A 142,913-nucleotide genomic window follows, 5' to 3' on the forward strand; every position below is an offset into this window, starting at 1 on the left:
ACAATATTTCATCAGACTGCTAAAGAGTGGCAGCTTGGATTTAGTTCATTGGCTTTATAGAGATGTCTTAAAATTTGGGAAAGCAGTCACATTCCAAAAGATTGGAAAAGGGGATGCACCATCCTATATTTAAATAAAGAAGAGTGATCGCCTTGCTCAAACTATAAGGTCATAATGCTGCTTGCCAGTCCCAGGGAAGGTGTTAATGATCAGACTACTCAAGCAACCGAAATACTGTCTCAATCCCAATATAAGAGACAACCTGTATAACCAATGTGGTGTCTTCACAGGTCAATCTACAATCCAAGCTATGTTTCAGAGTAGCAGCCGTGTTAGTCTGTATTCGCAAAAAGAAAAGGAGTACTTGTGGCACCTTAGAGACTAACAAATTTACTTGTTAGTCTCTAAGGTGCCACAAGTACTCCTTTTCTTTTAATCCAAGCAATGTATGCTCTGCTGAATGTTACTGAAAAACAACTAGAGAGACAAAATGAAGTTAACTTCGTGTTTGTAGACTTTACAGCCACTTTTGAATCAGTACATCAGTCAGCACTGTAGATAATGCTTTATCAGTATGGGGTGCCTGAGGATTTAGTGTGTCGAACTGCACCACAGTGCATTTAGCTGTGTGAGGGTCAACAATTGTACTACAGACTGGTTTTCAGTAGAATCAGAAGGACGCCAGGGATACATTCTTTCAATTATATTATTTAATGTTCTAATAGTCTATCTGATGACAAAGCTGATTGAGGCCAAATTAGGAGGTGTGAAATGTAAAGATTAATCTTTAAAGCATTGGTTCTCAACCGGGGTATGTGTACCCCTGCGGCTATGCAGAGATCTTCCAGAGGGTACATCAAATCATCCAGATATTTGCCTAGTTTTACAACAGGCTAAAAAGCACTAGTGAAGGCAACACAAACTAAAATTTCATACAGACAGTGACTTGTTTATACCGCTCTGTATACTATACACTGAAATGTAAGTGCAATATTTATATTCCAGTGGATTTATTTTATAATTATATAGTAAAAATGAAAAAGTCAGCCATTTTTCAGTACTAGTGGTTGTGATACTTGTATTTTTAGGTCTGATTTTGCAAGCAAGTAGTTGTTAAGTGAGGTGAAACTGGGGGTACACAAGACAAATCGGACTCCTGAAAGGGGTACAGTCATCGGGAAAGGTTGAGAGACACTGATATAGAGGGAGCAGCATAGGGGTGCTTAAGAGAGCGAGAATTTTGAAGGGACAGTGTAGCATGGGGGCAACCTGTTGAAGTGTTGATCGCGTTTGACCCCCGCGAGCCACCATAGGAGCCTGGGACGGGGGGAAAAACTACAAGTCCCGGCCGGCAATGCGCCCGCGCCAATTGAGACAGTCGTAGAGCGCCGCAGGCACTACTACGGGTGCCGAGGGAAGTTCAAAGCGAAGCGCTCAGGAGGCGGGAAGCAGTCGCGTCCTGATTGTCTCACTTCCTGCTAACGGCGCCTGGGACCCGGAGCAACATGCCCAAGTGAGTGGGGCTGGGCCGGGGCCCCCGCGGGACGGTGGGGAGGCGGCTGGGGACCCCCCACCCCCGCTCCCTCACGCCCCGGGTCTGCTGCTGCCTAGGCGCCAGGGCCTGCGGGGGCCGCCTGGGGGAGCAGGGATGTGACGGCGGGGCCCGGAGCGGCGGGAGACGGGGAGGGGCTGTGGCTGTTGGGGGGGGGGGGGCGTTGGCTTCTCAGTGATGGAGGGGCGGGTGGGGGGGTCTCTGGGGCAGGGGGCAGCGAGGGAGGGGGGTGGTTGAGGCGGAGGGGGGAGGAGGGCAGAACGGCCCAAGCAAACTAGTTACAGCCCCGGTCCTGAAAAAGGATGCCCGGGACGCCAGTGGACTGCTGCATGCTGGGAGGGCATAACGAGGGGGGTCCCGCAGGGGTCAGTGCGGGGGCCGCTTCTCTTCACTATCTTCATCAATGATTGGGATGGTGGCATCGGGAGTACACTTACACGGTGTGTGGACGATACCGAGCTGGGAGGGGTTGCAAGTGCTCTGGAGGCTAGGATTGAAATTCAAAATGATCTGGGCAAACTGGAGAAATGGTCTGAAGTCAATAGGATGAAATTCGATAAGGACAAATGCAAAGTACTCCATTTAGGAAAGGGCAATCAGTTGCACACATACAAAATGGGCAATGACTGCCTAGGCAGGAGTGCTGCGGAAAGGGGTCTTGGGGTCATAGTGGACCACAAGATAAATATCAGTCAACAGTGTAACGCTGTCACAAAAAAAGCAAACGTCATTTTGGGATGTAGTAGGAGGAATATTGTAAGCAAGACATGAGACATAATTCTTCCTTTCTACTCTGTGCTGATTAGGCCTCAGCTGGAGTATTGTGTCCAGTTCTGGGTGCCACATTTCAGGAAAGATGTGGACAAATTGGAGAAAGTCCAGAGAAGAGCAACAAAAAGATTAAAGGTCTAGAAAACATAACCTATGAGGGAAGATTGAAAATACTGGATTGTTAATCTGGAAAAGAGAAGACTGAGAGGGAACATAACCATTTTCAAGTACATAAAAGGTTGTTATTAGGAGGAGGGAGAATTGTTCTGCTTAACCTCTAAGGATAGGACAAGAAGCAATGGGCTTAAATTGCTGCAAAGGAGGTTTAGGTTGGACATTAGGAAAACATTTCTAACTGTCAGGATGGTTAAGCACTGGAATAAATTGCCTCGGGAGGTTGTGGAATCTCCATCATTGGAAATATTTAAGAGCAGTTTAGACAAATACCTGTCAGGAATGGTCTAGATAATACTTAGTCCTACCATGTGTGCAAGGGACTGGAGTAGATGACCTCTCAAGGTCCTTTCAAGTCCTATGATTCTATGAGCAGAAGGGTCTGCCCATACAGCTCTCCGTGTGGGATTGAGGCCCCAATGAACTTTTTAGATTTATGAGACAGAAATATATTTGGATTAAGCAAGGATAAAACTAAAAGGTTCAATTTTTTTCCTGTCAAAGTAAATGACTATTGTTTGACTTCTAGAAGTAACTGTTTCTAACTGAGAGTGTGTATTTTTTAATCTTGTACAGATCTGAAGTATTGGACATAAGTTATTGCCCCAGCTTCTAAAACAGTTTTTTTCTTTTCTCCAGGTTTTATTGTGACTATTGTGACACATACCTCACCCATGACTCTGTAAGTGCCAAACTCTTTGCTTTCATACCTTTCGAGTGTGGGGTTTTGATTTGAAAAGATAGTACTGGGTACATTGTTACATAAATATATATTTACTTTAGGGATAATATATCTGAGAGATTTTCGTAAACATAACATTGTAGCTTGGAGGGTAAAGGCACCGTTATCCTTGAGACTGAATGGTACAATTTTAGCAGGTTTGATTATTTAAAAGGAAGACTATCGATGAGGAGAGGTGAGCTGGCCCAATATGATGTGGTGTGACTGCATTGATCTGTGGAAAGCTATTACCTTGTCAAATGTCTGTCAACATTCATCCAACAGCAACATAAAAAATAAGTTTGAACATTTATCTTTCCCTCTCAGAAACAATAGATTTACTCTAACTTTTATTTTGGAACTGAACGATAAGTCAAACATCTTGCCTTCTAATAAAATGGCGTTACCAGGCTCGAAAAGAATATTTCCTTACCAAAATGAAACCACCTCAAAATATTAAATGTTAAGTTTTATGGAAGATTTATGTTTCCATATAAGCTGTACCTCTCATATGATGATTCATGGGTTCTTATAGATTTGCTAGTGTCATGCAAGTTAATATATCCAGTTGGTGTCACAATGAGCATATTGGGGACGACTACATTGTTCACATCATAGGAAACAAACTTGTAAACATTTAAACTAGATGTAGAGATCTTTAGCTTCCAAACACAGATATTGGACTGTATCGGTCATCGGACTATATATGCCAGTGGTGCTCAACCAGGGGTACGCAGAGGTCTTTCATGGGGTACATCAACTCTTCTAGATATTTGTCTCATTTAACAACAAAAAAAGCACTAGTGAAGTCAGTACAAGCTAAAATTTCATGCAGACAATGACTTGTTTATGCTGCGTTATATACTATACCGGGATGGCCAAACTTACTGACCCTCTGAGCCACATATGACAATCTTCAGAAGTTTGAGAGTCGGGGCGCACCTGCCGGGCCTTGGGGCTTCAGTCATGCTCCTGCTGAAGCCCCGAGCCCTGACAGTGTGCTGTGACACTTTTTTGTATTTTTATGTCTGATTTTTGTAAGCAAGTGGTTTTTAGGTGAGGTGAAACTTGTGGGTACACAAGACAAATATGAGACTCCTGAAAGGGGTACAGTAGTCCGGAAAGGTTGAGAACCACTGGTGTATGCCACTCAACCTATGTGTGAGTTTCGTGACTGCAAGTTGTGGTAGTTTTATGTAAACTTGAGGTAGATCTTTGGCTTGCGTATGCTCAGTGCATGGACAACAGCATCTCTTCGTTTTGCAGCCATCTGTGAGAAAGACCCACTGCAGTGGTCGGAAACACAAAGAGAATGTGAAAGATTACTATCAGAAATGGATGGAAGAACAAGCTCAGAGCCTGATTGATAAAACAAGTAAGAAAATTCACCCCATAATCTAGATCATTTCACTTAAAAGGTTCCCTCCTGCCTCTGTCCTGTTGCATTGGATAGAAGTAAATTCTAATACTGAAGGTCCTGACTTGTGGGTCTGAACAGGAAAGTAATATAGAACTTTGTTACGTAGCTACTCCGTGGATGGAACTTCGCTTACAATTGATGGGGTTTCACATGAGGGGTGGCTGCATTGGTAGGCCCTTAGTTTTAAGGGTCATCTTCAGCTCAGTTTTTAAGCATAGCTCTCCATCTACTTCATTGGAGATCCCTTTTGAAAGCTAATGGCATGTTATCCTAAATTACCATGTCCCAAGCCCTTATTGTGAAACAGATTCCTATATCAGCAACTTCTAATAGTCCTTTTGCCACAGATCTGAAGGACATCTTCTGAGCTCCCTCCTATTGTGGGAGAGCCAAGACACTGTTCCTATACCTGAATTTACTCTTCCCTTTCTCTAGGGCTTGGTTTCTGCTACCAGCTTATATCAGTATAACTACATAGCTCAGCGGTGTGGAAAATCCACACCCATCAGCAACATAGTTATATTGACTTAACACTGGTGTAGACAGTGCTATGTTGATGGGAAGGCTTCTCCCATCAACATAGCTACTGCTTCTTGATGTGGTGGAGTACCTATGCTGGCCGAAGAAGCTCTCCCATCAACGTAGGTAGCATTTTCACGAATCACTACTGCGGTGCCGCTGCAGAACTGTAAGCGTGCACAACCCCAGGATAGAAGGGATTTATTTGGTTCATCTTTCATGTGGATTTGATAGTTCCCCATGATTGTTGCCTTTCTAAAGACTTAATTCTGCAAGTTGCCTAGCACCCTCTACTCCCAGTAATTTCAACAGGAGTTAAAGGTTTTGAGCATTTTATGCAGTTAGTGGTTAGCTTGTGTTCTTAAACATAAGGGTTTATATTCCTATGTTTTGTCTTATCTAATTTAACTGTAAAAGTTACTTACGTAACTGTTGAATCTGGCTTTTGAATCATACTGGTCTCTTGGCCTCATTTATGTACTGAATGGCAATGAGTTCCATGGGCTAATTATACATTGGGATTAAAAAAAAGTGTTTCCTTTTATTAGTTTTAAATATGTTGCTATTGATGTTCACTGAAGGTCCCTTTTGTTCTTGTATTTTGGGAGTAAATACAACTGCTAAATTTCACTTCTCAATACCATTAATTATTTTGCTACGTCTGTTATGTTCCTCTCCTTTGTCTCCTCTCTAAACAATCTCAGTCTCTTCAGTCTTCTCTCATATGGAAGTCTTTCTATGCCTTTCATTGCCTATTTCTGAACAATCTCTTTCGGCTATATCCATTTTGAGAGAAGGTCACTAGAACTGAACACAATATTCCAAGTGGGTGTTTATAATTGATTTTAAGAGGCATAATACTGTCAGTATTTTCTGTTCTATTCTTTATATCCGTTGTAGCCCTTTGTCTGATATTTTTGACCATCGCTACACATTGGCCAGAGGTGTTCATGTAGTGATGCCCATGTTTTTCCCCTGACCATTTGAAGTTAATTTAGAATCCAGTGGTGTATATGAGTAGTTGATGTTTTCTTTCCTGTGTTAATTACTTTGCATTTGTCAGCATGGAATTTCATGTGCTATCCCACTTCTCATTCAGTTAACAATGTGAAGTTCCTCATAGTCTGCTCTAGTTTTCGCTAACTTACATAATTGGTATCCATAAATGTTGTCATCTCACTGTTCACCATAAATCCTTTTAAGAAGGCAAAAGGCATGCAGTGTGTACTTCCACCTCAGTAGAAGTAGTATTGAGGCTGGGACATGTTGAAGAGTCCAGCCAGTACTGCAGCTTTCAGGCATCTCTGACCATGTGTGATTTCAGCATGATGTAAATCATTTATATTTTGGGAAAGAGTTGAGGTGGGAGGGAAACTCATATTGTAAGAATGGTATAATAGTCCTACTGACAAATTAATCACTGTTTCCCCTTATTTCCTAATGTAGCGGCTGCATTTCAACAAGGCAAAATCCCACCTACTCCTTTTTCTGCTCCGCCTCCTGCGGGAGCCATGATCCCCCCTCCTCCCAATATGCGTAAGTATGAATGTTGAGTTCTTATGTTCTGAGTAGCATGCCAGCATTATACTTATTCGCTGGCTACTGCTCGCTTTCTTATTCACTAGGACTTCGCTGGAATTGTCCTCTGATTTAAAATATTACAAAGTCATTTGTGAACTCAGAAAGTTCCCTGAGCCTGATGATGAAAATGTAAAGCAGCTCTTTGTGAGTCCTCTAATAGCTTTGAATAATCTTGAGGTTTTTTAGCAGTTTCATTCTAACGTTTTGCATAGTGGTGTTACATGAAATTGCCTGTAAAATAACTGTTCCTTCATTTGCTTGCTAGCTTTTTTACTGTATCTCTAATGAAGCCACTTACACCACTCATATTCTTGAAGTAGAAGAGAAACTATTTAAAATGCTCTGCATTCCATTTGGGAAATGGCTCCTTATTAGCTAAAGATCTTATCCCTGTTGCAGGGGAGATTTGGTCCTTTTTATTAGATGTGCAGCAGCAGGTGATTGACTAATTTCTTGGCTGCTGAAAAGTGAACTAAAATTGAAAAGGGATGTTTGTACACTATTGTAAGAGAATGTACAAGATACAAAGTGACTATCTTCAGCAGTTTACAAGTTAAGTAGGATTCCACGTCACTTTGGCTAGCATGACACAATAATTCATGTAGATGTGTGTGATCAGTTTTTATACATGTTCTTTCAGCTGGTCCTCCACGACCTGGTATGATGCCAGCTCCCCATATGGGTGGACCTCCAATGATGCCAATGATGGGCCCACCTCCTCCAGGAATGATGCCAGTTGGTCCTGGTAAGTTTCAGCCTGCAGAAATACCTAATTTCTAGTTTTTCTTTATAATTGACTACTGCAGGGTTAGATTAGCAGGTTGACTGAGATGTTTCCAGTTTGTTAATATCTTGATTCACAGCAAAGTGAATGTCTGTAAATGATAGTCAATGGAAAATATTCTCTGTAAGCCATTGGAGTACCTGGGTGTTAAGTTTATTGACACACACTAGCTTGTGGGCACTTTAACTTCAGGATTAAATCTAATCCGCTCTTGCTAAACAGTTGAGCTAGGTCAGTAGTTGAATGGGGAAATGGCCAAAGTCTTCAGGTTGTGGTGGTGTTTCAGTAGGTGATCCTTTGCGCTCAGAGTCCGTACTGATCCACTGGCCTCTGCGTGGTGTTAGAGAAAGCTGTCTTTCAGATGAGTGGTAAAACTGATGTCCTTAGCTTTTGGTTATTAAATTGGCATTAGTGACAAGAGTATCTGATAATCCTTGTGTTGAGGTCAAATTTTGGCTGATAATTTCATTATCTCCCTAATTTTTCCCTGCAGTAAATACTGGATACAGTTTACCTGGTACCCCATAACCTTTTTGTTCCAGATCTTTAAAGTATTTTAAACAGTATTGTTAATAGGGCTGTCAAAACAATTACAAAATAAGATTACCAGATTAAAAAAAATTAATCGAGATCAATCGCTGTTTAAATCACACTGTTAAACAATAATAGAATACCAATTAAATTCATAGTAAATTAAAATATTTTTCTATATTTTCAAATATATTGAATTCAATTACAACACATATAAAGTGTAGAGCTCTCACTTATATTATTATTTTTTTTACAAATATTTGCACTGTAAAAAAAAACAGAGTAAGCAAACAAAAAGTAGTGCAATTGACAAGTCAAAGCATGAAGGTGCATACAAACATTTAGCTTATCTGGGACTTAAATATACCTTGCAATGCCCACGACAACAGTGCCATGTGAATGCCTGTTCTCGCTTTCAGGCTGGTAAATAAGTAGCTGGCAGCATTATCTCCTGTAAATGTAAACAAACTTGTTTGTCCTTAGCATTTGGCTGAAGAAGAATTAGGACTGAGTGGACTTGAAGGATCTAAAGTTTTACATTCTTTTGTCTTTGAGTGCAGTTAATGTGGAAAAAATTCTACATTTGTAAGTTGCACTTTCATGATAAAGAGATTGCACTACAGTACTTGTATTTTTTAATGCAGCTCATACTATTTTTTCTTTCTTTAGTGCAAATATTTGTAATAAAAATAACAATATAAAGTGAGCACTGTACACTTTTTATTGTGTTATAATTGAAATCAATATATTTGAAAATGTAGAAAAACATCTAAAAATATTTATAACTAATTAAAATTTGTATTCTATTACTGCTTACCAGTGTGATGAAAAGTGCAATTAATCACGATTAATTTTTTTACTTGAGTTACTTTGTTTTGAGTTAATCGCTTGAGTTAACTGAGATTAATTGACAGCCCTAATTGTGAACTTAATATGCTAAATTTGTGTAGTGTTAAATTGCATGCACTGTTAAGTAGTGTCTGCACTGGGGTAGATATATTTTAGTGATAGGTGGAGATTGCAGCGTATTATGTGAAGTTTTGTAGAATTTGAAATCTTTTGGGGTGTTGCCAAGGGATGTAAACCCACAAATATTAAGTGTTTTACAAGAGTTATTAAAGAAATTGGTAAAGGAAAAATCAAAAGGACATTATGTTCCATCCCTGAACTGATGATATTGGCACAGGAAGGCTTGTCATACAGCATGTCTGGATTCAGTGAGTATTTCTACAGTCGGATCCAAGGAATAAAACTACACATCAGCAGTGGTGCAGTGTCCTTTGTGATGCTCTTCTCAGTAGTAGAGAAGCATCAACCAATTAAGAACTCAATAAGGGGCATAAAGAGTGGACTTTACATCTCAGACTAACCGGCTGGCAGGCAGTACAATGCTTGTCCTTGTGAGAGGTGTAAATGGCAAATCATGTTGAATCAATTATTCAAGTGTTCTCAGAATATCTGGTGTTTGCAATGATTTAAGCTTTCCTTTCTGATAATGCTGTCATGCAAAGAGACGAGAAGTAAGTTATTTGGCCATTCTATTGCACATTCCAGCAGAGGATCTCAAAGCACTTTCTAAACATTAATCTCCTGACCTTTCTGTAAAGTAATTAAGTTATCATTATCTTATAGGTGGATAAACTATTACATCAAAATTAGAAACATAACCCTAGAGTCCTGGCTCCCAGTCCTATAATCACTAGACACTCTCTCAGAAAAACTTATTCCCTGTATCCAGCAGACTTGCAGATCAATTGTTTTATTCTTTCTACAATTAGAAAATAGATATTTCTCAGCGGAGTGACTAAGTTCAGCCTCTTTCAAACAGTTTTGAACTGGTGCCTAATCGGCCTGTTCTGCTGCTTTCTATTTTTCTGCTGTGTTGTAGCTCCTGGGATGAGGCCGCCCATGGGAGGACACATGCCGATGATGCCAGGCCCTCCAATGATGAGACCGCCCTCCAGGCCCATGATGGTGCCAACGAGGCCAGGGATGACCCGTCCAGAAAGATAAAGATAGAAGTAGAGCTACTTTCCTTTCCTTTGTTTCTGTTTTATGTTCTTCTTCACCACAACATCATGGTGCTGCATCTCCAGGATTTTATATCAAAACGGTGTGATGACAAGACCTGCTGCCCCTTCAAACTGCAGAAGGTCTGTCTGATCTAGGGTGCACTGGGCTGATGCCTTGTAACTGTTTTTTGCCCCATTTGCTTTTGAAATGTAACAATAAAATGTTGATGCTGGTTTAGATACAGAGAGTTGGATGTGCTTCCCTGTGTGTGTGTTTTGCGGTCTCCAGTAGGATGAGGAACTGGATATGTAAATCCTCCACTACCCCCGTTTCATCTATAGCCTTCTGCTACATTTGTCTTTTGTGCTTTCTTCTCAGAGACTTCCATTGCAACATCCCTCTATCCCCTTTTGATAGGTTTTTTCCCCAAGTTTTGATATGCTGTGATGCGTTTCCTGCAGTATGAAACACTTTTATAAAACTATAAATGCAGGTTTGTTTTTAATAAAAATATGTCTGAAAGGACTGCAGTGGTATCCCTGTGCTGCTGCCAAATATGACTTATTTCATAAAATGTGCTGGCCCTTCCTCAGGGGGAAACTGTAGCAATTGGCTACTATAGCCCCAGGGATACACTGCTCGACTGTTATTTATTACAGTAAAGTAGCTCTCGTGTGTAGGGGAATACTTGCCCTTGCTTGTGCTGTACCTATAATGTTAATAGACAGTATTTAAGTCGACAGTGCTGTCAAACTAGCAGCTGTTGTCAGCTCTAGTTTAACTTTACAAATTAAAAAAAAGTTGTGTTGCACCAGACCCAGGGCCACTTAACTGTAAGAATGGGGTCTTGCTTTTGGAAGTGCCATGCTTTATTGGAGTTCTGCGTCTGCATTGCACCAAGGCAATTTCACACCACATACAAGCAGAGTAGCTCTGTATATTTTGGCTCTAATATCAGGCAGAAAATTATTTCTGTGTTCGGAGTCTCCGGAAGTGTACTTGCTGTATCTAATGTGGTGGTGGTGGTGCTGGGGGCGGGGGGCAAGGCAATATAAGGGCGTATGGGATGCTATAGTCATAGCCATAGTCCTTTGCTCAAACAGGTATGGACAAGCTCAGCGTCTGTCCCTTTTGAGTGTGCTGTGTAGCTGAGAAAAGGAGCCAATTTTTAAACACTGAGCTTGTTGTTCCAAGAGTAGGGTTGAAACATTGAAATTTTGAGAATCAAAGCAATCTAAAAATCACTCTTGTGATGTTTTGAGAAACACAAGCCTCTTAGCTCATGAAGTATCTGCTGGGCTTTGTGGGCTGTTAAGTATTATCGATGTTCAATTGTTAATCGTTCTATGGCACTTCTTATCCTGAAGGATCTATCTTCGGCAAAGTATGCAGTCGTTTCTTAAGTTTAAGGCCAGAAGGCATCATTAATTCCTAGTCTGACCTGTATGTCACGGGCCATTACTGTGCACCCAGTTTTGAGCCCAATAACATATGTTCTTTATTTGGTGAAAGCAGATTTTTCAGAAAGATATCCAGTCTTGACTTGACGACTCCAAGAAATGGAGAATCCACCACTTGCCTTGGTAGGTTGTTGAATGATTTGTCACCATTACCGTTTCAAAAAAAATTGTGCCTAATTTCTAATTTGAAGTTGTTTGGTTTCAGCTTCCAGACAGTGGTACTTATGTCTTTCTCCATTAGATTAAAGAGCCCTTTAGTATTTGCTGTTTTCTCCCTGTGAAAGTACTTATATGCTTGAATCAAGTCACCTTTCAATCTTTTTGGTAAGTTAAAGTCTTTCGCTGTCAGACATTTTCTTTAGCCCTCAAATAACGTTTGTAGCTCTCTTCTGCACAGTCTCCTGTTTTTCAGCATCTGTTTTAAAATGTGGACACCAGAACTGGAGGCAGTATTCCAGTGTTGGTCTCTCAGTGCTCTGTACAGAGGTAAAATCACCTCCTTACTCATATTCGATATTCCCCAGTTGATACATCTGAGGATAGCTTTAGCCCTTCTTGGCATAGCATTGCACTGGGAGCTTGTGCTGAGTTACTTCTCTACTATGACCCGATAATGCTTTTCAGAGTCACTGCTTTCCAGGATACACTCCCCCATTCTGTAGTGTGGCCTGCATTCCTTGTTCCTAGATGTATTACTTTACATTTGGCTGTAATAAACACATTTTGCTGAATAGGCCCAGCTTCCTAAGTGATCCAGATTGCTCTGAAGGGCTGTCCTGTCTTCATTATTATTTACCACTGGGCCAATCTTTGTGTTATCAGCAGTGATGTTATATTTACCTCCAGATGGTTGATGAAAATGTTGAATGGTGTCAGGCCTAGTACTCATCCCTGAGGAACCCCACAGGAAACAACCCTATGTGGTGATTCCTCATTGACTACATATTGAGATCAGTTAGCCAGTTCTGATTGAATGTAACATATGCTTCATTGACATTGTATAGTGCTAACTATTGAATTGGAACATCATGTGGTACCAAGTCAAATGCTTTATAAAAGTGTTATCACCAAACTTGTAATCTCGTCCAACAAACCTGATTTCATTCTTTGACAAGACCTATTTTCCATAAAGCCGTGTTGACTGGCATTAATTGTATTCCTGTTCCTGAATTATTTATCAAATGAATCCTAGATCGGCTTTTCCGTTACTTAGCCTGACATAAATCCTGGGCAAACATCCACCTCAGGCAGTAGCATGACCATTTTTATTGCAGCACAGTGGTAGAGGAAGAGGAGACCTTAGTTAGGAACAAAAGGAAAACCCTCTTACTTATAATATCAGGAGATTTTGTCTTTTTACAGCAAAGCCTTGGTTTCTAAAGGCTTGTAGGAAAGATAGACACAGAGTAAACCGTGTGGAACTCTGTTGTATGTGTATCTACCTTGGAAAGATAAGGGGCTGGCTTGAAATCTGCCTAGTTTTGATCTGTGGTTGCAAAGGGTTGAATATGTCCAACCATATGTTGAAGTCAGCCAATTATTTTCTCCAACACAAATCTGCCAACTCAAACGGATTTTTTTGGGGTGATACTGAGACTTTTTTTTCTCCCCCTAAGATTACAATCATCTCCCAAAGTAGAGTATGGTCAGTAAAGAAGAAGGGTTTATTGTCCAGGGTAGGATATTTGGGTGTTAAAAGACTGACATACTGAAATGTGACATAAAACACAGGGCTGGTAAACTGAAGGAGCAATAGAATCATTCCCATTACTTTGTTGTTGTTGCAACATTTCACTGAGTCACTTAAAACAGAACATCCACATCACATTGGCTTCTTGTATTTACAATCCATCTGTTGTAGTTTTTGTATGGGTGTATGGAACTGCAACGTGAAACTGACTAATCCGTTTTTGCTGTCCAATTTGAGTGGAATCCAAAAGTAAAAAAAGCATCAAAGAAGAAATTAAACTAATATTTTTTCCATTTCAGTCTTGCCTGACACAAGTAACAGGTGAAGTTATTTGTTAAATGTTTTTTTTTTTAACTTGTCCCATGACCCCTTTAGAGTTAAAGTATTTGCTTGCCTGAAAATGTCTCTGGAAATGATCTGGGTAGAGAGGAGGTGTGAGACTAAGTGGAAGATTTTCTGCCAATAAGAATCTGAGATTGGTCCAAAAACATGAGTGATAAATGCTGTAATAGAGACAAAGGCAGGGACTAGGAAGCAACTGAGGTAGGACATTTCTTTATAGCATAGTAACTCATGTGATCCTTTGCTTTGTTTTTACAGAGGTAAATGTAGCTCCTCTAATGTTCATGCCCTAATCCTGTCATAGCGGAGAATCAAAAACCATGCAAGCTGATCTTCTGCTACTTTACCACTGATGCTCCTGCTAGTCTAGTGCTAAGCCTCTGCCAAAAAAACTGCTGCTTGCTCTCTGAGTAGCCAAACTTACTGCTGTGTGATGTGTATAGATACTGGGTGGAGAGTAAATGAGATGACAAACTCTTCAAGTGCAGATGCAGCTTATACCTGCAAAAGCGTGTTTGCTTGTTCCCCCAACCAGGTAAGCTATACTGCCAAAAAAGCACACACCCCCTTTTTTGGTTTGTTCAGTATAACTGTGTACGTTAGGGCTTTTGCTGATATAGAAATGTTGCTAGGGAGGAATCACCCCCCAACTCACATTGCTATTTTAGCAAAACTTCTTAATATGGACTAGCCTAACTTTTGCCAGTGCCTCACTGTGTGTCCTAGGGAAAGCAGAGAGGGAAATAATTCTTCACCTTCCATGCTTTGGAAAAGGCTCTGTTCAGATGTGTGGACAAGACAGGGTAGCTATGCTTATGATTATGTGGAGCTCTGAGAGGGTGGGTTACAGTCTTAAGGGTGTAGGAGGGGCAGCATGCTTGTGTTGGTGGGTGGAGCCGTGGGGGAGTGCAGTTGATGAGACCATGGCAAGGGTGAGGTGAGGGCCCCCCTACCCACACACCTGGGGGTAGTCGGCCACCTGTGGGAGGGAGCAAGGTAGGTGGGGGGTGGGTGCTGCCACCTGGCGTTGGTCCTGAGGTAGTTCTAGGTGCAGGCTGCAGGGTGGGGTCCCTATGGGTGTCAGTGCAGGGGAGGGTGGGGGGCGTGTCACTGGCTGGGAGAGGGACAAACGCAGCTGGGCTCGCCCCCTCGGACCGGCAGAGGGCGCTGCTGCTTGGCTGTGCCCTCCCTCGCCCTCTCGCTGGTAGGCGGCGCTAGAGACGGCGCTCAGCGGGCCGCCGCGGTGCTAGCCGGGAAGCTGGCGGAGTCGGGGAGGGCTGTCAGGGAGATGGCAGGAGCCGGCTCCGCGGGCGGCAACGGGTGAGGGGCTGGGGCCCCCCGCGCGCCGAGCGGCAGGAGCCGCCCCCCGCCCGGACCCGGTATGGCCGGCATCATCAAGAAGCAGATCCTGAAACACCTGTCCAGGTGAGACACCGACCTGCCCTGCCCCCTCCCCGCACACCGCGGGGACCCTACGTGCCCCCCGCACACCGTGGAGACCCGCCCCCAGCCCTGCCCCCCCCAAGACCTTGCCCACATTTAGGGGGTGCCTCCCAGCTCGCTACCCCAAGGACCCTTCACAGACCCCTCGGTGCTACTCGTCTCCCCCCCCCCGCCCCGAAGACTCTGCCCTCATTGTGGGGGACACCCCCGCCCCGTCCCTCCTGGGCCTCTTTGCCCATAGCCAATCCTTTCTCCTCCTGCCCCACCGGCACCCTCCCTCCCCGAGAAGTGTGGGGTCAGGCTGCCCGCCACTAGGGGTCATAGGGAAGGGGGGAAGGCTCCCCTCCTGCCTTGGGAACAAGTGGGGTGGTGAGTGTTCCTCACCTGTCTCCCCCCCAATCTTCCCTAGCCCCTCTTTCACCCCCATCTCCTGCAGTCGCTGCCCTCAGGTAGGTGGGGGATCTGTGGCGGGAGCACGCTCTGAAGCACCTGACCAGGTAAAGGGGGTGTCACCAGAGTCTCCCAACTATCTTGTTTTTCCTTGTCTTGTTCCTCTTCTCCCCCGTGCTTCCTACCCTGCCCCATGTCTCTCCTTTTCTCCCTGTTCGTTCCTTGCGGCTTGGTGTTGACACCCTGACATAGGTAAGAGGGCCTCCCTGCTGCTGTGATTGCCTCACCAAAGTGCTCCTGTCCCATCAGTGATTCTGCCACTGGCTCAGGAATAGATTCTGTTCAGATGAGAGGGGATACTACCTCTGTCCTGCTCCCCTCCTTTTCCCATTCCCCTGCCTTCCCAGCACTTCTCCCCACCCTCCCATATATCGGCACAAGGACAGATTCTGGGGCTGATACCACTGTTTCCTTCTCAGCTTTTCCCGTTCATCCTACCAACCCTCCTCTCTCTCTCTCTGTATGTGTGTGTCTTCCTGTAGCACAGGGTTGGCTGGCAGGTTAGAAACGATTTAGTGGGAGTGAATGGAAAGTTAATGAGTTTCTCCAGGCATCAGTGCTGCTCTCAGAGAAGGTGAAATGGAAGGAATGAAAGATCATTCATAGATGTCCCTCTGGCCTGCTTTCCAATGATTGCCTCCCTCAGTCTAGTTAGTTCAGTCCTATTTGTGTTAAAGTAAAGCATAGAGGCCTAACTGAGGAGATGTTAAATTAATTTGCATTTTCTTTGGTACTTTTAGATTTGGTAACCCTGTGGTGTGAAAGGGGATGTGGGGAAGCTTTTTAAGTAAGAGGTTTGAGTAAGTGAAACTGATAGGTAGTGAATATTTGAGTAAAAAGGCTAAGACATGAATGGAAAGAAAGAGTAGGGATAAATGGTAATGAGGTGGGGGAGTTATGGTAAGTGAATCCAGGGGAGACAGGAGCAGAATATTGCACACAGTCTTGATAGATTGACAAAACACTGAGTGACTTGAGGTTTTATATTAATGTCTCTAGTAATACATCAAACTTATATTAAGAGGAAGCAATATCTAGTGGTTAATGCATAGGACCTCTGTTACTGGGTTTCCCACTGACCTGCTGGGTAACTTATCACACTTATCTGTGCCTCAGTTTCCCTATCTCTAAAATGGGAGAATATTGACTTCCTTTGACAAGTGCTTTGTGATATAGGGCGATAATTGCTATCTGAGCGCTAGGTATTATTACTAGGTGTGTGGGACCTTGGGCAAACCACTTCACCTCTAAAACGAGATCACTTCAAAGGGGTTGGTATGAGGCTTGGGAAACTTGCATGAAGTGGATGAAGGCAAAATATTACATGGCACCTTTCACCTAAAGCTCTTAAAGCGTCAACATGGGCAAGTATTTATCCTCATTTTACGGATGGGGAAACAGAGACAAAGTGACTTACCCAAGGCTACGTAATGTCAGTGGCAGAGCTAGAAGGGACCCAAGGAGTAGTCTCTCTGCCCTGTTTTCCACCACGAACAGCTTAGGTACACTGAGGTTGGCAGACTTTGTATATTTTTAGACTGAAGGTAAAATCTTAGCATTTCTGGGATCTGGAAAGAACCTCTGCAAACATTAAATGAGCATCTGTAAAGCATCTGTTTAAGGCTGTTCTGTGAGTCACTAGTTGCTCTCCCCTCCACCTTTGTACCAACAAGAATGTAACACAGCCTGCTAGTAGACTTCTTAAATTCATTAATTTAAATGATTTTCTGCTAGTCCTGACAGCACACAACTTCCAAGCTTCCCACCTTCCCCTACCCCAAACCAGCATGTTGTGTGCATTTTGGATTCAGCGTTCTTGTCAGGAGGCGCTGACCCATTCATAATTGGGAAAAGTGCACAAGAGTACACTGGACCAGTTAGTAATGGAGACCTCAATAAAGCTAATGTGTTTTCTATGTCTCACTAGCCCCCATGATTAAATGACACATTTTCTGCCAATACATAATGCTTTCATTTGCTTTGTGCATGTAACCTTTCCTCACTGCTATTTGTGGGCCCCTTAATTTTTGTCTCATTCTTGCCGCTTGCCCTCTTTACCGTGCACTGCCAAAACCCCTTTTTAGTGACCTTTTTTGCTCATGAACTCCCCTACCCCCGCCTTGTTCTCCTCCTAATCTAGTTATTTTACAGTCCTCAGTTTTGCCTTTTTCCAGTCCTTTGTTGCAGTGCCTGGACTATGGGCTAATGGTGTGAGCAGTGATCTTGGAGTCAGGAGGATTTCTGGGTTCTACTCCTGGTATTGTTACTGGCTTGAGGTGTTGTTTTGGACTAGTCAGTCAAGCTCCAGTTCTTCATGCTGTTCGCTTCATTGGGGCTCTGTCCAAGTGAACTGAATAGCTTGCAGGATTGAGGCCTGAGTCACTACCTATAAAATGGGTTTTCGTAATTTACACAGGGATTGAGAGATTGAATGTGCTGTGAGCCGTCACAGTTTAAAGCTGCTGTAGAAAAGCAACATCACTATTATAATCTGCATTTCTAATATTGCTACTACAGTTTTCTTTCACATAAAATAACCCAACTCTTAATTCAGGTGGGTCTCTCTTCTAACTGTATGTGTGCTCGAGAGAAGCTTTGCTCTCTTTATTTTCTGTTTTCAATTTTAATTTGAAATAATTCCTTGTTTCTTTTGCAGCCTCCTCAGTTAAAGTTGTGTGTGTGTGTGTGTGTGTGTTATCTCTGTGTCTGGGAATTCACAAGGAAGGGAAAACTGAGACTCCAAGGTCAGGGAAATCCAAAGGACAGTTATACTGTATCAAATTGTTTGGTAGCTATCATTCAGAAGAAATGAAACACATACACTTGCAGTGGAATAACGATTATCACTTTGCAGAGATCTTCTGCAAAGGTGAGTTTTGATGTGGATGACGGGGCACTGGCCTCAGAATACATCTTAAAAAAAACTTTATTCATGTTGTAGGTTTATTTTAACACATTACTTTCCATTCCATTCCTAAAATGGAAAGCATTTAAAATCTTGAATGTATTTTTCACCATCGGTGCTGTTTATCCTCTTGCACTATTTTTAGCTTGCAGAAGGAAAATAGTTGGTTTCACTGTCTAGTTCTCTTGCACTGGCCAGGGGCTCCTATGGTTGGGTTGCAAACACTGTGGGAGAATGTTTACATCGGAATCAAAGATCTGAGATTGTGAGCTTTCTGAGGCAGGGATTGTCTGTGTATTTGTCTAGTGCCTTGGATCTAATCCCTGTTTGGGCTCCTTAGGCGCATACACAATAAAATACTTTTTTAATTTAGTAATTTGTAATCATTAATGGAAACACATCTCTTGATCTTAGCCTTTATAAAACCTTTTTTTTGACACACCCTGTGTTTTGAGTCTAAAGAGTGATCCCTTTAATGTTTTCCATTTCACTCAGCTTGGACAGTGAAACCAGACTAATATCATTTGAATGCACTAGTAATACTTAGCACTCATGTAACTGAAGCCAAGTGCTTGATCTTTGCTTTGTAAAGGTAGCTCAGTATTATCCTCTCTGTTCCACAAGTGGGGAAACTGAGGCACAGGGTAGTGACGAGATTTGATTACGATTGCACTCCTGTTGTACTGTTTGGGTTCACTACACGGCAGGGGTGAAGTCTTTTATTTTTGTTTAATTGCATGGGGAAAATTTCTCTCCACTCTTAGGGCAGGTCTACACTAGAAGCGCAACATTGGCACAGCTGCACCGCGTCAGGTGAAGACGCTTTATGCCGATGGGAGAACGTACTCCCATTGGCATAATTACTCCACCTCCATGAGAGGCGGAAGCTATGTCGGCAGGAGACACTCTCCCGCCGATGTAGCACCAGTGTGGACAGAACTTAGGTAGGTTGCGTCGCTGGGGGGTTTCTTTTTCACACCCCTGAGTGAAATAATTAGATTGACTTAAGCAATAGTGTAGACCTGCCCTTAGATTTAACAAAAGTTTCCTAAAGCTTCATTTTATTACACACTTAAAACCATACATGAGTATATAGGGTGCTGGGTAATCTCTGCCCAATAGATAAGGGTCCCTGTGCCAAATAACTTACTGTAATGGCATGAGTGGGTGTGATGCAAAATGGGATGTGTAGTCACTATTTCACAGGTTATGGTAGGTTTTATGTGGTTTCTGAGGAGGCAAAGAGGGGGGTTGGCAAGCTTTACCCATTTCAAGCCAGGAGGGGCGGTGTGAAAGAAGGCATTGATTGAGTCAGGAGTGGGTGAAGGAACAAAGGGAGCAGCCAGCAGAAAAGCTGGGGTGGTGTCTTGGGAACAGGGTGGGATGTGTAGGAGGAGAGGAGCACTGGTGTAGGTTGGGCAGGAGTTATGGAGAAGCTTCAGTTGTCTGTGGAAAGTGGGAGAAGCCAGTGCTAAAATTGACTGTGGTGAGAATAGTGGGAAAATTGGCACCATCGCAGAGACAGCAGAGAGAACAACTCTGTGGAGAACTGAATTAGCTTCTCCTTGCTGTTTGTGATGATGGAATGGTGCTGTTTATTGTGTCACCAAGTGGCCTAGGCAGCTGGCCTTAGTCGTTACAGATGGGGGTGATATGAACACACATGATTGCATTATGCTGTCACTTTTCTTGTCTTCGCTGAACCCACCATACTTGTGATCAGGCAAGGGACTGGGACTGACTCTGACAAAGACCCTTGTCTCAGATCTCATAGAAAGTGCCAAGGCACAGTTCTTTTGTGCTCATGGGCATTTTTACCCCACACACTTGGTTATTTCACTCATACAACCCCACCGGTTCAATTGGAACACTGGTATGGGAACACTGGTATGGGCCTCGGTTTGGAGGGTTTTAATGGACCGTGCCTTCTCCTGAAAGGCAAGTCTGTGATACAGAGTGAGACTGAGAAGAACTGGAATCATGGGAACCCAGAGGGGAATGTGGCAATCTGATGACAAGGAGAAATTAATCTACTCTTAGAGTCCTGAGTGGTGTCTTCTATTGGAATTCCTTACTCACAATCAGTTTGTGTTCAGCGTTTATTCCTTTCCCTGGATTTGAAGATTCCTGGATGAAAGGGACGTCTTTGGAGAATACAGTAGAATCTTAGAGTTACGAACACCTTAGAAATGGAGGTTGTTTGTAACTCTGAACAAAACGTTATTGTTCTTTCAAAAGTTTACAACAGAACATTGACTTAATACAGCTTTGAAACTTTTCTATGCAGAATAAAAATGCTGCTTTTAACCATCTTAATTTAAACAAGCACAGAAACAGTTTTCTTACCTTGTCAACTTTTTTTTTAAAACTTTCCCTTTATTTTTTTAGTAGTTTGTTTAACACAGTACTGTACTGTATTGGGGCTTTTTTTTGGATCTCTGCTGCTGCCTGATTGCGCACTTCTGGTTCCAAATGAGATGTGTGGTTGACAGTCAGTTCATAACTCTGGTTTTCGTAACGCTGAGGTTCTGCTGTACAACCAGCGTGACAGAGGTTGAAGCCTAATTGTCAGCATTTGTGACTGGTGGGTGTAAGGGTGCGTAGTTAGTTTCACTGATTGCTCTACAAGTTTTATCACATTGTCCATACAGTTGATAGTAGGGATAGGAAAAGATAGAGATTTTGACAGAATTGTGTCTCACATAGCCTAATGTTAAAGCTTCCTTTCTGCAGTATGGGTCTGTTTTGTGTAAATCTTTTAGAAGCAGAGGAATTTTTCAAAAATTTTGGCAAATGATTCTGAAAACCAATTATTACATGTATGGGAATTAATACCAGTGGCAGGTCAAATTTAAGGTGGTATTGCAAACTTTTGATACTTCACATTTCTCAAGCATAGGGTTTCCAAAGTCTTTGATGTGGTGGGCTACATCTGAATGTGGTCTCATGGACACTTCACTCCCATTCACAGTTGTGCAGGCCATGTTCCCTCCCTCCCATCCTCCTGTCAAAATTGTGTTGACTCACCTCCCATTTTGTTTGCAATCACATAACATCCCAGTGGCAATTACAGCAATAGCCTATGTGGAAAAGCAATATCAGGAAAGCATTTAACATATCTTTATCTTTTAATGCAATTTAGCAGCTGGAAATGAGGAGAAGGCAGCTTCATGTGACCAGTAAGCATTTCACAGACCCATTTGGAAGACTTATTTAGCATCTTCTACCTAGGGATCCCAAAGCATTTTACCAGCATTGATGAATGCATCCTCCTCATCCCATGAGGTGGATGAATTTTATTACTCTTATTTTTACACACAAGGAATCAACCAAAGGGGGTAATGTATCTATATTTGAACTAGTAACAAAACCCAGATCACCTCCTTCCAGTCTGGTTCTCTGACCACTAGACCACACTTATTCTCCAATAAAACACATATCGGGCTCTTCAGCTGGACTCAGGGAGGAGTTAATGTCTGGCCATGCAGATGTCCAGAATCCATCTGGCCCTCACCCCCACGTTACATATATGATACTAGAGAGTAACTGAGCAAGGAGGCTTTCCTTGCACTAGGTCAACATCTTGCTACATAGTGTTTCAAGCTTCACTCCTAGGCCCAGATGGCAATGGTGTCAGGAAGACCCCTTTGCCTAAGGAGACTTATCGTTTCCTAGAAAGCACTGAGAGAGGGGGTAGAGCAATGTGTAAGTCAGGAAAGTGGGATGTTGCTCCATCAGGAATTACTGGGGGAGGTTGTTCGGCCTGTATTAGGCAGGAGGTTAGAGTAGATGATTATAGTGGTCCCTGCTGGCCTGATGATCTCTGAGTCACGCGTGGAATGGAGAAAATCCTACGGTTGTATGCGCTTCCTATTTTCATCAATACCCCCAGTTTCCTGGTTAAATGCTTAACTCTGGAAATTACCATCTGCCCTTCTAAATTCCCCAGTAGGTTTACTTGCATATGTGATTTTTCACTTCTTGTCCTAATCTGTTATGCACTGTTGCTGTGTGCTTGTAAGCAACTGCTGCTTGCCACCCTCGGGTGGTTGCCTTTCGGTGGTGGTTGAAGTGACTACTGCACGTGTGGTTGGTAAAGTGCTTTGGGGTTCTTGAGGCTAAGAGGTGCAATGTAAATGCAAGATGTTATTTGTTCACCTTATAACCCTTTTAATTTCTTTTAGTATCTTTTTTTCCCCCTCTGCTCATGCTTTAAGCTAACTGGAAATGCACTGCTTTAGTTTAATGGATCACAATCCTTGGAATGATCTGATACTGGTCATCTTATTTGGCCCCTTGAAGTAATTGAAGGTGCTCACCAGAACAGCATCTCTGACTGGATTGAGCTAGATTTCAAACTGCACAGAGATGAAACTGCATTCTGCCGTTGGTCTAACCTGCAGATATTGAAATGTCTATGTCCTTTACTAGCTGTTTGTAGGAGAGCTATTTCCATATGGACTTCTGCTACCTGCCACAAGGCAGCTGGGCAGCAACAGACTAAAAGCAAGCAGGACTTCTGCTGCAGAGAATTAGTAGTGGGACTTATACAGCCTTTCACCTCTCTAAACCGGCTTGAAACCAATCAAGTTGAGTAGTGATTGAAAGTCCTTACCATTGTGTCATTATCATGCAATGCTCTGTGTGAAATGAACTCTGGAGACTCGGTCCACTTATAAATGAATGGGTATTCATACCTCAAAATTGATCACTTTCGGCATTGTGTTTCTCTTTTTGATAGTCCCAGCACAGAGACTGATGACTGAATGGACAATGTAGACTGAACTCCCCTCCCATTCCTAGAAATGGTTCATCTCAAGTCAAGGTTGAGGCCCACACGTGGCCAGTGTCGGAAAGCCTATACCCCTTATGTGCACTGTGCACAGTATCTGAGGGATTTACAGTTCCTCATAAAGTTCGGGACCACAACTTGCCTAAAATAACTGTTACAGCTGAGGGGAAGTGTGTAAAACCACACAGCTTCCAGCAGTTTAAAAATTTGATGATAAACCATTAGTAGAATGGAAGTTTCCCTTCTGCAAAAGCATCACGTTATTGCTTTTTCAATGTGCTGTGCTCCTGAACCAGCTGGTAAGGTGCCTTGTGCCCCAAATGAAACAGAACACATGCTTTACAATCAAAAGAAACATGGCCTGAGCAATAAATCTTGAAGCAGAAGCTAATGGAAAATCAAAAATAAATTCTGCAGCCCATCCTGAAACAGTCTGCATCCACCCCATGACAGAGAATGGAAGTGGAAACGCAAATGTTTGGAGTCTTCTCTTTGAAGGGTACCGGTCTCTATAAAGTAGCAGAGAACTCCAGAATCCCCAGCTTTTGTTGCAAAAGCCCCTGCTTCCTGTCCCCTTGAGACAATACCTCAAGATGATCAGCAGTGCTGCACCTGCTGACTTTAATGCTGTGACAAGGATGCAGGGCAATGGATGGTCTCTCAAGAAGGCTGGTCTTGTGTTATTTACCTAACTGACAGATGGGAATAATGCCTCTCTTCTTTTCAGGGAGTTAAGGAGATGATGTCTGGTAAATCCAGCCCAAAGTGATGAGCTGTGTGGTTTGGGGAAAGTCACTTCGGCTCTCTGCCTCAGTTTCCCCAGGTGTATAATAGGAATAATACTTACTTGCCTCATCCTAACGATGAGAGATTTAACTCATTAACATTCGTATATTGCTCTGAACATAGACTTGGAAACATTTTCAGGTACAGGGTGAAAACACTTCAAAGCAAGGGTCTCTTCAGTCCTTTCCATAAGAGAGGGACTCCTGTAAACCATATATTTCAATCCTCCACTCCCCAATAGACTGTCACATTGATCCTAGCAATACTTCATTCTGAAGGAAGAGCCATCAAGGTAACGGATGAGCTGCGGACCTCAGTTTGAAAACCACTAGTTTATAGGCTTCAGTCTCTTAAATTTCTGCATACCCCTTTCCAGCAACACATGCAGGACTGTGGGATGCAGCGCTTTTAGGGAAATGCTTTGGTAACTACTTCTTCTGTTACAGCTTTGGTGGCTTTGAGTCCTGTTTTTGTTTTTTGCATGTATTGATTAATTCTTCTTGCAAATACAGACCCCAGATCACATGCTGGGGAAAGTAACAGCTAGCTGCTACTTCCTTGTGGTCAGTGGGTGGGGAAGTGTGTGCACACATGACAGGGCCTGCTTTTTTCCCTATAAAGTTATCTTTAAAATCAGAAATGTACTGCATGGTAGTTCATCAAAAGAGCAAAACTGACAGTTCTGCAAAGCAGGTAGCTACAGCTTGGCTCTTGATAGGCTCAAACCACTTTCACCTAGATCACAAAGTCGCGTAGAGGAATGTGCATTCTGTCTGGCAAGTTAGAAGGAGACTTATTGTGAGAGGGAATAATTTGGACTTCTACAATGCAGGAGGCAGGAACTCCTGGGTTCCGTTCCCAGTTCTGACACTGACTTATAGTGTGGCTTTGTACAAGTCACGAACGTTCCCTGTACCCCTGCTTATTTTCCCTCCAAATAATTCATATTTACCAACATTTGTATGATTGTATTAATACTTGGCATTTACCACATACTCCATACATTATATTGGATGAATGTACGGTGTGTGTATATATGCACCCATGCACAATAGTGCTTTACTAATAGTGACTAACTATAAGCCTACCAGCCTCCTTGTGTGATAGGTACTGTCCCTATTTTACAGATGAGAAAACAAAGTAACCATGAGGTGAGGGAAGTTGTTCAAAGTCACAGAGCTAGGATGGAATTCAGTAATTCTGATTCCCATTCCCTGCTCTTGTAGTATTTCGCCTGGACTTGTTCTTCTGCCCTCACTTCCCTCACAACCATTGTATTGAATCTAAATTACACAATAGCCTTTAATTTCCAGTGGCTGGAAATAAATTGCAAGGGGAATCAGATTGCAAAATAAAGAGTTGCTCAAAACCTTGGAGGAGGGGCTTCCAACTACCACGAAGGAAAAAAGATGGTGTAAAATTCCCCAGCTTATGCCCTGCTTTCTAGTTGTCTTCGCTTGTGCTATTATTTGTTTGTGGTTTAGTCTTGGGAAATACCCTGGCAGCTGAACACGCTTTGCATTCCAAACTTCAGAACATGGAGTGGTTGGCATTTAAAGACTGTCGAGCTTCCAAATGATGGACTCAAAATAGTAAAACAGCTCCTTAAGTGCATGTGTCAGCCCCGACAAGGCTCCCTCTTTTTTCAGATTAATTTGTGGCCTGTTGCACAAGTCTCCTTCTGGTGAGATAGGAGTTTGCTGTGTGTTTTGTACAGAGTGTGCTTGATCTGGAGCCTCCATAAAGTTCCAGCATACATGGCCCTGATTAATTGTTCCTACCCAGAAGGAGAGACGGTCTAAAAGGGACTAAGTGAATGGATGTATGTGTGGGGGAGACACATTCTGTGATAGGTGAACATACCATGTTACCCTGTACAACGGTTCTGTCTTTTCCCCAGCATCTTGAAAACCAAGATTTCTTTCGTAGGTTGAACTTTGAACTGGATTTTCAATTTCTTTTGGTTTTAGTAGTCATCTTGCAGTCCAACAGTCACAGCAGAGAATAGCACTAGTGATATTCCTTGAGTTCAGAGAACTAACTGCTGAATGGATTTGGGCAAGATAGGCGAACATTCCACAACGCAGGTGAAGCTGAATAATTTGCCTTGGAGAGTTTAGTGTCCAGGCTTTTATTTAAGTTAGATGAATTTGGTGCCCATGGAACAGAGAGACTGATAGCCCTGATAACCAAGAGCCAATTGTGGTGTAGGCAGGTATGGTGTTAAAGCAACCTTCACACAGATTTGTCAGTGTACTGTAATCCTGCCCCACTGCAATGCACCTGCTAATCCAGTGCTGAATACTGAGCAGAGACCATCAGCTGTGGATAAACCAGGGTAAGCCACCAAGTTTGCTGCACTGTGACCTAAGGGCTTGTCTACATAGAAAGTTTTACCAGTTATACTGGTGAGGTTACACCAATGTAATTATACTGGTATAATTCCCTGGGTGGACACGCCTGTTCCTGTTTGAGGATTTTTCTTTGTTTGTTTTTTCTGGTTTAGTTTAACCCCTTCCAAAGAGACATAAGCTAAACAAAGAGGCATTCTTAAACCAGAAAAAGTGTGCCCAACAAGGGAGTTTTAGCAACATTACTGTAGTGATTCAGATTCACACCGTACCTGAGGCTGGTATAACTTTTCTGTGCAAGCTACTAGTCAGATGTGTAGGCAGATGAAAAGGGAGCATGTTTACTTACTGCATCACCTAGCTCCCTGCTGTGACCTAAGAGCCAGAACACTCTGTCTAGTGTAACCACAGAAATCATAAAAATATAGGACTTGAAGGTACCTTAATAGGTTATCTAGTCCAGTCCTCTGCACTGAGACAGGACTAAGTATTATCTAGACCATCCCTGCTATGTATTTGTCTAACCTATTCTTGAAAACTTCCAGTAATGGAGATTCCAAAACTCTCTAGGTAATTTGTTCCAGTGCTTAACTATCTTACAGTTAAGAAGTTTTTCCTAATGTCTAAGCTAAATCTCCGTGTGACAGGATCCCTGGTGTGCAGCCTGGGACCGTGGGACTGCTGTGCCCCCTTAATTCTCCAGTCTAGGCTGTCTCTCTCAATGCTTTGCTAGTGACAAGCAGCAAATGCCTCCAGGTGCTGTGATTGCTCAGCACAACAGCATATGGAGCCCCACACCCAGCTAGATTGCATGAATGCTCAAATCCCCAGCTCCCAGCCTTGTACCTCAGGGTTATCCTGTCTTGCACTGCTCAAGACCCTTTCTTGAGCAAGGCAGATTTATTAATTGGTTCACCACTTCATCAGTGGAAAGTGGATATACACCAGCTTTTGTAAACCTGAGCAGATTTACCAAACACTTCAGGCAAACTCACCGGTAAACAGTTACACAAATTTTTTGACTACAAAAGATAGATTTTAAGTGATAGGCAAAAAGTCAGAGTTAGTTACCAAAATAAAATAAAATATATAAGCACGCAGTCTTAACTCTCAACCTATTAGACTGGGCAACATCTAGATTAAGCAGTTTTTCTCACCCACTGGAAATTACACAGGTTTCACCCTTGAAACCTGGGACAGTCTCCTCTGTTGGAATCTTCAGTCTTCTGAGCATCCTTGTTGCTTGCTGCGTAGGTGGTAGGGGGTGCGGGGGAAGGCCCAGCATGGGGCCACTGTGTTCTGTTTCATACCCTTAGTCTGTGTGCGTGGAGAAAACAAGTCCAGGCATGTCTGGTGGTGGTCTAATTCTCCTGGTGTAGCCTTATGCAGGTGAGTCATTCAATTTTAACTCCCTTGGTGGACAATAGTTATTGAAGGTGGTTTGACACCCGCCCAGGCATTGGTTGCTTTCCTTGCTATTGTCTCAGGGGAGCTAATATTTGGCTAATTCCCCAACATACAGCATGTTTTACTGACAATCATACAACACAATCTCATAACTTCATATGCACCAATGATATACATATTTAGATAGAACAGTGACTTTCACCACATCATAACCTTTCCCCTGATACCTTACATGGCATGCTTTGCATTCAAGATCACAATTATATATAAATGAGGAATATGGGGTTTACAGGGCACTCCCACAAGGTACAGAATGTCACATTCTCTTGCTGCAATTTAAGCCCATTGCTTCTTGTCCTGTCCTCTTTGATTAAGGAGAACAATTTGTCACCTTCCTCTTTATAACAACCTTTTATATATTTGAAAACTGTTATCATGCCACCCCACCCCCCCAGGTCATCTTTCTCCAGACTAAACAAACCCAGTATTTTCAGTCTTCCTTCATAGGTCCTGTTTTCTAGACCTTTAATCATTTTTGTAGCTCTTCTCTGGACTTTCTCCAGTTTGTCCACAGCTTTCCCGAAGTGCGGTACCCAGAACTGGACACAACACTCAAGTTGAGGCCTTATCTGTGTCGAGGAGAGTGGAAGAATTGCTTCTTGTGTCTTGCTCACAACATTCCTGCTAATACATCATAGAATGAAATGTGATTGTTTTGCAACAGTATTACGTTTTTGACTCTCATTTAGTTTGTGATCCATTATAACCCCCAGATCTTTTTACGCTGTACTCATCTCTAGGCAGTCATTTCCCATTTGTATTTGTACAATTGATTGTTCCTTCCTAAGTGTAGTACTTTGAATTTATCCTAGATGAATTTCATCCTATTTATTGCAGACCATTTCTCCAGTTTGTCAAGTTAATTATGAATTCTAATCCTGTTCTCCAAAGTGCTTGCAATCCCTCCCAGTTTGGTATTCATCCGCAAACTTTATAAGTGTATTCTCCACGCCATTGTTCAACTCATTTATGAAGATATTGGCTTGAACAGGACTCAGGAGAGATCCCTGCAAGATCACACTCAATATGTCCTTCCAGCTTGATTGTGAACCATGGATAACTACTCTGAGTATGTTTTTCCAACCAGTTGTGCACCCATCTTATAGTTGGCTTGTCTAGGCTATATTTCCCTATGTTGTTTATGAGAAGGTCATGTGAGCCAGTAGCAAAAGCCTTCCTAAAGTCGAGATATCACATCTACTGCTTTCCCCCTTATCCACAGGGCTTGTTACCGTATCAAAGGAGGATATTAGGTTGGTTTGACATGATTTGTTCTTGACAAATCCATGTGGACTGTTACTTATTACCATATTATTTCGAGGTGCTTACAAGTTGGTTGATTGATTATTTGCTCCATTATCTTTCCAGGTACCAAAGTTTAAGCTGACTGATGTATAATTGCCTGGGTTTTTCCTCTTCCCCTTTTTATAGATAGGTACTATATTTGCCCTTTTCCAGTCCTCTGGGATCTCTCCTGTCCTCCATGAGTTCTCAGAGATAATCGCTAATGGCTCAGAGAAGACATCTAACTTGTCTAAGTAATTCTTAACTTGTTCTTTCCCTATTTTAGCTTCAGATCTGAGCCCACAGATGTTCATTATGTTAGTCGTCTGATCACTGCTAACTGAAACAAAAAAGGCATTTATGACCATTGCTGTGTTTTCTGTTCTTGTCTTTCCCTCCTCATCGAGTAATGGACTAACCTGGTCTTTTGTCTTTATCTTGTTTCTAATGTACTTGTAAAATGTTTTCTTGTTACTCTTTATGCCCCTAGCTAGTTTAACCTTGTTTTGTGCCTTGGCCTTTTTAATTTTGTCCCTACACGCTTATGCTGGTTTTTTTAAATTTTAATCCTTCATAATTTGACCTAGTTTCCACTTTTTGTATGACTCTATTGAGTTTCAGGTTGTAAGATCTCCCCGTTAACCCAACATGGTATCCTACCACACTTCCTGTCTTTCCTATGTATTGGGATAGTTTGCTCTTGTGCCCTTAATAATGGTTCTTTAAAAAAACTACAAACTTTCCTGAACTTTTTTTTCCCCTTACACTTTCTTCTCATGGGATCTTACCTACCAATTCTTTGAGTTTGCTAAAAGTCTGCCTTCTTGAAGGTTATTGTCTTTATTTTGCGTTTTTCCCTCCAATCATTCCTTAGAATCATGAACTCTCTCATTTCATGATCATTTTCACCCAAGCTTCCTTCTGTCTTCAAGTTCTTAACCCGTTCCTCCCTATTTGTCAAAATCAAATCTAGAACAGCCTCTCCTCTAGTTGATTTCTCCACCTTCTGCAACAAAAAGTTGTCTCCTGGCCATTCCATTAACTTGTTGTGCCCTGCTGTATTATTTTTCCAGCAGATGTCTAGGTAGTTGAAGTCTCCCATCACCACCAAGTCCTGTGCTTTGGATAATTTTGTTAATTGTTCAAAAAAACCCACCACACATCTCTGGCTCTGAAACCCAAGGCTCTGAAACCCAAACTTTCTTTTATTTCTGTGAGTAAAAGAGGGAGTGGAGTGTCTCTCTAAGCACAAAGTCACATTGGAACTTATTACAGACACTAACAGTCCTAGAGCCCTATTTCCCCCACTGGAGTTAATCATGGCAGAATCCTCTGACTGGAGACTGCATCATGAATCAGGGTAGAAATTTCTGCATCCTTCCACAACTGTAGGCAAGAAACCCATCACGCTATTGAATGGGGTATAGAGAAGAGGTGACGCTTCTTGAAAGCATCTTATACATGTCCAAATTAAATGCTAAAAGTATTTTACTTTTAAAGTAACGTCCTTATCCTTGTGGAGTAGCATGCACCAAGCACAGGAATGGCAGCCAGGAGCTCCTGGGTCATTTACCTAGCACTGAAACTCACTCCCTGTATGACATTAAGTCACTTAACCTTTCTCTTTTTTTCCTCATCTGTAGAATTGGGTTAATATTACTAGCCTGCCTGCCTGCCTGCCTGGGGTGCTGTGGATTAGTTAATGGTTTGTAAATGAATATCACTGTGGAAGTGATAAATGTTATTAATAACTTGGTGCTTTCCATTTTCCAAAGAACTAATTGATCTGATACTAAATGGTTTCATTTAATTCTAAATAGATTGATTAATTAGGTTAATGTGATACTGACTAGAGTAATGTAAGTATTAGCATTAGATATCTAATACTAATTAGGCAGATCTAATACTAATTAAACATATTTCCCTTCCCTTGTACTCAGCCTGAAATCTCTAAGTCTTGGGTTGAGTGATGCCATGTGTTCTTAGTGGACAGATTGCTGTAATGTTGTGCTGAAAGCCTGAGTTAGTAAAATGGTTTCTCTCCCTTGAATTGTGGTGTTAGTTCTCCCTCCTGTGTATTTGTAGAGACTTTCAAGTTGCTACTTTCCCCCTCTTCGAAGGAGTTTTGGCCTTTGGCCCAGTTTTATTTCCTTCCAAAACTAAGTTTAGTTCCCCACTGAGACACTCTCCCAAATTCATTGTATTTATTATATCTGAAGCTTCTGCTGCTGTTTTCCTGGAAAGTTTGTCTGTGTTTTACAATCATTGATGTTTTCCTCTACCAGCGATGAGCCTTCTTGCCAAGTGAGTATGATTCTTGGCTCTAGAGATAGAGATTTAATATGAGGGAAATGTCCTATGCATGAGAGATGTGATAGTGAAATAGTGTCCCCAGAGAAGTGTGGAAATCCCATTGTGTGGCACAAAGCGTGACTAGATAAGACATTGGGGAAAATACTATGTAGGGTATAATCCCACATTGGCCAGGGCATGACTGGATATGACTAAATTGATTTCCTCCATCTCTAACTTCTACTATTCTCTATTATGTCTGCGGATAGACGTGTGTGTTTGTGTTTCAAATTAAGGAAGGAACTCTCGGACCCTTTCCATAAGCTCACCACTGTTAACAGAAGAGCCTTTTCTTCTGCATCTCCTAACATCAAAAGCAGCTTCCCAGCAGCTCTCAGTCTCTCCTTCTCTTTTCAGCTCTCAGCTGAAAATTTACCCTGTTCCTTCTGTTGTTCACACTTCAATATCTTCTCCATCTGCTACTCTGTAAGTAGTAAGTGTTGTGGGTAATAATGATATACATCTGCCAATATATTATCCTATCCTGTAGCTATCTAAATTAAAATCAGGGGCATCTGTCATACAGTGTATAACTAATCATTTCTCACATTTACCCAGAGTTACAAAACTATTAATAGAAAGAGATATATTTAAATGTAGATGCTAGTTACATACAATATGGTAAAGTTACAGAATAGCAGTAGGAGAAGAAATTGAGATGTGAGGAGACTAGCGAGATAGCAACTGTATTTCAGATGGCAGGACCTGCAAGGGAGAATACTCTTTCACCAGCAGTGTCAAGATAATGGGAAGGGACCTAGAGCTGATGAGCAGAAGGAGATGAGAATTATTCTTTAAGACAGCGGTGGTCAATCTGTGGCTCCGGAGCCGCATGCGGCTCTTCAGAGGCTAATATGCGGCTCCTTACTTAGGCACTGATTCCGGGGCTGGAGCTATAGATCCTAACTTTCCAATTTGCTGGGGGGTGCTCACTGCTCAACCCCTTGCTCTGCCCCAAGCGTTGCCCCCACTCCACCCCTTCCCCTGAGCCTTGCATGCCCTCGCTCCTCCCTTCTCCCCCACATAGCCTCCTGCACATGTGAAACAGGTGATTGAGGTAGGCGGGGAGAGGGGGGAGTAGGTGCTGATTGGTGGAGGCTGCCGGCAGGCGGGAGGTGTTGTGGGCTGGGGAACTGATCGGGGGGGCTTCTGACGTATTACTGTGGCTCTCTGGCAATGTACATTGGTAAATTCTGGGTCCTTCTCAGGCTCAGATTGGCCACCCCTGCTTTAAGACATCCCGTCCTGGTACTTTTTATCTAATCCTTCCTACCTGCAGGGGGATATATTTGCTCAATTGTATACAGTGTTGCACCTGCCGGACAGTTACAAATGAGGATATTGATTTCTAAATGTATTAATGCTATAGACTAGCTTCAGGCCAGCAATCAACTTTGGCTAAACTCTCTCTTGCAATAAGTAAGTTTGTGACATCTAGATGTACAGGGAGATGAATCGGATACTAGCTTATGAAATCCCCACCTTTGATATCCTTTTAAAGTTAAAGATGGAAGAGCAAGGTTGATGCTCTTGTGTTTTTTTTTTTTCCCTGCCAAAAACCAGACAAAAGACTCTCTAAAGCAAATGAAAGCTAAAACATCAGGAGTTCAGAGACCACCTAAGGAGTCTTTTTTCCCCAAAGAACGGTGCTCTTACAGCCCAAATCCAAGTAAACCACTGTAGCTTAAACAGGATTTTTATGCATACAGGCAGTGTTTTCTCTGTCGTCTTATGCTGCTAGTTTATCTTCAAAAACAGATGGTCCAACAGGCTTCTTTCCTCCTCCACTTCAGGGCTTGGCATTGGGGCGTGGGAAAATCATACCTTGAATATGGCATCCAGTTCTGGGCACAGGACTACCAAAAACATGCTGCTGATTCAGAGACAATTCAGAAAACAGGGAGGTGTAAATGATAAGAAAGGAGAGAGATTATTTAAGGCGGTCTGCAGGAGTATAATTAGGAGCAATGGGATGAAAGAGAGAATTTGCTAACGGTGGCATCTGTTCATTCCCACAAAGGCTTTGTTGGAAGCCCCAGTACTTGAATTGGTTAAAAATGGATTAGACCAAGCACTGGAAAATAGATTGTAGGGACCAGTTTTACATAGGTCACTGGGGCATGGACAAGACTAGACATCCATCTCTAGCTACTATGATCCCATGTCTCCTGTTTCCTAGTGCTATGGCTAAGAAGACAATCAGAGTCTCTAGCCACTTGAAAATTTTCTGTGGATACTGGGGACTGTGGTAGTGAGTTTTAGCCAGTACCCCGCAGATCAAATTTGGACTTGTCTTGACTAGGTGGTGATTGAGAGGATGAAATGGTATCCCCCACCGAGAGAGAGAGAGTGAGTATGTGTGTTTGAGTTGCTCTTGCTGATACTGTTCCTGGCAGGCTGAAGAAGAGTGTTGTTGTTTGAATGTACTGGCTAATACTGCATGTCCTCTATTAAAGAGCTTTGGAAACAGAGAAATGGAAATAGTCCATGCAGTCAATTTTCTTAACTGTCCCAACTATTTTCATTCACTTTTATCCAAGCCTGCAATGCATGCTGCCAAAACTCAGACTGCCATTCAGCATGAATGGAGAGCGCCTGCCAGCAGACTTAGTTTAGAAACCTGTCCACAGTCATTGGACCTTTCTTCCGCGGACGTTGATCAAAGCATTTCCTTTGAAGCTGCTCGGAAGACTAGGCACCGTTCTGAATTCCCTGCGGCTGTAACTGCCATAAATCACCACTGCCTCTTGTATAAACCCCTTCCCAAATGCACACACACTTCTCCCTGGTTATGATGATCTGCATGTGAAGATTATTTCATCTGAGGATCTCAAAGCCCTGTGCAAAGAATGACTTTATCCTTGAGACTTTATCCTTTATCCTGTGAGGTAGGTGTAGTAACTGTGTTTTACAGATGAGCAAACTGATGCAGAGAAAAGTGATTTGCCTGGTGCTGGTAATGGAACCCAGGAGTTGTGACTGGAAAGCCCCTGCTCCTCTAGACTGCAGAGTTATATTTTGGTTTGTTACTATAACGTAATCTTATGTTAATCTTAAGCAGTCTGCGATCTTTTCCTCCAAAGACAGGCACGATATTTGGAACAGTGTTTTTTAAATGCTGCATGGGGAATCCTGAGGTGTTCTCAGCTGCAGCAATCTAAAGACTGACTTACATCCCCCCACCTGCCCCATTCTGCTTTCCACCCACATTGATGTAATACCTCTCACTTGCTGCTTGAACACTTGACAGGTTTATTGTGGGTTGTGAACCATGGAGCTGGCCATGGTATATGGGGATATTTCTGGTGCCAGGTAAAGTGCTATCTCCAGCTAATAAAGTTGTAAGGATCAGCTTGTTGGGGCATACTTGCTACATTCTCCGATTGGCCTGCTCTGGACCTTATGTGAGGGCACTTGGTCTCATTGGGTACATCTACATGGCAAACAGAAACCCATGGCAGTGAGTCTCAGAGCCCAGGCCTTCAGACTCAGGCTCATGCTACCGCCCTTAAAATAGCTGTGTAGACATTGCAGCTTGGGCTGTGAAACCCAACCCACTCCTTAAGCTTCAGAGCCCGAGCTCCAGTCCAAACCCGAATATCTACATAGCTATATTTAATGCCGTAGCACGAGCCCCGTGAGCCCATGTCTGCTGTCCTGGACTCGGTGCCATGGGTTTCTGCTTGCCATGTTAGACGTACCCAGTGGGCCGAGGGTGCCTTAGATCTGCTTCAAAACTCCACCCTCTTTACTTGGCAGTATGAGGTTTGGCTAAAGACATACTGACCTATCCTCTGTTCATGTAACTGTTTACGTTTCTCCCTTGTTCATAAGTCTTCCCCAAGCCCCCTTCCACGGGCACTGTAAATTTAAAGTTTCATATTCATTTTGGCTGCTAATAGGACTGTTCCGTAGAATCTTGCAGCATTGGCTCTGGACATCTTCATATCAGTTCAGCAGGACTCCTTGTGGCCCCTACACTTGTTTTAAAAACCTGCTTTGTATTCATCTGGCTTTATTTAATATTTCTCTACATCAGTGTGTCGGTTTGAAGACTTCAGCTCTGCCTCTGGCTGAGATGCTGATGATTGTCCGATAAATGTGTTCTGTCTCTACAATATTCTGATACAACCAACACTGCTGGCATTAATGTACTGGTTGAGAGCAGCATGTCTCAACAGAGGAAGTATGCTAAGGACTAGAAGTCGGGAGAGCTGGGTTTTCGGTTCCTTGCGCCTCCCTGGGCCTCAGCATCCCCATCTATAAAATGAGGCTATTTGACTTAGCCTTACAATGTCAAGTTAATGTCTGCAAAGTGCTTTTGGCATCCTACTGGTCAGCATGTACTATACATTGTTCTCTCTGCCCAGTCCACGGAGGATATGACTCTGCAGCGGCTCTCAGTTAGAGGACTTGATCTGTTAGCTCAAGCCATGGAGCAGGGGTTCTCAAACTGGGGGTCAGGACCCCTCAGGGGGTCACGAGGTTATTACATGGGGGGTCGTGAGCTGTCAGCCTCCGCCCCAAACCCTGCTTTGCCTCCAGAATTTATAATGGTGTTAAATATATTTTAAAGTGTTTTTAATTTATAAGAGGGGTCGCACTCAGAGGCTTGCTATGTGAAAGGGGTCACCAGTACAAAAGTTTGAGAACCACTGCTATAGAGGCTTATGCTTTATCTCTGGAGATCCCGGGCTCAGTCCCCAATGATGAACCAGATGATAGGCATTATGCTTTGAGATCTTTAGTTCTCTTCGTTAACAGATTTGTGAGATCATTGTTTATGCTCCTACAATGAACCTGTCACCTGTAGAATGTCGCACACGCTGGAATATGTAATTTTACACACATCAGATTTTGCCATATAGTAATTGAGAACTGTGTTGATCTTGGCTGCTTTCTCATGTGCCCTTCTCATAGCCCACGAAAGCTTATGCCCAAATAAATTTTTCAGTCTCCAAGGTTCCACAAGGACTCCTCGTTGTTTTTTGCTGATACAGAATAACATGGCTACCCCTCTGAAACTTCTCATGTGTGTTTTATATAAGGGTTTCCTCTGGTTTAATGAGGAAATATTTGTCTAAAGTAAACAGGATGGCCTCTCTCGCTCTGTAAAAAGAAAAGGAGTCACTTCTCTCTCTGTGTGAGCCTTAGATAGTGACAGGTGTGTGATGCTGTCATGTGATGGGAGACAAACCGTTTGATATACTAGCTCATTAGGCCTGGAAAGGAGAGAACTTCCACGGCAGGTTAAAGTCTGTAGAGGTCTCATACTGCAATCCTCCCCAGCAGAAATCATTACTGCAGAGAATGGTGTGGAAATACAAGCAGCAGGCAAGCTCACAGCTGTTCACGTCCCAGCTTCTCCTATGAGGAGGAGAGTTTTTGGCTGCAGTGAAATGCATAACTGCTTCTCTCCTCGCTTCAGATACTGCCCTAGCACAATGTTCACTTGGATAAATACATTGTTCTGGAGGAAATTCTGGATTGGCTGATAAGCAACTAATCCCAGCCAGTTTCCAAGTTCAACTCACACTCCTGTAGTGAGATTGATTGAAACCAGCACAATAGCCCCTCCTCCCCCTGCCCCTCCCCCCCCCACCTTCACTATCCCCAAGATACTGGCCCAGTTTCTCAGGACTGTCTTTGTGCCTTGCACAATGGGGCAGCACGTGCAGCCAGGCCAGTGCAGGGAAAGGGGAGTGAGAGAACTGCAGCGTGTGACTAACGAGTGAATCTAATCCTGCTCTGGCTGACAATGGGGCCTTTCTTTTCCACCACTTGTGCCGCTGTGAAGAATTAGAATTAGCATGGAGGAATGTGTAAAATGGCTCTGGCTTAAACAGGGAGTAAATCTGGCAGAAACACTCCATCCTTTCTGAATCCCATGGCATTGTGGTGCTATGCAAGCTGCAGCCTTCACTGGCTTCCCTAGTGCAGAGAGGGAAACCAAGTAGTCAAACATTGCAGTGAGATACTGGCAAGGCAAATACAACTTCTCTGGTCGTCAGTCCAGTCTACAGTAGGTTGCTGGCCTGTCTCCCAAGCCCAGGAAGGATTGAGGCCGTGCCCAGAGTCTAGTTCTAGCTCTTCTTTCAGAGCAGTTTATTTTTCAAACCCAAAACTCATAAGTTAACACAAAACCAAGCTATTCCCTTGACCAACACAGGCTGTAGGGGCCCAGCAGCCTTTCTCCTTACATCTCTTCCCTTGCCACTCGAGCTGCCCTACTTCCTCCTGCGCTCTTTCAGTCCTTCATAGGAACTGCCTAACCCTTCCCCAGCTGGGTCTGATAATCCCCTCTGCCAGGGCCAAACACCTCTTCTTAAACAGGCTCTGCCTCCAAACAGGGCTGACTGGCTGCATATTGAAGGACCTGGTTACAACATGGTCAAATCCTAACTTTTCTCTTTTGTCATAAATGGGATTGTACCATGTTCCTAAAACACACCACAGCTTTGGACTTTGCGGGGCTGACCCATGACTCAGTAACACAATTAAAACATGGTTCAGTCTCATCTACACTGTGAGATTGAACCATGTTTTATTTGTGTCAAGGGACAGCCATGCCTTTCAGTATACTAGTGTGGTTGTTGCAGTGTAGATGGGACTTGGGGACTGGCTGGACCAAAGGCATGGGAAACTTGAAGCTGCTCTCTGTTGACCTTATTCACAATCTTACTATCTGAATGAGAAATCTTGCAACCTTGTGAAGGAGCAGAGTAACCTAAATTCTCTCTCTAACTCAGGAATTTATGTAAATTTGCATTTCTTTTATCAAACTTCTGAATCCCCCGCATCCCTGAACTACTCCTGGTGGGTCAGAGGAAGCAGATTCCTCCAAGCGCAAGTGCCTGGCAAATCACTGCTCTGGAGAACGAAGCTTTTCTGAACCCTTCAGCCGGGTGACGGGAAAGGTGTATTTCATTCGTGAGGAAGAACTGTTCCAAGATTTCTAACACAGCTTAATCCAGCATGGCTGCTTTTTGTTTTCTTCCCTGTTTATGCACCGAGATGGACCTGCCAAGTATCCCAGTTTTTGGCTGCGCCACCCCAATTGGGAAGAAGCAAAATCCTGCATGCTGCTGTAATTTGTGCTCATTCTGCTGATGCAGAGTTCTTTGCAGCTCACTATTACCTTCTTCCGAGATTGCCCTCATCTTTGCTTGCCCTAACTGTCCTGAATACTCTTCGAAAAGGATCCTTGGTATTTCCAGTTCAGCTGGATGTTTTCAGATTTGCCCCAGAATCCTTTGCACCTCTCTTTTGTGCCCTTAATCAAATTGTTCTCATCCATCAAACGTGTGGCATATCTGGAATTTGAAGACACCAGGGTGCATACAGCAGACCTGGAAAAAGCAAACCCTTTTTGAAGGGGAAATTGAGACAGGAGAGACCAGCAGCTGATGGTAGACAGAAGAAAAGCAGGGCATGGCTGAGTTGATTGTGAAAAGCAGGGTGAAGGGTTATGTTATGGGCAGGCACACTGATGTTTCACTGACCATGTATATCCCTGTTTCTTAGCTTGGGACACTGGTGAGCATGAATCAGCTTCACTAATGAGGGACAGGAATGGGTTCGGCTGTGAGACTAGTATTTAAAGAGACTGATAAAATAATTTATTTAAAATCCTTTACTTCCCTGTGACAGTAATATGAGCGATCAGTAAAACTGATCTAATCTCTCTCCACCATTGATGCTGTCAGTTGCTTAATATTTTTTTGCATGCCACTTACCTTGGGGAGTGAAACTATTGTCCAGTTGCATTTGTTTCTAGTCAGTTTCATTTTCTCTTTGTGCCCTAATGCAATTACGTTAATTTCTGGGTTTCCAGTGCTGTCTCTCCTGATTTGATTTAAAACATTTAAAATGCCAAACTATATGGGCCTTAAACACACCCACCAAGCTTCTTTGTTGAGCTGCCATGGTACCCAGGGTTGAACTGTCAGCTAGCTATGATACTAGAATACTTGTCATAGCTTATTTGGAGGATGCCTAGGGTGAAGACGCTTTCTGGGGTGGCTTTAACTCTGCCCTCTTCTATGTAATCGAAACATCTGAAAGGCAAGAAATTCCAAGTGACACCTAACAACCTTGCCTTCCCACCTATATTTTAAACTATTTTTTTTCCCCTTTAGTTCTGGCTATGTTCTTGCAACCTCAGTTCGAGCTCAATGAAGATTTTTCTGTGGGGCAGGATGTCTGATCTTAGGCTTTATTATAAAAAAAGAAAAGGAAATATTGGACCAAAACTACTGCTCTCTTTCTCTCTCTGAGCTATTTATAGTGGGCCAATTTCCATAGTACTTAGGTGACGAATGCACTTATGACTCTTTAGGGAACTGACCCAGTTGCCATTGAAGTCCATGGGAGTTGGTTTGGGGCCTAACTGGACACTGCAAAACTGGCAGGGCAGCTCACACAATGCACTATAGAAATGCAATGGTCTGCCCACTGTGTGGTGGTATGGTGTCCCTACTATTCTATCTCTTTCTCTCTCTATAGTCCCCTGAGCGTATGAGGTGCTTTGCAAACAACAGGGAGGTGTTTACCATCAAAATAACCCTCCTCTCCATAGACACAGACACATTGGAAGTTGTTGTCATATTGCCTCTTAACTCCTCTTTTCCACAGGTTTACTAAGAATCTCTCTCCAGACAAAATTAACCTGAGCACACTGAAAGGTCAGGGGCAGCTGACCAACTTGGAACTGGATGAAGAGGTGCTGCAGAATGTGTTGGAGCTGCCCACCTGGCTAGCTATCACCCGTGTCTACTGTAACAAGGCTTCCATCCGGGTGAGTTGAGATGCCGCACTAATGGTGTCCTCTAAACACAATGCAGCCCACTTGATGTCAGTCTGCATTTGATGTTATCTGGGGCTTTTGATAAAGGATATCAGCTTTCTCAACTGGAAATGAACTTGTGGTAGCGGAGGCATATCCTGCCCTTCTCCCTCCTGCCCCTGACTTATTCTTTAATGCTGAAAGAGTGAAACAGCCATCCCAGGTTGCCCTGGCTGTTTACACAAACCTCCAAACTGGGCTGAACAGGAATGTAAAGTGTAAATAAATGCTGATTGAAATTTTTTGAAAACCTCCTTGTGCCATGAGTTTCCGTGCAGTAACGGTTATTTAAAGGTCACATTTTCAGCAATAGAGATTTCAGAAATAATGTGCAAATTGGGTAAAAGCATGTGAAAAATGATTTGCTAGGCACCTTACCAGCCTCTGCACCCACAATTACCTGGCTTGCTAGTATAATCGCAGTAGTTGCACATGCAGTCACAGCTGCACTTGTGCACAGAGAATGGGCCTCTTCATCTTGAAAATCTTGTTCCAAGTGCTTTTTGGGTCAGGAAATGGATTTTTTTTCAGCTGACATTAAAGGAGAAGTTGTTTGTTTAACCTCAGCTGATGTTAGACACAGTTACACTAAATTAAGGCAAAAGCGTTTAGCATGTGGAAAAGACTTTCTGTTAAAGTGTGGTTCTGCTCTGCCAAATGACTGTAAAAATGGCCTCCTTTTACTCATCTCAGCTGCTTCCTGTATGTATTCAGAGTTGGATTTGCTCAGTTTAGTAACAAGCATTAGTTCTTGCTGCTCCTAGAACTGCAGAGCAAACACAGGTCAGTGGGGGTAAAATGGATTGTATTCAGGTTTGAGCATAATCTACAGAACTGTAAACTAAATTCCAGTTACAGCCTGAATTAATTGATTGTAAAGCGATTAGACAACAGAGTTGCTCATGCATAAGTGAAATCTGAATTTGGGCTGCAGAGCATATATCACTGGTGATGATGCATGAGAAGGAAAAGACTCAGCCTGAAATACAAAAGCCAAACTGGGCTTACACAGCAGGTTGTTTGAACATCTTTTCAGTTGTTTATGGTAGCCCATTTGATCTGGAGTCAGTGAGACACAGTGAACCTGTATTGTCACTGTGCTATTTTTATGTGATCAACTCTCAAAGCACAGCAGGACTTTAAGTGAGTTGATCTCTGGGGGGCTTGACTGTGTGTCCCTGAAATCGTTCAAACCTGGGCATATTGAGGAACCTTCTGCAACTTGAGCTCTGTCTTTACAGATCCAGTGGACGAAACTGAAGACGCACCCGATTTGTCTGGTAATATTTTGTTTTAGTCTTCTTCCTTCTTTGTAATAAATCTTAGCTAAGGGATTGTTCCTGCAAAGGGACAATTGGTTCTTATAGCTAGAGGAGTTGAAGCTTTTGTGACATAACATCTCAGCTGTCAAGTATTAGAGGGGTAGCCGTGTTAGTCTGGATCTGTAAAAGCGGCAGAGTCCTGTGGCACCTTATAGACTAACAGACATATTGGAGCATAAGCTTTCGTGGGTGAATACTTCGTCGGATGCATGCATCATCTCAGCTGCTGATCAAATCCAGCCCATTGCACAGAGGCTTTTCTCTAAGGTCACGTGAGATGTGAATTTTTTTTTTACCACCCAGGTCTCATAGAAGTGTCTTTGTCTCTAAGGGTATGTCTACACTGCAAGAAAATCCCCACAGCAGCGAGTCTCAGAGCCCGGGTCAATTAACTTGGGCTTGTGCTCCAGGGCTAAAAATAGCAGTGTATAGACGTTTCTGCTTGGACTGGACCCTGGATTTGAAACCTGGTGAGGGGAGCTGGAGCCCACACTCTGAGACCTACTCCCTTCATTGGATTTCGTAGCCAGCTCCAGGGAGGGAATGTCTACAGAGGTATTTTTAATGCCATAGCATGAGCCCCATGAGCCTGACTCAGTTGACCCAGGCTCTGAGACTGGCTGCCATGGGGTTTACGATTGTTGGGTTTTTTTTTTTTGCAGTTTAGAAGTACCCTAAGGCCTTTTCTGATGTTTCTGTGCTGTCCTATGGCCAACTGTTGGGTGGCCCTAAGGAAGAGTACAAGTTCCTGGGATCTGGTGAGAATTGCCCAGATGACATTTCCACTGGCCCCAGGATGCTAAACTTGCTCTGAAGTATACAATAAAAGGGTTCTCTACAAGTAGATGTGAAACCAGTGATAGATTTTTCTCAGTGGATCTCAAAGTACTTTGGAGACTGTGTGTACATTAGCCCTGAAATTCAGCAACCTCTGAGACCTGGTCTATACGACAAAGCTAGGTCGATTTGTGTCGACCTATTTGTACATGTGTCTATGATCAAATTGGTCTCCCATTGATCTAAGCACCTGTTAGTCACACAGTAAAACCACCTCCCCGAATGGCATGGAACCATGGTTCAATGTAGTGTGAGCATAGATATTGTATGACTTGTATCAACCCTAACAGTCCTCCAGCAGCTGTCCCACAATGCTCCATTCTCTTTAACAGTGACTGCTCTGGCCACAACTTTAAACTCCACGCTCAGAGACCGGAAGCCACACCCCACCTTCAGATCCCCCCCATGGCTTTTTTAAATGATTTTTTCTGATCTCCCAACTTGATGAGCACACCTAGCAGTTCACCCTCATTGTGTGCAATTATGCAACTGACTGTGCCAAGCTCCACACACTAGACGTGCTCCTGCCTGGAGTAGACAGGAAGTATTGGGTCTCTGGGGCCTGTGGGAAGAAGAGGCTGCACAAACACAGCTACAGACCAGCTGTAGAAATGTGGACAGCTGTGAGCAGATTGCACAGGGGCTGCAGGCAAAGGGGTACGACAGGAATCAGCCGCAGTGCTGCATGAGAGTGGAGGGCACCTGCCAGGTGCAGAGTTGAAATGGGGAGAAGGATAGATACTTTAGTCAAGGATGCTCAGCCAACCTCCTTACTTTTATGAAAAGCGCCCTGTGAGATTTTCAATGTCCATGCAGAGCAGATGGGACCTTAGTTTTTAAGGTCTCATTTGAAATACCCACCCACACACAGTGAATTCCCTGAGAATGGTGGAAGGTGGAGTCCACCTTGTTGGTATTTGACCCAGCTGTTCCAGTGACCCCCTATGTATTTCAAATCTAGGACCATAATGCTCATCCCAAGTCTTAATGTCATGCTTACTTCTTCTTTCCTGTTTTGCAGTACCTGGATAAGGTGGAGGTGGAGATGCGAACCTGTGAAGAGCCTCGGCCACCCAATGGACAGTCTCCCATTGCTCTTGCTGCAGGTCAAAGGTTGGCACCTCCTAACTCTACAGTTAGTTTTTGACACTGTATTATCTGTGTCAGGCAGGCACTCCTGATTGTCCATTCTGAACAGTGAAGGAGCCTTGCAATAAAAAAGAGGAATTGTTTTCTCGCAGCCTTTTCAACTGTGAGATGGGGACAGGGTTTGGCAGAAGTCTGTACAGCTGGCCAGGGTTGACCTAGACTAGATCCTTAAGAATGCCCAGCTCCTTTAAGCCATGTTCCCCAGAGCCTTTGCATTGCAGCTTCCATCCTCCTGTTAGGAAGCAGTGGATAGGATTCCTTCATTGCAGCCCACCTCCCCATCCTTTCCTGCTCCTCTGGCAAAGTCTCTCTTTCCCACTTCCTGAACATCTGCATTGATTTCCCTCATCTTTGGCAGAGACCTAAATCTTCTCCTTGCTTCCAAAGCTTCACTGAAAATTCTGCCTGGTCTGCACCTGTGTTCTTCTCCTCTGGCTGTGCTCCATCACATTTCCCAACACCCCACCCAAGCTTCTCTCCTGACCACTCCTTTATCCCCGTCCTAACTCAGCTCCTGCTTTCATGTTGCCCCTCCAGGCTAGAAACAAGTAACATTCTCTCTCAGAAACCTTCCAAAGACTCTGCTGTCTCACAAAGCATTCCCCATGTTCACTCTGTACTGTATTTTGCCTGACTGGGTGGCTGACCATGTCATCTTTTTGGGAAGTCCATTGACAGAGCTATGACACTTCAAACCCACCCAGAAGCTCTAACAGGTTTAACCCATTCTGCCCATTGTACTGGGCTGTATGCGCCTTCGTGGCTATGTTAACAATTGTGTCTCTTCTGAATCAGCTGGCAGTGCTCGCCGGAGTGTTGTGTGGGACAGGAGTATTTCTGTCTCTGGCCTTGGGAGTGAGAGGCTGACTCCAGGAGTTGAACTTCAGCTTCCATGTGCACTGCACCCTCTTGCCCACCCCTTGCTCCATCATTTACTCTTCTTCCTCTGTTCCTGCCTACCATGGCGATGGCTTTGAACACTCAGCTGTAACCATGGCTGAGGCTAATCTATCAAATAGGGGGTGCCTTATTAGCACAGGTGATGGTATTTCCATCTTCCATCCACTTCTCCTGGAGGTAGTCCATCTCCATGGAGCCAGGCTGCTTCTGAACCTTAGGTCTCCTTTGTGACCGACATTTGTTATCACTGGGTCAGCCTGAACTGGGGCTCCTTTTTATAGAATCATGATTTTGAGGGTTCTTCTCTTTACAGCGAGTATGGCTTTGCCGAAAAGGTTGTGGAGGGAATGTTCATTGTTGTCAATTCCATCACTATCAAGATTCACTCCAAGGCCTTCCATGCCTCTTTTGAACTGTGGCAGCTCCAAGGATACAGCGTGAATCCCAACTGGCAGCAGAGTGACCTACGTTTCACCCGCATCACTGACACTCAGAGAGGAGAGGTAAGACCCTCTCTGCATTGGCAGATGCAGCATACGGGGGTGTCACATTTAGGTCTCTTCCATGGTCCCTGAAGGGTCTGGCAGATTTGCGGCCTTGGTTCATTTTCTCTGAATTCTCACATCTTGGTCTCAGTATGGATGGCTCTAAGGAACCTCAGTGACCTCTATACCACAGTCTAAAGTATCCATTGGGAACTGGAGTCACTCTGAACTCTTCCATAGCCAGTGGTCCCCATCACACTTCTTCATAGCATCTCCTTAGTGGGAGAATGAAAAACTGGAGAAGCTGTGAGCTCCCTTGCAATCAATACATTTTAACTAGTCTCTGCTGTGATTGCACTGTAGAGGGAGGACTATATGATCCCAGGGCAGCTCCTCCATTTATTACTGCAATTCCAGAAGAAAGATGGTGTCTCTTCCTTCCTCACTTCTATATCCGTTTCTTTTCTTGCCTATGCACTGTTACCGTGAAATGTTTCTATCGTTAAAGTCTTGAAGTTGGTGAAATCCTCAGCATTTTCCTGTTTGTCTCCTGGTCTCTCTTTCTCTCTGGGTAGGTTTTGACATTTAAAGAGCTCACTTGGCAGACACTTCGGATAGAGGCGGATGCCACTGACAATGGTGATCAGGATCCCACTACCACTCCTTTGAGACTCATTACCAATCAAGGCAGGATCCAAATTTCTCTCAAGAGAAGGGTGAGTATCTCCACTGAAAGCAGGAGTGATTTGCCTGGTAAAGTCCTGATTGCATCTCCCCGATCAGAAATAATGTCCTTACTCAATTGAATCTCAGAAATGAGAAGAGGCACAGAGAGGGATAGTTATTCCTGTGTCTGGTGATGGTACCTATGCCCTCCCTTCTCAGTGCTTGTGCTTTTTCTCCACAAAAGCAGAGCTCTAGATGCTGTATTGCTCTGTGGTTTCAGTGAGGTACATGCTGAGCTCTTATCTTGTGTACTCAGAACAGCTCATTTCTTAGTTCAGGAATGCATGCAGCAGGGCAAGTGCGTGAATAATCCTCTGTCACAGTCATGTAAAAGTGTGCTGTGTCCTCTTTTATTGAGTGCTTACATCACTGCCAGACTTAGTTGTACTATAAACAGGAGAAGGAGAAAGGTGATGAAGTGTCGATTAGAAAGAATAAACCTCCTGCATCTCCACTCTTCCTTCAGTGCAGTTGGGCACATGCCTCCTTAGGTGGAGACAGATTTGACTAGCTTGGTGCTCAGCTGAGACAACAGATCCCACTGAATAATATTGGGGTACCCTGGACACCTCTCAGTCAGATGAATGGCCTCCCTCTACCCTATTTTCTCTCATATGATTTCTAAAGTGACATATTTTGCAGCTGCTACAGTCCACAAGTCCCCAGAGGAATAAGTGTGTATGGTTAAAATTGTTATGTTAAACTTGCTGCTTTCTCTCTCTGTGGTTGGCTCAGACCAAAGATTGCAACGTGGTGGCATCTAAGCTGATGTTCCTCCTTGACGACTTGCTCTGGGTGCTGACAGACTCTCAGCTGAAAGCCATGATGAAGTATGCAGAGTCCTTGAGTGAAGCCATGGAGAAATCTTCCCAGCAGAGGAAGAGTATGGCACCAGAACCTGTCCTGGTAAGCAGCTATCACCTAAGCATGAGTGTCCTGGGAAAAAGGAAGAGACATGGAAAAGGCAGCATGGATTCTCCATATACACATACAGATGGGTGCCTGCTGCCGAGTGTTCTCTCTGATGACGGGAAGAGGTAGGAAAGCTGTAATCTGTGCAGCTTCCCAAAAGTCTTGTCAACACCCCTTATGGGTGTGAGCTTTGGGAGAAGTCCTAAAAGCTCAGCTGGTGCAAGGTTAGGCACACATGGGTATGGAGTCACCACTGGGATAAAAACATGACTTACAGGCATTGCACCCACCACCAAAAATGATCAGTGAACATTTTCAAATGGTCATGGGCTAGAATCGGTCTGGGGGAAAAAGAGATGGAAAATTCTGTGATCCTCTAGGCCAGCGGTTCTCAAACTTCATTGTACCGTGACTCCTTTCCGCCAACTAAAATTACTACACAACACCAGGAGTGGCGGGACCGAAGCCTGAGCCTGCCACCCCAGGTGGGGGGCCAAGACCAAGGGCTTCAGCCCCAGGCAGGGGGCCTGTAACCTGAGCCCGGCCGCCCAGGGCTAAAGCCGAAGCCTGAGCCCAGCCTCCCAGGGCTTTAGCCCCGACCATGGGTGTTGGGACTCGGGCTTTGGCCCTGGGCAGTGGGGCTTGAGCTTTGGCTCTAGGCCTCAGCAAGTCTAACACCAGCCCTGGCGACCCCATTAAAACAGGGTCATGACCCATTTTTGGGTCCCAACTCACAGTTTGAGAACCCCTGCTCAAGGCAGGACTATCACAAGGTGTCAGGGGGCCCATAGATTTTGTTTTGGTAATAACAGATAATGAATGTATCCTGGAAATAATCTCTTCGGCCTCTGCTAGGAAGTTCCCGTCTCCAACTTCCTTTCTCAAAATAAAAATCTACATGAGGGGCACTCCAACCTTGTAAAAATTGTCATGATTCGGGGTGCTCAGGGGAGAACACAGATCAGCCCATTTCAGGATCATTATTTTTTCTCTCAGTATCCTGCGAGGGGGCTTGCAGTGCTCTGAGATGTTTGTATTGTTCGTTTGCAGCACACACAGCTCATTGTATTTCATAACCTCTAACCAGCTGTTTCTCCCACCCTCCTTCCATCGTTAGCCGTTGAACTCCCCTCCCACCCCCGCAAATGTTTTTTTAAAAAGAAGTTTTGAAAATACTCAGCAAAGTTAAATAACAGAGAGATGTTTAAATAACTGCTGTAGAGGGAAAGTGAAATTAAAGGGTACAAGGCAAAGGATGAAAGATGTTTCCAGCAGAGATTTGCAAAGAGCCAGAGAGCATGAGGTGAGAAAAGGGATGTTTCTCCAGTAGCAGGAACTGCAGAAGAGAAGGTTTTTGCAAACAGTGCTGTGAGATAAGGCCAAGAGGACTTTAAATAATAATGCTAATATTGCCCTTTTCATCCATAGATTGGAAAGCATTTTCCAAAGATAAGTGAGCATCATTAGTCCCATTTTAGAGATTAGGAAACTGAGGCATGGAGCATTCCCAAGGTCACACAGCAGAGCTTAGAATAGAACACAGATATCTTGACTCCCTGTTTGGTACCCTGTCCGCTGGACCTTGCTGCCTCCACTGATTATAAATCAATTGATGGACCTGCAACAGCTTTAAGTTTTGCAAAGTCTATGTCTGCAGAAACGGAAGCTCAAGATCAAATTGATAATCATAAATTCTAGTTTTTCAGTTACGTTTGGTTCTTTCCTTATACATGCTGTGTTAGAACGACTGGTCAAAGACCTTTTATTTGGGGAGCGCTATTCAGGCTCTTTCACTGTGGGGTGTAAACATAAGCTGTTTCCAGTGCACTAGAATCTGCTTCCCTATTTTCCTTTGATGATGTACTGGTACCTGAAGAACATGTTCCTGTGTATTCTAGACCACACCACCTGCTCCTAGTGCCCACCAGTCCTGGTCCCAGACATTTGGAGGCAGTCTGAATGCAAGCAGCATCAGCCAGTACTTTGAGAAGTATGACATGAAAGAGTCCTCCTACCACCTATTCATCTCCCGTCTGGACCTGCACATCTGTGATGACAGCCACGCCCGGGAGTCAGGTACCCAACCAAGAGCAGCACTAGGAAGAGCCTGGAGGAGAAAGAAATAAACCAGATCATGGGGGGTACTTCTTTTTCATGTGTGCACATGCATTTAATTCTGCACTTTTGAGTTCAATGTTAGCATATCACAGTGTAGCTGGTGTCAGTAGCTCACTCTTTGTGCGGGTGACACTGTCCTAAGTACCAGGAGACTTGCATATGTGGTGTAGCTTCCTAGGGGAAGGAGTGGAAGTCCTCTCACTGGCTTGGACAAAGCACTAGAGAATACGCAATAGGGAACAATCTGTCACCGACCAAAGAGGTAGATTAGATGGTCTAATAGCTCATTTCACTTGGTCAATATAGGATTGTTCCTTACCATTTATTTTCTGGTAGTTTAGCTAGCCTAGTTTTAAATGGGCTAGGCAATGGGGCTTCCCCCACTTCCCTTGCAAGACCATTCCCCAGTCTAGCAGATCTCTCTGCCAGGAGTGCTTTCCCAATAATTCAGTTTAAAATTGGCCTTTCCTGATTTTAATCCCATTCCTCCTAGTTTATCCCAGTGGGCCACACTGCATGATTCCTCTCCCTCCCTGTTGAAGTAGCCCCTCTTCCAGTCCCCTGCTCTCCCCGCAATCTTGGTTGTCCCTTAGCCAAGCTCTAGATATTTATTTCTATAAATCTTTCCTCATAATTCAACGCCCTTTGATAATTATTGTTGCTTTTCTCTGACCGTGCTCCAATTTGGCTCCTTTTCTTGTTGCTGAATTGCCTGGAACTGCAGTACACACAGTATTCCAGCTGGACTTTCATCAGAGCCATATAGAGAGAACAGGCTGGTAATAAACCCTGTGATTTAAAGCCTCAGCATTTGCAGCCCAAAGCTGCGTTGTCCTCTTTATTTTGTTACCATATTGTTGGCTACAGTGGTGAGAACCGTAACTGCCAGTGACACAGGGGTGCTATGCAGTTTTGTGTGCGGTGCCCTAGTTTTCTTGATGGCACTAATGGTTAGTCAGGTTCATTCCATTGTCTGTTTCCTGGCCTAGATGATCATGGGAGATGGTGCCAAACCTAAAAGGAAGTATAACCACTGCTGCATCTTACCTTAAAATGGTATCCTTCTATATAGCCCCTTTCATACCATGGAATCCCAAAGTGCTTTGCAAACTGTACCATATATATATACAGGGATTACTCACGCATCACGGAAATGCAGTCGCCTCTGGAATGGAATGTGGCAACTAGTCAGCAGTGCTTATCAGTTCTTTACCAGCTATTCAGGACAGCACATGGAGAACACCACTTTATATAGCCAACTGAAACCTCAGGGGGAATTTTAGAGAGAGAGAGAGAGAAAGCAATGACTCGAATTAGAATTTAGCCGCGGCCCCAGGATTGACATCTTCTGGTGTAAAAAGGGAGGTGGAATCCTTTAAATGAGCAAGATTTTATGTTTCATGTAAAAGAAGGTACCGGTACCATTTGCAATACAGTGCCCCCTAACACCGAAGTGAGATGCTGGTATAGTAGTGGCTCAGGGAGTTATGCAAAGTTGCTCTGAATTCCCCTCAGTTAGGACTTGGCTTGCCCAGCTGATACGCAGATGTTCTTTATTCTGTCTTTCCACAGGCTCCTCAAAGCATGGGGTGATGGGAGGTGCAATGCAGCTCACCTTCAGGAGAATGGCTTTTGACTATTATCCCTTCCACTGGACAGGTAAGGGGAGTTTGTTCTTTCCTCATTCATGAAGGGGATAAAAAGAGAGATTATGAGGAAACGTGTTGCTACAAGGCTGTGGGCTGAAGCAGGCAGGTAAGACTGAGGAAGGTTGTGCAGAGATGTCTTGTGACTTGAATCCTCTTTGCAGGCCTAACCCAATTCACTTCTTTATGGCTGAATGGACTCTTACCCCTAAGGAGAAAAGGAGCCAGGCTACAAGGAAGGGAACACTTTGCTCTCTGTCATAAAGTCATAAGGTTAAATCCTTGGATCCCCCACCTTTCCCGTTGCCTAAGCTGTGGATCTGGTTCCTATATGAGGCTGGTCAGCTTGAAAGGGCTTCAGTGTAAGGGATGAGGCCCAGGAGGAACCCAGCAGCAGTTGTGTGTAACTCAGGACCCCTCACAGTGGAAAAGGTGGTAGTCTTACAGAGGAGAAATGGCACCTGCAAAGAAACTCTTCAATCTGGAACCCTTGCAGGCATGGGCAGCTGTGCTATGGGGAAGCCTGCATTGTTTAACAGGGAGTCACATGCAGGGTTCCATGGCCAGATGTCAGTGGTGGTCCCAGTTGGAGGAGAGCATTTAAAAGGTGCATGTGTGAGTAAGGGTGCTAAGGGGTCGGGTGCTGATCCAAGCCACAAGAACCTCCTCTCAGAAGCCACCTTGTTTGTTTGTTCTGCAGGAGACACCTGCAAGCATTGGGTGAAGTACTGTGAGACCATGGAGACTCGGGGAGAGTGGGCAAAGAAGCTGGTGAATGAATTTCAAAGCAAGATGGAGAAGCACTGTGAAGAAATGAATGCTGGATCCACCAAGACTCCAAGGTCCCCCTTCAAAAAGCAACCAGGTAGCACTGTTGGATTAATTTGGGGGTTTTCTTTCAGTTGCCTCCACTTTATGAAAGAGATTAACAGACTTACTTACTAGTGATTTGGGCAAAAGATAGTCACCCCTACCACAGAGGCTACTTCCTCTAAAAGCAGATGATGGGTCAATCATGCCCCAGCAGACCTCCAGCTCTGGCCCCTGGCAACTTGTACAATGCAGCAATGAGTTATCAGTACAAAAATCTGTGGCACATGAAAAATTGCAAATATAGGGACAGAGTAAAATACAATGAACTTAATATTCAAATGAGTGACACATGGGACTACTGGACAGATTGTGGTATTCATTTTCATAGCTAGTCCAGGAAACCCCTCTATGTTTGAATGTATATGAAGCTGTCTGAGTGACACAGAATCCTTGAGTCTTTGCTGCAGAATTTAGGTTGATTTTGCCACAGGGTACACAGATCTTTGACTATATTCTTTCCTCATAAAGCCCTAGGCTTTCTTTACATAGTGTTGCCCATTTGTAGCCAACTCTGGGACCATTATTTCTAACCAATAAACACATGTGCCTCCTAAAGACCTCTTGTGGGTGTGATGTTTAACAGCTCCAACTGGTTTCTAAGGAGATGAATTAAATTGTGGCTGATGTGATTTTTAACTTTTTTCCCCCCCCAGACATTTTGTCCAGTCCTCACAAAAGCCCCCCAGAGAAAGGCTGCCCCCAAACACTGGCACCTCCTGCAAGCTTACCGCCGCTTCGGCACCCCTCGTGGAACCGTCTCCGATCCAGCTGCATGGTAGTCCGAGTGGATGACCTAGACATTCATCAGGTCGGGAGGAGGCTCTCATCCATTGTTCAAATTACAATCTTAGTTTTGGAACAATTTCATCTGATACCATGTTAAACCACAAACCACGAAAACCCTAGTGTGCAACCAGAGCCAAGCAAGATTCTGTAGCTGCAGCATTCACTGGTCCTGGCAGGTCTCTGTTAGATATTGCTCATATCTGCTGAACTAAACACAGGCTCAAAAGAACCCCAAACTCAAAGCAAATTGCAGCCAAAAGTGCTGAGTTTCTGTTGAAGCCCACACTACAAAGCTGGGGAGGCTTTCCCTCCACACCTTGATCAAACCCTAGCCCAGCTCTGAGCAAATGATGTTTTATGTATTTGAGAAATTAGTGAGGCTGGGAGAGGGTTTCTTGGTAAGTGTCTTCACTGACAGCAACATAGGAATTGCCAGGCTGGATCAGACCCAAGATGGATCTAGTCCAGAATCCTGTTTCTGACAAGTGTGACCAATACCGGATGCTTCAGAAGACTTTACACACTGTCCGTGTCTCTCTCTCTCTCTCTCTCTCACACACTCACACACATATACACACACACACACACACACACACCCCTCCTGTAAACCCTGCAGAGTTTCGAGAGAGTGAGATGGATTCTGTTCTGCCTCATGTCATTAATAGAATTTGTTGGCAGTGTTGTAGCCATGTTGGTCTCAGGATCTGAGCAAGAAGTGGTGGGTGAGGCCATATCTTTTATTGGACCAACTTCTGTCCCTTCAACCAACAGAAGTTGGTCCACTAAAAAATACTACTTCACCCACCTACCTGGTCTCTATCCATACAATTGTCCATTAACGTCTCCTTGCCCCATCTTGTATTGGTGGTGATGCAGGAGGCATGAAAATTCAAAGCTCCCAGCTGGATTTTCAGATCTCGGTTTGAGTTGGAGGGGCTAGCATTTGAAAGACAATTTTTCTGATTTTGTAAACTGAGCACCTTTGATTCAGCAATAAATCTTTGAGAGAGGATGAATATGGGAAACAGTGGTGCTGTATGAACAGTCACTTTTCTAACTGACTGCAGTGCAACTACTTGTCTTTGTTGTTCAGGTTTCCACAGCTGGTCAGCAGAGTAAGAAACCTTCCACCTTGCTTTCCTGCAGCAGGAAATCCCTCAACCTTCCAGACCAGGTCTCTGCAATTCATATCGAGTTCACAGAGTATTACTTCCCAGACAATCAGGAATTTCCAGGTAATGCAATAAGGTTAGCACCTCACTTGGTAAACTTCCGAAGGAACCAACCCGTCTTTAACTCTCCTGATACATAATCACCTTACAGCTACTAGGGAGTCAGTTTCTCTGCATCTCTGTTCTTGTTTAATCTCATGATGTTCCTCTCTCTTTGTATATATTGATTTTTTGCACTCTTCTGGAATCCTGGGTAAATTCCCCTGAGGAGGGAGGATTAAATTTGTGTGACAATAATTTGCCCACGTGCTTACTGAAAATATACCCCAGTTTCTATCTGTTCAAGTCTTGGGCTCCTGGTTCTTTCCTTCGCACTAGTGCAGGAATCAGGATAATCTGATTATCTTCCTGGATCTACCACTCACTCACTGTGTGAACTTGGCTGAGTCATTTTGCCTTTGCACCTCAGTTTCTCCCTCTGATATAGGGATCCATCTCACAGGGGTGTTGTGCATCTTAATTAATGTCCATAAAGCACTTGAAGATCCTTGAATATGAGGCAGCCTTAACAGTGCACAGTATTACAGTGTAGTTTGTGTGCGGTCTCTTCCCCTGCCACCCTAATGTTCTTGGCCTGTGGTGAATGCTTTCTCTAAAGGCTTTAGCTAGGCATGCTCAAACCACTTCAGCTTCTTTGAGTCATCATTCATTGCCCCTTTCTCATTCTCTCCAGTTCCCTGCCCAAACCTGTACCTGCAGCTGAATGGCCTGATGTTTACTCTGGATGCAGTGAGCGTGCTCTGGGTGAATCTCTTCTTCCTAGATCTCTATCGCAGCCTGGAGCAGTTCAAAGCCATCTACAAGCTGGAGGACTCGGGAAAGCGGGATGAGCATGTTGATGTCCGACTGGATGGCTTTAGGCTGAAGGTACCATTCACTTCCTTCCTGCCCTAGTCTGCCCTAGTGGTTTCCTGCTCCCTTTCTTGAAGGTAAAAGTGAGAGACCAAGGTACAATGGCAGCCCAGAATGAGAGGAGAATGAAAACTCCGCCTTTCTAGACTGGCCCCTACTGCTGCTAATTTAGATTTGTGATCTGTGGATGGAAGAACACATGCTTAGAGCCAGCCTGGAGCAAGCAGAAAAGTTGATGCTTAAGAGGAGGAATGGATGGCTGAAGGGGGTAGTAGTATATTGTGTCTTTCTCCTCTAGGTTGCCAATTCGAAGACGGCTAAAGCAGTAGTAATTGAAAGTTGTTGCTGTCTGATGGCTGTTGGCCTATATAAAATGAGCTGGCGAGTCTCACACCAGTGCCCAGTGGACAAATGTCCACAGCACTGAAATCCAACTGAATTTGGCGCTGGCTAGCCTTGTTCTTGGCAGTCTTAGCAAGCAGGCTTAGGCCCAAATGGGCCTTGGAGACAAAATTCCCTTCTCTCCCCTAGAGGTGGGTCCTTCCAGATGTGGGCACACGGGTGGAAGCAGGATGGGATAAGCTTGCATTGTTGGTGCCCAAGCTGTGGTTAATAAATAAAGGACTTCAGTCACTGGTGCTATTGGGCTGGCACCTTTTCACCTTTCAGAACAAATTACACTTTAAAAAAACCGTTGTTCTGAATGTATGTCATTCTCAGAATATGTGCGAAGAGAGAGAGCGCAGATACCACTGTGCTGAGTGCAATATACTTTCATAGAATGGGCTGCTAATCTCTCCCCTTCTTACTTATTCCCCTTCACTGAAGCTAAGTATCCCGGTGGAGAAGAAAGTAACTGATCACCGGGACCGTCCCAAGGCCCTCTCCATTCACACCTTGGAGATGACTGCCACCAACTCGCGCTACGACCCTCACTGCAGCTGCTCAGCCCTCCAGAACATCTTTCGCAGATTTGCCAATTCAGAGTTCTTCCACTCCACCTACACCCAGTTCCCAAAGTCTCAGGACAACTTCAGCATCCTCCACACCCTCTTCTTACGCCACGCATATCAGGTGGAAGCCAGAGTCCAGAAATGCACTGGCTTTGCCCATTCAACTTGGAGGACCTCCGCTTCTGAAGACCTGTGGTCTGTTTACTTCACCCAGATCTCCCTGGACTTTGAGGGGGCTGAGAGTTCAAAGGGCAGAGCCCTTAACTTTATTGACCCTTTCCCCCTGTCCATTTGGGCTTGCCTTCCCAAGAGATGGGAGCAAGCTCAGGTGTCCAAGCTGCAGGCCTCTGCTGCCTCAGAGTTGAAAATCAAGCCTTCTGCTAGTTTTAGTAATCATGCCAAATACCAGGACCATACCAGAGAGCCTGGGCTCTGCCAAAGATCAAAGACTGAGCAGGACCTGAAAAGCATTAATAAGGTCCCGGAGACAAAGGACATCTTGGGAGAATGTGACTGTGATGATGGCAGAGAGGATGCTCAAGAGATGGAAGCCTCTGCGGATATTCACATGCTTGCGTACTCGACCGCTCATGTGAAAATGCGGCTCAACCACTACCAATACCTGGTGCTGCTCAGGATGAAGGAGATTTTGCAGACACTGCAGGAGCAATTGGCCCAAGATACACAGGAATTGACTGGATCTTCATTAGAACCCGTGACTGCATGTATGGGCATCATGTTCAACAGTGCTGAAATGGCCCTGCTGATGCATCCCATCCCAGGCTCTGGCTCGGAACCCAGGTCCATGGACTCTGATACAACGAGCCTGATAGAATCTGAGCTCTCACCCTCAGACAGCAGGGAGGGGCTGGCTACTGAAGAGAAGGAGCTTAAATCAGATGCCAGGTCAGAGAAGGAATCGAGCAGCCCCTCAAAAGTCCTGGAAGACAGCGGGATTGAAAACATGGATGTGAGCATGACCATGTTGCCAGAGAGACTGCCTGGATCCTTGAGTGATGGAGCTCTGGGAGCAGCTGACCCAGCAGATCCACAGAGCAAGAGCATGGCGGAGAGGGGCCCAGTTGAGGAAGCACATGAAGCCGTAGAAGCCCTGGATACAGAGAGACTGAGCGAGCCCAGCAGCCACCCTCAAACCACTCTTGCCCTTTCTTCCAGCCAGTCCTCAGATGCACTGCCATTAGAGAGTGGAGACGACCTTCTCCAGGAGCAGGCAGAACTCATCCCCTTGAAGAACCTAGAGGTAGAATTATCAAGCGCGCTGCATATGACTAAGGATGCCACTAAGGAAGCCCTGCACATGACCATGGACCTCACAAAGGAAGCCATGTCTATAACTAAAGATGCTTTCAGCCTGAGCCGGGAGAAGATGGCTTCTACCGTGGAGAAAATGCTCTCTCTACCCCCAACCAAGTGAGTGATTTCTCCTCTCACCCTTCTGAACAGCAACAGCAAAGCTGAGGTGGGGGTGGAGTTTAACAGTGACACATCCACATTTCCTCTCCCCTTTAGAAGTCCATCTTTCCCTCTGACTCTACACTTGAAAACTATAGGCCATTCACTTTCTGGGAAGGGGGCAAAATGTTGGCTGACTGCTTCCTTCCTCTTGCTAGTGGCTTGGATCCAAGATCCTATACTTCCCATAGTCTCTAGCACCTTTCATTGCTGTAACGTAGCCACTTCTGGGGTGGAGGGCAGCAGGCAGTTTGCTGTGCAATAGTAGGAAGGAATTTTGGTCAGGGATGCCTGGGCAAATCCCTATTCTTTTTTTAAAGATCTCATGATTCTAATGTTTAAGAGAAGGCAGGACCCTGGTTCTTAAGGTCTCATCTGAAACACTGGCGCATAGTAAACTGTGTCGTATATTGTAGATGCTACTGCAAAAATTTGAATCTATGCTTCCAGGTAATGTAGGTAAATCCAATATTTGTTCTATTCAATGTAGGTTCTTATACTGCGCTTATCATGGTAGTATCTGAGCATCTTCTAGTAGTGCAATAAATGATGTGACTAACGTGTATCAGGTGTTGTATGGTTAGACCCCTAACCATCCCCTCCTGAAAGGGTAAGCCCACTTCTCCCTTCTCACTATTCCTGTGACTTTCTCTCTGTTCCCCCATATGAAGGAGGTGCAGGAAGTTAGGACACATCAGTGGGTAAGGACTGCTGAGGACTGGATGGCTCAAGGGATACAGGAACCTTTCACTTCTTTGTTATCAGTGCAACGCAGCCCAGGTTGGCCATGACCTAAAATTCTGACCAACCAACAGGTGTTTAACTGCCTTTGGGATGTGTTGGTGATTCCCAGTTCAGTTCTTAGTGAGTTGGTGTCTACAGCTGGTCCTGTGCTAATTGTTCTTCACGAGGTAATACAGAGAGCTGGGGACTAGGGTGGCTGGAATAGTGCAGTGAGTTGCAGAGTAACAGCCGTGTTAGTCTGTATTCGCAAAAAGAAAAGGAGGACTTGTGGCACCTTAGAGACTAACCAATTTATTTGAGCATGAGCTTTCGTGAGCTACAGCTCACTTCATCGGATGCATACATCCGATGAAGTGAGCTGTAGCTCACGAAAGCTCATGCTCAAATAAATTGGTAAGTCTCTAAGGTGCCACAAGTCCTCCTTTTCTTTTTGCAGTGAGTTGGTAATGCGACTTGGAGCCTTTTATCTCCAGGTTGCTAGTTCAATCCTAGTTACCTGATGGCTGTTGAGTGGCCTTGGTGAAATGTCTGGGTAGATCTCAGTCTGAGTCCCTGTAGACAGGTGTCCACACAAGCCACTATTAGGTTAAATATAACAGGTCCCCATGCTGGTAGATACAGCAGAGAAGGCACGAATTGAAGAGTTTTCTCTCTCCTGCAGAGGTGGCCCCTCTGGGAGAGGACTGAGATGCCTGGATGGGGCATTGCAGGAAGCTTGCACTGTCACTGTCTCTGCTGTGGATAAATAGGATTAAATTTTCTGTTTCACTCCGCTTTGCCCACCATTCCATCCCTGACCATTCTAAATGAAGCCACAAGCTGTGCTGATAACATTGTATTGTTTCATATAGATATAGTGTAACTGTGATAATGAATTTAGTGCCTGGAGGCTAAGCTATCTGTTTCTGTGGGTTTTTGGTAGGGAGCCTGTGACTAAAGCTGAAGAGGGGGCAGCAACCCCTGTGGGTGGCAGCAGCCGCCGAATGCATTTCTTCTCCATGAAGAGGACTGCATCCCAGCATTCCTTTGATGCCACCTCCCTAGATGGAAACTGCCCTGAGGACAGGCTGTCTGTGGACAGTGATAGCAGTGATGGCTTCGTGATGCTCATGGACCCTGGTAACTAGAACTGCCTGTATGCTTTCTTCCATTATTAGTTCACACAGCCAAATTGATCTCTGATGTAGCTAATGGAGTGATTTATACTAGGGATCCCACTATGTCTGTCTCTAACTGATCCTGTCGGTCACTCGCTCCTGGGCAGTTCACCCAGTATGAATCTCTCCGATACTGCTTTTGAGATGCCTTCTCCATGAAAGAAGCTGTAGGGCAAGTGCAGGCTAAGAGAACCTTACTGGTATCTGTATGGTATGGTCACTGGCACACTCAAAATGTGGAGTTAACTCTAGAGAGGGGTTAAAACATGGAACTGGGACTTCGGTGATCTGGATTCTATTCCCAACTCTGCCACAGTCTTGTTGCATGACTATGGACTAGTCACTTCCTCTGGTTCCTCATCTGTAAAATGGGAGGGATAGTTACCTACCTCACAGGGAAGTTAAGAGACTTGATTAATTAATCATAGGACTAGAAGGGACCTCGAGAGGGCATCTCGTCCAGTCTCCTGCACTCATGGCAGGACTAAGTATTATCTAGACCATTTCTGACAGGTGTTTGTCTAACCTGCTCTTAAAAATCTTGAATGATGGAGATTCCACAACCTCCCTAGGCAATTTATTCCAGTGCTTAATCAACCTGACAGTTAGGAAGTTTTTCCTAATGTCCAACCTAAACCTCCCTTGCTGCAATTTAAGCCCATTGCTTCTTGTCCTATCCTTGGAGGTTAAGAAGAACAATTCTTCTCCCTCCTCCTTTTAACAACCTTTTTTGTACTTGAAAACTGTTATCATGTCCCCTCTCAGTCTTCTCTTCTCCAGACTAAGCAAACCCAATTTTTTCAATCTTCCCTCATAGGTCATGTTTTCTAGACCTTTAATCATTTTTGTTGCTCTTTTCTGGACTTTCTCCAATTTGTCCACATCTTTCCTGAAATGTCTCTCCCAGAACTGGACACAAGTCTCCAGTTGAGGCCTAATCAGCACCGAGTAGAGCAGAAGAATTACTTCTCATGTCTTGCTTACAACACTCCTGCTAATACATCCCAGAATGATGTTTGCTTTTTTTGCAACAGGGTTACACTGTTGACTCATATTTAGCTTGTGGTCCACTATGATCCCCAGGTCCCTTTCCGCAATACTCCTTCCTAGGCAATTGCCCATTTTGTATGTGTCCAATGGTTGTTCATTCCTAAGTAGAGGACTTTGCATTTGTCCTTATTGAATTTAATTCTGTTTACTTCAGACCATTTCTCCAGTTTGTCCAGATCATTTTGAATTTTAATCCCATCCACCAAAGCACTTGCAACCCCTACCAGCTTGGTTTCGTCCACAAACTTTATAAGTGTACTCTCTATGCCATCATCTAATTCATTGATGAAGATATTGAACAGAACCGGACCCAGAACCGATCCCTGCGGGACCCTACTCGTTATGCCCTTCCAGCATGACTGCGAACCACTGATAACTACTCTCTGGGAATGGTTTTCCAACCAGGTTTGCACCCACCTTATAGTAGCTCTATCTAAGTTGTATTTCCCTAGTTTATTTATGAGAAGGTCATGCAAGACAGTATCAAAAGCTTTACTAAAATCAAGATATATATAATGTCCTTCTCTTCAAAGCCCTTCATGGCTGGGCCCACACTACATGAGTGCCTCACTCTGCATGGTCATAATCTCCTGTAATGGGTATGTTCCTCTGGAACAATGGGAGTGCCAACTTTGAGACTGATTGCAAGAGGCAGCCCCTGGGCAGCTGGTCTGTGACTATACATATCACTCTTGGGAAGAATCACAATGACCATGAATCTCTGGACCTGCAGAACACAATGTTCAGAACCCACTTCTTCAGCCTACCATTCCCCCAAATAAATACACTTAAATATAACAAAAAGAGACAGCCCTCCTGGGGTTCAGAAGGAGATGTGGTGGCGAGAAGGACAGCAGCGTGATCCTTTTGTATTCATGTTAGAATTCTAAGGCACTTGGATATTACGGTGATTAGTGCTATAGAAGTACATAGGTAGGTGAAATATTTGTAAAGGTGCTGCAGAAGGGCAAAGTGTGGTGTTGAGGATTACAATAAATGTGTCATTTGAGCTCTCTATTTTTAAATTAAATCAATCCAAGATGATTTTGATGGTTTTCAGGAAGGTGGCAAAGTGGAACTGTATCTGAGTATTCATAATCTGTTTTCAGAGCCTAGCCTGGATTCCCTCACCCCAGGACAACTTCTTCAGGACCTTCATGATGCAGGCAGCAGAGCAAGCCCAATGGCAGAAGATAAGGATAGAGGGACGCCTGACATGAACAGCTCAGCTTCTCAGAGTGGAGAAGACCCTAGCCTTCAGCTGGTCAGATTTCTTTCCTCCTTCTCCGTAAAATCTTTCTTTAAAGGAAGCTTGCAAAGGGGGCAATGTAGCTATTTTGACAAGTGGTACTGTGACTTGCCGTTTCAGGTCTCTGTTCTGGTGCTGAAAATGAATGAGGTGAACTGCGGGATAGAGGCAAGAGGCGATGATCAGTCACTTGCTGTACAAGTTATGGAGGTTACTGTAGAGCAGTTGGGCAATATTGGAATGTGGCAGTATCTACAAAGCAGCTGTGTGGGTAAGATGCTGGCCTTTGGATCTGCTGGCTTTGAAACCAGAGCGTCAGGCACTGGCTGTTATTAGGGAGCCATGAACTATAAATATTGTTTTCAGTGTTCATGTGCAGTAACAATGTATGTGAAATGTTAACAATATTGAGAGCCTCTGTCTCAGTGGTTCAAATCCAGTGTCCAAAAGTTGTTTCCATGGCTGTTTTGGTGGCTCTCAATCCAATCTCTGTTCCCAGTGAACAGGTGGCCACATCATGCTTCCTCCACCACAGTTGATTACGCTTTTATGTCCAAACAGAACAAAGTCTAAATCAGTGATAGATAGATACTTGTGCTTTAAAAGAGCCAATTCCACAATGTTGAGAACGTTATAAGACAAATCTTATAAGACAATTATAAGACAATTATAAGACAAATCAGTTGGGAGAAAGAGTTTAAACAGAAATATGTGAATGATAATTGGGAAGTCTTTAAGAACATTTCACTACATGCTGCAAAAGTCACAATTCCACTCTCAGGGATGGCTAGACTGGTTGAAAAAACAACCTGGTTTAGAGGAGAAATGAAAGCAGCTATAAAATATATGGGGGAGATGTATATATGAATAGAAAGCAGAAGCTAGGAACTGTAGAAAATTGATAAGGGAAGGAAAATGACACAAGAAGAAATCTACAGTTAGCAGAGCTAAGGACAATAAGGACTTTTTCAAGTATATTAGGAATAGAAAGAATCCTAACAATGCTATTGGTCCATTCCTATATGGAAAAATTGTCAATAATAATGCATAAAAGGAAAAAATATTCAATAAATGTATTTTCTATAGTTGGGAAAAAGACAGATGATATAGTTACACCATATGATGATGAAATACTGTCCATTCCACCAGTTACTAAGGAGGATATTTAAACAGCAGCTATTAAAGCTAGACATTTTAAAATCATCAGGTTCAAATAACTTGCATCCAAGAGTTTTAAAAGAACTGGCAGTGGAACTCACTGGACTATAATGCTGATTTTTTTAAATAAGTCTTGCAACATTGGGAAAGTTTCAGAGAACTAAAAGAAATCTAATGTTTTGCCAATATTTAAAAAGAGTAAACAGGTTGACCTGGGTAATTATAGGTCAGCCATTGATCCTGGGCAAAATAATGGAGTGGATGGTAAAGGGCTTGATGAAGAAAGAATTAAAGTCGAGTAATGTAATTAATGCCAATCAATATGGCTTTATGGAAAATAGATCTTGTGAAACTAACCTGGTATCTTTTTTCTTACGAGATTACAAGTTTGGTTGATAATGGTGATAGTGTTGATGTGCTACACTTGGACTTTTGTATGGTATTTAACTTGGCACAAATTCAGACTAAAAGAAGGTGCAAATTTTTAACAGTGAGTGTAATTAATCATTGGAACAATTTACCAAGGGTCGTGGTGGATTCTCCTGCACTTGCAAGTTTTAAATCAAGATGAGGTGCTTTTCTAAAAGACATGCTCTAGTTCAAACAGAAATCGATGCAAGGCAGTCCTATGGCCTGTGTTATGCAGGTCAGACTAGATGATCGCTGTGGTCTCTTCCAGCTTTATAACACTAGTGGGGCCCCTTGTTGGTAACCTCAGCTGAGAAACCAAGGATCGAATTGGCCTTGGAGACTGAACTTCTCCATCATGCCTAAAGGTGGCTCCGTCTAGGTCAGATAGTGACCTCTTGGGCTAAAAGCTCTCTGGAGTAGGGACTTTGTCTCTACAGTGCCTACTGCAATTGGGACCTGACTCTTGACTGGAGTTCCTAGATGCTACAGTAATGCATATAATTAATAATGCTTACAGAAGCTATGTGGGGAAGTTTGCACTGCTGCTCCTGATGCTGTTATCTGTGCTGTGGATAAACGGACATCTTCAGACTCAGTGTGTGTTTAATCTGGGGTGTTTCACCAGCACTGAGTTCAAGCTTAGAAATCTTTAGAAAGAATGAAAGAGTAGCAATTACTGTGTTAGTGATACCCCTTGATAGCGATACATCCTTTTGCCATTAGGGGGCATAATAAAGTCACAGAATTACATAGCATTCAATTGGAATGCAAAAGCCTCCTGTCTTGTACAAAACGTCCCTAATTAGAGAGTGGAGTTTTGCCTGGTACATGTAAGATTTTAGGTGCTGTGGAGTCCTCAAGAACACTGAAATGGTCTGGAGCTGACATAGCGGAGGGGTGAATTTGGGGGCTCACGTGACTGCCACTGAGGTGGCCAATTGTGTTGGTGGATTCTGTGATGTGGACACTTGTCCATTTGAAAATTGGACTCACTCATTTCACATGGGTATTGAACACCAGTCAGGACTCCTGATCACTACCATCATGGACTGGATTTCATCCAGTGCCTGAGCAATGAAAGGCTTTATAGGCTGCATGTCTCCTAAAGGCCTATAGCCTATGGCCGATACCATCCAGTCCTCCACCGCTATGATTTTCTTCTGTGCCTCTAGGGAATCCAAGCGTAGAGAAGCTCTTAGCCACAGAAGCTAATCAGACCCAGCCAGAAGTGTGCTTACGACTTGAAATAGGACCGAGCGCCATTGTGCACTCACCTCTGGCTGTCCAGAATGGGTTCCTTCACATCCTGATCCACAGCTATTGTGCGGAGCTCCTGATGTCCTCCCTCACCAACCTCGGACCCTTTCTTGAGGACGAAGTGGTACCTGAGGTGATTCCCATGAAGATAGAAATGGTGGATGCCAAGATTACACTGAAGGTGTGTTTGTGTGTGCATTGGCAGGGAAAAGGGGGTGTTCCGGGCTCAGCTGTGGGGAAGGTTCTACCAGTGAAAGAGAACTGTGGCTGTCTGGAGAGGTACCATTTCCTTAATAAAGTGTGCAGAATGGTTCTCTACCCTTTCCTCTGCCTCTTTTAAAATGACCTTAATGGTGAACAGGTAGCTCCTTGGAATCGTAGTGTAACGGTTTGACCACAGGGCATGTGACTGGGAGTCTGAAACTCCTGGGTTCTCTTCCCAGTTTTGCCAGTGACGTGCTTTGCAGTGTCAGGAAACTCGCTTGACCCCTTTGTGCCACTCTTCTCATCTGCACCTGTAAAATGGGGACAATGATACTGACCCCTTCTTTGTGAAGCCCTTAGAGATCTTCAGAAGGAAAGAGTTGTAGAAGAACTGGGTGGTGGTAGTATTCTTGCCACTTACTCAGTGAGAGAGGGCACCTGGTGCAGAGAGATGTCTGATAACCCACCTGTAACCAGCCACGTGTCTTCGTCATACTCCGTACGACCATTACATGCCCCTTCCTGTGGTTTGTCTCTTCTCAGACAAGCATGGGCTAGGCTTACTATGAAGCAGCAGGGACATCTGCAGATTATTAAGGGCCAATATTGATGAATTTTGATGGAGGTTTGAATCTGGGACATGCAAGATAGTAACTATGAGATGTGGCCTTCAGGGGGTTTGTGGTGAGAGACTGACCCAGGTTGTCTTCAGGGCTGTGACTGAATTCCGTTTTGCCACCTGGAGGGCTTTCTGCAAAGATAACTAAGGATTACATGAAGCCCTTGTGCAAAGGCATTCTCTTCTGTTTAATGGTCAGCCCTGGATGGGATCTGGAAATGCCAGAAGCAGTAACATGGCTACTGTGAGGGCTTGCGAGGAAATCCTTTGCTGCATTGCCCTATTTCAGAGTTGTACGTGGCAGCTGATAATTGTTGTTTGTTTTGCAGGATGACAGCCCTCGGGTGTACCCTACCTCTCCTGGCACCATCCCCATAACCTTGGCGGTGGATCATATTGTTGTGAAGCGCAGCGATGATGGAGTGTTCTCAGTAACAGGTCAGTAAAGTAGAGAAGCCTTGATTCTCCTTCCTTCACCACCATTACTGGAGACTAGAACACTCTGCAGTGATTCCTGCTGGTAGAGACTGGAACTGAAATCTGCCTCTGCTGTGTGAGGCTAGAGCTGGAGTATCTGATCAGCATCCAGTGTTCCCTTATTCTCTGCAACCACTTCTGCTGGAATAGGCTAAGAATATTATGTCCCCTGTTATGTCCAAGCACCCCTCTCCTACAATACTCCGATATTCTCATATGCATCCACACCTACTGGTGTAGCTTCTTGCTTGTTCACAAACTTGTGCTTGAGATTATAAATTAGAAGCTCGAGGCAGCATTGGTGTAACTGTTAAAATGGGACTGGGAGTTTCTTGGTTCTGGTTGTTATTGTCACTGACTTTTGAAGACTGACCAAGTAGCTTCTTTTTGTGCATCAGTACAGGCATCTTTAAAAACGGGATAATACTTATGTCTGTACAGCACTTGGAGACCCTTTTATGAAAAGTACTTCATGGTATAAGTGAACATATGAGTATTTCTGTGTTCCTTTCAAGCTGCACAAAAGGAGGGACTATCTTTACAGAAAAAGCCTGAGCAAGGTCTGAAGGAAAAGAAGGTCCCAGTAAAGAGACTCTTGGCAGTTCCAGCAGGAGCAGTACATGAACTACAGGTAAGCCATTTCTGCATGTTTCCTTCCAGACAAATAGACAGTAGCTTGTGTCCCAGACAGCTGGCTGCAGACGAGAAAATACAGGGTTGGGAAATGTAAGGCCTATACGTGCATGTCTCTTTCCTTATCAAGGGTGTTTATAGACAGGAAGCACTAATGTTCTCTTGTGAGAGTAATCAGGATTCAGTTCCCATCCCACCTTTCACACTCAACCCAGAATCAAGAGGAATACCTTCATCACCCTGCAGCAAACTCTCCTGATCACTTTCACGAACCTTGTTTTCTGAGGGGATTCATCTTTCGGCCACCTGTCCAATCCCTGAATGGAGGATGTTCTTTCAGATGCGGGGACTTTTAGAAAGTAGGTCGTAAGCAAGCACAGAATGAGTCCTACAGACATGAGAATTTCCGGGTAACATGGAGCCTTCTGCTTAATTCTCTCACTGTTTAATATGATCTTCCATTTTATTTGATCCAAACATCTGGAACCCAAATAATTGTGTATCGCAAACAAGCAAAAACAACCTCCACTTTTTATTGCCCTTCCTTTACACAGGCATTACTAGATAATCTGATAATTGGCTATTGAAAAATGTGCTGAAGGAAGCAATGTGGTCTTGTGGATGAGGTGCTGAACTGGGATTCAGGAGACCTGGCTCTGCCATTGGCCTGCTGAGTGACCTTGGGCAAATCAGTTCTCCACTCTGTGCCTCTATTTCCCTTCCCACTCTTTGCCTTATCTATTTAGGTTGTAATCTGTTCGGGGCAGGGACTCTGTGTGGGTGTGTGTGTGTGTAGCACCTAGCATAATGGATTGGTGATCACAACTGGAACCCCTAGGTGCTACAGTAATACAATAATAGTAATTAATTTCCTGATCCTACTGAAGTCAGTGGGAGCAGGATTGAGGCCTAAATTCTGAATGAAAGAATAACACAGCTCAGGGAAGACCCATAAATAAACATGATTGTCCAAGACATTGTTGACATTAGCCTTGCCATATGCTGTGAAGCCGTGCAAGGGATTCTGAGGGCTATATGTATAATAGGTAGCTTCAGTCAAGGAGGCAGAAACAGATGTGACTGAGTTAAGGAGAGGTTCCTGATGTCCTCCCATGAGGAGTCCTGTTAACTTTAGTATGTCTGCTTATGAGGATAAGGATAATTCACATATGTAAGGATGCAGAATGGAGCCCAATATTTGTCCCTCTGCCTTCCCTGCAAGTATAGTTGGGTGATGCACATTGTTGTGCAGGAAAATCCCATCCTGCTGCAAGTCTGTTCACATGTCTAGAAGTGGGTGGGAATCCATGGAGACCGGTGGCCATTAGACTGCCACTGATGGCTGTGCAGGCTGAATATAATAATGGTTAGAAAAGGTATTCTAGGAAACAGTTGGAAGTGCATCTGTCAGCAGCTACTCCTGCAACAAAGCCAAATGGAATCAGTATGTCAGTAGGCTTTGTTTGCTCTCTGGCATGTAGCTGCAGGCCGTCTCCAAGCTCCTGGTTTCATATTCCAATTTGATAGTACTGCGAGAAATCATCAGTCTGGTCTGTTTTGCTTTTTACCTTTTGCAAAATCTTCTCTCTCTCCTCCTCTTTTGTAGCTAAAGGAAGCCCCAGCATTGCAGAAGGAGCTGCACGCCATGAAAATTGCCCTAGCAGAAGCCAATCTGGACATAGGGCGCCTTCTGCAGGAAATTAGGAAATACGATCCCCTCTTCCAGCTTTGACAGCAGAGGCCCAAGGCTGCAGCTGCTCAGGAGGAGCAGAGATCACCACCAGCATCCCGGCGGCTAGTTTGTTACACTGCTGCTGAGAGGCCAACATCAGCAGAGAGGAATTGCCTTGGGGAATGGAAACCTAATTGCAATTGCAGGATGAACTCTAAGTGGGGTAGAAAGGGAGGAGGCCCTGGCTGGGTGAAGGGAAATGAGCAACAAGGAGCCATCTGGTTCTGGTTTTGCAGCCATTTCCCTCTGTCCTGGCAGTACGGTGCTACACTCTATATCATTGAACCACTGCAGTGCTTAGTCTGCAAGCACAAAATGCAGAACAGTAGTCAAGAGCCAGGCACCCTGTCTAGTCATCTTACAATGGTGTTGCTGGCCTGCTCTCACACCACCTTTACATCTGCTTCCTTGTTCATGTTGGTTTACAGGGTGGGTGGTGTGGGTGTCTGTACTTCCTTTGCTATCTTCCTGGGTGTTCTTGCCCAAACACACTCACCAAAGAGCACAGGCAAAAGCAATAATGTCAACTTGTCCAGTTAAGGCATAGTCAAACAGGGCAGAAGAAGTTTGTTTTTTAGTGAGTGTGTATGATGTGGAATAAGATGGGATGGAAATGCCGGGGTGATTGGCTGTGAGAGATATGGAAATAACTTCTCCCCATAAGGGAGAGGGAACATGACTTGCAGATGTCCCGCCTGCAGCCTGTCTAGTGAAGTACATAGTGGAAAAGGGGACTAGAAGAGACCCAACAGTTTGCAGTCCCAGGACAGAACGAAGCCATGTGATACTAGATTTAGGAAGGCACCCTGTTTACACCTGCTGTCCCTGAACCCCACCTCTCACGCTGTGTCCATATACTCTGGCTATTGCCTTTAGCCTTGTGTGAAGGCTGCCAGTTTGAAAAATGACCCTCGCTCATTAGCTATAACCATGGGCTGAGTTCAGCTTAGTGTTCTCCGTGCTGAAGAGGGAGAAATCCAGCCTCTCCTAACGAAAGATGATTTAACCGCTTCTTGAACTGACCCCCGCTTCTTGAACTGACTCAGGCTGAGTGCAGAGTTTATAGGCCAAGAGGTAGGAGAGGAAGAAGGACTGTAATCTCCCTTTGTGAAGTGTACTACACTCAGACATATCTGCCAGGGGTTCACAGACTGATATGGGAGGAAAAGCACTGACAGCAACAACCACACATATTCCAACCTAGTCATGTATTTTGAGCTAGAGATGAATCAAGTGATGTGGAAGTTCCACTAGGGGCTGTTGGTGTATGTTTCATCAGGGTGCTGACACTCAGACTTTTCCTGAGTGGCTTTTGGCTACCTTGGCTGCTTTCCGCTAGTTCTCTGAAGGCAATGAAAACAGCAGCTGGGTAATGTTCACTCTTGGAAGATGCTAAGTGCTCACCTTCTCCAGGGTGCTTCCGTGATGAAGGTGAAGTGGCCAAAGCCACAGTGTGACTTTCTTCATTTAAAATTAAATGGCTTTTGCAGGTAAGAAAACCTAATAGAAGGTGACGTGGGAGTTCATGAAAAGAAGTTATTGATGAAAAGGCCCTTTACAAGTTGCAGGAATCAATTGCTCTTCTAAAGGCTGATAAGTTTGCTATTTCTTCACTTTACTTGGCTGAGCTAGTGCACAGTCTTGGCACTGGGTGAGGAAGCAAATACACGTGTGTCCTCCTTAACTAACTAGGAAATAAACAGAACGTGATAGAATCCAGCAGAGCGAGAGAGAGTGATAGAAGAAAGTGCTGGATGGAAGAGTAAGCGGCACAGTTTAAGACAGAACCATACACGTGTCAGAACGGAGACTGCCCACCCACTGCACTTTATTCTGAGTCTCTTGGATTTTAATGCATTTCAAACTTTTTATGGATTGGATTTCTCCAGATGTATTTTATATTTGTATTAATGCAAGATTTGTAATCCATACAACACTTTTCCTAGTGCCTGTAGAACAAACAGATGATCCCCACCCATCTTGATGAATTAAGGTCTGGGGGGTGATCAGAAGGAAGAAAATGACTTTTAATGTAACCTTTTTTCCCTGCATATTTGTTCCTTTGCTCAATCCTGGACCTATCAGGTGTTTCTCTTTAATAGGGAACTTGTAGTCTAAGCCCTTCAGCTGTAGGGAGGAAGGGTGCATGTTTTTATTTGCTCATTTGATGGTTTAGATTTGGAGAGGGTAAAGAACAATGGCTTGGAAAGAGCCAACCATGAATTCCATGCAGATGTCACTCCAAAGTCAGGGTGTGGAAGAAAGGAGAGGAGATGAACAGGATGCCAGAACCCAACACAAACAGCTGCTGTTCTTGGGATAATTTTAAATTCAAAATCTTTTGACTAAATTAGGCAGAAGATGGAACTGAATGGCACACTGTAGTCTTTGACGAGTACCATTGAAGAGACAGTAGCCTGGGGGCCAAGACAGCACTGACTTACTGCTGTAAGATGGAGGACACTATCTCTGCCATCTGCTTGTCTGTCAAGATCCAACTGCCCAATGCCTAAAAACAGGTATGGCAACAGCCGCAAGAGCCTGACCTTCACTGCGTGCTCTGGGAGCTGGCAATTAGAAATTATTTTGTTTCTGAAGGGAAAATTCTGTTTTAAACAAACAACCTGAGCTGAGCATTAGCCTGAGCCAAACGTAGGGTAGCGGAACTCCAGAAGGCTTTGCAGTTGTGGTACAGTCTTTCCTCATCTAATTCAGCTGTGGTGGCTACTGTGTATTATATCTTGTGTGGCTGCTGTGGTTTTCATACATTCATTTCTGTCCCTGGAAGAGGGGGGCATAGTCTACCATCTCTCTGTAGGAGAATATTACTGCTTTTCCGCAAAAGCATCTTTCCTGTCCTAAGCCTCTTCAGAACAGCTCCTGTGATAGGTTATATGTGCATTACTACCTATGCTGAAAAATCCTCGAATGTAGCAGCCCTTGTTCGATCCGATGGGCAGAGAATCTGTTACCAGAAGACTGCACTTTAACTTTGAGCAGTAGTATGGGGATAGACCAACTGAGTATTTCTCCACCACCTTTGCCCTCTGTATGCATAGAATAATTTTAAAATAAAGAAAAGGGGGTTTTGGAAATGCAAGAATTATCTCCTGTGGTGAGGATCACCCTGTTGCTAAGCTAAACAGTTTTCTCGTAAGACCGGCACTAATGCTGTAGTGCATCCATTTACCTGTAACCAGACTTGCTGTGAAACTAATGTACAACAGCTAATTGTAGGTGTAAAAGACATCTAATGTTGTGAAGTGAGTGTGTAAAGTCCAAGCTTTTGTTGCAAAGGTGAAGTTGTTGGTCACTTTCATATAAATGGAGGTTAACATTCTTTAGTCCAACTTCTGTGCTTATATGCACACTCCATCTCTTCCTGTTGAAGTAAGGGTACTCCTGCAAGTGCTATTGTGAGAGAGGGGATGCTGATCCCACTGCTTTAATCACATTGTGCTTGAAAATCACTTCCCCTCTTCCCCCCCTCCTTTTTTTTAAAGATGTTCTGAGTCTTTTAGCAGTTTATGAAAGGAGTGATAGGGGAAGGCTTTGCACAGCACTGTTATTTAGCTGCAGTGGCATCAAGCTACTTCCCTTTATCATCCACCACTGCAGCCTAAACAGAGCTGGAACTTAGTTTCCCATAGTGTCACCACAGGAGCTTGCATCAGTTAGTATAGGGCTAGGTTCAGGAAAAAACTGGGTGCTTCTCTTTATTTGTATGCGGGTACAATACTGGGACTCTATTTATCAGGGCCTCACTGGGCTCCCTATTGTATAAAAGCTTCCTCACTGTTGAGGACGGAAGGGAGCAGCTGGAACAGGGGAAAGATAGTGAGGTTGATAAAATGTTACTTTGTTTTAAGTGTTAGGGAAAGGTTGATTTTTGAAGACTTTGCTCTACTGTTGTATGTTCTATTAAATGAGCTAAATTAATTCTTATAACTGCAGTATTACATTAGAAATGAGTGTGGAGTGCAGTCACTCTTGTTAGTTTGAGGGCACCACTCCTATCTGCTTATAAACAGGGATAGAAGTCTGACTTGAATTTAAGACCTAGTCAGTATTGGAATCTTATGTTGCAGTTTGACATTTCCATGAGTGCATTTTTTTGGTTCTGTAAACCACCTTTTAAAAAAAAAAAACCCACTAAACTTAACCTCCCCTGTGTCAGATGTCTGCTTTCTCTAAGGCTGGTTTTCTTGAGTCCTCCAGTAAGTGCAGAACGCGGCTGAATAGCACATGGGAAAAATGACAAAGGCTAAAGGCTGTGGGAGGGTGGGTGACTGTCGCCACGCCGTATAAGATACCCCTGGTAGGGCATTGTTTCAGCACTCCTTTAACTGCTTAAGGAATATAGTGCCTGCACAGATCCAGAGACAGACTAAAACCCTACAGCCACCTCACTGTTACTTAAGGATTAACAGATAAACTGGAGGTGAGTGAGGTGGAAATGCTAAGTCATACAATCAGTGACATGTCATCTGCCCTGTCAATGAAAATGGAAGGGACTACTCAAATCCAGGTCATAAGCTATTTAATTGAACAGCAAGTTTAATAAGTGTTCATTGTATCAAATCCCCCTTTCTATACAGACTATAGATATACCTGTTATAGCAGTAGCCCTCACTCCCCCCCCACCCTCTCTTTAAGTAAAAAGCCTATTCCATCAAAGGCTTTTATCCTTTTTCTGTTGAAGTGTTTAGCTCTGTTTCACGTAGTCATATAAAGTCTGATGGCCCGGACAACATTCCTGGGTCAGTTATTGCCCCTCTCTACCACCGGCACCTTTTATTGCAAGTTGCTTCGGAAGTGTTTAAAGAGAGAACCAAACTTAGTCACTTGATGAGGTTTGCTAGTGCATGTTGAAATAAGGACTCCTATGGACGTGATACAATATAGAGGCCTTTCCTTCCAGGAGTTTAGTACTAAAATACAAAAACTTAAGTGAACAAGGCTGCTATCTGCACTGCTGTTTCAAAGTTATTCTAAACTTTAAGCACAACATTAAAATTTTCCATATCTGTCTACCACAAATCGTGGAGAAGTTGTATACGGAAGCGTTTCATAGTTCGAAAAACTGGCCACATGCACTCAGTTCAGTTTTGTTTTAAGAAACTTCTCTTTTAGGTTGTTTTGATACTGGCGCATTAGTTAATACTGCAGACACTAGAAGTGCAGAAGGTTTGGAAGCTTTCTGCTTAAGCAGCTCTGAGGTGATGTGGTTTATATCTAGTAGTCTATTCTCTTCCAGCTTCTCCAGGGGCTCCTGCTTCTTAAACTGTTCTTGTTTTCACTTCAATGGAAGGTGATTTTTTTATACTTTGAATTGGGTATCTGCCCCCTTGACTTCAGCCGCCGGACTGCCTCACGCATGTGTTTGGGCTGAAGAGGTGGTAATTCTCCCCACTTCTCACACACATCCAGTGCTAAACAAACCAAAAAACAGTGCATGTTATCAGACAGTTGACATAGTTAAGTGTCTCAAAGAGGCTTTCAGATAGTAAAAGCTAACATTTCAGCTTTAACTAAGTAGGTTATACTATTCATAAACATTTTCATCAACTTTACATCCACAAAAAAGCTAGAATTAGTTTCCTTGTAGTGTCTATAATGCCAACTGAGGAGCATTTTACCAATATGTAAGAATCAGAGTGAAACTGACTTATCTGGGTCTCATTGTCCACACTGAGTGAAGGAGACTATAAACACACCCTAACTGGTAAAATTACATTTTATTGAACAGCTGAGGTTACTTAAGTTAATTTCTTAGAACATACAACAACTTGCCAATGCCCCTTTCTACTTTGACTTGTAGAAATATTCATGGGTTGATTAACTTGAGCACCACATGTATAGGGACTAATACATGAGACAGGAGATGAGCATATATGGTAGAGATGGAAAGGACCTATTGGATCACTGCATCCATCCCATTCCAATTGCCACATACAAGCTCATCTCAAATAAAGATACAAGATGGCTTTTATCCAAATTCCCTCATGCAACAGAAGTAATCTGCAGAAACAGCCACAAGCAGGGTTCATCATTCCAGCAAAATTCCACCTCTACAGGTAAAGGTCAAATATTTTAATAACAAGTCTGTAAAGATTGGGTGGCTTGAACCAACAGACTACTGTCTCCCCTTCAGATGTACTGTAAACATTTCCAAACAGCTACTTCAGTAGCTCACCCTTCAATGTAGTGTTTCATATAGTAATCTCAGCTCATCAATCAATGGAGACGAAGTTTCAGAAGAATGGATTTATCCTAGTTAAATGTCACCTCCCTTGTGCTGAATTCCTTGCTGATAGCAGAATCAGGGTTCGTGAGGCATCTATTTTTGCCCCTGAAGACACCCATTTCATAATAGGAAGACTGCTGTAAAAACTATCTTCATTTCTTTAAGTTGTTAGGTACCTTGAAACCACCACATCATCTCACTTCAAAAGGTTTCCTCGCTCCTTTAATAATCTTTAAACAATATATTTGTAGAATATTTCTCCCCCACCACCACACACACATTTTTAAAATATTCCTCTTGCACTCACCTTCTTCTACCACCTCCCCAGCGAAGACTTTGGAAATCCCAGACATGGCAATAACCACATTCTGAGACACAGAAGTCCCAGTAATGGACTGGACCAGCTTGAGAGAAAAGAAGATACAATTAAGTGACAAATTTCCCTGCAGCTGAATACTTGGGTTTTTTTTTTTTTTTTTTTTTTTAAGAACACTTAAACTAAGCATGAGAAATGCTGAGCCGCACCTATTGAAATCAGCATGAGTGAAGGTTGCTTAATACCTCTTCTGTAGTTGAAAATCTGTGCACTTAAACTGTGATCTAAACTACAATGATGCTCTGTACACTTACTTTTATAGATGCCAAGCTGTCTCTTTCACCTCATATGTTCCTCTGTGGACTGAGGATTTGCAGAATCTTACCCGTTTAATAGCAGCCTTGGGGAAAGCAGACCGGCGGTACATCTCATAGCGGTTCAGCTGTTCTTCAGAAAAGGAAGAAACCAATATTCTGGAGGAAGGAGGAAACAGATCAATTATGACAGAAGACAGACTTTTTTCACCTTAAAAAGCAATCTGAAAGGTTCCCCAAATCCATGTAGGGTCTGTTTCCACCGTGTACCACTTTAGAATACATTTTATTAGGCATAAGGAAGAGCATTGAAAGGAGGGGATAGGTTGTGCTCTACTTAGCTAATGCACAGGTTTGGGTGCAAAGTAGTAGTAACTGTTCTGGTTTACAAACTGGGACTCAGATCTTCCTTTATGAAGGCAAAGATCAAAAAAACCAACCAGTTACAGAATAGTTTCCAGTGTTAGGCTTAATAAGTAATGACAGTGCATATTACATGCTATAGCACTTGTTATTTCCAGCAGCAAGCTCTGTGCAGTGAATTGGGGGAGCTAAACTCAGTCTGATGAAGAGCAAGTTGTCGTAACATAATTAGACAGGGTCCAGTAACCAAACTTGGCATCACATGAATTAGAAATTTAAGGTGTACTCACTGCATTTTCTGAATCTCATCTTCATCTACTTTCTGCTTCTTCTCTTTCTTCTCTTTTATCTCTATTTTTATCTTCTTAGCTACAGAAGACTGCAATGTAGAGTCCTCAGATTCAGCTGAGGCTAATTCCAAGCCTTCTTGGCTGTTCACCTGCTGCAAGAGATTACCATCATTTTGGGGAGGTCTCCATTATTCAGTTCCAAACTACAGCTCTCAGTACTCAGGGGTTAGTCTGTGTACAGTGCTATTAAGCATCCACATAGCACTATGATAAATATACAACCAACAGAATCCAGATTTTAATCTGCAAGCACAGTTTGGCTGCTATTGCTTTGTTAAAACAGCATGTGACCACAAACACAAATCAGAGGACTGTGTGGCTGACTTAGTTTTACCTTAGCCTGGAAATTCAGTCTTTCCTAATGCTCAATTATTTTCTTACACCCTTCCATTCCGGACAACCTCTGCTCACCCATACAGTGTGTGTGAGAGAGAGAGAGAAAGAATGGACTGCCTACCCACACAATGCTAGCAGCATCATATAGTGTCACCAGTTGTACAAAAAAGCTCATGATTTGAAGGCACCCGCAAGTACAACACAGGGGCATAAGCCCACAGCAGCTGGCTGCACTTCAGATCAAAGCCCCTGGGACACAGCAGAAGCTGGACGAAAATTTCCAGGGGGGAATAACTAGGGCCCTACCAAATCCATGGTCCATTTTGGTCAATTTCACAGTCACAGGCTTTAAAAAAAAAAACAACAAACCCCATAAATTTCATTATTTCATCTATGTAAAATAATTTCACGGTGTTGTAATTGTAGGGGTCCTGACCCAAAAAGTGGTTGGGAGGAGTTGCAAGGTTATTTTAGGGGGGGTTGCGGTACTGCTACCCTGAGTTCTGTGCTGCTGCCGGCAGCCATGCTGCCTTCAGAACTGGGGGGCCAGGAGCCCAGACCTGAAGGCAGAGTTGCCGCCAGTAGCAGTGCAGAAGTAAGGATGGCAATACCATGACACACACCCTGCAACTCCTTTTTGGGTCAGGACCAATGTTCTCTTTAATTTTGTACATCCCTGTGCAGACTGAATTTTGTTATGTGCACTAACATAGAGGTGATGTGTGGCAGGGGTGGAGCTCAGGGCTTTGGAGTGTGGGAGGGGGCTCAGGGCTGGGTCAGAGAGTTGGGATGTGGGGGGGGGGTGAGGGCTCTGGGGTGGGGCCAGAGATAAGAGGTTTGGGGTGCAGGAAAGGTTTCCAGGCTAGGGCAGAGAGTTGGAGTGCAGGGGATGCATGGGCTCTGAGGGGTGGTCACCAGGGATGAGGAGTTTGGGGTGCAGGAGACAGCTAGGGCAGACGGGCACAGGGTTGGGGTGCAAGGGGTGAGGGCTCTTGCTGGGGGTGCAGGCTCTGGGGTGGGGCTGGGGATGACAGGTTTGCAGTGCAGGCCGCCCTGGGGTTCCTGCAGGGAGAGAGGACTCCCCCCAGCCCTCTCTCCCTCCAGCCACCCAGTGCCATGTAGCTTAGAGGGAATTTAGGTCGGGAACCCCAATCTGAGAAACGCTGGTCTCCCTGTGAAATCTGTATAGGATGGGGTAAAAGCACACAAAAGATCAGATTTCAGAGTCTGTGACGCGCCCTTCGTGCTGTGACTTTGGTAGGGCCTTAGCAAGAACCAAGTTAGCCAGCACCGTAATCCCACCCGCCCCTCCCCCGCTCCACTCGCCAGCCTGCCCGTGCCCCTCTCTCTGCCCCCAGAGCTAACCCCCCATCTCCCCCACCTCTGCCCCGGGCTCCGCCCCTCACCTCCGCCGCCGGGCAGTCCGCTCTGGGCTCGCCGCCCCCGCCGGGCTCGGCCGCCTCCCGCTCGCTCTTCTCTGCCGCAGCCGGCGGCTCCTCGGAGGCCGCGGGGGCAACCCCCAGCCCTGGGGGCGACGAGGCAGCCGCAAACGTCTCCTGGGTCGAGCCCGGGTCCCCGCTCTCGTCGCGACTGCGCTCCCCGGCTTCCGCCATGGCCGCCGGAGAGACGGCGCGCTCTGATGATGCCATCGCTACGGCGGCTCCGTGGAGGGGCCGCCCCTGCTCCGCCCCTTCCGGGAGATTTCTGTCTCCATGGCAACGCAACAGCCCTCGGGGGACGGGGTCTCTGGGGTGGGCGGAGGGGTTAGACTGGGAGTATTGGGGGTAGGGAGATCTTGGTATGGGGGGGAGGGCATGGGGGTTGGAGTGGGGGGTGTTGGGACAGGTAGGTGGGGAGGAGTATTGGGGGTAGGGAGGGCATGGGGGTTGGAGTAGGGGGGTTGGGACAGGTGGGGGAGGGAGGGCATGGGGGTTGGAGTAGGGGTGTTGGGACAGGTGGGGGAGGGAGAGCATGGGGGTTGGAGTAGGGGTGTTGGGACAGGTGGGGGAGGGAGGGAGTTTGGGGAGTAGGGAGAGCATGGGGGTTGGAGTAGGGGGGCTTGGGACAGGTGGGGAAAGGGAGGGAGTTTGGCGAGTAGGGAGAGCATGGGGGTTGGAGTAGGGGGGCTTGGGACAGGTGGGGGAGGGAGAGCATGGGGGTTGGGACAGGTGGGGGAGGTGAGGAATTTTGGGGGTAGGGAGGGCATGCGGTGGAGTAGGGAGTATTGGGGTTAGAGAGAAGATGGGGAGCATTGAGGTGAGTGACTCAAGCACCTTCTGTTTCTAGGCACAATGGAGTGCAGGATTATTGCAGGGTTTTGTAATCCTTCTTACAAATTTACAAATAAAACATTTCTCATTAAGGCAATATAACATGTTACCTGCTGACTTTGTTTCTTTGATGAACGAAGCCAGGCGGGATGGCAAAATCCCAGTCAGTAATTTTCTGCATTGTTTCTTTCTAATTGGCCATCCCACTAAACTGCTGTGATCATTAGGATAGTGATTATGCCAGGAGATGGGCGAATCAGAACTCCTGAGTTGTTTCCAGCTCTGCTTCTGGTCAGTATGTGACTTTTGATGTCACTGAACTTCTTTGTGCCTCAGTTTCCCCCTCTGTAAAATGGGTAATACTTACATTCTTCACAGGGCTGTGATGAGGATTAATTCATGTTTGTGAAGGGCTTTGAGATCCTTGATTGAAAGGTGCTAAATGTGTGACATTTTATTATTTTTTGGACTACAGCTGCTTAGATATTACATCATTCTCCTATGGTACCCCCCCTTCCCCCCCACACACTCTATCTCTCTCTCTCTCCCTTTTCTGTATAGCCCTCATTTCAGAGACCACCCCTCTCTTCTGTGTGTCAGAAAGAAAACTCGGAGGATGTAAACGATGACATCCTGTCTGAAACTTTTATTCTGGTATCTCTGCGCTAGAGGGATGGGGCGTGTTGGGCATACAGATCCCGGAATGAGGCCTTTCACACTCCAAGAGTTCTGCAGCCACTGCTCCTTGCCCCAAAGCTGCATTACAATGCAATCCCACCACTCAGTGTTGATTATCAGGCCCAGAAGTGGCACTCCACTGTCTGCAACTGCTCCATGAACGCAGCCAAGCGCCTTTCATTGTTTTTTTTGCTATGTCCCTCAGCAATCTGTCCTCAAAGAAATCCTCATGTCCCTGGTTGTTGTGGTCATTCCTGAGGGTCTGCAAATACAGAAGAATCATGCAACCTGTATTTGCAACTTTCAGGAGAATAGTGCAGAGCTTTATGGGCTCCATACTTCTGTCAGAGATGGCAAAGACCAAAAGGTTCCACACATGTTTGTGGCATATTTAAAAAAAGATGTGAAAATTATGGACTATGGATGGTATTATGGAATGGAGAAAATTGCATTCTGGGCTTCTGACCCCTGGATTCCAGAGGTAATCGGGTGGGGCTGATTGGAGTCATTGCAGCTTGGTAACCCCTCCTGGCCAGCCTGAAGTTCATACAACCCATCACACCATCTTTCCCTAATGTATTTTTAAACTGTTGTCTTTATGGATTAATATTCACTAATAATCATAACACAATTTAGAGACTCCCCTTTTGTAAAGCAGGAAAGAGTTAACACTCTCAAGAAAGAAGACTTGATTTTTACTTGGTAAACAGATACCTGACATTTGTCAGCATAATGACATGCACATGGGAAAAGCTTCTGACTGAACCAGACGTTCAACTCGGTAGCGTGCTGCTATTATCATGAAATACAAATGACATCTCTCATTCATTGCTATTGTGAAAAAGATAGGACCAGAATGATTTAAGATGAATATTAGCCTCATTAGTTCAGTGGATCTTTTAAACTACCTTAATGTATTAAAAAAGACTTAGAATTAACTTTTCCTTAGTGGTTTGTATTTGTTAAATGTAAGAATTCTTGTACAAGTCACATACAAAGGAGCATGAATAATGCAGAGGTAGGATTACAGCGTGAGTTACTGAAAGAGAAGGATTGCATTGAATCTAAACGTAGCTATGCTGGTATAGTGCCATAGTGTAGACATACCGTTAGAATTGTCTAAAACCATGTCTCCACTACAGACTTTGGTTGATGCAGTTTATGTCGGCATACACCCGACAAAGTTTGCGTGTGTGTGTGAAGAGTGGTTGGGGTTCGGAATTAATTGAAGATTATGATCTGCTAGAACCTTCCTATGAAAGGGTGTGCCTAACACAAACTGCAAATTAGATTGGTCATCAGGAACCTGTTGATGTAGTTTGCCTCAGGTGAGGTTCATCTGAAAGGAAGGGGGCTGAAAAGTGAGCCGAGCAGGCTTAAAGATTATTTGGGTTTCTGTTGGACTTTGACTATGGTATCTCAGAAGGGGTTGAACTCTCTTGATGATTGTGCCAGAGGGCTAAACCACAGGGCCTATTGCAGTTCTATTTTTTGCCATGAGATCTGCTATGGATAGCATCTGATGAAGTGAGCTGTAGCTCACGAAAGCTTATGCTCTAATAAATTTGTTAGTCTCTAAGGTGCCACAAGTACTCCTTTTCTTCTTGCTATGGATAGTGTTTTAGTTAAAGCATAAGAGTGGGAGGCAAGAGAACTAGGTTTGTTCTTCACCTCTGTATGATCTTGGGCAAGTCATTTAGTTTATGACTCAGTTTCCCCAAGTGTAAAATAGGAGTAAGAATACCTACCTTCCAGGGAGATTGTGAGAATTTATTCATTTGTGGAAATTGCATTGAGAGCACCAGATGGAAGGTGGTCAAGCAAAAATATGATAAGTTGAGCAGTAGAAAAACGCCATGCTAGCGGCTGGGGAAGTCCAAAAGTAGGTAGACAAAACTGAAATGTTTTAATGGTGTTTACATACAGCCGTGAGCTAGATATGCCGAGATCACACAAAACAAGGTAATTAGAACATCTGCCTGCCTTGAGGATTCTCCACTGAAGCTGAAATATCATGTTTCAAAAACATGAGGCAGCATGTTCCTTTAAATAAGAAACGTGATTTTTAGTGCTCCTGGAAGGTGCTGGCTTGACTGCCCTGCAGGTTTCTGTTTATATGCAGAGCAGCTACAGTCTGAGCAGCATCAATTCTATTTTTTTCCCATGTTGCCTTGCTGCTGTGCTTTTAATCTGTGTTGAAGGGACTGGTGCCTAGTGGGCTTGGAAGGGTGCTTAGTCTCTGGTCTCTGCTGATAAGATTGCTAACAAGGCACCAACCCTGGTGGTGGGTTTTTGCCCTCCCAAATCATATCACATGCAAGACACTAATTTGATTCTTGGGTCATACTTGAGATATGATGCTTCTTGTGGGCTAGGTGGCAGAGGTGTTAATGTACCACTGGAGGCTGTGCCTTACATTTGTCTTAGAAGACAGGTAAAGAGTCTCATCTCCTTCAACTTCATTCCTTACGGGACATGGAACCAGAACATTATTCTTCCCTTTTTATTAACGTATGCAAATATCATCATGGCCTCTTTGTAAAAGCTTTCAGTCATGAAGCAGAAGGTCTGGGGATCAGGCATTCCCTGGGACAGGAAAGCGGTGCATTGGAAGAATAGGGGTTTTGGCTGCTATCCTTGGTTAGGATGGCAGATGCTTAGTAAGTGCTACATTTCCTCTGTTAGACCCTGAATTTCACAGGCACTTATGCATTTATTATCACACCTACAAAGGCCCTCAGGATTTTGGAGGCTTCATCTGAAAGTCTCCTCCGTGGTAAACTGCTCCTTTTCCCTTCCATAGAAGGAGGGCTAAGTAGACCTGTGTATTTCACACAGCAGGTTGCTCTCTGTGAGATTGTAAAACAGGACCACATGATGCCGCAGAGCGATGGCAGTGGTATATCTGCACGGTGAAGTCTTATGAGCTCTGCTGGCTTGGTCTCTAACGCGCATGGCTCCTGCTTAACCTTGTGGAAGATAATCAGTGTGTGGTGCTGCATTATTATGGGCACTGTTGTGGGACCTCAGTATTAACTATTTTTTCCCCTTCCTGCGAGGGTGGAATTATTCCTGTTTCTCCTGGAGGGGGGGCCCTGGGGTTATACCATGTCACTTCTCCTCCCCCCACCCCCTGGCATTATCCCTTTCATCTCACCTCTGGGTTGGGATTTATACCCTGCTCCTCCTCTTGAACCTCGGGTTATTCCGTGCTTCTCCCTACAGGGGGAGCATCTCTCAGCCCCCCCACAGGGGTGGGGTTATGTATTATCCCCGCCCCTTTGGGGGCGTGGTTACATTGACCCTGCCTCACGCCGAGTGGTATTATTCATCGCCTTATTGTGTGGGCGGAGCCTGTCCTGGCACCGCCCCTCTGCGGGGGTGGAGCCCCTCCAGGTCCCTCCCCCTGCGGGGCGGGAGCCCTTCTCGGTGCCCCTTGTGTGGGCGGAGCTTCCCGCTGCGGGGGGTGGGACCGGCGTGGCCCCGCCCCGGAAGGACGCGCCGGGGCGGGCGCTGGCGGCGCTCGGTGGGGGGGTAGGCGGCGGCGGCGGCGGTTCGCGGGTGCCGGCAGCCGGGGAGTGCGGGGCCCCGGCCGGCGGGGCCGGGCCATGGGGAAGGAGCAGGAGCTGCTGGAGGCCGCTCGCACCGGCAACCTGCCCGCCGTGGAGAAGCTGCTGTCGGGCAAGCGCCTCAGCTCGGGCTTCGGCTCGGGGGGCGGCGGCGGCGGCGCCGGGGGCGGCGGCGGGGGGCACCCGCTCTCCAGCCTGCTCAGGTGGGTCCCGCTCCGGGGGGGCAGCGCCCGCCTCAGCCCCCTCCCCGGGATGGGGGGGCGGGGTCCCACGGGGCTGGGGCGGGGGGGGGCAGGCGGTTGAACGCCTGGTGGGGGGAGGGGTGCTGGAGCCGAGCCGGGGGTCGCCGTTGGGGGGTGGCCGGGGTACCCGTGGGGCGAGGGCCTGGGGCCGGGCGTACCTGTGGGCGGGACGGAGCTCCGCGCTTGGGGCGGGGGCGGTTGGTTCGCGGGGGTGCTTGGGGCAGAGTGGGGGCCATTGCAGGTGGGTTGGGACGTCGGGGGCTGGGGATGCTTAGGGGGGAACTCCCTCCCTCCTTGCCTCTGTCTCTGGTTGCCCCCTCGCTCCCCAGCCGGGCTGGGCATGGCTTCTCCCCGCTGTAACGTCTCTGGCTTTCAGACATGTGGCTGTTTAAACACTTGGGTTACATTAGCTCCCAGTCAGGACTGGGGGGGCCGTTATGCTGGGCGCAGCACAAACACGCTGGCTCTGAATGGTCTGCGATGTGTAATTTACCTTGCTTTGCGGCTTTCAGCTCTTTGTGTAGCTGTTTTTCCTCTCCTTCCTTTCTTGTAAGCAACTCACAAATGGCCATTGCATTTCTCAAGGTGCAGCTCTTCGCAGTTTTCCTTCCATGCGGTTCCAGTCCCGCTGTTGGAAAATGCTGCGGATCCTGTTCCCTGCTATCCTTTCCCTCTGGCTGTTTGAGCTGCAGGAGGATGGTCTGAGAGTTCAGGGCTAGGTTTGCTTGGGTACTTGCTGTAGCTCACGAAAGCTTATGCTCAAATAAATTGGTTAGTCTCTAAGTTTGCTTGGGTGTCACTTGGTGGCATCCTTCTGAGAGAGGGAGGATCTTTCTTAGATATCTGTGGCTAAATTTGATCTGTCTTCCCCTCTACGGTGGAGAACAGACACGCAGGGAAGGAACCTCAAGAGATCATCAAGTCTAGCTTCCTGGGCTGAGGCAGGACCAAGTAAACTTAAACCACCCCGGCAAGTGTTTGTCCAGCCTGTTCTTAGAAACCTCCAATGATGGGGGTTCTGGAATCTCCCTTGGGAAACTATTCCAGAGTTTCACTATCCTTATAGTTTTTCTTAATACTGACCATAAATCTCTTTTGCTGCAGATTAAGCCCAATCCTCCTTGTCCTACCTTCAGTGGACAAAGAGAACAACTCATGCCCATTCTTTTTATAACCGCCTTTATCGTATTTTGAAGACTGTTATCAGGTTCTCCCCTTGATCTTCTTTTCTCAAGACTAAACATGCCCATTTTTTAGACCTTTCCTCTTAGGTCAGATTGTCTAAGCCTTTTATCATTTTTGATGCTCTCCTCTGGACGCTCTCTAATTTGGTCACCTTTTTCCTAAATTATGATGCCCAAAATTGGAGGCAGTACTCCAGCTGGGGCCTCACAGATGCTTAGAAAAGTGGGACAATGAGCTCCTATCTTACTTACAACATTCCTGTTAATATATCCCAGGATGGTATCAGCCTTTTCCACAGCTGCATCACATTGACTTATATTCAATGTGTGATCCACTGTAACCCCCAGGTCGGTTTCAGCAGTACTACCACTTAGCCAGTCATCCCCCATTTTGTAGGTTTGCATTTGCTTTTTCCTTTCTAAGTGAAGTGCTTTGAGCTTGTCTTCATAGAATTTCATCTTGTTGATTTCAGAACAATTCTCTAATTTATCAAGGTCATTTTGAATTCTAATCCTCTCCTCTAAAGTACTTGTAACCCTTCCCACTATTATGTCATCTGCAGATTTTATAAGCATACTCTTCACTCTGTTATCCAAGTTATTAATGAAAATGTTGAATAGCTCCAGACCAAGGTCTGACCTCTGTGGGACCTGGCATTGGTCACTGTCAGAAGACCGGATACTGGGCTAGATGGACCTTTGATTTGACCCAATATGGCCATTCTTATGACTCCACTAGATACGTCCTCCCAGTTGGACAGCGAATGGCTGATAACTACTCTTTGAGTATGGACTTCCAACCAGTTGTACACTCACCTTATAGTAACTTCAACTAGCTTACATTTCCCTAGTTTACTTATGAGAAAGTCATGTGGGACTGTCAAAAGCCTTGCTAAAATCAAGGTATTTCATGTGAACTGCTTTCTTCTCTCCCCCCCCCCCCAAAAAAAAACAAAGAAACAAAAAAAACCCCAAAAACCAAAACGAAAAACCAGCAACCCAGGCCTGCAACCCCTGTCCAAGAATGAAGTTCGTTTGGTTTGGCATGATTTGTTCTTGACAAATGCATGCTGACTATTCCTTGTAACCTTATTTTCCTCAAACTGCTTACAAATTGCTTGTTTAATAACTTGTTCCAATATCTTTACAACTATTGAAGCTAGGATGACAAGTCTACAATTCCCTGGGTTCTTTTTGTTCCTCTTTTTAAAGATAGGTACTGTTTGCCGTTCTCCAGCCCTCTGGGACCTCATCCGTCCTCCATGAGTTCTCAAAGATAATTGCTTACGGTTCCGAGATTGCTTCAGCCAGTTCCTTAAGTACCTTAGGATGAATTTCATCAGGCCCTGCTGACTTGAATACCTCTAACTTATCTAAATATTCTTTAATCTGTTCTTTCCCTGTTTTGCCTTACGGATAATTGTTGGGGTAACATAGGTAACACCGTGTCAAGGTACCCATTGAGATGAATGGCAGGGAGCCAGTGAGATGAGTTGATGAAAAGCAAAGGAAGTTTGATTGCCTGCTGTAAATATTTCTGATTCTTCCCCACAAAGTGTAAACATTGTATGTTTGCTTGGGTCAAACTTTAATATACAAAGCATAGAGGGAGAAGAATTGACAGATGTTGCCTCTGTTCTGGGTCAGAAAGAATTGAAACACTTTGGACCTGTCTACGTTAGGAGACAGATGTGTTTGCAAATATGTGCACAGGGTCACCTCAGTTAAATGCATACCACAGAAGTATCCTCAATCCCTTGTTCTAGCAGTTTGACCACTTGTTTTCAACATGTGGTGGTTATGGTGACCCTGTCTGTGTTGGTAGGATGATGGCTTGCATTGTACAGGGCAGGGCGGCAGTGTTGGACATCTGATCTGCTAGCTTGCTTGTTGCTTTGTATGTGCAGCCTCAGGTGCTCAGACTGTGCATGTTGGAGCATAAATGGTGAAAACTATTATAGATTCCCATATCCTCTTGACAACTTTCCTAAGTACCCCAGAAGGCCGGCTTCTAGACAGGCTTTTGAATGCGTTTGTGACAAAGCCCCAATCCTGCAAACTCTTAAACATGCGAGTAGTCCCATTGAATTTAGTGGAAAAACTCATGTGCATAAATGCTACTTGCTTGCAGGAATGACTTGTGATAGAGCTTGTAGGCACACATCCATGTTGGAAGTCTGCTGGGTACATGGTCCCAAACCATAATGTGGATGAGGCTTTTCTATCCGTATGCACAGTGCACCTGGGAGTATTTCAGCGACTCAGGTACTGCTTTTTGTCCTGTATGCTGGAAGCTGAATTTAAATTGAAATGTGAGATTGGGGATTGACAGGAGCTTAGAAATTTCCTTGGTCACTTCTAGTATCCTGTTTTATCTCTTTGAATTTTTACTTTGGATCAGATGGATCCAAGCAGGAAACTTGTGTGCTAATTTTATGGTTACACAATGTCCTTATGAAGAGCAGTTAGTGAATTTACCTGCAATAGGAGGCATGAGAATTGTTCAGGGTGGAGTTCGGATAAGTTGGGCAAATATCCAAAATTGATTTGATTCTGCAAAATGAACTTAGTTTGTGACTTGAGGGGGTGGCTCGGTTTTGTGTGACGCTTCCTTTTAATATCGTGGGACTGACATGACTACAGCAAACTGCATAAACATCCTTTAGGTTTTCAAAAAATGTATGGTGATCGAGGAGCTCTCTGATCTGTGGAGTTCAGTCATCTTCATAGCAGTAGGTGCACTCTACCATTCATCGCTGCTGCATGAAGGGGACATGAATGGGATCCCTAGCATTACAGGTGGGACTGATTTTTCTAAAAAGCAAGACTGAGTGGCCAAGTGGCCTCAGGGCATCGGAGGGATTGGGTGCAGTCTTCCCTGTGCGTGTGTCTGTCTGTCTGTCATCCTCTTTCTGTTTTCACTCTAGCCTGTGAAATTAACTTGTGTCCCTGCCACCAAGACCTGAACGACTGCTGACTTGTTCATTCCTCTCAACGTTTATAATCCTTCAGGAGCATCCCCATGAAGTGCAGATTGTGACTTCTCTCTCTGTTTCCTGGGGGCAGGGAGGTTGTTTAATAAGTGCTCTACACCAGCTATGTCCTCAATTACATTTCACTCTACTGTGGCTTGTGCTGCTCCCATTAAAACTACAAGGGTGTGAAAAGTAGCAACACAAAATAAAATGTAAATGTCTGCCTTGCCTTTGGTATAAAACTGAAGGGGGCAGATGAAAAGGCCACAGGAGGGGAAGGTGGCAGATGAGTGGGGGTGGCAGGAGTTTGCTTGGGCAGTGAAAAAGATTGTATTAATTCTAGGGAAGGCTATGGGGTAAATTACAAAGTAACAGGTGTTTGACAATCAGTTCAAGGATAAAATGTGAATAATTTCTTTTTTACGTTTACAATTGAAGGAGCTGTTTAATATTTTCTCCTGGTGCCTTGAGTTTGTTGTACTGAGATATATTTTCTGAATTAAAACAAATATGAGCTGGAGGTATGCCCAGAGGGGAATTTCACTTTAAAGATAACAGAAAAGCATGCCCAGGGAAGTGACTCAGTGGGGGAGAGGTCTGCATACCACCAGTTGGGGGCTGATAATTGTCTTTATCATAAGTGCAAAGAGCAGGGAGTGGTTAAAGAACAATAGACACTTTTCAAAAAAAGAAAAGGAGTACTTGTGGCACCTTAGAGACGAACAAATTTATTTGAGCATAAGCTTTCGTGAGCTGCAGTTCACTTCATTGGATGCATTCAGTGACACTTCTAGTGCTGAATATTTTATGGCTCCTTAGTTTGTGTGAGTTTAGAACAGGGATTTAAAGTCATGTTTGAGTGGTGATGTACCTTACTGAGGAGAACTCAGGCTAGAAAGAGGGTCAACTGAGGGCCACATTAGCAGTGCTGAAGGAGTTGGTGGGGTGGACTAGCCCGTGCCATTGAAGCAGCCAAATGTGACTTCCTAGTAGTGGATCACTGTGGCAAAATCAGGTATTGGGTAAAACTTTCCAAGTCCTAAGTCACTCATGTGTTTCTGAAAATTGTACCCATTGTGCTGGGTTGGAGAAACTGGGGTGTGCAGCATCTGGACCTTCCTCTCTAGTAAAAATAAGGGTTGCTGGGGGGCCAAGTTAGGAGTGTGCAGGCTGCATGTTGGGGGCTCTTACCATTCAGATCTCAGAGCATTACAAGTGATAGGGGAACATCTGATGCAGGGTGGGGCTCTGAGTTGTGGTTGGACAAGGATAAGTTCCCCCCCACTGTTTTTGGCAAAGCACTCTTGAGGCAGGGAAGGATTGAAACAAGCTTTCTTTTTATGGGTAGCAGCACATCATTTTGAGATGGGTAGCAGCCATCTCTTCCCTGTGTCTTCAAGTCAGCTGGGTTATCGTCAATCCTCTTTTGGAAGTTTTCTCGGTACAGCGTTGTAAGTGTTTTTTCATGCCCACAGATTTTTCCATGGTTTCTCTCTCTAACTGAATTCAGGTCTTGTCTCTTCAGGTCTGTACATAACTTAGCAGTTTCTGCTTTCCCCACCATCTTACTTTTTGGACTACTTTTTAGTGTGGTGTTTGAGGGAATGTCTGCCTTTTCTGGGCATTGTGCCCAGTTTAACTCTTTTAAATAGGATTGTCCAGCATTCAGATACTGCATCTAGCAGTGGGCTTTCTGTTTGTAAAGAAGCAATCTGGGAATCTTCCTTCACACAAGATTCCTGGGGGAATTCCAGAAACCTAATTTTGGGTCCTGCAGTGCCTTCTGAATAGTAGAAATAAGAAGTAATAGGAGACTTCAAAGAACCAGGCACAAACTTGGGCACTCTAAGGAATAAATGGAGAAATACGCTTGTGGACATGGTGCAGGAGGCTGGGTTCCATGCCTAGTGCTTAGGTGAGACCTCTAGAGAGGTGGAAGTTAGGAGGGGCTGCTAAATTAATAACACCACCTAGCTCTTTCATAGCTTTGCTTCAGCAGTTCTCAAAGTGCTTTACATTGTATGGGGACATGACTTGCTCAAGGTCCCCCAGCAGGCTTTGGAGGAGCCAAGAATGGAACCCAGGTCTCCTGAGTGCTGGGACAGGCTCTACTTCCATAGTGTCCACTATTTGTAGATATTGATCTAGTACCTCTCATCCCAGGGTGCTTTATGTAATACAGAAGACGTTCTTTATTTGCCTGCTGAGATGCAGGCACATTTGGGTTGGTGGCCAAATGACTTGCGTTATGCTGTGGTATAGTGGTGTGAAAAGGGAATCTCTGGCTAGGACATTAGGCTAGGCAAGCCTGTACAAAAAGTGCCAAGAGGCTGCTAATGCCTTGAGAGCAAGTGTTGGTCTTTAATCTCATCCTGAAGGCATCTATGCAGTAAATCATACGGAACTCCATTTTTTCCATACCTCATAAGGATGATGGGCTGAGCTAGACCTTGCTGGAATTCAGTTTTGAGTTTGCAGAGACTCTGAGTATTTCATACATGGTGTTTAGACCTTTGAGCCATACCCTCCAAGAAAACTCCATTTTAAAATGAGATGAATAGGTTGGTAATCACACAATTCCCACTTAACAAAATGTTGCAGGTATGCAGGAAGAGAGATCTGATAGGTTGTGATATGACACGTGGAGAAGGAAATGCACAGGTACTGTTGAAGATAAATCCTCTTCTTCAGATGCATATGTTCCACTAGCTAATACTAAAATATTAGGCAAGGAAATAAGCCCCAATGCAAAATTTATGTGAATGAACAAAGTAGTAACCAAGGAAGAAGGATATAAGAGAGGGTATAGAGCAGAGGTAGAAAGCTGTACTGAATGGACTAAGGAATGAAAGTGTGGTTAATGGAGGCGGAAAGGAGGATTGTGCTACTAGTTTTCCAAGCTATTACATAAGGCACATGTCAGCAAAACCATACCCATGTTACTGTCTCCTCGCTGGTGCAGAACTCCACAATGTGACTTGCTAGGACTTCTGGTGGCACATCCCATGCTTCTTTGAGCTACAGTAAGCTGAGCCACTCCCTTTCCCCAGGGAATTATAGAAGAATGAATCTGTCCTTTGAGGCACAAAAGGAGTTGGGGGGTGGGGGGGACTGTGGGAAGGTGTTGAGGGCAATCGGCACTCAAGTATTTTAGCCTGCATCCTCATTGAAAACACACAGGTTATTGGTTTGAGTGAAAATGGAACCCTGACTCTAACCCACATCCCCATCTGGGCCGGACCAGGATGAAAACACTGCTTAACTTCGGTGAGGTTTTGGTGTGTAGACAGGGGTGGGGAGTTCTGAGCAGCACCCAAGTAAAAAGCCTGGGTTAACTCTGCACTAACGGCACACTGAAATCACAAGGAGAGCTGTCAGAAACGTACAAGAGACATAACTTGAATTTTCAGTGTTCTTTACCTCTGTGCTAGCAATGGAAGGTGGCAGGCACAAGCCAGTTCCCAATATGGAGGGGAGGAGAGAGGGGGAAAAGCAGGATCACACCAAACTGGGTGATGTGGTGATTGCCTGTGCAGTTGTCAGTTTTAGTGACTTTCTGTCCCTAAGCTCTGAAGTGGCAAGAAATAACCAAAGGCCCAGCAGCTTTTCCGTTTTAAAATGTGATTTGCCTGTGAACGGTGCAAACTAGACAGACCTGCAGGCTGAATTCTCTGTTTAAAGGTAGAGCGTAGACTGTGGCAGTAAATTCTGTTCAAAAAGAACTAGGAGACAGGAAAGGGAGTTCAGTCTGCATGTCAAATGCAACCTTTGTCTGTTGCTGAGAGTGTTAACAAGGGGCCCAACTGTAGACAAGGTTTGGTCATGTTGGGTGTAGGTTTAGAGCCAGGCCCCGTTTTCAGATCCTGATTGTGCAACATGAAGCCAGTGGGATTCCTCATGGGCTCAGAAGTCGGCTAAGCATGGATCAAATTGTAGGATTGCTGCTCTGCATACACTGAGATCTCTGCTCCTTGACTCTGTAGTGGCTGCTGCTTCCCTCTCCAAAACATACCTCAAGTCCTTCTTGTAACATGCACATAAACATTTCCTGCTGACCAGTTAGTGTCCAGAGATCATCTAATCTTAAACCAGCATAATTTACTACTTACTTAAGTAAAAGGAAATCCAAAGAATACAAATGCCTTACGAATCAAACAAGTCAGTGGCTGGCTTGAGCAGGATATTTCTGTTGACAACTTTCTTTTCATCTTCACTGGAAAATTCTGAAGCAGGAAGTAGTGAAATGATCTTGAGGTCTAAAATATCTTGAGTTGTATTCAAAAAGTTTTAGCAAGGTTTGTAATAGTGATGGGGTATCCCTCGGGGGAGGGATAGCTCAGTGGTTTGAGCATTGGCCTGCTAAACCCAGAGTTGTGAGCTCAATCCTTGAGGGGGCCATTTAGGGATCTGAGGCAAAAATTGGGGATTGGTCCTGCTTTGAGCAGGGGGTTGGACTCGACCTCCTGAGGTCCCTTCCAACTCGGATATTCTGTGATTCTCAGCCAGAACCTTCAGCATAAGCCTTTCATTTTGGTCTGCTGATGTCAAGTGGCTGTGAATGTTGGTTGGCAGAGGGGGAAACTGAGGCTGTTTTGAGCTGCGGACTGTAAACTGATATAAAGGAGAAACTTCTGTTGTAAATTAAGAGCTTTCTTGCATACCTGTGTTGAGGGAAGGGACTCACTTCACATAAGCCGTAGCAAGTGTGTTTAATTTTAAGTAGTATTACTAGGAAGTTTCCTTTGGTTTAGGAAATAACATACAAGACCATATAATGATTAAACACTCAAAACCACTTCAGACAGTCCACATGCAATTACAGTCAGAAGTGTCTGGTATTTTTATTAGTTCTCATTCAGTTTACCAGGCAAAACATGACTAACTCCTAGTGCTGCAATAGTTGCCTGTGATCTGAAAATCTAGCTGAGACCTTTTTGCCCATTACACTGTCCCTAGAAATAAAGATCACATGTTAATCACACTTGGTTGATAATTCTGCTGATAACATGAGTTAGACTAGACTCAGCTGAATTGGCTCTGTGTGGCTTGTGAGTGTTAGCACTTTTTGTCACTAAATTAGTAGGATTCAAAGGACCATAGAGGGCAAGGAGCCTGTTCTGCATAAATATTTCTGCCAAGATTGTTGCCTATTACAGCTACAAATGACACCTAAAAGGAACTGGAAGAGATTAATGTGCTTGTCCTTATTCTTTTCAGTCCCTTTTTAGCTTGATGGCACTGCTTCTCCTGAATAGTCAGTCCTTCTCAATCACGCACATAGAGAAGAATGTCTGAAATAAGAAAAGGTGGTTATGAAAGTGACAGTTGTGGGTGAGAATCAAGAGCATGTGTAGGATCTTAATTAGGTTTTAATTCACTTCTTTGAAGCTGACTAGCTCTCAAGATGGTGAGATCCCTTTAAGATAGGTCAAGGGAATTGGTAAACCTGTTAGGTCAATTTATTAGAGATTTAATATCCTCAAACTTCCTGGAAAAAAACATGAGATGCTTATATAATCAACACAATATTACTTAATATGTTCATGTAACTTCTTATGACAACGAAACAATGTAGGTCCTCTGGCTTGTTAAAAGGCAAGGAAGTTTGGACCTGTCATTGTAAATTGTGCCATGTTTGAAAAGCATTTGCATTGTTTAAATGTGGCTCTCGTCTCCAACTGGCTTTGGACTATTAGTTGGCCAGTGTGAATGGGGCTGGACATGTTTTAAAATGTTCAGAGACCTCTAACAGAGCGAGGCGCTACAGATTTCAGGCCATTGTCTGCAAAGTTTGTAATCTGATCTGTGTCATACTGATTAGGCAGTGGTGTTAAAACCTGTTGGTTGGGGCAGGATCTGGATGAGATTCTGCTCCACCTGTAGTTAAGGTTGCCCTCCTATTCCTAGTTGCAGTGGTATCCAGTATGGATTCTAAACTTCATGGTGCAGTCTAAGTGCTCCAATATCTCCCCTGAGACTAGGCTGCTGCTCTCTTCTAGACTCCAAGGTCCAAGTTTTCAGAGCTGTGTGTGTGGGTGGGGGGAGGGAACAATCAACAAAACTACTCCTTTTCTCCTCCTCCAAAAAAAGGAAGCTGCTCTGAGCACAGAGTTAGCTCATAAAATAGCTTTATAATAGAAACATGACGGGGCATTCCCTGAACCTTTCTTGCTTGGCTCTGATAGTTTAACAATAGCCACTCACCCAGTTGAACTGTGGAGTATTCCACGCCCTGTCTAGCAAACAGTTGTTAAGTAGGACAGGCTTCTCTTAATAATAGTAATACTCTTAGCAGTTCTGAATGCTAGTATTGCTACTGGTATTAGGTGTGCATCGATATGCAGACTCCCAGCTGACTCTATTCCCCTGTGAATTGTTTACTTGAAAGCACTTTTTTTACAGTTCAGGAAGGCTGGAAGGGAGTGTTTGTATCTGGGTGATTTCTTAATTCAGCTTTGCAGCATTCTGTTTGCTCACTGATCCCTGTAGTTTTATGTTAAGCATGAGCTTGTGGTTGCAGCTGGGACTTGAGGTCTGGGTTCAGTTTCTGGCTCTGTCAGACTCGCTGTGTAACTATAGAGAAGTCACTTAATCAGTGCTTCAGTCAGTGCATCTAATCTGTAAACAGGATAGTTCTTTAACCTGGGGATAATTCTTGCTTTGTGTCTTTTCTGCTTAGATTGTCAACCCTCTGAGGAGGGGAATGTTGTTTGTACAGCACCAAACACACATTTTGAGCTCATGTGAGGATTATGTGACTACTAGTGTCTTCTCCCTGTTTTATAAAACCTTGTTGGGAGAGGAAATTGACATGTCACCCTGTTTCTAGGTGATACGCACTCATATCCATAGTCGAAGGTTTTCTGTAATGCAAAGGGCAGGACCCCTGGTATCTTCAGTCTTACTCAAAGACCGTTTCCTAGCACAGGGTAATGGCAAGTGCTCTGATGCTACACTGAAGTAGTGAGAGCGATGTTGAAGCAACTTACGGATCAAGTTCAGCTGCTCTGCTTTCAAATGGCAATACCTGTGGCACAGAATATTGAATGGTGCTTGTACTGTTCCTCATTACCTCTGAATACAAGTGCCTTCAATCTTTATGTAGGCAGAAATTCAAAACATCTTTGACTTATTAATCAAGAGTTGGCTCCACAGCTTACAAAAAAGTACTAGTTGGAAAATATCCTGTGTGATATTGCCTTGTTGTCAATCTCTCACCACTTTTCCGATGCCAAGAAAAATCTCCCTGAAGTTTCAAATGTCAAAGGACTTGTGGTGCTCTGGAACGGAGTTCTAAAATGTTACAAGTCTGAGGTGGAACAAGCCAGAACACAGTAGCTTAACATAAGTGCTTTGCACTCTGATAAAGCTTCTTGTCAGAGAATTTCAAAGGGCTTTACACGTACAGTATTTCCAAAACTTGTCCAGTTTGCCCTTAGCCTTTCAAGAAGGAACTTTACCCCGGACTAGGATGTGACATGAGAAATTTCAGGTGGGTCTGTTCAGTTTTGGTAGAGGGATAAAAATTGGGCTTCCAATAGGAGGCTTAATTCTTCATTATAGAGAGAGATGCATCTCTCAAGTATCACAGCATCTCTATGCCTATATGACTTGCATTACAGCTGGGGAAAGTGAGGCTGATGTCTGCCAAAGGTCAGTTAAGGCAGGAGGTAGGAATAGAAGTCCTCTGCTCTGTCCACTAAATCTCATTCCTTCGCAAGAGCTTAAGCAACAGGAAGCTCTTGCTAGTAATACAACTTGTATAAGGCTCCCTGGTCTCATGCCACTGGCCACAATGAAACTTCTTATAATGAGCAGATCACTTGAGTCCCAAGTGTCTTTCAGACACTGATCGAGACTGGGTCTTGTTACTCAAGCCACAGGCTGCAAGAAGATCTTAAATAAATGGAGGCCATTGGCTAGGGATAACTGAGAAGACTGTTTCTGTGACCGTGGAGATGGCAGTAGTTTGCCTTTTGGTCCTGACAGTTTGGTTAAAATGCAAGACACATGCTGAAATTTGTATAATGAAGCTGTTAGGATTGGGTGCACTGGTGCTGAAATAACTGACCACTCTCTGCAAGTGCTTGCATTGGCTTCTGGGTTTGTCCTTGCTCATTACAAAAGGGGAACATTCCATCTGAACACATGCAAGATTCCCTGATGGCTTTTTTTCATTTGTATGCCATGACTTATTTTGCCACTGAGTTGTGTGTAGGAATTTCAGGACTGAAGCCACAGCTATGCATGTAAACAAACATTAGATGCTTGAGCAATTAGATACTGACATTTCAGTAGACTTCTGTTTCCCTCTGCTTTCATCTCTGGGCCTGCAATCCTGAAAATGAACATATGATACTGCAGTTTCAAGGACAGCATGAACATCTGGCCAAGAGTGCTCTATGTTCTACTTGGAAATAGGAGCTTCATAGAATTCATTGTTAGGCCTTAGAAAATATATCTTTGGCAAGCTGCCTTTGGTAAATGTGGGCTGCAGGAAGGATTTGGTTATGACAGCCCAAGATAGGGTGTGTGAGCCTTGTTCTTGAGGCATGTTCCCTGCTGATTGATCCAACTCTGAAGGGAATGTACCCAGTCTTTTCTGGAGGAAATAAAAGGGCAGTGTGGCTTGTTGTGTAGTCATGAAGAAGAGTTAAAATGGAACATGCTGTTCAGTAATACATGAGGGTTCCCTTAGACCAGTGGTCCCCAAAATTTCTGTGGGAATAGCATATTTCTATTCCCAAAGACTGTGGTGGGCGCCAGACACGTTGCCGCTGAACTGCCGTCGAGAAACGACAATGCATCTCGGCAGCATTTTGGCAGGCGATTCTCCGGTGGCCGTGCTCAGCAGCGGCATTTTGGCGGCGCAGTGTCCTGCGGGCCACACAACTGCCCCAGCGGGCGCCATTGCGCCCGTGGACACTGTGTTGGGGATTAGACCTTCTCTTCCCACCCTCTAGGGAAGACATTGAATTCCCAGCTGGGATGGTGACACAGCAGATCCTTGTGGTAGAAAAGTGGCTTTATACTGGAGAGACAGCCAGAAATTTAAATCTTCCTGAACTTCTCAAACTTGATGAGCCACTTTGTACTCTGGGAAGCTTGAGATGTAGAATGGCCTTCGCTTTTACTGTTGATTAGTGAAGTGAACCTCTTGAGGTTCCTCCCTAGGAGACAAGTGGTTTTCAAACCTGCCAAAGAGAGAGGCAACTGTTTACGTCCTTGCCTGATTGTTGCAGGCACAGAAAGGAGAAATAACTTCTGCTGGTGCAAAAGTCCCACTGGGTAACACGTGTTCAAAAATAGGGCCTTTTACTCTGTGTAGAGTAAGGTATGTTGGAATACATTGCTGCTGTTTTCAGATGAGACAGTGCTGATATTCTGGCTGCTTGTGGTCATTTGGGCCTTTCAGATGTTAACCCTGGTATCTCAGCCAAGTTTCTAACAACTTCCTATGCAGTTTAATTGGATACAGTCTTTCACTTCTTGTGTCTAACTCATGTAGAGCTGCTATCTGTTAGCAAACAGCTCTCCTGCTTCATTTCAGTAGTGGATGAATCAAGTTCTATTCAAATGCGCTTTGTGGTGACTCTGGATAACTGGTGCGCTAAATGTCATTTTCCTCCATGGAGCAATTTCTTCATCCCTATGTTTATAGGTTGGGTAAGCTGAGGTGCAGAGGGTTTAAGTGACTTACCCGAGGTAATACCGCCAAACAGCGACCGAGCCAGGACTAGGAATCAGGAGTTTTGTCGCCCAGTCTCATGTTTTGTCCACTGGACTGCGCTGCTTCCTCTTTAAATCTGAGAAATGGCATTTCCAGAACAAAAAGGTGTGTCTTGCTGTCATGTGGGGTGCAGGTAGGTTGTCTGCTTGATGTTCCTTTCAAGTCTTCTGCAAAACATAGTTGGCTCTTTGCAGGCTAGTGCATTATGGGGAAATGGGATCTTAAAAACATCTCTGTAGGCATTCATGCCTTTGTCTGTAAAGGGCTACCTATGTCTTTTGCACTGTCTAAACAGTGTATATCCATTCATTTATCAGATGCAATCTGAACTGCTCAACGGTGTGACGCAGGCCCTGTGCAGCTAAAGATGAAGTGGTAGGGCCTCTGCTTCCATGTAGAGGGCTAGATTTTGAACAGACGAATATGTGAAACGAAACATTCTACTTCCTGTGTCAGTTGCTTTCAATGCCTTGAAAGTTATTCTGAAGGACTTTGTTTTGTGCTGTCAAGGGTCATTGTTGGGGTGAGAGGGATAGAAAGAAAAGTTGGTGGGATACCAAAGAAGCTGGGTGAATGACATGGTGTGAAACAGAAGCTGCTGCATGTAGATCACACTTGAGTTCATTTGCGTTCACTTGCGTTCAAAATGAATCAACTAAACGGCCCCTGGAAATCTCCATGTATGGATACGGAGGAGGAGGAAAGTCAGCTAAATGCAGGTTTAGCAAGGGATAAAGGAACACCTGAAGGTAAGAGTACGGAAACAAGGAGAAAGAAAGTACATATACTGATTGGAGTAGTAGTCAGGTGTTTCAGTTAGTGAAAAGACTATACCTAATCTATCTGGAAAACTGGGTGAGGTCTGAGGAAAATAACAGAAATGCTTGTACATGAATCCCAGCCAAAGAGAGAAAATTTGTAGGGGAAGGCTTCGGACCTAGATGGATGAATAACTACCTCAGAAAGATTAGGAGTAAGCAGAGAGCTCTTAGGGAATGGAAAAACGGGTTGATAGCAAAAAAAAAGCAACATCTTGGAAATTAGAAAATTTAGGAATGAAGTGGGAATTGGTAGAAGTCAAGCTGAAAGAATAAATAAGAGGGTTTTTAGTTTATAAATTAAAGTGAGAATAAGGAAGGATGAGGTTGGGCTGCTATGCAGTGTGAGTGTAGAGGAGATTAAGGATCATGTGGATATGGCCCAAAACCTAAATGAATACTTAGCCTTGGTTTTCAGTAAGGATGATAATATAGAACATGGGCATGAAGGCAGGACAGCTGATGGAAATTAGTGTATCAAAACAGAAATGACCATATCTGAGGCAGAAGGAAAACTCAAAGTGTAATGTGCTCAAAGTGGATCATTTCCAACTCCGAATACTGAAAGATGTGGCACATGAGATTGCTATTCCAGTAGCAAGGATTTTTTTAATATATTAATCTGTTCGGGAGCAATACTGTATGATTTCAGAATAGGTAAACGTTGTACCAGTGTTTAAGAAAGGGAGGAAAAAGTGATCTGGCAATTACAGAGCTGTTAGTCTAACCTCAGTAGTATGCAAGACTTTGGAACAAATTGTGAAGGATAAACTAATTAAATGCATGGAGGTAAACAGAAAAGGGGATGTAATGCTAGACTAATCTTACTTCCTTCTGTGAGAAAATAGCTGTTTTTTTAAGCAAAGGGAAGTGCAGTGTATGTCTATGCACGGACTTCAGTAAAGCATTTCACATGGTACCACATGGAAATGTATTAGTTAAATTAGAGAAGATGCGGATTAGTACAAGAATTCTAAGGTGGATAAGGAACTGACTGAATGGAGAAAAGCAACAGGTTGTGCTGAAAGGCGAACTTTCGAACTGAAGGGAGGTTACTAGTGGAGTCCTCAGTTTTGGGACAAGACTTATTCAATATTTTTTGAATTACTTTTGCACAAAAAGCACAAGTGTGATAAATGTGGGTGATACAAAATTGGGAGGAATTGTTTACAGAGGAGGAGGATTGGAATATTCTACAGGAAGATTTGGATCACCTTGAAAACTGGAGTAATGGAAATGTCATATAATTCAATAATATGAAGTGCAAGCTTGTGCACTTATGGTCTAATAACTACTACTGCTGCAAGCTGGGAGCTTACCAGTTAGAAGCAACAGAGGAGCTGAGACCTGGGTGTGTGGGTTTATCACAGGATGACTGATCCGCCAATGTGGTGTAGTTGTGGAAAAAGGCAAACACGATCCTGGGATATAGGTGAGGCGAGGCTTTTTCAGTAGAGAGAGAGAAGTATTAATGTTATTGTATAAGACCCTTGTAAGACGTCATTTGAAAGACTGTGTATAATTCTGGTCACCCATGATCCAAAAAGATGAAATCAAACTGGAAGAGGTGTTGAGAGGAGATACTAGAGTGACTGGAAAAACAGTGAGGAGTCCTTGTGGCACCTTAGAGGCTAACACATTTATTTAGGCATACACTTTTGTGGGCTTGGGTCATTGCCCATGAAAGCTTATGCCCAAATAAATGTTAGTCTTTCACGTGCCACAAGGACTGCTCGTTTTTGCTGATACAGACGAACACAGCTACCCCTCTGAAACCTGTCACCGTGCAAGGCACTGAATTTAGAGTGACTGGGGAATGGGGGGTGGCCTAGCTAATGAGAGGCAACTGAAAGAGCTTGGCTTCTTTAGCGTACCAGAAAGTAGGCTGAGAGGGGTTATTACTCTCTCTAAATACATAAGTAGGGTAAACACCACAAAGTCAAGAGGTATTTAAGGTAAAGGACAATGTTGGCACATGAACAAATGGGTATAAACTGGCCATGAATAAATGTGGGCTAGAAATTGAGGTTTTTAACCATCAGAGGGGTGAGGTTCTGGAACAGTCTCCCAGTAGGAGTTGAGGGGCACAGGGACAATTTAATTAGTTTTGAGAGAGCTAGACAAATTTGAGTGGGATTTTGTGATGGTTTTGCTTGTGGTGATGGGGGAAGGGCAGCCATGGAGTTTGCTTTTATGTTCCTAAAGCAAATACTTCAAGGCTTCAGCTGGCCACCTGGTCAGAAGGGATTTCCCCCCTAAAAGTATTGTGGATTTTTTTTTGTTTCCTTCCTCTGAAGCATCAGAGATGACCTTGACTGGAAATGGGACAGTGGATTGGAGTGGGCCAGTGCTCTGAAATGGTATTGAGCATTCTCTCTGACATGCTTGAGTGGCTGGTTCTAACAGATTGCCATATGTGGGGTTGGGAAGGAACTGCCCCATGTTGGATTGTCAGTGATCTCGGGATTTTTTTGCCTTCATCTGCAGCATGGAGTGTGGGTTGTAATGCTTTAGTTATTGGGTTTAGAGTGAGGGTGGTGGGTGGTGGCCTGTGATACACAGGAAGTCCGACAGGATGATGTGGTGGCCCCTTCAAGCCTTAAACTCGGAATCCCTGAGACAAAGATGAGGCAGGAGTTCCTAGGGGCTGAGCTCTCTCCCATCGTAATGCCTGAGGGCAGATTCTCTGGTTCATGGCAAGGACTGTGTTTAACACTTAAATGCTCTGCAGCCACAAGTTTGAATCCTAGGAGGGTTGTTTCAGCCCTTCATCTTACCTGAGGTAGGTGAACCATTTTCATGCAACCTATGTGTGACTGACTTGAATAAAGACCTGTTTAAAAACTAATTTCTCCGGCTTGCTTTGAGGGAACACTTGAGCTCCAACAGGGCACTCTTTTTATAAGTCCTCGTGAACTTTCCCGAAAACATCCTTCGCCTTCTGGGTTCTGCTCTCTGTCGGCTGCTCTCCACCCCAGAGCTGGCTGCATCTCAGTGGTGTCATTTAGCTGCTGTCATGTTCAAGGATCTTCTCAGGATGAAGGGCCCTCTTGAAATGTAGAACATGTAAGTCAGCACGATGACTTGTTGGTATTGTTACAATGTGCTAGCCACTGTCAGAACCTAGGAGGCACAGTGCCTGCACCAGAGTGCTCGCTCTTTAATCAAGTGTACAGTCTTGAAAATCAACTACATCCTATTTCACAGAAACTAGTTAGAAAAATAAACCCTTTTTATTTTATTGCAACTGTGACTAGAAAAGTTAATAGATTCCTGAAGAAAGGAGAAAAATATGGATTGAAATGTTAAGTCTGCTTGAGACTGAGTGAAGGAAAGTCTTCTGTATTCTGGAAGAAGGGGTGAACTGCTTGATTATAGCTAGGGAGGCCAGTGAGATGTGAGTCACGCTCACAATGAGATGGTATTAATGTATGTGGCCTCTTTTCTGTTTAATGGCAGAGGATTACATTGTCCTCGACCTATTTATACACTAGCTTCCCTGAGGACTGCTTTCTGAGCCGATACTCTTCCACCTTCTCATGGTGTGGGAAATGGCCTGCTTAAAGTAAGACAACAGTGCTCTCTACTGCAATTCAGTACTGGATATTGGTGGGAAGGGATCAGAAAATATTTAGCTGGAAGACTCACTTTAAGAAAAGGGGGAAGCGGGGAAGTGTCTTTCAAGGAGATAAGGCTCTCGGCGCTCTCAGATGTACAGTGCATCCACTCACAACAAACCACCAACCCTGTCAATGTATCCAGCTATTTCCATAAAGGCTCACAAGGAAGAGTGGAAGAATTCTGCCTTCATTAAATATTTGGGAGGTGCTTGGCTACTAAATGCTTGGACCATATTGGTATCTACATGTTTGAAGGGGGCTGGAAAAAACAGGGCAAACAGAGGAAGCCGCAGAGCCTGGGTGGCGCATGCCACCTCCCATGGGCCTTGCTTATTTCTTGATCTGAAATACTCTGGGACTAGTCTGGATTGAGCATAGTTGCCAAAGTGGTTGGTTTTCTTTAAAACTCTTTAATTCTGTGTGCAGTCTAACCAGTAAAAGGCTCTTTCCATTCTGAGCTCTGTCTGTGCAGTTTAAGGAAGGACAGAGCTTGAGGTCATATCATATTTTAGGTTTGGAAAACTAGTTTGATAGCAGTAGTGAGACAGCACTTTCCCCACCATACTTTTAAACCCTAGGGTTGTTTACATATTAAAAACAAAAAACAGCCCAATTTGGCTTCTTTTCAAGGGACATTCCGTTTAAAAGATAAACAATGTGGTTTTTCTAGCTAAGGGAAAGCCTCTTCTATATATTATGGACAGAAGAACACAAGTCCCCTCCAAAAGCTAGTGGTACAAGTGGACGGCATCAATATGGTATAAATAGGTTCTCATTAGACTTGTCTCTGTTCCTTTTGTCTGCTTCTTTTCTCATACTAGAAGCCAAAAGTGTGAGACTTTCACACCCAATATTTAAGTGACCTGAAAACTAGGTGAAATACCTCATCCTAATCTTAAACATGCTTCCAGATTTGTCGTCGAGATAAAATGGCTTCTTTTAAAACATAATCCCATCAAACAAAGCTCACCCTTGGTAAGGCTTAAAGCCTTGCAATGTAGAGACGCGCATGGTTTTTAAAAGCTCTTTTACCTGCTGTGCTTAACTTTAGAAATCAACATGGGTTTTTTAGGAAGAGTGATTGTGGAGTAAAGCACTGAACTGGGACTCAGGAGATCTGCAGTCTGTTCTGTGGCAGAACCAGGACGGCGTGAACTTGACCAGATGACTTAATCTTTCTGGCTCAAGACCTCTGGAAGATGGGGACAGTGTTTCCTGTGTTCCATCCTTTCTTTCTTGTTTAGTTAGATTAGAAACACTCCAGGCCAAGGGTCCTGCTCTGCATGTGTGTGCATGTACGTATGGTGTCTAGCACTGTGAGTTCCTGGTCTTGGTTGAGGCTTCTAGGTGCAAATGCAAATAGTGATTTATGTGAGACCAACGGGTGTTTAAAAAATATTGTGGAGTCTTCCCGTAGGCACCACCCTACAAACACTTTTTCATGTTCCTGTTAACATTTGAAACATACAAAAATGGGGTTTTTCAAGCCCTAATCCAGCCTGCTAGAAAGCTAAAGGTACATATCTAAAAGTTTCTTAGGTTTATCTCCTGCCAGTTAAAAACAGATGAAAATACTACTGAACTGGGAATATATGAAGCATTAGGGCCTGATCCTGCATGAAAAATGGGATTGACACTTGATTGACACTATCCCTTTCACTTACATTTAAGACCTAGAAAGTTGGGAATTGGCTCAAAAACCTGGTTCTAGTAATCTAACTTTGAGATGCATGTTGGTGCAACACACCTGTTGCTGCCTTAATTGGAAAGGATCACTCTGCGTGAGAGTTGCTGGAAGGCATTCTGTCCTGCCTTGCCTGCTAACCTAGAAACAAGATTCCTCAGCTTAGAATCCTAAGTATGTGAAGTGCTTTTTTAACCTAGTTCTGCTAATTATGGTGGTAGAGGTCGCAGCGTAAAGAGAACAGTCAAGTGGCAGACTTATGAAACAGTAAGAAAGCTCAACCCCCCTATGCTATATGTTAAGTACAGGGTTCCAGTTCCTCTTAAGACTCCTCAGGGAAGGTTGGGTAGCACTTGCTTACCCCATTTTTGAGTTAGATGCACTAAGATCTTTTTCTGCTATTGTGAATTGGCTCACGTACATAACATGGATTCAAAAGGGGTGCAGTACTTTCAGAAAACTGCTTTCTCTGGCCTTTGACTAGATAAATTCATGGAGGATAGGCAATGGCTATTAGCCAGGATGGGTAGGGATGGTGTCCCTAGTCTCTGTTTGCTGGAAGCTGGAAATGGGTGACAGGAGATGGATCACTTCTTGATTCCATGTTCTGTTCGTTCCCCCTGGGGCACCTGGCATTGGCCACTGTCGGAAGACAGGATGCTGGGCTGGATAAACTTTTGGTCTCACCCAAGGTGTGGCCGTTTTTATGACTTCCATGTGTGGATTTGCTATGGAAGTTACTTGGAAATGTCTGTCTCAAGACTAAGGATTAACAATTCAAATGAGCAAGTAGGGAGATTGAAGCCAATATTTTGTTCAGTCTCCCAGCTCCTTGTAACTTGCATGCTCTCTACCGTCATTCTATTGCACAAAACTTCTTCCTCCTGTAAGTGCAATTTCTGACTTTTGCTCTCTTGTTCCACTCTTTAAACATGAATAGATTCTCATGTTCAAAGAAGCCACTTTGTGCAGGATGTTCTCTGAGGCCTTTAAAGGAAATTGCTTGTTTTATCTGCAATCAGCCACGTTGGTTCATATGAAAATTGAATTTGGTGAAAAGCAGTGTGGGTGCGGGAATTAGGGTTGTTTACATATTAAAAACAAAAAACAGCCCAATTTGAAACTTTAAACTTTAACCTTCAGAAACCTGTTTAAACAGGTGTTGCCTCTAATGTTGCTTTTTAAAATCATGCATGAAAAACTCATTGTATGCTTACCCAAGTCCTCTTTTCTCTCTGTGGAGTGGACCTTAAATTCTGGACCTTACCTGTGTGCTCCTTAGGATGGTGTTTGAAGGCAATATTGACTAGATCTTAGCTTTGTCTTTCAGATGAGACTTAACATTGTGCGCTTGAGGTAACTAAATATCCTTAAGTGTTTTTCACAAGTGTACGGGTCAGACTTGTATTTGGGTTACTGCTTTCTGCCTCCCTAAATTCCCCCTGAAATTTTGATTGGATTTGATTATCTTTAATTCCTTTCCCAGACTGTGTAGCATTGCTGTCTGCTGATAAACAGCTGGTGCTTTCTGCCTTAGAAATGACCATTTCAGGGATGGTGGAGGGCAAGTGATTGTTCACAAGCTGTTGAAGTGCTTTGGGATCCAAGTAGCTATATAAAAGTAAGTTGTTACTACTTAGACATAATGACGGAATACAGGATTTAAGTGCAAAACTTGTAGGGTAATGGAGTTTGTCCCCACACAGGGTGCTTAGAATTCATTTGTGCCGTGTATGTTGGACTGATGCATTAAAACTGTGTTGGGCTCAGAAATCTTTACATTTAGTCTTGCCACCAGAGCTAACTTGTGGCTAGCAGTACTGCATTAACAAGTCCAGAAAAAGACCAAAAGGCTTGTATCTAGCTGTTCATGTGCCCTTTCAAATAAGCAGGCAGGTGTTTTAAGGGCTTTAAGGTACGCAGCTTTTCAATATTGTTAGTTTATCTGATGCATGTTCACTCAAGAAAATAGTCATCTTTGTTCCTGAGGAGATGGGAATCTTGCAGAAAAGGTGAAACAGCCCAAGATGAAAAGCCTGCCAATGCTGCCTTCTGAAAGCATGCAAAGCAAGAAGTCTGGCAGGTGGGACTAAAGCAGAGCCTGATTGAGCAACCTGGTCCAGAATCCATCACCTGATCTGAACCTTATAGTCACAGGGTAGGTATACAGTGAAACCTGCACGAAGGACCCCATCTCTTTCTCACTACCTGTTCCATTATTTACTCCTCATACAAGCTTATAAGTATAGCACTGAAATGTGCCAGTTAAAAAGATTGTTATACTTTTCCTCCAGTCTTGTAAGACCTCCTCAGTTTTACATGACTCTTCCAAAGTAGTGGGTTAGTTGATTCCCTTAATCTATAATATAATGCATGTCATCTGGACTGGCTGACTTTTGTGTAAGTCACATGTTCCAAATCTACCTGTTCTTTGTAATAGTGGTCTGTAAAGTAGTCATTACTTGTCTACGCTTCTCTTTATCTCAAGAGAGATTGAGTATGTCAGCCACTTTGGTTATGCATTTTATTGCTCGCTTTCTTCCATTGATATATTTGTGAATGTCATTATTAGGCCTATTAATGCTAGCCAAAGTGGTTAACACACTTCCTGCTTTTTTAGGACTTTGTCCTGCAAGCCTTAACTAAGTCAATTTTGTTGCTTCCTCCCTTCTTGGTATATAGTCCCAGTAGTAAAATGACTTATTCTCCTCAGTGCTATGCTGGTATTCAAATTTAAATGCACAAGGTCAAGATACTGTATCATATAGTCTGTAAATATCCCCTTCCAAGTTGTAGTTATGTAACTTTATCCACTTTGTTTTTTACTCTCCATCTGCTCTGTGTTTCTGCTACCCATTCTGTAGGTACCCACTTAAGCAACCCATCAAGCTGCTATTTCTAAAGGAGACTGTGTGGTAAATAGTCACTTTGTCAAGTATGACTATGTATCACACAGTTGCCAGTTATCTATTTCTTGTGTCCTTGCTGTTCTGTCTTTCCAGTTTGAGACAGTTATTGCCTATAGTTGATTGTTTATTGTGCCACTATTAACTTCTTAAAATAGACTGTGAAACAGTGCTTGATCACTGTGTGGCTGTATTGTCATTGATTCCAGAGACCAGGAAGATTACATGCTTGTCTGAGAATAGGGTCTACCCAAACCTTTTAATATTAGTAGTCTCTCCATGCTTTTAATTCTTGAGCCTTGTGTGTTCCTTTACATTTAATCTTGGATACTAAAGCAAACCCTTTTGCTGTAGCTTAAACTTTCACCGTAAAAACTCCTTTCTTTCCACCTGATTTCCCATCCCTTCCCCCAAACGGAGACCTTTTTAGAGTCTCCTGCAAAGGTAAGGGAGCAAACCACTCTCAGTGAGTGCATAGACAGGACTGAGAGCATTACCCACACAGTTTAGAGTTTTAATAAACTAATGGGTTTCTGAAAGCCTGAACTTACTGATCTTGGCAATACAATGAGGGAAATGTGGTGATTTGGGTGATTGGTCCACCCCTTTCCGTGGCTTTGGTCTCTGTAGTCTGAATGTGATTAATGGTACAAAATGATTGGTTAATTTCAGTTGCTCCTTTGAGTAGGGGAGAAACTAAGCCTGCATCTTGTTTACTTTGTGTTTCTCAGAGTCTTTCTTTACTCATCAGCCTGGTTCCCTGTTTCTTTCCCTTTCCAGTTGAGAAATGACCTGGTGCTGACTCTGCTGTGTTACTTAGCATTCCATGCATTAATTTTAGAGGAACCCCAAGCAGTGATTTCAGACAAACAAAAGAAACCACATTGTTACTGAAGCGAAGGGGCTTGTAATGTTACAAATGAAGCCATGGGCTAGAGACTCTCTTAGCTAAGCTGCAGGGCATGATAACCAAATGGAGCGTTCAAGGGCAGCTGTCATTGGACAGACTGCTTTAGGGTCGGGGGAAAGGTTTTCTGGCTAGTAAATCATACGAGTAGAGCGCTGCGTGGATACAAAATTTGTGTCCGCAGCCGATCCGCAAACGTGGTCCACGGGCATCCACATCTGCCAATGTAAAGTGGTTATCTGCAGATTTGTAGGGCTCTACAGATGAGCAATCTGTGCTGGTGCAAGGGAGATAGAGAAACTGGAGCCACATTTCTTCTTCTGCAGCTACATACCATTTAATCAGAAGCTTAGCCAGGATGCCTTATGTTTCAGAGGTGATGAAAATGTCATTTTTCTGATAAGCAATGAGGATGCCAGGTTTCTTCCCAAAAATGCCTTATGAGAATCTGATTAGGTCTCCGGTAGGGTTTTTTTTTAAACAAGTCAACAAGCTACTGTTTTTTTTTCAGTATTGTTGACATTATCTGACAAGTAACATGTCTCTGTTTCATAGACTAGGAAGCTAGTTGTGTGTGATGTGCTTCCTGCCGTTCCAAGACATTTAATTGGTGTATCGCTTTCATTTGATGGGGGCTGGCGGAGGTGGGGGGGGGGGTAGGGGCAGATGAAGGGTATAATAAGTTAGGTAGCATGCTTATGTGCTGATCTGTAGGCTTCAGCGTTTTTTGCACAACTTTTGTTTGGCAATGTTGCTACCCTTGAACTTTCACCTTGGTGTGGCTGCTGATTGCCAAGGGGAACAGAACAGATGAGCTGTAGATAGCAACAGAAACAGCAGGGGCCAGCTATGTAGCTGCTAGCCATAATCTAGCTGAGTTTTTTGAAGCTATGTAGTTCTGTATGGGAGGAGGAAGTAACCATCCATTGCCCCACCAAAAATAAATTGGGAGGAACAGACAGTGCAGTGCAAGTTTGGTGGCTGTAGATGAAGTTAGGGCTTGTTTACACTGGCAACGCGCTTTAGCGTGGCTTGTATAGTTGCAGCATGGCGCTGGGAGAGAAGGCTCTAAAAAACCACTTCCATGAGGGGCGTAGCTACCAGCACTGTCTATAATGGCACGTTATGCGCTGAAACTTGCAGCGCTCAGGGTTGTGTGTTTTCACACCCCTGGGTGAGAAAGTTGCAGTGCTGTAGAGTGCCAGTGTAGATGAGCCCTTAGTGTGACCAGTGCTGTTTTTCGTTAAGGCAGGGAGGAACGATAGGTGTATCTATAAAGCTGAATATCCTAGATAAGGAGAGCCCTTCCTTAGAAGACTCTGCCATTGTTAAGGTTTAGGTAGTGTTGAGCACACTTTCGAGGGTGTTGAGTTTGGTACTTGAGCAGCCTTTCACCAAAAGATCCCTGCTTCAGCAGAGCCTGGTAGAACATGCCATCTTGACATATGGTTTGTTTTTTCCTTTGACCGCATCATAGCGACAACGTTGAGCATCTCTGCTACTCACCTTGCCAGTGAGATACTTGGGCAGAGTATGCTGGTGTATTTGAATACTGATGCAGTTTATTTCTTTAAATCAGGGTGGATTTGATTTAAATCATGATTTAAATCACTAGTCAAGAAGGCTCGATTTAATCATGGATTTCTACATAAGTGCATTCTTGTGGGTTATAACCTTAATACATATTCTTCACAACTCAGAGATGCAGTTTCACTTTTAGAAGGTACACGCTATACCTTTTTTAAGTGATTTATTTTGAAAACTTTTCAGATTTAGTTTTATAGCTATATCAGAAAATGAATGATTGGTTATTTCATTTACCAAAGGTAATTGAAGCAGATATTTAGGAAGTCATTGGGAGGTGAACTCTCTCTCATTCAACAGGTTATTCATTAATATTTGGAGGATTTTCTTGCCATGCTGTATTAGGAGAACATCACCAGACAGACATTTATATTGTTTTATTTAACTAAAACAACGTTATGTATTCTGGATTTTTTTTTCTTCAACAGCAAACATAATATTTTAAGAAAACAAGCATTTGAATTGAGTTAAACATTCAAGTTTTTAAAAATCAGGTTTGTTTTTGTTAAAACTGTTTAAAGTAGTTAAATGAAAATTAAAAAAAAAATTAGATTGTCAGCCAAGTTGGCATGAGAAACTTAAAATATTGGCTTCTGTAGCTAACTCAGTCGTCTTCACCTTCATTCTCCTGTTCTTCATAATCTGGAAAAGAAAAACAAACTTTCCTGTTTTTGCACGTTCCAAACGATTTTTCAATTTGGAATGAATTAGTCCAAAGGAAGAAAATATTCCTTCTACACCAGCAGAAGCCGCTGCTGCTAAGTGAGATGATCACTTCAACAATCTCTGAATTCAAGTGCTTAAGTGACTTCCACCAGTTCACTGGTGTAATTTTCTTTAAAACACCATGAGCAAACATATATCTCTTGAATGGTTCACCCTTAGCTCTGAAGTTTATTACAGTTGGCATTACGGAGGGATGATGGCTGGATGTCCATGTCATAGTCATCTCCTCCTCTTGAGCAGTTAAGGTTTGACCCTGGTACCAATATTGAGAATATTTGCAAGAAAATGAGCTGGAGATAGTGCTTGTCCCATTTGTTTTTTCTAGTGCTTGTAATTTAACTGTCATTGCATATTTCTCTTTTTAAGATCTCACTCAGTTCCTTCCAAATTTCAACAGTGTCAACAATAAAACCGCCATTTCCCTGCCTTTTGTTCAAGGCTACAGAAACAGGCTTCAGGGTACTCAGCCTGTGTTCAACCTTTCTCTTAAGTCCAGTGTTGAGATCTTTGGCTGTGACGGTGCCATCTATTTTTTCACATTTTGTTCACAAACTGTCATCAGATTAGGTCAGTTCTTGATATAATGCTCAAAACCGTCCACTACTGAGTTTCATTGCACTTCTTGTGGGAGAGTTAACTTGGTTCCCCCCTCTATTTGCAGAGCAGCTGCTGCTAAATGGTTGTTGTGGAAGTATTCTGCAATTTCAACATTAGCCTTTATTTTTCTGGAACACTGAAGTCTTTGGCTCGGAGGTGCATCAAATGAGCACTGCAACCGTATGTTAACTTGAGACTCTCTTCACTCTTTTCTAAATTTCTTCTCATCTTGGATACATTTGCAGCATTGTCTGTGACCAAGCTGCAGACTAGACATTGGAATTTTTTTCAGTTTGTTAGAGCTTTTACTGCTGCTACTTGTAAGTATTCTGCTGTGTGTGCATTTCCTGGTGTATCAATTGTTTCTGTGAGGAAGACATTCCCTTCTTCTTTTACACAAGCACATACAACAGGATCATTGTGGACATGGCTCCACCCATCAAGATTCAGGTTAATTAAACAATTTCACCCTCTAGATCTTTTCCACGCTGCTCACTTTCTCTTTCATACACTTTATTTAGCAATTTGCCTGTGACATCTGCTCCACTGGTTGGACTGTATCCTGGTCTTAATGCCTGAACCATGTTAATGAAGTGTGGGTTCTCAGTCATACGGAAAGGAGAATTTGTGGCATAAACAAACGGGGCCATTTTTTTGTCAATTACCTCTTTTTGTAATCTGCTGGTTCTTATCACAAACGTATCTATGGTTGTTTCTGGGTGATGGAGATTTATTTTTCTTTTTGCTTCAGGTTAATCATTAATATTTGGAGGATTTTCTATGTGACATACATGATGTGACTGAAACACTATCATTGGCAGATAACTCTGAAACAATAGAAAATAATGGTGATATTGAAGGTGGAGAGTCTTCAGAATCCTGTATGTTGAGGATGGGTTCTCCTAAACAAAATAAGTCAATGCAGTTATTTAATTATTACCACCATACTGCTCATTTAGTATTACTCATTGCATTCACTGACACTCAGTACTACTTTAAAGGTGAAATTGTAAAAGGACGATCTGCCTATTTTAGCTATTTATTTTTTATCACAACTGCATCTAAAATATTAGTACCATAGCATAACAACTATATATTTGCTCAAACATGAGAATTCAAGAATAGTCCAGAAGGAAGACAGGCAGTCCTTAAGAAAGAAGTATGAAATAAAGAAGTTTAACAACCTGAAGATCCTGCATGTTGAGACACGTTCCCCTCATCATCTTCAGTGCAGGTTCCTGCTGAGAAGGAAGGCGTCTCATGACGTTGTTTCATTAGGGCAACCAGGCCTTGCATTTCTTTGTTGTACTGTTTGCATTTTGCACACATGCCTGTCTTACCCACAGGTAGAGGAACTTCATTAAAATATTCCCAAACTGGGTCTCTTTTGTGGCCTGCTGCCATTATAGTTTTTCCCTTCTTTTGAGAGAATGGTATGGTAGATCTCAAATCAATGAAGGCTGCACTCCGAAAGACCTCAAGACTTCTGGAATATGCTGCTCAAACAGTTGCACTTTTGTTTCTACTGACTGTCCCTCCCTTCTCACATTTATCTCCAGACTTCTCCTTGTCCAGATCTATTCCGCCCTCAAGAATCGTCTATTCATTGAACTTTTTGAAATTTTGCACTTCTCAGTGCATCTCTGTTTATGTAGTGCCCACAGAAGAATTGCACTCCCTTCTGTCCACATGCACTCCATTCCGATGCTAAGTGAAATATGGGAGAGTTCCTTGAAGTACTAATAAAACTTGACACCTCCCTGTCCCTCCTCTGAGGATCTCTAAGCACTTTGCAAATGTTGGTCAAACTTCCCACCACCCCTGTGAGGTAGGAAAGTGGGACCCTCTGTTTCCTTTCTCAAACTTGGGTGTGTAAGTTTAGGCACCTAAATGAATGGCTTGTGGTCCCACCCCCTCCCACAGGAACTGAGTAGCCACAGTTGCTATTGAAATTTTAGGCACCCAGGTCTGAAAGTATTGCTTGTCACACAGTGAATCAGTAGGTGAGACTGTCCTAACTCCATTCCTGTGCATTAAATGAAGTTGTCTCCTTTTTAAAATACAGAAGTCAGGATTTCTTCCCTCTCCTTCTCCCCTCTCCTCAGCACTTTCTTGAGGAGCGTTCCCTCCACCTCCATCTTTTGACTAAGTCGTGAGGGTTGAAGTCTGCAGACATAAATCTACTGGCGAGCTGAAGGGATCCAAGGACCTGTGACTGGAACATCAGCAAGCAACCCCATTTAAAAATGACTAGCTTCCCTTTCTCTCACTACCCCTGCCCTGCCAGCATGCTGCTTTGTGGGGCAACTTGCAGAGGGTGCTGCTTGGAGGAGGCAAATTCACATGGAAATCGTAAATAGGGTCTTTGGCTCCACAGACTTTTCCTCTGTGATTGCAGGGCTCCTGTAGTTTTGCACACCCCTGTACAGCACCAGTTGCTGAGTGCTGACCATTTGGCCTTACCTGCACTGAGATTTGAATCTATTGCACTTTCCTGGAGAAGCTCCGTTTAGATGTGGCGCTTGTGTCCTTCCATCCCCCCTTGCAATCTATACCAGTGTGTAGAGCTCACGAAGTGTGTGAACTCGGCTGCTTCGTTGTGTCGAATCAGCTGGAAATGCTCCCGTAATGTGAACGGGTTGCTGAGCGAGTGGCTGTAATGGTTCTAGGAATAAAAAGCCACGTGTGCAGTCAGAGCAGGCTTGATGTTTTCCTACAGCTTTTTATTTTGCCTTCTGCTCAGAGCTGTTCTTTGATGTAGCGTAATGTGCACAAATTACCCCATCCTTTTCTCTCTCTCTTGTTACGTAATGCTCTAGGCAAAAGCTGACTCCTCCCCACTCCCGCCCCACCCCTCACATATGAAGTTGAGAGAAATGCGTTTTTAGTGCCAGGGGGCCATTGATAAAAGCAGGGCTATCCTTTCCGTAATGGGAACTTAACTCGGGGCTGGCGGCTCTAGAAGAAAAAAAGCCTATTTATTTTGTTCATTTGTAGCAGAATCCTGCAGTCTTGGTGGCTGAGCATGTGATTGTCAGATTTTTCAAGCCAGGGGCCCAGGCTGCATAATCCACAGAAACCTCGTCTGAGATTCAGAGTAGGGGCGGGAGGCTGAGGAAAAGTAAATTTTTATAATGGGTCTCTACCGTTTTTGGTCTTGTAGATTTTTGTTAGCTGGTGCCTCAGTTGGGCAGCAAAATTGTATCCTAACTTGTACAGAGTTGCTGTAGGCTGTTAAAGAGCTGCTGCGCTCCAGTCCAGAGGTGGCTCTGTTTCAATAGTGGATGAAGTGATTCTGGTGTACTTGAAACTCCTCAGTGTTGTAAAGCAAGGGGCCAAAATTGTTCAACTACTGCAAGATTGGTTATGTAGTTTTGCTGTGTTTGTTGAAATGTTGGCTTTTCTAAAGCATGTTAGTTACCCTGTTGGGATAGTTGCTTGAGTCTTGAGCTGTGTTAGTGTTGGATACCCAGGTAGTTTCAAAGTATAGGTCAGTCAGCTTTCTTGGTCCAGAGCTAGTGCTCTGTAAGGAAAAATAGACATGGAGATTGGAAGGTCTTTGGGGCAGGGACTGTCTTGCTATGTCTTTGCACAGTGGGACCAGTTGTGGTCACTGTAATACAAATAGCTGAATTGGCTGCCGGTGAGCCAAAGATTAGTTTCATGTCTACTAATGTATAAAGGTATTGAATAATTTAGGCCCTTGAGGAGAACACCTCTTGCCCCTGGTTACTGCTTGTTAGTTATGGTCCAGCTGGGTGAACCCACCCTCAGTACCAGGTTCATGCAGGGCTTTGATGGAATTTCTTCTTGGGGCTGCCAGAATTGCTCATTGGCTGGTTTAGGACATGCTGCAAATCCACACCTTTATTTCAGCTCTCTGGATCTTCTTTAGTCCCCTGCTTCCTCTATACTCTGTACCGGGGGCGGGGGGGGACTTCCTCTCTGTCGGATACTTGGGTACTCACGGTGTGGTATGCTCTTGTGCCAGACAACTTTGTCTTGTACTGCATCTGGTGCGTTAGCTTTTGTTCCCTTTGAATGTCTTGTATGATAGTTTCTGTACAGCAAATGGACCAGTCCTGGCTTTGTGCCAGCATTTAAACAGGGAGGTGACATTGGGCATTACAACCCAGAGTAGTGGCGGGTGCACAGGTAAACACAGCCTGGTCCTGGTATAATGCAGAGCAGTGTGGGATGGCTGTTGGAGCTCTGCCAAGTTAGTGTGAAGCTAGAGATATGTCCTCATGAAGATTAGTCCACACTAATTCAACCACCAATTAACTAAATCCACTTTCAAAGTAGATTATAGATCAGTATTAAGGGGCCAGTTAATATGCTTTAAGAACTGCATTGTGTGAACTCGGGTCTCGCTTAAATTTGCACAAACTAAAGGTAGCGCAAAATAAATCTCCCATGTAGGCAAGGCCTAAATACAGCATTGGCCTTGCAATTTATGGACCCTCAAATAAGAGTGGGCCCTTGAGCTTTCAGGATAGAGCAGTGAGTTCCCCCCCCTTTTGGTCCTGTGCTGGAGCAGAGGGGTGAAGGAATCTGGTAGCAGGGTCCCACCTCTGGAAGTGAAGAGTTTGCTGACGAGGGAGGAGCCCCAGACAGCTGCTTGTCTTGCTCTTGCTTAAAACCAGCCCCATGTGCCTGCCTTTTAGGAGATTGTGAATGTTTCCTTTCCATTCTGTGTGTCTTGCACTTAAAGTGCGATAGGATTAAGTTCTTTAAGCTGACCGAGTGATATATTGTGACACTGGAGCAATGTAAGTAAATTACTCTGAGTGAGTGATGGAGTAAATGTGCATCTTAAATGAGAAATGGAGGGTTGATTAAAACTGTAAGCCCTATTTTAGCCTTTTGACAGGCTTAAATGCTGTGGAAGGATAAAATGGAACTCTTGAAATTCCCCAACAGAACAAGTCATAACACATCTCTCCCTCCTCCTTGTACTCTGGAAAAAAGACACTGGATGGATTTCTTGCAGGGGGTCAGATATGTCTCAGGGCTTTGTATGTACTGGAATTTAATGTGAAGGTAGGAGGGTTAGAAGTTGATCACTTTTTGTCTCCAAGCAAAAAGGGCATGCAAAGGAGGAAAATTCCAGGAGTAAATGCTTTTAATTCCATCCTCAAGGGTTTGAATCTCCTTAACTACGATGTGCGCATTTAAAATATGCACCACGGTCGGGGGAGGGTGGTTTGTGATTAAACCGCAGCAGAACCGCTTTCTTGGTCAGATGACAGATTGAAATGGTCTCCGAAGAAAGGAACCAAATCGCTCCCAGAATCCCTGAACTTTCTCAGTGTGATTGGTCATTGCCCCAGCAATGTTCAGAACTGGGCCTTAACAGCCTGGCTTCTCCTTGAGTAATTCAGTAAGTGTCCATCCGTATGCCTAAAATCTTTATTTTCAAACTCAGTGCTGATTTGCTTCTCTGTGGTTTTGTCAGACTACATATCTTCTACCACCCGCCACTCCTAGAGGAGAGAATTGGTGCCTCTTAAAAGGGAAGTTTTGCCTCAGTGGTGGAAACTGGGCTGGGTGACAACTTGGCTCGGAAACAAGCTTCACTTTCATTTATGCAAAATCTAAAGGAGTACGTGTGGCACCTTAGAGACTAACCAATTTATTTGAGCATAAGCTTTCGTGAGCTACAGCTCACTTCATCGGATGCGTAATCTGCAAAATCTGTTTCTTTTGGCTTGATTTTTTAAAAGGAAAGAAAAATAAATGTCCGTATTGACATCTTGGATTTAAAAAAAAAAGTCTTTTTTCTGTACAAGCTCACCCCAAATTTTTCCTGGTTATAGTAACAGCATAAAGCTGCTCTCAGATTTCTCCTTTCATCCATTCTGGTTTCCTTTCTCACAAGGAGTTGAGCTGGGTCACTTGCTGTAATGCTCTGAGGTGTTGTTTTTTCTTAAATATGCCTGGGTTTTCCTCTTTAATATGCAAATAGAATTTTTGGCTTTTTTCTTCCTATATTAACCATTCTTCTCCCAAGTTTGGCTGCCAGGAAGGCTCAGATAGTTATTTGCTTTAAAGATAGCTGATGTGGAATTAAGACTTGCTGATGTTAAACTTTACTGCTTGCTTCTCCCCCGTGAGGCAGCTGCCTTCAGAATTCAGGCCTCTATTTCCTAGAGCGATAATTGTCTCTCCGTTTTGAGTTAAAACTCTCTCGGGTCAGCCCAACATAAAGGACTTTCAGGAAAACACTAGGATTGTGTCTAAAGGAGTTGCCTGAACCTGGAGGCCTGATGATGGTGGTGAAGTCTTATCCCTAGAGGAATTAAAGGCGTCTCTCAGATTGCCTGGAGAGAGTCTGCTCGTCCTGTGAAGCATTCTGCTGATGGGTCTGATTGCTTTGCTCGTTAGATCCTGCCTGCAACGTTTTATTCTGCTTGTTCTGTCAGCCTTTAGTCAAATTCACTTACGGCATCCATTGTGATGGAGACTTGGCATTCTCAGCCCCAGTGTCACATCCTCAGTAATGTCTGGGTAGGTCACCTGTCTTTATGCAGCCTGTCTTTCCTGTATTGGTTGGCAGTGATGGTTGCGGGTTATTGGGCCATGTGATTTCCTGCTGTATATTACTTGGATGGGCACGTCTTCAGTAAAACCCTAATTCTAAACTATATCAAAACAAATAGGTCCATTGGAAGCAGTGTTATTAAATACAACTGGGTAGTTCAGGTATGGATTGTATGGAAACCTGCATTGAATGTCCCAGAACTACCCATTAGAAGCTTAACAAATCTACAAAACTGTCTACTGAAAGGCTTTTGTCGGTAGGTACGGCTGTTTAAGGGAGGATGGGGAGGAACACTTCCTGAGTACCAGAAACAGTAATGCTGCTTGTTAAGATGTATCTTTTAAATAAACAAACTCGTCCCATCCTTGTTCATACATTAAGGATCCTCCTTTCGCTGAGGACCTGTTCAAGGAAACCACTTAACAATGTAAGATGTTGGGTGTTCTGTTTTAACAGGCTTCCATTGCTTAGTTTTCAAGATTTCTGTTTACCAAGGTGCTTTTGGAAAAGCTTGTGTGCACTAGTAAATCTTTCTCCTTTCCCTGCACTTGAAAGAAATTTCCTGAAAATAGCGGAGTGCAATTAGAGTAGGGGAAAGCACTGCCAGCATGTCTTCACCTGCTTGCTTTAGCTGGGAATACCACAGTCAGATACTCCTTGCGCTGTCTCTGTGAATGCCTGCCCATACCCAGGCACTCCCAACAGGTTGGGCATGCCTTTCTGGTGTGTGTTGCGGGGGGGGAAAAGGGTGTAGTCTGATTGTTACAGCCTGTTCTTTGGGTCCATTTATTTCTTGTTGCTGTTCTGTGGTCTCCTGTGTGTGTGAATTAGTTTCTCCTCAGATTAACTGGTTCTGCTTTGCTTAGACTGACACACACCATTTAATTTTGGAGCTGTGAAGTTTAAACACAGGAAGTGCTGACTGGATAGAAATCTAGACCCCCCACAGAAATCACTTGCATGTTCCCCATGGGTAAAGTTTTTGTTAAATACCCCCCTCCCCCCCAGTATGTGGGACATACTTTCTTCATACATTTTTGAAAGACCTCACTCATTATTATATATGTACTGTTCAAATTCTGCAGTTAGTAAATACCTATACATTTAGTGTATGCACCTATATTAATTTTGAATGTTTGTCAGGTGACCACTGATAACTGCTCAATGTGTTACTGGAGGGGGTGGCTTAACTATCAAGTGGAAATATCCAGAATTCCTAGAACCATGCGTTCAAATCCTAGTCTCTTCTTGCAGTTGATTCTCTTTTACATAGCACTTTATGTGCTCAGCACAGATGTTAAAGATCCCAATGTGGTTTTCATTGTAGGTACTACCAACCTTCCTCTCTCCTGTTCTTGTGCAATGTGCTGCGTGCTAGTTGAGCACCTGTCTGCTGCCCTCCAACCAGAAGTGGCTGCATTTCAGTAGTGCATCTTTTCATAGCATATGAAGAGCTCTGAAGCCCTTCAGGTGGGGGGAAGCACTATGTAAGTAATTGAGCACTGACAATATAAAACTCTTATTCTGCATGTTGATTGCAATAATCAGGGTGTTCTGCCACTTCCAATCTGTGCAATTGCAAACCTGCATACATCACTGTGGCCAACTTGATTCCAGGAACAACTTGTTTCGCATGGTTTAGACACAGTAATGTTAGGTATCCAAGTCTGAGTTGCCAGTTTAGTTAATTGCTTCCAGTGGCAGAGTGGATGACAGATACCACCTGGATATGATTATTGGTGATGATGAGGTATTCTGTGTTTGTGCAGTCACAAATAAGATTGTCTCTGTCCCATTTGTATGTGCAGCTGCCATGAATTGCCATCTGCCAGGAACTCATCATGCAGGACATAGAGTAAAGGTACTGCTTTTCTGTCTGCCAGATATATTGCTCCTTTCTGCATCCTAATAGGTCTTGTCACTGGATGGTTTTGGTTTTCCCCCCTTGGGCTGATGCTATGGGTGCTGAATTTAGGGTACCAATCGGTGGATACTATTGAAGATACATTCTTACATCCACCCCTCTTCAGGGAGCCACATGAATTGTGTGGCCAGCTTTGAGATGAAGTTCAATCTGCAGTGTCTGAGCTTCGCAAAGTGATAGTGCTGTCACTGTGGGAGGATTAGGACAAGAAATTTGGGATCTAGGGCCCCAAACAGCAACAAGTCAACCAGTAGGTAGCATCGAGCACAGCTGATAGCTGCCTGGATCCGTAGCGGGCATCAGAGAGTAGAAGTGGCATTGCATTCTCAGTGCCCTTTCAGGTCACATTGTGTGGCTTGCAGGTAGTGACTGGGAGTCATTTAACTCTGACTTCACTAGTGCATACAATGCATGTTTGTTTTCAGCCATGTGTGGGCCCCATAGTCTTGGTAGATCCAAGGCTGCTATAGTCTGTCTTCCTCCCCTTGTCATCTGGATGAACTCCATAGCTTGTCCTTTCTGAGTCGTTCTCATACAGGGGTAAATGCTGATGCTGAGGAGAAGAGCTTAGTGCCTGGAATACTTAAGGCTTCATAAAGCATTCCAGACAACTTTGGGAATGCTCTGTGATCTAGCTCCTGCTTCCTTTAACTGTGTCCTTTTTTATCAAAACAGCTGGCTGGGGATGGCCCCTCTGAGGTCCTTGGTAGCTTCCAGATCTGCTGCTAGTGTGTGTGTGTGTTTATTTACTTTTAAAGTCCTGAGCTTATGTTGTGGACACGTACAGCATAAATGTAGATATGACACATTGCTTCACTGCATCCTCTCTGGTCAAACTTCCTGCATCACCCTTCCATACCTGTTCAAACACAGCAAGTTGGCTTTATAGCCTCTTGCATCCCACAAGAAGGAAGAGGAAATTTTTGATCTAAACAATAGTCCACCCTCAAAATAACATGACTTAGTGACAAAGGTCTCCCTTATTGGGTTTCTATTAGCTGCTGCTACCCTATTTTGTAAAATGCTTGGCAATATTGTGGTGATTGAAATGCTAAATAAATGAGTTATTGAATGTTTCTCTTCTGGTAAAATTTAAGGCACAAATGTTAGTGGGAGAACATTATACGTGCCAAATGATTCCCGTACAAGATTGGAATGTTAAGTGACACTTAATGCATGCATTTAAAATGCCTGTACTCTCTGCAGTGCATTATATAATTATGCTTTGGATTAAATGGCCACACACATCTGATACAGTATGTCAGAATTTGTTTTCATAATTGATAAGGCACTTCAGTTGTAAAATGCTAAAGCCAAGCTTTATAATAATTTGTCTGTTTGAACTCTGTTAGGTTGCTGGAAAAATATTTTCCAATGAGCTTTTCCCCCCCTAAAGGTACAGAAGGCAACATGGACTCCTTCTGTTTAAGATGTTTGTCCCTTTGACAGCATTGTTTCACAGTTAAAGCACAGGACTAGGAGTCAAAGGTTGTACTCCCAGTTCTGCCATATATTTATTTTCCAAGATTTCCTATCTGTAAAATAGGCATAATAATGACCTACCTCACAGCATTGTTAAGAAATGTTTATAGCATGCTTTGAAAATATAAATCACTGTAAAAGTGCCAGGCATTTGCTGAGATACATTGTGTTCATTTTCCATGCCTGTGTATGTATGGCAAATACAAAAAAGGTGAGGATGGTCTTGCATTAGGAAAGCTAAGATCTGGTGTCTTGAGGAAGTAATATTAACTCTGTATTCTACACTTTGAGAATAATGGGTGGTATGAGCTAATAAGTCTCCAACTCTAACTACTATTATCTCATGACCTGAGCTTGTAGTTGAGGCACTGAATGAGGTTTCAGAACATCTGGGCTTAATTGCCAGCTGCTAGGCCTCCTTCGTGACCTTGAGCAAGTCTCTTACTCTCACTGTTCCTCAATTTCCCCACCTCTGAAGTAGGGATAATTCTACTTCTAGCACCTTTTGTCTCAACTATTTATAATGTAAATTCTTCAAGGCAGGAAAACTGCCGTATGCTGTCTGTACAGTGCCTAGGACAATGGAACGCCAATCTTAGTTGGGATTTCCAGATGCTCCTTTAATACGAATAATAGAGACTCCAGGTTATGTATTGGTGACTCTTCTGTTACTTGCTGTTGGAAAGTAGCGCTGAGGAACCTTCGCCTTAATCCAAGCACAGCACTCCTGGATGATTTTCTGATCAGCTACTGTGGGCAGAAAGAAGTAGATGGGGAGGCGGGGGGGGAGGGGCGGGGGCAAAATTAGATTTGTTAAAAAAAAAAAAAAAAGTGTTTGGGGGGCAGTTAGTGTCCTAAAGCAATGAGCCTTATTCAGTTATTTTCCCCAACAGGAGGCTATAGTTAAAAGGCCAAGGGCCAAAGGTACTTGCTGAAGCAAGAGAAGCAGAGCAGAAAAAACTGTATGAAGAGGTGGATGTTGTAACTTTTAGGACTTGCCTTATTTCCATAGCGTTCTTCCTTTTTAAATGCATTTAACATGGATATCAGAAACATGTAAAATTCTTCTTTAGCTGATGTCAAGAAATAGGAGACGAGACCCAGATTATTGTGGCTGGGAAGTTTGTGTCTTCAGAACAAAGATTAATATTATAAATCCAAAAAACTTTGTGAAGTAAGGCTAGGGAAAAAACCAAACCGTTCACAGAAAACTAGTCAGCTCTGCTTCAAACAGTCTCTGCTCTTTTAGTTGTCTGAAAATTATATGAAACTTGTATTGCATGATTCTTTGAACGCTGTGAGGCGCAGAATATTATAAGAATGCTGTTTTGTTTTTCTTTAATCAGGGAAATAGCTTAATAACAAAGTCTGCATGTAGCACTTCATACAGTGGACACAGTTTCCCTCCATTGTTTCAATACGTAAGAGTATAACTGTGTTCACTGTAGATCTCAAAGTACCTTAATATTTTTATCTCCAGTTTACCGATTGGGAAACTGAGGCATTGTGCTTTAAGCAGCTTTCCCAGTGCTCGCCAGCAGAGCCAGGAATAGAACTCGGGTGTGCCGACTTCTACGCTGGTCAGCGCTCTTCTGGCCTACTGCGGGCAGGGCATAGTATTATTAGAGGTGGGACTTTATGAATTTTAATCCCAGTTCTGACTTCCTTTATGGCCTTGGGCAACTAATTTTAATGCTACTCTTCCAGTTTTCCCCATCTATAAAAATGGGGGTGATGCCCCTGAAAGGCAGTTATTCCCCTCATTTCATTCCTGTCTGTATGCTGTTGGCTCTTATGCTTTCTCTTTGGAGAAGCAGGCCCATATCTTGCTCTACCTTATCATAGTCAAAGGTCAGCGATTGAAGGCAGAAGTCAGCTGAGTTTCCATGAAAGGAGGTTGAGCCCCTCAGACAGGTATGCAGTGTTCTGATTTCCCATAGGTGGTTCCTGTCTTCAGCCTGTAAAGCCAACTTAATTAATGGGCTTTTAATGTCTGATGTTTTAATTTTTTTTACTGCTGTATGTGTTCTAAAATGCCTCTTGAAATGGACTGTTACAAGGAGGAGTTATGCACTATCATTTCTTCATCCTCTGTCCCCAGGAAAACAAACCTGTTAAAAAGACGGTGTTAGCTGAACAGGGTTTGACAATGAATGTCACTTGGATACTAATGAGTCCAAAGTCAGTGCTTAAAAATTTCAAAATGCTTATGGGAACAATACCATCTCCAACATGATATAAGAATCATCCACCTTCTGACCGTGAACACAAGTACAGAGCAATGCAAACCTGTTCTATTCTGTTGTTCTGGGCTTCTCAGTGGCTCTGCGCACACCAGGTATTTATCTCAGTTAGTGCAATGGCTTTCGAACTGCTTGGCACCAAAGATCTGCACTGCTTCTGTTTCCATGATGCAGAAGCTTTGGATTGTCGTCAAAATTGCATTTCCTTTCAGTCTTCCGAATGTGGGGGTTCAGGTCGTAGAGGACTTTACTTCAGGGCTGGTGTTTGGTGTTTTTTGCAAAATGTCAACTTGCAGCAGAGGAGAATGAATCCTTTGCACGGAGGACTAGGGGTGTATTTTCTGGCAATTAAAAAAAAAAATAAAATGCCACAATCCAGTCCTCCTAGTTAAAACAGTACCAGATTGCATGAGAGGCTACTAAAAAGAACATGACTCTTCAGAAGCCTCTTTCAGATCGAAGGATAAAAGCCAGCCCTGGCAAGAATGGTTTAGCAATGTTGGATGGGAATGAACTCTAACAGAGAAATCTGCATGTAAGTGTTCTCTCTCTCTGAAACCTTGAAGCCTCTTGGTAAGTCCTTTCAGACTCTGAGGGTATCAAATCCCCATTTGAGAGATCTTGTTACTGGATGGGTGTGTTTGTGTTCTTTATATCAATGGACATGACCAACAGATTATTCTGTAGCTTGTAACTCTTCCCCAATATGTAATAACTTTCTTCTGTCACTTGTAAAGGCCTCTGTTTTCTAACTACACCAAATTTCTAAGCACTGTAACACTTGCCAGTTAATTAAAACTTTATCTGAGCCTCCTATGACAACTGCCTGCTGCCTTTCCCACTCTGGCTTTCTGTCCGCAACCACTTGACAATCACTCTTGACTTCATAATGCTTAACTTTAACCCCTTAGTATCCACGCCGTAAGCTCCCTCAGTTGTGCGGTCAAAGGGTGGTGGTCCTTGCAACAGTTCTGTCAGTGGGTATGTCCATGCTGCTAAGAAAAACCTGCGGTACTGAGTCTCAGAGCCCAGCTCTGTTGGCTCAGGCTGGAGCTGCAGGGCTAAAAATATCACTGTAGACTGTCCTGCTTGGGCTGGAGCCCCCAGGCTATGAAAGCAGGTGAGGGGCCTGGGTTTCAGAGGCCAGGATCTAGCCCGAGTGCAAATGTCTACACTGCTGTTTTTAGCTCTGCAGCCTGAGCCTCCTGAACCAATTGACCTGGACTCTCGCAGGTTTTAATTTGTAGTGTAGGCATACCCACTCTTTCTAAAGGTAAGGTATGAGGTGCCACTCAGATTGTTCCTCTTCTGTAACTGTGCCAGATACCGCAAACGGCTCTGAGGAAAAGGCACGTCTTCCACAAAGAAATACTCCCATCCCAATGTCCTCTCAAAGTCTGGTCTCTGCAGACCATAGTATGTAGTCACTTTACTGTGTCTAGATCTGATAAGTAAAAACTCAGTATCTCAGTTTGTGTCAAGTGCCATGCACTGATCCTTTCCTAATACACAAAGATTTGGTTTCTAGGAAGGCTTAATAATTATATAGCAGTTTTAACTGAGGAGGATCTGAAGATGGAGTAAAGGGAAGAGAAGACTAATTTACTTCCGTCACAATCCCAACACCTAAGGATAAATGTTTGTGTTTTTGATCCCTACTTCATTCTAGGCCTTGAGATGAGTTGACCTTTTTTGACCAAGGTGGGCTAGTTGGAGTTTTATTTCTTTCCATTAGTAAGAATAAAGTCACCTGTTGCAGACTATGGGCACCTTTTATTGCTTTTTAAAAAGCAAAATTATACCATAAAGACTCCTGCAACAGCCAAACCTCCTCATAATAAGAACAAGCCAAGCCTTCCTGGTGGAAATACTCCATCTCCACATTCAAAGTCTTGCCCTCTTCCCTGTTTTCCTAGTAAGAAAAGTGGTCTCTGCATCTGTAAAAGATTTACACTCTGATGTCAGAAGTGTGGCTGCTTCAGAGCTCTGAGATTTTTCTTCCGAGCGAAGTATGCTATTGCTATACTGCTGTGACCTTGGGCAATTCGCTTGATTTTCAGTCTCCATTTTCCCCATCTCTGAGATGGGGATAATAAAAATGATCTGCTTCGTGAAGTAATTTGAAATCTTCATATGAAAGATACCAGAGGTACTAAGTGTTGGTGATGGTGGTTAACTGCAGGCATTGGGCGCTGTGTGCGTGTACCCAACATGAATCTATACCCCTCTGATTTCCTTTCCTTATGCCAAATAGCTAAATTTGCTCTGGTTTTGTTCAGGTTAGCACAATCTATGAAAGAGGATATGCAGATACAACATTTATAAGCTTGCCCAGACTAAAAACAAGTGGCTCTGCCATAATTTTAACCATTAATTGCCACTGTAAATCCAGCAGTAAATTGGCTGGGTAACCACACTCCATGAGCCCACTGCCAAATGGAAACCACAGAGCTCTAGAATTGACTAAATCCCACTCAGGCTTCATGGCAGCTGAAAGTGGGAGGGCACTTCCTGGATTCTGGCCTGCAGTTTATTCTGTCTGAGCTGACGCAAAGATGTCTTTAAAGTTCACAGCCAGGGCTTTAACCCTGCTTCTCAAGTGATGCTAGCAGTATCTGCGGTACCACTTCATTTTCATTCATTCTGTGCTGCAGGAAACAGGGACTGGAAGAAGTACTACGTGAGGGCTAGTGAAAATACTGTCTGTGAACTGAAGGCAAGAAAGGCAAGAATCCTTCCTATAGAGCTCACCATGTGGGTTTTGTCTTCTAGATTACATATGTTCCACAGTAGTGCCTTGATACTGGTCTTGTCTGGTGCAAATTGCATTGCTTGTACTTTCAAAATTCAAGATCGGTGAATTAACAGCAGAGCTGGGATGAATCACCCAGGCCTTCTTGACTCTCAGCTCCAGACTTAGTCCACTAGAGCAGTGGTTCTCAACCTTTCCAGATTACTGAAGCCCTTTCAGGAGTCTGATTTGTCTTGTGTACCCCAAGTTCACGTCACTTAAAAACTACTTGCTTACAAAAATCAGACCTAAAAAGATGAGTGTCACAGCACACCAGTACTGAAAAATGGCTGACTTTCTCAAATTGACTGGAATATAAATATTGTACTTGAGCCCGTTTTTCACTTGTAAGCCTTGTCTGAAGCTTGAGCCCCAGGTGGCAGGGCTGAAGCATGTAACTTAGCTTTGCAGGGCCCTGGGCACTTGCCCCGCTTGCCACCCCTGCACTTGCCCCGCTTGCCACTAAACCTGTCCCGTGACCCCTCCCCCATCCGGGGGGCTGCAACCCTCCTGGTGTACCCATGATTGAGAACCACTGCACTAGAGCTGTTTACCTCGTCTTTGTATTTGGTCCTAAGAAGTCTTGACTTTCAGGCCCCTAAGCCAGTCCCTCTGAGGGTGGAATGCATTGTACAGTTCTAGGAACAATTCTATTCTGGGGACCAGATGATCTTATGCACTGTCCCTAAGTGTATTCTGAGGGGGAAGACAGCATGGGCTACGAAAAGGGAAGCCAATATTCTTGCGTTCCAGTCGTTAATGAGGTGTACAGCCTAAGGATTTATATTCTATCCCTATCAGCTCATCTTGTCTGTCTTCTGAGGTAGATATTGAGGACTATGCAGTTTATTGTGTAGGGATGTATTTGGATAGGACATTTAAGTAGAGGTCCCATCTTCTCTTTGTGCAAGGTAGATTTCATGGCTTGCTCTTCCCCGCCAGTGCCCTTGGCCGTTGTTTTTTCTCTACACTGCTTATTGTCCTTTATCTATGTCTGGAAGGCTTTTTATAACAGTCTAACCACTGGATCATGTGGGTTTTCTTGATGGGAACAAATGTCAATGACGTATTTTGTGGCTGGGGAGGCCAACTTAAGTTTTTGAACATCTTTGTCAGAAAGAGGAAGCAAATTGTTTGGTTTACATTTGAATTCCTGCTTGGTCTACATAGGACTCCGAATTGGTTTGGTGCCCTTCCTGTATTACCCCAGTTCCTTTCTGCTGAGTTGATACAGTGTGTGGGGGGGTGGCATTTTTCTGGTGAGCGGCCCATAAGTAATGACGGTTATAGAAAACCTAATGACTGCTTGGGTTGCCTGTGTATCGTACCATGAGCCACAGTGATTACGTGCTGTGGAGGAAATGACATTGTCAGCCCTGGTTCATAAACAGCAACAGTTCACTCTTATTTTAACACAGTGCAACAGGGGAGGGGAGGAGGGCAACCAAGCACCAGTCCTGCTTCTCTTTAAAAAGCCAAACGAAAATGCCTGTGGGAGCTGGGACCTTTCTAGGCTCAGTTAATTAATCATACTGTACTTTTGAATGCATTGGTTTCAAAACAGGCCAATGTGCAGCAAAAAGGGGCTTATAAAAGAAGGCACTCTTACAGATGGAAGTCTACAGCTTTCTTTGGAAGCGTGTCTGAGTTCAGATGTACCCATCCCATCTTTTTAAAAGCAGGTTTAAGTGCTGGTGAAAGCTGCCAGACATGGCAGCCCTAGAAATTGAGTTCCTTTTACTACTATGTCATGGGCAAGGGTAGTGCGCACTTCCTGCCCACATGCTCTCTCCCCTGGCTGTGTCAGTATATTTCAATCCTGTTCTAGATGGGCTGCTTCTAAGGAGTAAGAGAAGATTAATTCTCCATGGCCCATTAAGTTCTTGGTCTCACTCTGCCAACAAGGCAGGCCAGTTGTGACAGTAGTTCTTGGAGCTGCTCTGAGACCACCTACTTGTTTCACACAGACTCACTAACAGCTGTCAGAGGGAGATTATTTATGGTCACCACTGACTCAGAGTGGACTTGCATAAGTGATCTAGAGATGAAAGGTTCTGTATCCCATAACTAATCTCCCACTTACATATCCTTTAATGGTTTTTACCATTGAGAAAAGGGACCCCCAGCTGATGAAAATCCTTCAGAGAAGGGAGAGGATTAGTTGTGGGTTGATGGTGTGGGGTGTTGAACCTGTTCTTGTGGTTAATTTTTAGATAGACTTTTGCCGCTGATGTTCCTTTAAAACTTCTTAATGATCTAAAGTACTGTTGAGAAGCCTTAAGGATATTCATTGGTGAGGGAATAGCAGACCTCTGGCTGGAGAACTCAGATCTTTGGGAGGAATGCTGAGTAGTGAGTCTACTTAATGACTCTGTTGTGCCTTGTAACGTTTGTTACCCTCATTTAACACAGCATTGTGCAATATCTGTTCTCTGCCTTACTGCAGTTAATTGCAGCTGCCAGTCCATTATTATGGCTTGATTTGAAATAAGAGATTTAGCATAAGAACTCTGCAGAAACTTTTCCTTTTCCTTTTCCTTGCCAGCTGGCTGCCTCTAAATTTGGTACATGACTTACTGTTTGAGATTTTTATCTTGCAGCATCTGGAGGGGACCAAATGTGAACTGTGTTGACAGTACAGGATACACTCCGCTGCACCACGCTGCTTTGAATGGCCACAAGTAAGCAATTTTACTATAGTGCCTCTTACCTTAAAGGATGCCCATGTGTTTTATTATATATAAAAAATAAATATGGAGAGAGAGCGTGCGTTATAGAATTCCTTTATTCACAAGTATTATGCGGCTGCCTCAGAGATAGAACAGGGCAGTGGTGCAGTACGACACCACCTTCAGGACAAGAAGTGAAGAACACCAGATTGCGGTGAAATTGTCCGGGCATATTTTGCAGAATGCAATTAGTCAGATTTAAAATTTGGCTAGGATGCTTGGGCTATCTCGAACACACTTTCATCTTTAACCACAAGTGATGAACACCTATTGTTGTGGAACTCATCCAGAAGATGATCTCTCCAGGAACAGAGCCCCGTAGAATCCTAGTGGTGTATGTGTGTTAATGCTGCCCCTATGTGCATGTCTATTACAATGCTGTCTCCAATTACTTGATCACATTTTCTTAAATACAATACAATAACATGCAGTTTTTCTAGTCTTTAGTACATGTGTAGAATCTTGGCTAGTAGTGAACAGTGATAAGATGATGTATTGAAACTTAAATAGCCTTAAAAACCTAACTTTTTGCCTCAAAGCTTTTTTCCTCAGTTTTACTTGGCTTGTACCATGACCCTAGGAGCTTGCCTCCAATACGTTTTTTGCGCTGAGACACTCACTCAGACACTACCAATGCAGGTGTAAAAAGTGACTTACACCAATGCAACAAATTGACACTGGTGCGACTCACATTGCACAGCTGTGCAGCATGTCTGAAGAACAGGTTTCCACCAGTGTGACCAAAATGATCACAAGTTTAGAAAGTATGACCTATGTGGAAATTCTTCTAGCAAAGAGAAGGCTGAGGGGAGATACAAATCTTCAGATAACAGGTTGTTATAAAGAGGATGGTAATCAGTTCTCAATGTCCACAGACGATAGGACAAGAAACAATTGGCTTAATTTGCAGCAAGGGAGATTTAACCTAAATCTTAGGTATTAGGAAAACCTTCTAACTCTTAAGGATAGTTACACAGTGGAACAGGTTACTTGGGCAGGTTGTGGAATAGCCATTGTTGGAAGCTTTCAAAAACAGGTTAGACAAACACCTGTTAGGGATGGTCTAGGTATATTTAATCAGCACAGGGAGATGGACTAATGACCTCTTGAGGTCCTTTCCAGCCCTACATGTCTATAATTCTTGGGCAACGCTTTGTGGGATTTTTTTAAATCCACAAAACTTTAATTTTGATAAAAAGAAATTATTACTGTTCAGATTTGGGGTGTGTGTGTTTTTTTTTTTTTTTGTGGTTTTATGTTGTGTTTGTAAACCACTATTCTTGAGCAGCCTAAACTTTTTGGGTGCTAACTGCTAAACAGTACCCTTTTCGGTTATGTTGCGACTGAGTATCTTGGAGACTCATAGCCTTATTTTCCAGGGACGTGGTGGAAGTTCTGCTGAGGAATGATGCGCTAACCAATGTGGCGGACTGCAAAGGTTGTTACCCTCTTCACTTGGCAGCCTGGAAAGGAGACGCAGAGATAGTAAAACTTCTCATCCATCAGGGACCCTCCCACCCTAAAGTGAATGAACAGGTCTGAATATCTTCCTCCTCCTATTGGTGTCTAATGTACCAGCAGATTTGTACTCCTAGGGTGGAAAGGAATGTCAGCCGTATGACACAAGGTGCTGAGCAATTTGGAAATGGATGGGTTTGAATGTTGGAAATACTGTTGCTTGGTGTGGTGCTCTAATTCTGATGGGTTAAATCAAATTTTGAGTGGTTGGGTGTGAAAGTGAGCAGTCAACCACAGAGTGCCTGGGAAGTGGTGATCTGCTCTCCTATTGGGTTTTCAGAACAAACACTGGCTATTTATTTCCTCTCCAGTTGCTGGATGATTAAGTGAACATTGCTAGTACTGTCAAAGGATATACACTGGCTCTTTCTGTTGGGAACTAATCAAAGCAGCTTTAAGTCTTTGTTTGACCCCACACGCCTACCTGCTCTTTTTTTTTTAAAGTACTTGTGCCCACTTGACTAATTGTGTGGGTTTTTAAAAGCATATGGCCTGCATCTACCCCAAATAAAGAACTATAACTTGATCCTAAAGCACAGTCCTCTCAATTGGATGAGACGATCAAGTAAGACAGCCTCCTTTCTGCACCCTGGTCTTTGAGTGGGATGCAGGTTGGCTTGGCTTGGCTTGGCTTGTATCAATCTGTTCTGTGCTGTCTTCTCATCTTGGAGTGCTAACTTCCCTGTGTAGCTTTCCCATGAAAGCCTGTTGTGTTTTCTCCATGCATCTCTTACACAAATAAGAGCACGTGTGAAATGCATGTCCACTCACTCAGACAGGTAGCTGCTGGATATAAACAAATACTTAGTCCTGCTTTGAGTGCAGGGGACTGTCCAGAAGACGTCTCAAGGTCTATGGTTTTATGATTCTATGATTTTGCCCTTTAGCTAAGCATTTGGATAAGGAAGCAGCCTGTTAGTAAGTAATGTCTTCCTATTTGCAGACTGGGAGGCAAATGTGTTCTTTAGTACCATTCAGACTATCAGTAAACCTCCCTTGTTATAGAGGTGTTCCCTAGTGGTTGGAGGAAAGGACTGGAACTCAGGAGTTCTGGAGTTCTAAACTTGGCTGAGACACATCCTCCCTGTGACACCTTGCACAAGACGCTTAAATTCTCTGTTCCTCGTATGTAAAATGGAGTTCCTTGCCTCGCAAGGCCATTCTCAGGCTGAATTAGTAGTTTGTAAAGCACCGTGAGGATGAAAAGTGCTGTCAATGCTAATTATTAGCACTCCTTGATTAAGTAAGAATAGCTAAATGTGCACATTTAAAATGTCTTTGATTACATTATGTTTGGCAATCATGTTTCAGCTCCAGGCCTAGTAGTGCCCCGCAGCACAGCTGCAGGCAGCCAATCTGTTCTATTGAAATATATTGGTTGTCAACAGATTTAAGAAGCATACTCAACTGTTGACAATCAATCTGTGATGGAGTCAACCAAGTGATCATGTAAGTCTTAGTGCATCTGTTGTCTGAGGTTAGAGTAGGACAGGTATGAAAGAAACCTGTGCAGAAGATGGAATTGAGCGTAATTCGTTACGGTAATGTCTCACTAATGTTTGGTCTTGAGTGGGAACCTTTGTTCATTTATAAAGTCTATTAAATAGCCTGCACATTTATGTTTTAAAGGTTTGTAAATGCTGTGCACAGTGGTTCAAATTATGCAATCTACCAGCTGGAATGACCGGTGTGGTTAACTGGAATGAGATGCTGTGTTGTCATCCCCACCCTTTCAGAGTCACCCATTGCTTTGTTGCTGTATCTCACCCATTTCATTGTCACATTTTTCTTTTTTCCTCTCCTTTTTGTAGAATACTCTTGAGATCAAAGAACTCAAAAAGTACGGCCCTTTTGACCCCTATATCAATGCCAAGGTGTGTACTTCGCTGTCAGGATTTCACTGCATCATTACTCCAAGCTGCACTCTCATGCATCCAGGTGTATTGTCATCTAGTTGGCTGATGCCTGCTTGGTTTCCAGCCACTTGAGGAACAGTAAAATGCAACCATTTATTTGTGGGTTTCTTTAAGCCAGTTCTAGAGAGATTATTTAGGGAAATCTCTTCCCTACTTTCTTGAGGCTCCTTCAATACTTAAAAATATGAGATTCGTGGTGATGGTCAATTTGGTTGGATGACTTCCAAAAGGTAACAATTTAATTAAAATGCTTCAGATTTCGTTTCACATCCTCAAATTATTACTGAGCAGAAATTGAACGAATGGGTATTTTTTTTCCTGCTTAAAGATGGCTGCATTTTCTTCATGGGGTTTCCAGAGCAAATGACCAATCTCCTTTGTAGTGACATGATACTATTTTTCTAAATGGATGGCTAATGCTTTTGGTGGCAGGGGACAATAATGTCTGTACCATCTAAGACCTCCCGTTTTTGCTTGTTGCATCAGTCTCTTGTTTTGGTGTTGAGTCCTTGTGTTTTGTGTCTGGCTCTTTATCCCCAGTCTTCTGTCCCTGTGTTTTTTTGCCTGTTGGTTTTTCTCTCTGCTTTCAGGAATTCTTGATCCAAAAAAGGGCACAAAAATAAGAACTTATCCACTGAAGCAGATTAAAATGTTTCTAAGGTCATTTGTTCTGTCTTCCAGTGGATAGACAGTAGTATTTTGCTCAGACACCTGCCATGTTTAATTGAGTTTTATTTATAGCCAGGCTTCAGGCAAGTGATATAATAGCCCCTGATTTATCATGAGATGCTTCTGTTTTCAACTATCACCCCAGGATGGCTTCTGGACAAGTCTTCTGGAATCATCCAGCCATGGCAGATTTTAGTTCTTGAAAGTTTAGTTAAAAGTTCAACTGTGCTTGATCTGCAGTACTGTACACAGGCAGAGTTCTTGGGCTTGCCAGCTGATGGGGAGTAGGGTGATTGTATTTGCAGATATCTGTTACAGGAAATAAACTCCAGTGCATACCTCTTTTTGAATAAAAATGTGTAACTGAAGATCACATTTTCTCCATTTTTTTTAAAGGTGGAATTTTTACAGCAACAAGTCTCTTCTGTGGAAACACATACTAGGGATGGGGAATTTAATGTGTTTAAAAGGAGCTTTGTAAAATAATATTGGAGCTTTCAGTGTTTTTTGTGATAAGTGCTGCAATGCAGTGCTACTGAGCTAAAATATCTCTAGAGATATTAAGTTAGTCATATCTTTTTTGTGGACTTTGTTTTTGTAAAGGGTATTTTTAAAAGACTTTCCTTGGGCTCCTGGTGCACTGACCATAAGTTAAAAAGAGAACTGCATTTTATTTAGGATAACTTTTTCAAAAGCCCTAAGGCCCCTAAGTCCTTTAGTCACTCAAGTGTGAGCTAAGTGTCATTGGAAGTCAGTGTGACTTAGGAGCCTCTGTCTGTCTGTTTCAAAAATAAGACTTGGGTGCTTCTGACATGTTTAAAAAAAGATGCCTATCATGGAATATCAGGGTTGGAAGGGACCTCAGGAGTTCATCTAGTCCAACCCCCTGCTCAAAGCAGGATTAATCCCCAATTTTTGCCCCAGATCCCTAAATGGTCCCCTCAAGGATTGAACTCTCAACCCTGGGTTTAGCAGGCCAGTGCTCAAACCACTGAGCTATCCCTCCCCCCTACAACTGAGCAGATGGTCCCTGCAATGTACGCTGCAGGTGACCTGATTATAGGGTATTCCAGACCTGAGGAAGCTGTGTATGAGTGGTATAATTAAGTTAAGGAGATGATGAGGGAGTGCTATCTTTGTTTTTGTAACTGTTACTTCCTTTAATTTGGCTAACCCCTGTGAAGAAACTGACCAGTTAACCAAAACCAGAGTAGAAAAGCTCTGTCCTGCAGTTAAAGGAAAAATAAGCTATGCCACACAAGTTATCTCTATCTTTTTAATTGCTCTCTGGAAACAAACGAATAATGGAGATTGGGTTTAATGTGTGCTATAAAATCTGCATGGGCCACTGATAAAAGTGGAAGCATACCATCTCCAGTCTGCAAATAAAACTGGGCAATGAACCCACCCGATGGATGGCCAGACAACTGGGGATCCTTTTTCTGAAACGTTTGTTTGGCAATGTTGGGTACTTACAGAAATGGGAGAATCCGTTCAATCCTGTGTCCCGCGTGGAGTTCCTATTAGCATTAATGGGTGTGCAAGGGGACTGCAGACTCTTGTGTGGAATGGTGATGCTGTAACTGATCCCAGAGCTTCTGGCTACTTCCCTACCCTGTTATATCGGAATGTTATGGCACGCTGCTTAGTGGAGAAGTAGCCTGGGTGTTGCTCAGCAAGTGTTTCTTCTTTCATCTTGGGATGCAATCACAGCGAGAGGGACGTCCGTGTTTCAGATTGTATTTCAGTGAGTGCGAGAAGGACTGGGAGCATAGCTGGGCCCTGCATGGAGGCTTTCCATAGGGTTTTATAGACTGAGAGCACTTTTTCTTAGAAATGCGCAAAGCAAGAAAGCCCAGATAATGTGTTAGGAGAAGGAACTAGGAAAATCGTGGGAAGGTGTGTTCTCTGCTCCCCACAGTGCATTTGTGGGTTTCTGAGTTGTATGTTTGGTGTTGGTTGCTCTGTGTATGTTTTCCCTAAATAATCTTCCATTATTAACATAAGGGAAGTGATTTCAGGGTAAATGCAATCTAGGCTCAAAAGTCCAAGTGAGTGCATGTACAATGGAAAACCTGGATAGTGACCCCCCATTTCTCCTAGTAGGAGGAGTGGAGACCCCTGAAGATACCAGCTTTTGCTGTCTGCTGCTGAGACAATGAGCATCTATGCAACTGAGTTCACAGGAGCTTCTGGCTCTCATTCAGTGGTGGAGAAAGACTTGGTTTAGATACTGTTAGTACAGTCTGTTTCATCCTGTTACCCCATGTTAGAAAAGGAAAAAGGTTTAGGGTCCCATCCATAGTTTCAGGGCCTCCTCCCATCTCTCTGTAAGGAAAGAGAGGGTAGAGCTCCCTCTTTGGACCAGATTGCCATCTGAAGGTAGAGGACCTAAGGAATACTTATTAGAAAATTATTTAATGCTGTGTCTGAAACACTCCTTCAACAGGCATACACTTCTGTGTGCATGCAGTGCTGTGTGGATCTATTTGAGGGGTATGAATTTTGTGCTGGTGAAAGGCTCTAGGCTGGCAGCCCTAATGGTGGAAATTTTCTGTGCTCATGTTGTCTCTGGCAAGGAGTTTTCCCCTCACACTGTCCCACCATTGCGCCTGCTGGGAGAAATCAGCTCTAGGAGTGAGCACAACAGTCTCTGCACCATTCTGCAGAGATTGGGAAGATTACTTAATGTTGGTGTGATGTGGGCCCTTGCCTTCTGAGACCCCCTAGACTCATTTCACTGTCATGGAGGAGCTGTTCAGTTATTACTGAGATGGGTTGGATTCCATCTGTAAAATGAGGCTAATGCTACTTCCCAGCCATGGTAAATGCTTTGAGATGTACAGATAAGGGGTGCTAGGTGTTCACTGTTAGCAATTCAGTATCTTCCCCTTGCTTAACTGTATGTTATGTCCTCTTCACTTTGCATTCACTGGCCTGGCTCCCCGTGCTCGCTTTCTTTCTTTCTTGCTGCTTAGCCTGTGCTGTTAGACTCTCTGTTAAACTTGTACTCTGATAGTGATACCCTGCATCTCCCACACATTTCTCTTATAAATGTTGCTTATTTCTGCATGTGGCTGTTGAGGCTTCTCACTTCCTTGTTCTGTTTGTTTTTATCAGTGAGTCATGACTGTAGAGGCTGTCTCCACAGCTCCCTACTTTCCTTATGCATTTCATGTGGCTGAAAAATGATGCGGTCAAATACCAGATAACCAATGGGAGTTTGCATGCATGAGTTTTGTCATCTTTAGATTGTGATTTAACACATTAGTAGGATTAAAGCACGTGTAGATCCCGACCAGTTCACAGCTTATTTCAATGGCAAATGGTGCAAAATATTGAGACTTTCCTCTGCAAATCGTAGTCCACAAAACACCATTCACAAAAAAAGCAACATGGAAACATTTTGGCCATATGCAATGAAATCTAGCTAGACAAATAGCTATCCTTCTTTAAAAAAGGGAAGTATAGCAAAAAGCATTTTGTGCCATGGTTAGAACTGCTGTGAAAACAGCAGAGAAAGCACAAGTTTGTACTGAAGGTTTTTGCGTCAAAGCAGACACCAGTAAGTACTTGAATGTTAAACAGAAATACTTTTGTGTATATAATACACAGTAGTAAAATTAGAAATTTTAATGGAGCTTATGAGTTGAAAGCAGACGGGCTTAAATCCAGAGAAGGTGTTCACACATATTTTGCACCTGGAAATGAAAAATTTTTTCGGGTTGCTTGCCTACAGTTACTCTGCACTGCTGATTTTTTTTAACTTGACAGATGCTGCATGTATTAATTGCATCAGGCTTTCACTGTAGAGGCATTCACTTGTGGCTTAGACACTTCCCCACTGCTGAATTGAGGGCCTTGCCTCAGGAGGTCTGGTTGGCACAGAGCTGTGCTGCTCACTAAATTTCTTAAATTCACATTTTTGCATGCGATAATGTAAACATACTGCACACTTTCTGAAATGGTCTGCTTACAAGCTTCAGAATTGTAAAAGCGGAATGGCTGCCAAAGAATCAAAACCTCAGTCATAGGAGAAATGACTGGATTCTAAAAACAATTGAAGTTTAAATTTTAAACAATGGCGATTAAGTTAGTGTAGATGGAATCCATACTATAGTTTGCTTGTTACATTTTGCATTTACTTATTGTTATGGTGCCCAAGACTGTTGAATGCTTCATAGATAAGACGGGACCTTGCCTGCAAGAGCTTGCAAAGTAAATGACAATCCACAGAAACTTGGCAGTCCTCTAATTTTTAATATGGCCTCTTGCTTTTGTGTTCAGTGCTTTGAAAGCAGAGTATATCTATGTACAGCAACTACTTCCCATAGCTCAGAATGCAAAGGTCAGTTGATGAACGTTTTGAGACTTTCTACAGGCTTTTCTTGGGTGGGTTGGTCAGTTTATGAAGGGTACCTGTGCCTGATAAATGGGAGTACAAACATGACCAAAACACTGCTCCGGGCTCTTTATGTTCAAATGGATTTATTGCATCCCCACTACTTGCTGTTTGTCTTGTTTTTACATTTAAACTTCAATGGTTTTGAGAGTGAGGCACCTAAGGGCTCATTTCTTCAGTCTCCTGAAACACTGCTGTGTTTATGACCCTTCAGAATAACGACAATGAGACCGCGCTGCACTGTGCTGCTCAGTATGGCCACACGGAAGTTGTGAAGGTTCTCCTGGAGGAGCTGACGGACCCCACGATGCGCAATAACAAGTTCGAGACGCCTCTGGATCTGGCCGCGCTCTACGGAAGGCTGGAGGTTGTGAAGATGCTGCTGAATGCTCACCCCAATCTTTTAAGCTGCAACACTAAGAAACACACACCCTTGCACCTGGCAGCTAGGAATGGACATAAAGCTGTAGTCCATGTCCTCCTAGATGCCGGCATGGATAGCAACTACCAGGTATCTTGTCAATCAGTGTGTGAATCTAGTGCAAGTGAAAGGGGTCAGAGAGCAGCTGGGGAGGCTGGAGTCCTCCCCATAGAAAAGGCACTGTAGTGGTAGGGCAAGCTTCTCTTGACCTCTGTCCTGGAGGACTCTGCTTTAAGGATGAGAATAGCTCAGTCTCCCATTCAGTCCTTGGTGGTGTTGGGGGGGTCCCTCATGGGGCAGATATACAGCAGTGAAACGTGTCCCCAAAAGGAGTGGAGAGAACTTGTTCTCTTCCTACCAAACCCCTTCTGTGGGAGAACAAGCACTCTAAATAAACTTTGGGGAGTTTTTACTTTGTTTATAATTCTGAGGCCCTCCTATGTTAAACCTTCTTCCCACCCCAAATTCTTAATGCCACAGAATAGCTTCTCACACAGTGTGACTCCAGTAATGGGTATTGGTTGCAGTGAGTTGCTTTTGTCCGTGTACTGTGCATGCATCTACTTTCTTTCCTGTTTTTATCAATCCCTAAAATGTTTTAGGATTCCTGTTCACTATGTGGGCTCATGGAATATTGTTTAATTTTTACAGACTGAGAAGGGCAGTGCTTTGCACGAGGCTGCTTTGTTTGGCAAGACAGACGTGGTACAAATATTGCTGGCTGCAGGTGAGAGAACGACATTTTGACACAATAGCCTGGAGATGCTTTACCGGGAGCATGTGATAAGGGAATGGTGTATGGTGGCAGCATTTTTCTCTTATCAGCCAGTGATGGAAGAATCGTTCTTCTGAGTGACTCATGGAAGAGGTATTCTCTGGGTAGTTGGGTCTTAGGTCTTTTTGGAGGAAGAATTTCTTTAACTCAGCCCTGGAAATGACGAGAAGAGCATCTAAGAAATGACTCAGTTACAAGAAATTAGCTTTGTTGCAGTTGGTCTGAAAATGCTCCCTCACCGTGCCCGCCTTTATCTCTTCTAGGTATTGATGTGAATATAAAAGATAACAGAGGCCTGACAGCTCTGGATATTGTGAGGGAACTTCCGTCTCAGAAAAGCCAACAAATAGCAGCTCTCATTGAAGGTAAATAGTGTGTGTGTGTGTGTTTCTAGTCATTCATACTTATTTTTCTGTCTGAATGTACATGTGGCTGTAGCCATATGATCATGTTCCGTGATCCCAGCAAACATCACAAGCTAAGCATCTTCAGGCCAAGACAGTCCTTGGAGAGAAGTATCTAGGAATGCTGCAAGATGTCATGCTTTACCTCAGTTTGGTGGTACTCTTTCTGAGTCACTGATCCTGTGCCCTGCCAGTGTTTCATCATGATGCTCTAGGAGGTGCCATCTTGCAGATGATCCTTAAAACAGAGGTCTTGATTACTTGTGGGAATAAAAGGCCCTATGACCCTTTGCACAAGGTTGCGGAGTTAACTCTGACATCCTAGCTAGATTCCCACGTGGGTAATACTTTTTTCCTTTAAATTTTCTTTCAGTTGGATATGGTGTTTGTCACATCTTGCATGTAACTGTTAGTAATACTAAGCCTTTGTGCAGAGTGTCATAGGTTCAAAGCATTCTGCAAACAAGAACTAATTAAACTTCATGCTACTCCTGTGAAGTTGCCAAATACTGTCCTCATTTTTACAAATGGGGAAACGAAGCCTGCTTGAAGGCTGAAAGTTTTCAAGGCTTAAGTAGCATGAGTGGGACACTTAAACTCAGATGTCTAATTTCAGGTGTTTAAACTTAGTATTTTTACCCTAGCTGTCTTGCCTGTTATCGTGGGTCCCTGACTAGAAACCATGTCTCTTGACTGTCCTGTGCTGGTCCACACAAGTACACTGCCTCTTCTCAGTGTTGTATGTATCTCACAAAACAGCTACATGGTTATCTGCTTGATAAGGTTGGGTGTGCATCTTAATTAGTTGATCTGTAAAGCACTTTGTAGTTCTCTGATGAAAGGCATTCTGCAGAAGTTCAAAGTGTCATTATTCCTAACCCTGGACATGGTTATCTGGGTAATAGGGTAATCTGCTCCTATTGTGCGAGCTGAGCTCCGAGATGTAACCCTGCACTTAGATTTCTTTTGAGCCATCTTAATATGTAGCTCAGCAGCTTTCAGAATAGTCACTTACTTCTGATCCACAAGGTGGGAATGTGGCGTGCATGATATTGAACCAGGGAACAGGACTGTCTGCCTAACCTGGGTAAGTGGCAACCCCACTGGTGAGCTTCTCGCTGTTTGAATGTTGCTTTTTTCTCTTTCCTGCACAGATCACACAATTGGGAAGAAGAGCGCAAAAGCGGCAGAGAAGACTCTACCAACACCTGTCATTCCTGCCACTGAACCTGCAGTCCAGATACCACAGGGTATGAAAGTTGCTGTCTGGGAGGCAGGGCTTGAGTTCCAGATGGGTGTGCAGATGACTATTTATGATTGCACTGCTCTTTGAGTATAGAAGAGATCGGGTTCAGTTATAATAAATCCAAAAGTCATACTTTGTGCCCAGAAAGCGAAATAGTCTGAAACCAATGATTCCCCTTCCCTCTTACCCCCTGGTTCTTTAAATCTGACTTGCATAACATATCCCATCTGTTGCCCCTGGGGGTGGGTGGATGCCTCCATAAATCCAGAGGGAGCTGCTGTTTGTTTGCTCTTGTCTTTGCTACTGCTCTGCTTAACCAATAAAATGATCCATAAAGTACCAAACATATCCGGTAAAATCAACTGCAGTGCTTCCTATGTATGTGGCGCATCCTCCCTTAAAGAGAGTACCAAAGGATTGGCTGCATTCCAGGGGTGCATGGTAGTGACACACAACCCTGGTGGAGACTGTCTGGTCTATAGAACAGGTTTTTATAACTGAGGGAAAAATTCTTCTCCAACATTGATCAAGAAAGTCCAGGCTAAACATTGGTGAAGTCACAAAAGGCTTATTGTTAACATGGTTTGAGCAGTCTTGTGGGTAAGACATCAAAGTGAACTGAAAACGGCAGCAGCTGTTCTTGAATGGGGCAACCCCTAATGAGTTTGTGTGGTCCTTGTGTGGGTGTGCCTCATGATATCTAAGCAATGATGCATGCAGCCTAGATTGTTCAGTTGCTAGGCCACTTCTTTTATTTGCTTGTAGAGTCAATTGATTTAAATCAAAACAATTTAAATAGAAATGTGGAAGTGAAAGGGACCTCGATAGGTCGTCTAGTCCAGCCCCTGCACTAAGGCAGGACTAAGTATTATCTAAACTATCCCTGACAGGTGTTTAGACAAACATGTGTAGGTTTGACAACTTATTCTTAAAAACCTCCAATGATGGAGATTCCACAACCTCCCTAAATAACTTTTTCCAGGGCTTAACTACTCTTAGAGTTATGTCTCAATGTCTAACCTCAGCCTCTTTTGCTGCAATTTAAGTCCATTACTATTTGTCCTGTCCTCAGTGGTTAAGGAGAATCCTCCTCTTTATAACAACCTTTGACGTACTTGATTCTTATCATGTTCCCCCTCAGTCTTCTCTAGCCTAAACAAATTCAGGGTGTGTTTTTGTTTTGTTTCCCCAACCTTTCCTCAGATGTCATATTCTAGACCTTGAATCATTTTTGCTGCTTTCCTCTGGACTTTAATTTATCCATCTCTTCTGGTTCCCAGAACTGAACACAGGATTCCAGTTGAGGGCTTTTCAGTGCTGAGTGGAGTGGGATAATTACTTCTCGTGTCTTGCTTACAACACTCCTGCTAATACATCTCAGAAGGATGTTTGCTTTGTTTTTGTATTAATATTACATTGTTGACTCATATTTAGTTTGTGATCCACTATAACCTCCAGATCCTCTTCTGCAGTACCCCTTCCTTGGCAGTCACTTGCTATTTTGTATTTGTGCCATTGATTATTCCTTCCTAAGTGTAGTAGTTTGTTTGTCCTTACTGAATTTCATCCTCTTTATTTCAGGCCATTTCATTGAATATCAGAGTTGGAAGGAGGTCATCTAGTCCAACCCCCTGCTCAAAGCAGGGCCAATCCCCAATTTTTGCCCCAGATCCCTAAATGGCCCCCTCAGGGATTGAACTTGCAACCCTGGGTTTAGCAGGCCAATGCTCAAACCACTGAGCTATTCTTCCCCCCACTTCTCCAGTTGGTCAAGATCATTGTGACTTCTAATCTTGTCCTTTAAAATGCTTGCAAGCCCTCCTCTCGCAATCCTATTCGTACACTCATAAGTGTACTCTTTATGCCATTATCCAAATCATTTATTAAGATATTTAAGAGAACCAGACCCAGGACAAATCCCTGCGGGACTCCACTCGGTATGCCTTTCCAGCTTGACTGTGAACCATCGATAACTACGTTCTGAGTATGGCTTTCCAACCAATTCTGCACCTACTGTATATTTTCCTAATTGGTGGTTTGAGAAGGTCATGTGGGCCAATAACAAAAGCTATACTAAAGTTGAGATATATCACATCTGCTGCTTCCCCCTATCACAAGGCTGGATATTAGGTTGGTTTGACACGACTTGTTCTTGACAAATCCATATTGACCATTACTTATTGCCATATTATCTTCTAGGTGCTTACAAATGGATTGCTTGATTATTTGCTCCATTATCTTTCTGGGTACCAAAGTTAAATTGATTGGATTATAATTCCATGGCTTTTCCTTACTCCCCTTTTTATATATAGGTACCAGAGTTGCCCTTAACTAGTCCGCTGGGATCTCTCCCGCCCACCACGAGTTCTCAAATATAATCGCCAAGGGCTCAGATTTCTTCATGATTTAAATCACCAAGTGGAAAGCTCAGTTTAAGTAATCAATTTTAATCAGCTTTTCCCTTTGTGCTTCAGTTATAGTTCTAAAGAAAGGTGCCTTCTCACTGGTTGATATAGCCATTAAAGCATGTTGATTTACAACTAAATAGTCTTTACAGTAAACTTGGTACATCTTTTTGCTATGGACAGGGTTATACTATATATACACTTGAGCAATTACATAGCTCAGTATTTTCAGATTATTAATTCTACACTTTTAGTATGTTAGAGAGTGACTGACTGATATATTGCTTATTTACTAGATGACTTTTTACTTATTTGTGTCAAGCTGCATTAGAATTATAACTGGAATTTTATTAAATACAACAGCATACAATTTATTTTTATTAAACAAAATAACCTTAAATGTGTTAGATACGTAAACTTCTCTTATGGAAACATGGTTCAACGTTTAGGCCGTAACATATGTTGTTAAATTCAGATTTATTTTTAAACAGGTCTATTTTAAAAAGAAAAACGTATTATAATGTAAATAACAAAATCCAAAATATCTGATTTTAAACAAAAAAAAAAAACCAAAACCCTCCTCCCTTTGCAAATCATCAATTTTTATCCATGCGGCTTGCTTGTAGTCCTGATTTGTGTGGCTCCTGCTGTTTTCAACGTGGGATTGATGGGGCATTCTTCATTCCCTCCAGGTGATGTGGAGAAAGCAGTGACTGAACTGATCATAGACTTTGAAATGAACCCAGAGGAGGAGTGTCCTTATGAAGCTTTATACAGTGCGACATCCTGCCACTCATTGGACAGCATGGCCAGTGGGAGGTCTTCAGACAGAGACTCTGTGAATAAGGAAGCGGAGACAACGGGTCTTAAGGCAGCAGGAATCAGGCCTGTATGTAGCCATGTGTGTTTTTATCTGTCTCTTTAAGGAATATAGAAAGTGTTTATCTTCATTCCCATACACTACCGCACTCTTGCTACAGGCTGAGCACCCAGCTGCACAGTTGGAAATAAGTTTTAGATCCACTGCTAAGCTTGATTAGAGCAATCAGGATCTCCTCCCTTTCCTGCTCGGGATGTGTGTGCTCCCTCGATAGTATTCCGTGCGTGTAACCACTCCTACATCGTCTGTCGGCTTTTTGTCCAAGTCTGTAAGAAGATAAGTATGGCCATGCTGGGCCAGACTAATGATCTCTTTAGTCCAGTATCCTGTCTTCTGATAGTTATCAGTTGCAGATGGTTCAGAAGGAATGAACAGAATAGGGCAATTTATCAAGTCATCCATCCCCTGTCATCCAGTTCTAGCTTCTGGCGGTCAGAAGCTTAGGGATACCCAGAGTGTGGGGTTGCATCCTGGACCATCTTGTCTAATAGCCATGGATGGACCTATCCTCCAGGGACTTATCTAGTTCTTTTTTTTGAACCCAGTTATGCTGTAGGCCTTCACAACATCCCCTGGTAAGGAGTTCCACAGGCTCACTGTGGATTGAGAGAAGAATGTTTGGTTTTAAATCTGCTGCTTATTAATTGCATTGGGTTACCAATGGTTCTGGTGCTGTGTATCCAGCATGGTGTTGGGCTGCTGAGGGGGTTTTATACAGTGAGTGTCACTTACTTTGTTAGGACGTATTTTTGTTTATGGTTTAACTCCTTGGCTATAAGTAAACTTCTGGAGTCTAGTATGATTCTCAGAGTTGAGACATTTTTCTCCTCTTGCCACCCTATGCCCTCTCCGAAAGGCATGTAATCCAGTCACCTTTGAATGCCCAGTGGTAAAATAAAGCTGATTTCCCCAGATGCTTCAGCTGTTGTGATTAGCATTGGCAGCAAATTTGTTCTGCATGTCATTTGCAGACAGAATCCTGCAAGGGGCGCTGGAGGCTTTGCAAGTGAAGTGTGTAGTCATTGGAAGGTCTTTCTCAAAGAAATCAGCCTAACTAGCCTTCTGTTAATTGCATCTGCTGGGGCTTTAGTAGCTGGTGGCAACCTTTTGCCATGGAGTGGGTGGGACCTTGGCTCATAGCATGTTGTCTGTGTTTTTTATTGGGAGGTTGAAGTGGGGGAGTTGAAGCAGATGATAAGGAAATCAGCAATGAATAATTCACCAGCGAGGTGGATGTTGAAACCAGCTTCGTACAGTTTCAAAACGAGAACCTATAGAACCTCTTTTTCCTCTAGTACATCTGCTACTGGAATAGTGATGTGAGACCAATCTAAAAAACAAGGTTTAGAAAAACTTCTGCCAGACCCTTTCTACAAGTGTAAAACACCCAAAGCAGAATCCTGCCATGAACCACCGCTAAAAATAGATTAAGTCCGTATATGGGGCCTTTTTGTAATAGTGCCGCCTTTGAGGCTAAACTCATCCCATACAGCCTGCACAGAAGGTCAAGTTTGCCAAACTGGGATGGGAAGGGGGAGGAAGTGCTCTGAAAAGCAGAAACTGGTTTGAGTTCCCCCAAAATCTGCTCAGGATTTGGAGCAAGTGCCTGAGCATCCATGCTTGCCAGTAGGTGCTGCTGCTGGAGAGAGCATGAAGTATCTAGAGTAGTCAAGATACAGTGGAAATGCAATGAGCATATGGCAGGATTTTTAGAGCTATTTAACTGTCAAGTAGTAACCCCGTAGTGTTGTGAGGAATGTGGTCCAGGGAAGTCTCTTAATGTCCTGTGTGTTCTCTCATAACTCAGCACGCCTCTCCAGAACATATTTATTCCTGCTAATGAGTAACATAAGCAAATTATCTAAACACACTCTCCCTTTCTCGCAGCTTGTACCATAATAATGAACTAATCCTTTGCAACTCCAAGGAGCACAGAGTCAGAAAGGTGCTTTTGTGAAGG

General features: G+C 43.7%; 4 protein-coding genes across 11 annotated transcripts in view; 3 read left to right on the forward strand and 1 right to left on the reverse strand.

Annotated features, from left to right (window-relative positions):
• Nucleotides 1-1,409: 1,409 nt before the first annotated feature.
• On the forward strand, nt 1,410-10,303 carry SNRPC (small nuclear ribonucleoprotein polypeptide C). The gene is made up of 6 exons (XM_074935969.1): nt 1,410-1,513; nt 3,137-3,179; nt 4,485-4,593; nt 6,604-6,693; nt 7,379-7,483; nt 9,942-10,303. Exons 1-6 carry the CDS (start codon nt 1,506-1,508, stop codon nt 10,064-10,066), a joined length of 480 nt encoding a protein of 159 aa, XP_074792070.1. The 5' UTR covers nt 1,410-1,505; the 3' UTR covers nt 10,067-10,303.
• A 4,508-nt stretch (nt 10,304-14,811) lies between these two features.
• Nucleotides 14,812-71,984, forward strand: BLTP3A (bridge-like lipid transfer protein family member 3A). Its single transcript, XM_074936401.1, has 21 exons — nt 14,812-14,983; nt 40,023-40,185; nt 41,475-41,513; nt 43,414-43,505; nt 44,755-44,944; nt 45,502-45,642; nt 46,388-46,558; nt 48,463-48,640; nt 50,255-50,341; nt 51,029-51,193; nt 51,855-52,009; nt 53,081-53,222; nt 53,893-54,086; nt 54,900-56,455; nt 58,164-58,360; nt 60,558-60,712; nt 60,818-60,968; nt 63,439-63,704; nt 64,676-64,784; nt 65,339-65,454; nt 67,063-71,984. The coding sequence occupies exons 1-21, from the start codon at nt 14,940-14,942 to the stop codon at nt 67,186-67,188; spliced, it is 4,437 nt and encodes a 1,478-aa protein (XP_074792502.1). The 5' UTR covers nt 14,812-14,939; the 3' UTR covers nt 67,189-71,984.
• TAF11 (TATA-box binding protein associated factor 11) lies at nt 71,820-76,774 on the reverse strand. Of its 2 annotated transcripts, none has more exons than XM_074936403.1 (5): nt 76,521-76,774; nt 74,719-74,867; nt 74,137-74,224; nt 73,743-73,839; nt 71,820-72,620 (listed from the first exon to the last, which is right to left on the reverse strand). In XM_074936403.1, the coding sequence occupies exons 1-5, from the start codon at nt 76,761-76,763 to the stop codon at nt 72,490-72,492; spliced, it is 708 nt and encodes a 235-aa protein (XP_074792504.1). In that variant the 5' UTR covers nt 76,764-76,774; the 3' UTR covers nt 71,820-72,489. The 2 variants fall into 2 exon arrangements, with proteins under 2 accessions (XP_074792504.1, XP_074792503.1); XM_074936402.1 differs by having other exon boundaries at nt 71,822-72,620; nt 74,719-74,870.
• A 4,896-nt stretch (nt 76,775-81,670) lies between these two features.
• ANKS1A (ankyrin repeat and sterile alpha motif domain containing 1A) overlaps nt 81,671-142,913 on the forward strand; it is a 151,292-nt gene continuing 90,049 nt past the window's right edge. For 5 of the 7 annotated variants that reach the window (XR_012636007.1, XM_074936415.1, XM_074936418.1 and 2 more), the window contains exons 1-9: nt 81,671-81,834; nt 126,189-126,269; nt 127,697-127,853; nt 129,647-129,709; nt 135,037-135,333; nt 135,895-135,970; nt 136,282-136,383; nt 137,577-137,672; nt 140,766-140,962. Coding sequence is in view for 5 of the 7 variants with exons in the window: in XM_074936415.1 (XP_074792516.1) it covers nt 81,671-81,834; nt 126,189-126,269; nt 127,697-127,853; nt 129,647-129,709; nt 135,037-135,333; nt 135,895-135,970; nt 136,282-136,383; nt 137,577-137,672; nt 140,766-140,962 (1,233 nt within the window). In the remaining 2 variants the exon portion in view is untranslated. The remainder of the gene's footprint in view (nt 81,835-126,188; nt 126,270-127,696; nt 127,854-129,646; nt 129,710-135,036; nt 135,334-135,894; nt 135,971-136,281; nt 136,384-137,576; nt 137,673-140,765; nt 140,963-142,913) is intronic. The other 2 variants (XR_012636008.1, XM_074936416.1) reach the window with 1 other exon arrangement.

Source organism: Natator depressus, chromosome 21 (assembly GCF_965152275.1).
Source record: "Natator depressus isolate rNatDep1 chromosome 21, rNatDep2.hap1, whole genome shotgun sequence".
Lineage (NCBI taxonomy): Eukaryota > Metazoa > Chordata > Testudines > Cheloniidae > Natator > Natator depressus.

Bases quoted from the DNA above. Each gene is read 5' to 3' on its own strand.
- SNRPC (XM_074935969.1), top strand. The intron at 4,594-6,603 runs GTAAGAAAATTC...TTCCTAATGTAG, and splicing joins GAGCCTGATTGATAAAACAA to CGGCTGCATTTCAACAAGGC. The intron at 6,694-7,378 runs GTAAGTATGAAT...ATGTTCTTTCAG, and splicing joins CCCCCCTCCTCCCAATATGC to CTGGTCCTCCACGACCTGGT.
- TAF11 (XM_074936402.1), bottom strand. From the start codon at position 76,763: ATGGCATCATCAGAGCGCGCCGTCTCTCCGGCGGCCATGGCGGAAGCC. The intron at 74,225-74,718 runs GTGAGTACACCT...TCCTTCCTCCAG, and splicing joins GATGAGATTCAGAAAATGCA to AATATTGGTTTCTTCCTTTT. The intron at 72,621-73,742 runs GTGAGTGCAAGA...TGGTTTGTTTAG, and splicing joins TGGGGAGGTGGTAGAAGAAG to CACTGGATGTGTGTGAGAAG.
- BLTP3A (XM_074936401.1), top strand. From the start codon at position 14,940: ATGGCCGGCATCATCAAGAAGCAGATCCTGAAACACCTGTCCAG. The intron at 44,945-45,501 runs GTAAGACCCTCT...CTCTCTGGGTAG, and splicing joins CTGACACTCAGAGAGGAGAG to GTTTTGACATTTAAAGAGCT. The intron at 52,010-53,080 runs GTCGGGAGGAGG...TTTGTTGTTCAG, and splicing joins ATGACCTAGACATTCATCAG to GTTTCCACAGCTGGTCAGCA.